The sequence below is a fragment of the Vombatus ursinus genome, unplaced genomic scaffold (genome assembly GCF_900497805.2).
Source record: "Vombatus ursinus unplaced genomic scaffold, bare-nosed wombat genome assembly UNPS02014893.1, whole genome shotgun sequence".
NCBI classification, from domain to species: domain Eukaryota; kingdom Metazoa; phylum Chordata; class Mammalia; order Diprotodontia; family Vombatidae; genus Vombatus; species Vombatus ursinus.
In genome coordinates this window covers 5,965,376-6,109,554 of record NW_020954671.1, presented here as the reverse complement: position 1 = coordinate 6,109,554, position 144,179 = coordinate 5,965,376, and the positions used below count along the sequence as shown (strand labels likewise).

Here is a 144,179-nt window from a genome sequence, read left to right as displayed (position 1 = left end):
GTTGGTGGGCAGCTATCCCATATCACCAGGTGATGCAGCCACTGTTAGATTTGGTACTGGTGATCACAGCACAGGTGTTACTCTGTATCCCTTGCTTTCATAAAAACACTGTCTATGATTCTATAATCTTCAGTTTCTTGACTTAGACTTGACTTTAAAATCTTTGGCACTACTTTTTATGTTCATTCTGTTAGAATCATTTGTATCCATGTGAATCATAAGAAGTGGATAATAGTTATCCATTTTGAGGAGTCATAGGAGACCTTCAGTTTGGTAGTCAGTCTAATACCTCTAATACCTCTCAGACATGTAATAGCTGTGTGACTGGGGCAAGTTACCTTGGCCTCTGCCTCATTTTCCTCATCTGTAAAATAGGGATCATAATAGCACCTACTTCCCAGAGTTGTTGTGAAGATCATATGATATCATATTTGTAAACCACTTAGCGCAGTACCTGGCATTTAATAAATGCTTAGTCCCTTCCCATATTTCTAGGGACCTCAAAGACCATCTAGCCCAGCACCTTCATTTTAAAGATGAAGCAACTCAAAGTCCAGAAGCTTAAATGCCTTGGCCAAACTAACATGGATAGTAAGAAACTAAGTTGTAGCTAAGATGTCAATCCAAGTTGTTAACACCAATAAGGATCAGAGGAAGGAGAGAAAAATACTAGTGGTTGGTAGGTCCTTGATCAGGAGTAGTGAGGCAGCTGTTTGTTGAGCTGATGAGTGCAATAGAAGGACTTGCTGTCTTCTCAGGACACATATCAAAGGAAAAAAAATCTCCCATGACTCCTCATCTTGAGAAGGTACCCACCTGAGGAGTGGGTATCTTGGAGACCTGGCTAGCTTCTCCCTCTTTGGAAAGGGCTCCAAATTTGTTTCTTAATTCCAAGTTTTCAGTAGTTCTTTCCCCCTTCTTCATGGGGATGTCAATTCTTCTGAGAAAATTTAGTAAACTTGGCATGCTCCATTTTGTTGACACAGGTAGCAAAGGTGGCAGAGTATTAGTGAGGCAAAACATGTCTAATGTAGCAGACCTTAATTATGTACAGATTAAAGGCAGAGTCTGAGCCTGAGGTTTCCTCTACAAGACCAAATTCTCCAGAGCCTAATAGGGAATTTCTCAGGTGGGTTTCACCAAGCAGGAAGCAAAAGAAATTCTATCTCATCTCTAAAAGTCTAGTCCTAAAGAGGAAACTCCTTGGTGGTGGAATTTGCCTCATTTCTGGGATTTATCTAGTGGAGTCTCTAGACACCTAATGCCTGATATAGGCTTCTCCTGAAATATAACAGTACTCCCCATTATTGTTTTGGTCTATGACCCAGGGTTAACTCCTCAGAGAAAATTCCAGGGTTAAATTTTCATCAAAATTCAGAAGTGAAAAATTCCAGGGTTAGAATTCTCAGGTTTCACAAATTCGAGTTTCCCTATTGGAGACTCATATTCCCTAGTCTTGGCCTTCAGAAGCTCTGAATGAAACAAAGTGGCATCAAATATAATGATGATAGGCTCGAGTTAAATCACTGAAACTTGACTAAAGAGCGTTTGGACTACTTAAAATATTTACTTCTGTTACTCACATTGATCGTTTAATGACATCATAGACTGATAAAGTCTTTGGATTTGTAACGATGTGGACTACTGACCTCTTCTGGATAGAGCCCTAAACACAAGACTTTGACTATGTGAAGAATTGTTAAAGCAATAGAGGAAAACTATATTTTGATGTGAAGCCTTGTTTAAGAAAAGTGCTGGCTCACTACAGTTCTTGATTATTGATGGAATGGAGAAATGTTGGAAGACACTTAGGAACCTCATGTCATTATGTGAGGGTTTATGTATCTTAGTTAATAAAGGGGCAAGAGAAGAATGTAGACATGCTTATCTCATCACTATTCAAATAAAATAGAATATTTTCTACAGTAAAGTTTGAGAGGCAAATAACCAATTTCAATTTTTTTTTTGGCTGGAATGGCTTTCTAAAATAATGTTAACTATGATTCATGCTATTTAAATAGTAGTTTACTGTAATCTTATGAGGGGAAATTTCATCAGTATCATATTGTATGAGAATCTTTAAGAAGAAAAAAAATTAGTTTTTTTAAAGCAAACCAGAAAGTCTTAAAGGATACTGAATCATATCTTGTTTATGACCTATGGAAAATTGTCTTGTAGTCTCGATGGGGTTAAATGGTGATCCTAGGCAATAACCATTCTTTAATGAATAGTTTCTCCACAAGCTTGTAAAAGTATAACCATTTGAAGTTGAGGTTCTTAACTTTGGATCCATGAACTTGTTTTAAAAAATATTTTAATAACTGTATTTCATTGTGATTGGTTTCTTTTGTAATCCTATGTATTTTATGTTATGCATTTAAAAGGATTATTCTGAAAGGGGGTCATGGGCTTTGCTGGCTGCCAAATGAGTACATGAAACAAAAATTGGTTAAGAACCCTTGGTTTGATCAAAACAAAATCCAAATTAAGCAAAGTACTTTGTTTGAAGCCAACTAACACACATTTTATGAAGTTGAAACTTGAAGTGATAATGCAAAAATATGCTTTGGGCAAAATATTTTGGCAATTCTAAGATTATCATTTGCAGAGATGGTGCCAATCTATATTGTAAGAGGAAATTCCTTCCTGGAAACTCCCTAAATCAATGAAATCATAAATCTTAGGGGGAAATGCAGCTTTATAAAATGACTCTAGCACTGAATATTTGTGTAATAAATATAATAAAATACCAATACAATGAATATTTTTATCAAGAATACCAGCTAACAGAAGATGCTATTCAGTGAATTAATATTTAAAAGGCTAATGTTTCTTCCATCATACACAATTTTGAGAACTTTAAAGAAAAAAATTTTCTCCGTTTGATTTCCTTCTTACTTCACTGATGTACCCACGGGTTAGAATGATGCAAAAGTGTACTAGATGCTGCACAGTCCTTTGATAAAGACCAAACACAGCTGAAAAGCCCAGGAAAAGCTTCTGTAGGTATTTAGAGGTTAAAACTATCACATAACTTATCTGAATCCCATGCAGAAAAATTCAACTAAATCAAGAAAGGATGTATTGAAAGGTAAAAGGTCAGAAGAGTAAAAATATTAAATATCTCCTTTCTCTTACTATCTCAAGTTCTCTTTTTTTGACTGGAAAGTTGTAATAGATTACATGTAGAGTTTTTATATATAACATTTACAGATAGTCACACTTTCAATTAGAATTGTCTGAGAGTAGATAAAGATGATGGCCCCTTATAAAACAGCTATATTCTAGAGAGGAAGAATATCAGAAACATTCAGAGTCAAATATTGCTTTTGTGTTTTTTTAAAGTTACATAGGAAAGACTATCTTTTAAAATTATATCATAAGTAAAGAAAAACTAAGCCATTGCAGTTTCATTCAGATAGTTCATTCAGAAGTTCAACCAAACTTGACAAAACTTTTGTGGATCCATGATCTTATTGATCCCTCCACTGGTAGGGATAGCAACCCTTCCATGTCTTTTCATCAGGTATGATTCATTCCACGTTCTTCCACAAATTCTATAAAGAGGATGGACACCATTTTCTGGTTTTATAAAATAATTCTTTTGTAATTTGATTGGGATGGCACTAAGTCAATTAATTTAGGTAGAGTTGTCGTTTTTATTTTATTGGCTTGGCCTATCCATAAATAATTAATATTTTTCCAATTGTTTAGATTTCTCTTTATTTGTGTGAAAAGTGTCTTGTAATTGTGTTCAGAACGTCCCTCTGTTTGTCTTGGCAGGTAGACGCCCAAGTGTTTTATATTGTCTGCAGTTATTTTAGATGGAATTTCTCTTTCTGTCTCTTTCTGCTGTCTTTTGTTGGTAATATATAGAAACGCTGGTGATTTATGTGGGTTTAGTTTATATCCTGCAACTTTGTTAAAGTTTTAATTGTTTCAACTAGCTTTTTAGTTGATTCTCTACATCTGCAAAGAGTGATGGTTTTGCTTCTTCACTGTCTATTTTCATTTTTTTCTTGTCTCATGGTAAAAGCTAGCATTTCTAATACAATATTGAATAAAAATGGTGATAATAGACATCTTTGTTTCATCCCTGATCTTATTGGGAAAGCTTCTAGTTAATCCCCATTACAGATAATACTTGCTCTTGGTTTTAGATAGTTACTACTTATCGTTTTAAGAAAATCTCCATTTATCTCTACACTTTCTAGTGGTTATTTGGTTTTTTTTGTTTTGTTTTTTGCTTTTTGGGGAGACAATTGGGGTTAAGTGACTTGCCCAGAGTCACACATCTATTAAGTGTTATGTGTCTGAGGTTATGTGAACTCAGGTCCTCTCGACTCCAAGGCCAGAACTCTATCCACTGCACCACCTAGTGTTGGGTTTTTTTTGATAGGAATGGGTATTGTATTTTGTCAAAAGCTTTGTCATCATCTATTGCAATAATCATATGATTTTTGTTGTTTGTAAAATATCTTTTATACTATTTCTCAGTACCAGAAGGCATACTTATGTCTATTTATACCCCCCACTGTCTTTTTACCCTTTGTGTTACCTGACATCTTGATTTATCTGAGGTTATGTTGTTCTGTGATGTACAGCCATAGTCAAGTCAACAAGCATTTATTAAAGCTTTATTATATGCCAGGCAGTGTGCTAAGCATTATGGATACAAATAGAAACAAAAAGAAGACAGTCTGTACCTTTACATTCTAATGGGAGAAGGCAACCCACAGAACAAAGCTAAAAAGCTAGGGAAAGGGGAGGAAGGTTAAAAAAAAGAAGAAGTTCAAGAATAGCTAGGTATAGAGCATGAATCCTGAGTCAGGAGGATCTGAGTTCAAATCCAGCTTCAGCCACTTACCAGCTGTGTGAATCTGGGCAAGTCACTTAACCCCCATTGCCTCAAAAAAAAAAAAAAAAAAAAGACCAGAGGAGGGATCAAGGAACAATAAAAGAGTGAAGATGGATAGCCTGGGAGCCCTTCTTTAAAATGGAAGAGCCATTAAAAGATGGATTTTTGTTGCAAAAAGAAGCATTAGATCACACAGAATTTAACAAATACAATCATCCCAGAGGAACAATGAACTGGGCAAGTTGCTTAACCCTGTTTGCCTCAGTTTCCTCATCTGCAAAATGAGCTGGAGAAGGAAATGGCAAGTCACTCCTGCATCTTAACCAAAAATAAAAACCAAAAAGGGGTTATGAAAAGTTGGACTTGACTGAAATGATTAAACAACAAAGTGGTACAGATATTATACACACACACACATATTATATATCTATATCTATATATCTATATCTATATCTATATCCACCATTTACACATACATGTACATTCCAGGAAATACTGATTGAAGGAGGTCTTCCATTAGGAGTGAGGTAACAGCTCATCCAAGAGAGAGAGTTCCAGATCTCACCCAAAGGGAAATGTACTGAAGTCTGTAAGGTAACAAGCTGAGGATAGGGACATGATGAAGACTGCTAGCTCCTCACATATTACCTTCTTCTCAGAGTCTTTCTTCCTTCACGGCCCTGAAGAAAGGTCAGAATCCCCTATCTTCTCTCGACACTGAAAGCCAGAAGAGTCCAAAGATACTCAAAAGCCCAGATCTCTCCTCTCTCTTGTTCTTTCCAACTCTGCCTTTCATGCAAGCAGGCACAGGGCATTGATCTCCACCAATGAGGAAAGAGTCTCATGCTAATGGACTTTGGGGCTCTGGTTATATCCAATTAAGTCAGCTTCAGCCAGACTTAATCCCTATACAATTTAGGAAAGAGATTTTGTGTGTGTAGTTTGTTTTCCACACTAGTATCCACATCGGTATCAACACCCTGCAGGGTTCAGTAGAAAGAACCCTGACCTGAGAGTCGGGAAACAAGTCCTAGTTGGAGCCCTAACACTAGCGATGTCATCTTTGGTATATCTCTTAACTGATCTCTTGAAGGAATAAAAATAGGCAGTGAAGAAGCAAAACCATCACTCTTTGCAGATGTAGAGAATCAGTTAGTGACTGATCAGCTTCCTCATTGGTAAGGCAGGGAACTAGACCAAATCTATAAGGTACCTTCCAGTTCCAAAATTCTATGACCCAGAATTTGGTAGAAATTATTACAATGCCATGCTTAAATAAGTCTGTGTTTGACAATTCTGTGAACTTTCCCTAGAATAAGTTTTTGAAGTAAACAAGCAATTTTCTGAGAGGGAGTCAGGTATAGTGGATAGACATGTGACTGATTTTAGGGTCAGAAAGACCTGGATTAAAGTATTGCCTCTGACATATACTAATGGTGTGACCATAGGCAAATAAATACCTTTCTGTGCCCCCAGACAACTCTCTAAAATTATAAATGACAAATTACTGATCTGCATTAGGGATGGGGACAGTTTCCAGACTAGGAATACATCACACTGATGAAATTCCAGTTCTGGCCAAAAGTCATTTAACAAATTATTTAACAGTCATTTAACAAACAATCTTCTAGGATTTACTCAACACATCAGAAAATATAATTCCATTCATTTCCTCTGAAAAGTTAGAAACAGGTTAAATTGAGCTTAAATGTGTTTTAGGTTCCTTCTTGCACCAACTACAACCTTTTCTTGCTTTGACAGCCTGCTTATTCTAACTTTGCAAATGCAGCAGGAAGGAGCAGAGTTAAGAAGTCATTGTGATTCTCTAACCTCTACCCCAACCCCCAACCCTTCCCCCATCTGGGCTTGCTTCATCCTAACTTGTGGACAACCCAGCGCCTTTTAAAAAGCAAGATGACCTCTGTTTCATGGTCAGGAATATCAAAAGTCTGGAAATACCAGCCTTTATGTTTCATTACTGTGCACTCCTTACAAAGAGATTGCTGACCTTAGACATCAGTCAGCCCCTGAACCAAATCCTGGACAAAAATCCAACTGAAAGAGTTCAGGATAGTCAAGAGATTCCAGATGGGGCTTAAGTATCCTCTCCAATGATTTTCCCCTCTGTTACTCATTCAGTATGTGACCTGTGCAGGTCTCTGATCCTCCATGTGCTTTCAGCTCCTCATTTATAAAATTTGTCTAATACATATTGGTTGTTGATTTACTTAGAGATCTCTGAACTGAAGGCCCTGCATGGGCCCGACTCTGCTTAGTTACTCTGAACGACTCCCACTGAAGTCTATGAGCACTGAACAAATAAATGTCAGAATAACAGCAAAAATTAAAGTTTGGGGTTTTTTTTAAATAACATTTAAATTCATTGTGCAGCTTGGTCCCACTTAGCCAAGGAACCGCTGTCACGGAATTGAATTTCTACTGTTATATTAGACAATCTTTGTTTTTATAAAGGCACCTATTTCATTAACAGGGCCTAGGAATAGTATCATGATTGCTAACATGGTGTAATAAGATACCTTAGGCTTACAAAATAAGTCCTACTAACTTAAACAACAGCATATATTATAAAGTTTAACATAGAAAAATTGAAAATCCTTAAAGGACTGCTCTGTATAATGTGTTTCGCTCTAAACAGCCAGGAGTTATACACAATAGTGCAGTTTAACTATGAGCAGCAGGCACACCAGTAAGATAAAATAAACTGGCTTTATGGACCTGAGCAATTGATTTTTAATGAGATTCTCTTTGGCTCTAATGGCATCCAATGAGGGTGATCCAGTTTCCCTCTGGCCTCTGGTGGACTCAGCTAAATAATGCCTATGCATTTCCATTTGAATCATATTAAGTAAAACAAAAATGTTGTGCTATGGCTGATTTTTTTAAAAGCCCAACAAATCACTCTTCTGTCTTCAAACTCAGTTGGATTTCCATTTCTGTTGTACATTTTTCAAGTTAGAGACCTCTTAACTTTTGAGAACAAAGGTTCTAACTCTTGCCATTAGATATGTGAATTCATTATTTCTTAATTTTCTTAATTTGAAGGCTGCAAAATTAGTAAAGAGAATTGGCACATGCTTTCAAAGAACTAAGAAAGTTTTATTTTTTCCATCAATTATGTACCATGGGGAGCTACAAGATATGTCTAGATAGGTCTTTTCTGATTAGTCCAGTTGTAAATGTACTCCTACACCCTTGAAATTATGTCTATTTTTTTAAAAACTATGTCTATTTTTTCATCCATCTATCTACCTATCTGTCCATCTATCTGTCTTTTTTATTTAGCCTGTTGCATAGTAGGTGCTTGTTGACTTGATGGTATAAGGAAGCTCTTCCTGAGGGTCTTCTGCTACTAATACAGATCTAAGATGTACTCTGCAACTTAGCATTTTAGAGAGTTGCTTGGGGTACTTACTAAAATGTTCAGTTACCTGCTTAGGGTCACAAAGTTAGTGTGTGTCAGACGTTGGCCTTGAACCCCAGGTTTTCTTGACTCTGAGTTCAATTTTTTTTTTTGAGGTCAATTCTTTATCACTGTGCCATGGTACCTGTCATTCATGTTTATATTCCCAGGGCCTATATAGTGCCTGGCATATAGTAAGTACTTAATAAATTAAATTGAATGGACCTAGATAGATGTAAAAAGTTTGCATATTTAATGTATCTAAACCACTGCAAGTGTGGCATGGTTAACTAATCGTATCAATAATGCCTACTTGTTTAAGAACCATAACTTCTTCAAGTTACCATATTGGCAGCTACAAAAGCATTCTTTGTCCCAAGCAAAAAGTAAGAATCCTTAGCTTTGGATTTACTTTGTTGTTTGAAATGAAAGCACATGAAGAGAAACTTGTATCCAGACAATGGTACCATGCACCATGGAAGAAAAGTGAGACTACACATCTCTTCTCATTCAGACCATGAATTGAATCATCCATCCTTTAAAAGAATGTCTTGGGTAAAATGTGAATCTCAGTTATAGATATTCATCTATAAAGTGGCTGTCTTTTTTGCCCAAGATATGCAGGCAAAACAATTATGTGTCTCTCTTAGTTTAGGGCCTTCAGTATACAATTATTGGTTTTTAATTGCTTTCCATTGGCTAGTTAATTTGATAGTAAAGAGAAAGACCAGCTCTATCACCAAAGAGTTTACATCTGTTTCTCATACAGCTTAGCCACCCATGGTGCCTTCAGCTATCCCCTACTGCTGGCCAGTTCACCCGTTTATTGATTCTTTCCCCCTACCCTTTTAAAAAAGATGAAAGTTCCTAAAAGCTTTTTTGCATGTTTGTGTGTGTGTATCTGCATGCACGTGTGTGTTCATAAGAGAAATGGTTTAAGTTAACTAAACAGCTGCTAGGTGAGAGGAGGTCATTTAGGAATGAATTACTCTCTGCTTCTGCACCCCTCAGTGCTGGAACTGGCATAAACCCAACAATTAGTAAGTGATGACAACACCTTAAAGCTAATTAGTTAACAATGAGTTGAAAGCCCATTAACCCCTTTAACACCTCATAGTTTATGCTTCAAATGAAATGTTTTGAGATAATTGAAAGTAGATATTGTCTTACTGCCACAAATTACAAATAATAATAAAAATAAAAATATTCTTGATGTCTATCACCACATCACTCAGCAACCTCATTCAGGAACCATTCATCATATCTCCCAATTCCCCAACAGTTATTTTTCTCAAAAATCAATAAGTCAATGGAATACCCCTCCATCAAAAAGTTATTCTTTTTTTTCTTTCTCAAAACATCCCTCCCTGTCATTTTGCATGAATGATATCAAATCCATTGATGTTTTATCTTTTAAGCAAACCAAAAATGTATACCCTAATTTCTTCTAAATTATCCACCATGTAAACTGAGAAGTTAAGCTATGATTTATACTGAAATCATCCAACATGGAACTTCAGCCAGATTGAGAATCTAGCCACGAAAATTAATGTTAGGGTAGGTTTGCAGGCTAGCTGGTGGCGGGGGGGGGGGGAGAGGGGAGAGTGTCTGGTCTGTAAAAATCTGTCTTTCTCAGGTTCAGCAATATACAGTGTATTTTTCATTCCTCTCTAACTGTCCTTCTTGATTATCTGCTTTAATTCCAAGATCCTCCAGAGGTCACTTAGTGTATTACTCCTTTGCCTCAAGGGAAAGTTGCATTTAAATCACCCCAGTCATATACTTCATTTCTCCTGTTGCCAACGATCTCTAGGGAAGAAGATTTCATTCTCATTTGGGGTAACTTGAGTATGTTGAAAATGGTTTCAGGCAAATAGGCTGATATTTAAGTGTCTAGAATGAGCAACATCTCAAGACAAACCCTATAACCATAAACTCTAATTAGGCTGGTGGTCTAAAGATATAAAAAAAATCCTTTTAGAACTAGAAGAAAAAAGGGGATTTTAATCAATCAACTATTGTCTCTTAGAAACAAAATTGATGGGTTTGAGCACACAAAGATAAAAGCTAGTGCTATAACTAGACATTTTTTCACAAGGAACAGAATTAATTCAGGGGTAACAGTACAGAGTACAACAAGATGGCAGCTTCTTGAGGAGAAGAGGTGATATGGTGAGAGTTGGGAGAAAGTAGACAAGAGTCTCAAGGAAGAGTAGTTTAACAGAAGACCATGATAGGGTGAGAATAGGGAAGGGAGCATGACCTCCTGAGGAGGAACCTGTCTCCTCCCTCCTCAATTATGATACTGATGCCACAAGCCCAGGCCTACCATGTCAGCACTCTGGGGTAAAGCCCTGATCACACTTTCACTCTCAGTTATGGTTCTATAAGATAATTTTGCACTATATGGAACAATATCCCTAACATGAAAAGATTACAAAAACATATTTGCATTAAATATATTAGATGAAGTTCTGCTATCCAGATTCTGTGAGCACTAATATATAAAGCTAATAATACACATTCCCCAATGGAGCAATGAACATCCTCTATAAAGGACATGAACAAACAATTTACAGAGGAAATTCAAACTGAAAACCACATGAAAAGATGCCCAAATTCTACAATAATCAGATAAATGCAAATCAGGACAATCTTAAGATATCACTTTATACCCAACAGAGTGGCAATAACTGTTAAAAAGAAAAAAGATAAAAATCTGCTGTTGAGGGAGCTATAGGGAAATAAGTACTCTAAAGAATTATTTGTAGGATGGCAGACTGCTACAAACATTCTGGAGAACAACATGGTATCATGGAACAAGTATCACAAAATTGACCTTTCCTTTGGATCTAGTAGTTGCTGATATTCTATTTCAAACAAATCATATTAAGGGGGGAAAAGACTTATATGTACAAAAATAGTCATAGCTACTATGTAGAAATAATCAATTATGTTCAACAATAAAAGAACAATGGAATAAATTATTATATATTAATGTAATAGAATATAATTCAGAGGCAGCTTAGGGGATAGAGCCCGGGTTCTGGAGTCAGAAAGACCTGAAATCCAACCTCAGACGCTTACTAGCTGTGTATGACCCTGGGCAAATTACTTAACCTCTGTCTTAATCTACTGGAATAGGAAATGGCAAACCAATTCAGTATCTTTGTCAAGAAAACCCCATAGTTTTCTCAGAAAACCTGGACAGTATTAGTGTGCAAGGGTGCACAGGGTTACAACAGTTGGATGTGACTGAACAATATAATACAACATAGTGCCAAAAAATATAAATATGAAATATATGAGGTGATGAAAAGCAACATCAGTAGAAATAAAATGGTATTCACTCTGGCTAATAACACAACACATATAGAAATATATGTATATTTGTATGCATGTGTATATATACATAATATTCTTAAAGATAAGAAAAGAAAAAGAAAAACAGTCAAAAGTGGCAGTATTTCAAGTAGATTTAAACTGGTGAACACAGCAAAAACATTTTCTTTGCTTACTGGTTGTCAATTTGTTTGGTCTTTCCTTGTTAAAGATTGAAGTTTCAGGGTAAGAGAAAAGTCTCTTCTGTTTACTTGGTTTGGCTGTTATTAATGCTAGTTTTTAGGTTCACAGTAAAATAAAATGTTAAAATAAAATGTTAAATTATTTGACTTTTATCAAAAATATTAATTATTTTAGTGGAAATAAATAAACATTTATTAAGTGCCTACTATGTGCCAGGAACTATGTTAAGCCCTACTTAACACACACACAAAAAGGCAAAAGATAGCCCCCTCTCTCAAGGAACTTACAATCAAAAGTTCCATTTTACTTGTTGTTTCCATCTACCTAGAATGAGAGGATCTTTTTCTGGCAATAGATATAAAATTAATTAATTTATAAACTATAGTTATGCCTTTTAAAAAGTATTAGTAAATTGTAAGGAAAGTGGGTCCCCATTGACAGAGACTGATTGAAGGCTATTTTAACAGTCCAATTGAGAGGTGATGAGGTACTGAACTAAGATGGTTGTGGTGCACGTAGACGTAAAGTAATAGATGTGAGAGATGCCAGATCTTGGTATCTGTTTGGATAGTGGGAACAGGGGTTGATGAAGAGCCTAGGATGACTTCTAGATTACAAACCTGGATGATTACCAGAATGGTGGTACCCTCATCAAAACTAGGGAAGTTTGGAGGAAAGATGAGCCCAGGGGAAAAGATTACAAGTTCTGTTTTGGATATGTTGAGTTTGAGAGGCCTTTGGGACAGTTGGATTAAATCCTCTTTCCTACTCGATCTGACTTTTCTTCTTGCCCCAAAGGAATATTGTTTTCACTGTGATGCCTTCTAATGCACTGTAGCTGTCATGATGAATTGAGGCAGTCTTGTTTCCTGAGAGCAGGAGACCATTATCCTGTCACAGCATTCTTTTCCTGTGACTTTATTTTTATTATAACAAATGATCAAGAAAAAAATGTATGAACCAATCTGTGTGGACAATCCAGAATTGCCTTCCTCTGTTCTGACAGTAACTATGGCAGAGTGACAATTGCTTACAGCTGCCCTTTAACTGGATCACTGGTTGAAAACCCCATTTTTAAAGCTGGGGCTTTCAAAAGTATTTTCTATATTTTGATAGAACAGCTTGAATTGAGTTGGCTAAATAGCTACTCCAATATAAATAAAGTAAGTATAGTGTAGAACAGATAACATCAATACTTACAGTGACAGTGGGTAAAGGAGTAGCAGCTCCAGTCTATGTCTTTCAAAGAGTTTCCATTGTGAACAATAAGCATCCTGGATAGATTCTATAAGTAGGCATATTTTCTGCCAAATTATCTTAGAACACAGTTTTAATCTGAATTTAAGCTGGCCACAATCCTGTGATTTTCCCACCTTCTGTTTAATTAAATAGTTAGCCATCACTAACATTGCTAGAAGTATAGCATCAACACCATATTATAGATGATGAAGGAAATTACAGAACTAAGAAAGAAATGATTACAGACGGCTATAATGAAAGACTTTCTAAAGAAAGTCTCTGTCCTCATTTTACCTGATCTTTCCCAACAAATATATGATTGGAATAGTGATTAGGTTTCTAAAAAGCAAAATTAGTATTAATGCTGAATTGTTACTTAATTACTTTATCCTATACCTGGAGTTTGTGTCCATTCCTTGTTAGTGGATTTAACTCTTTCGGAAATCCATTTGGATGAAATTGAGCTATCCTAAGGGCATAAAGGAATTGATTTATTGTGTTTTGAAAGTGAGGAATAAAGAACAGTCAGTTCACAGGAAATTTTTGTTTAAAAAATTAACTTCATGTCTATGTACATGTTTCAGTGCTTTTCTGCTTGATACTTTCTTTCCAGTTTCTTGGTACAACAAAAAAGTGCTAGTATAAACATTTTTGTATATATGGAACCCATTCTTTCTCTCTTTCATCTTCTTAAGTTATATATCCAGAAGTTGTATCCCTGGGTCAAAGAGTGTATGTGTGTGTGTATGTATTATACACACACATGTACATGTGTATCACGTACACATGTATACATGATACATACATACACATATGTATGTCTATGTAACTTTTCATGTATAATCCCAAGTTGTTTTCCAGAATGACTGTAACAATTCATACACAGCTCTACTAGTAGAGCATTGGTATACCTGTCTTCCCACAGACCTACTAACATTTGCCATTTTTGTCTTTTGTCAAATCATTGCAGTCTAAATGTGCAATGAATCCTCAGTTATTTTAACTTGCAGTTTTCTTATTATTAGTGATTTGATTTGGTGCATTATTTCATATAGTTGTCAATAGCTAACACTACTTTTGAAAGCATATACATATCCTTTCACCTTTTTTAGTTGATGACTATCTCTTGTTCTTAAATATTTGTATCAAATTCTTTTGTAGCTTAATTATTAAAGGCAGGTGATATCTATCAATCAATCAATCAATAAAACATCTCACTATTATAGGCAGCTAGGTAGTACAGAGGATATGGCAAGACTTGAGTTCAAATCCAGCCTCAGACACTTATAGTTCTTTAATCTTAGGTAAATCACTTAACCACTATCTGCCTTAGTTTTTTCTATCTGTAAAATGGGGATAATAATAGTACACTTACTTCCCAGGGTTGCTATGAGAATAAAATGAGATAGTATTCATAAAAGGCTTTGCAAACCTTGACTTGCTGTATAAATGTGAGCTATTATTATATCAGACATTTATTAGAGCTATTCACTACAAAAATTTTTCCCTAATTTACTGTTTCTCTTCTTATTCTATCTACATTGATTTTGTTGGTATAAAAACATTGCAATTTTATATAATCAAAACACTATTTTATCTTTTATGGTTATCTTTGTTCCTTGTTTAGTTAAGAATTCTACCCTTAGCTAGAATTGTTTAAAGTGCCAACTTCCATTCTTCTCTAATTTTTTTTCATGATGTGACATTTTAAATTTAGGTCATATATGCATTTGGAGCTTATCGCTGCATATTGTGCAAAGTGCAGCTCTTAACATGATTTCTGTTCAATTGTGTTCTAATTTTCCCAGCAATTTTTTGTTGAATAGGGTGTCTTTACCCTATTAATTAGTATCCTTGCTTTTATCAAAAACTAGATTACTGTGTTCAGTTGCTTCTGGGTTTTGCTGTTCCATTGATCAGTTAAAAAATTTTTTAAACCAATAGCAGATCATTTTAATTATTACTACTTTATAGTGTAGCTTGAGACCTAGTAGTACTAGGCCTTCTTCATTCTTATTTTTTTTTTGTTACTTGCCTTGAGATTCTTGACCTTTGGTTCCTCTAGATAAATTCTCTTATTATTTTGACTAGTTCTTTAAAAGTCTCTTAGTAGTTTGATTGGTATGGCATTAAATCTGGTAATTAATCTAGGCAACAAGATCATTTTTATTATATTGACATGGCTTTTTTCTGTCAATTTTTCCCCAATGAAATGTTTAATTCTATTAATGTTTCAGTTTAACAAAAAAAAAAAAAACGTGGTTTCATTTTCTATCACTGTAAATATATGTTATTTCCAGGGTGCCAAATTATTTTCACCATAAACATGATCTCTGTCACACATTTCCAATTTCAACCTATTTGTCTCCATTTGATTTACATTGAGCCCAAAACAAATTAATTATTGGGAATTTTTATTGAAAATTAATTAGGTGACTAAAGTGCCTGTGGCAGAATATCCTACCAGTGCCTCTTTCTTCCTGGGTTTCCAGCATTTTCCAGTTAAAACACCTAGCAACTTAAAGAAATCCATAAAATGAACGAGATAATTAGTTCCAGAGTGGAACTCAATCTCTTTGAAATCAGATGCTTTCTCCTAGTGCTGGAGTGCCTTGCTAAAGCCAGCATTTTATATTGTCAGGGGATTTTCCTTGGAGGGGAGAGGAGCTCACCCTGCTGAGTCACCTTAGAGAACTGGCCGATGGGGTCCTTACCGCACTAAATGTAGCTGGACCTATGGTCTGATTTCTATGGAATGACAAGGAGAAAAGGAAAAGATGCGTACCCAGCTTTTTAAAGGCAGAAAAGTTGCTTATACAAGTTGGAAGATATGCTTGTATATGCAGGCATGGGCAGATGTGTGCAGGCATGTATGTGTGTGTGTGTGTTTTCATAATAAAGAAAAGCCAGGATGTTAATGTGATTTATTGTAAATAGTTCCACGACATTAAAATGAGTTTTTATTTTCTGTGTATGCTGCTTCAAAGAAAATCTCCGTGGGCTCATAAAAATGCAGGGAACAAATAAGGGCCTCGAAGTCCAATTTATATGCCATGCCCACTGTGCACTGAGACACATATAATCTGTAAAGCGTCAACTTCAAAGTTCCACCGAGATTGGTGTTAACCCTGATCTTTGACCTTCCCGACTCTAGCTGGGCCTGTGCGCTTTTTTAACCAGCTGTTTTAGATAAATGTGTTCCATTTTTAAGAGATTGTCTCAGAGTTTTTACATGAATACTAGTGATATGATTAACTCTCACTGGAGAAATCACCTTAACTCAGAGGCTTTACAGAAGAGCTAGTCAAAGTCATGCCCCCATGCAGAGAGTAGGGGGTTAATAAATATGTCATTGTACCGAAAATATTTAAACAACACTGGGAGAAAAGAGCAAGGCATACAACAAAAGGAAAGCATATTAGTAGTGTTTCCTGTCAAAATACACAGAGGAAGCACTTTATTTTGACCGTTTTCTCCATAAAGAGACATGGTGGGCCAAGACAAACAAAGTCAAGGAATCTGGTTTATGCCACTGTTGGATATTGGAGACTATCAACTTAACTGAAGTCATGAGACCAAATTCAGATCTCTCAGGAGGCTGCTAATTGACACTATCAGCAAAGGCAATCAGAGAGACTTGGTGGATCGATATTGCCCTGTGAGTGGACAAATATAGTATTTAATTTGTGCATGGTGAAATAGAGGAATTCATTACTCAGGGTGGCTCTGTAAAAAATCCAAAACAGAAAACTACACATGCTACAGTACCATAGTAGAGGGTTTACTCAACCCAGGGCATGAACAAAGGTCTCTGATGGAGTTCAGGGGAAATTTTCTCTTTCAGCTCTGCAAAGTAAATCATTAATCAATACTTAGTGAGGACTTTCTGGATATAAAGCACTGTATTAGATGTTGTAAAAGAAAGTTAAAAAAACATGGAAAAGACATAATGCTTCCCTATACCCAAGACATTTACCATCAAAGAAGAAGAAATCAGTCTAACATAAGGTAGTATGTAGGGGAAATAATTGTTGAGAAAGGTAAACTAACAAGTAGTGGGAAAAGCACTAGGCTGGGAGTCAGAGGACCTGGTTTTGAATTCAGGCTCTGCTCCCTGTGTGGCCTTAAGCAAATCACTGAATCTCTCTGGACCTCAGTTTCCTCCTCTGCAAAATGAAGGAAGTAGGTGGCCTCTTTTCAGAGATGCCTGGAAGGAAGAAGGAGGCCAGTCCAGAGGAAGCTAGAGGCAGGAGGCTAATTGGAGCAGGTCTAAGGTAAAGGAGAAGGGGAGATGACTCTTCTCCAGGAACTACTTTTCTATAGGTTAACTGGAAGGGATTTAGAGGCTCATCCTGTCTTAGACTTTAATTTGTTTTAACAGATGAGGAAACTAAAGTCAATGGAAATTAAATGATTTGTCTAAATTAACCTAGAGAGTGTCAGAGTTGTCATTTGAACCCAGGTCCAAGTGTTTTTTTTTTTTCCCCTGTACTAAACTGCCCCCATCTTCTACTCTAGGCCCTCATTCCTCGAACTTCAAATCCAGTGACTGAGGGACCGGTAAGTACCATCAGAGCCTCTGTAGGCAGAACAGATGGTGCTCTTTGTAAATGGAACAGAAATATCTGAGTCAAGTCAATAAGCATTGGTTAAGTGCCTACTGTCTGCCAGTAGGCCCCTTTCCAGCTCTAAATCTATGATCCTAGGTAGGCTTTGAATTCAACCTTAAAGGAGATGGATTAGCATTTAGGAAAGGGGGAAGCTATTGCCTTAGTTGTGGGGAGGCTACGCTCAGTGGGAGAGAGGAACCAGAAGATATAGTATGAGACTAAAGGTAAGAAAATCTGCTTAGAGTCTCTAAGGAAATTTTCTGCAGGAGTAGTGACTATCAACACCAGCAAGTTTAACACTCCACCATATGGGTTATTCTAAAGAGCTCAGTCTAGACCAAGTGAAAAGGATGTTTTTTTGAAATTGATCCCCTAGAAAATTCCCTTTTGAGTGGTGTCTTTCATGAAACTGCCAGCATTTACACATTATTATAAAGAAAATACCCTTCCCCATCTCAGAAGGGTGTTTTGAAAATTAATTAATGTTTGTCAAGTACTTTGAGATCTGCAGATGAAAGACAATGTGGAAATGCTAAGTAGTGTTATTATTTTCATCTGTTTTTGAACCTACCTTTTATTAACAACCTTTTCCCTTCAAGATAATGATCTCTGTCTCTGTCTCTCTGTCTCTGTCTCTGTCTCTGTCTCTCTCTCCCTCCCTCCATCTCTCCCCCCCCCAACTTGAGAAGAAGAGGGAAGAATTACTACATACAAAATTAAGCCTTCACAGAGACTTCAGGTATGGTTATTAAGAATCTGGCCCAGGGAATGGATTAGAACAGAATGCACACTTCAAAGTGTTTGTTTATGCTCAATGGCCTCTCCTGGGAGGTACAGACTGGCAAAGCTCAGTTGGAAATAAGTCCCTATTGAAACAGACCCAAAATTTAAAATCCAGAAACAACTAGATACTGACTCTGGCAAGATGGCAACCAACCCAAACCCTTTCAGTGCTAGGCAACAAGTTTAGCAAACCTGGATTGGGGCAGCCATAATATCAGAGCTTTAGAGCTGGAAGGGACCTTAGAGGTCATCTGGTCTTTCACTTTACAGATGAGAAAACTCAGGCCCAGGGAAGTGTCTTGCCTGAGCTACAAATAGTAGATTCTGCATTCAAAGCCAGATTCTCTGCCTCCAAATCTGACAAATGGTTCACTGAACCCCTTTGCCTTTAAAGGGAAACAAAAAATGCTAGTTTCAACTATGCCCAGGTGTTATAGGACCTAAGGAGAAATAAGAAGTGACTGGTAAGTTCAATTGATTAGAACATAATGTTGTGTTAAATTAATGAGGCTCCTTGAGGGCCAGGATAATTTAAAAAAAAAAAAATCATTGGCTTTGTATCCTAATGATCTAGCATATGTATGTAATAGACCTTAATGAATGTTAGTTGGAGTAAATTGATCCCTAAGTGTCCCTAGGTTATTCTATCATGGCAGATCTCAACTTTAATCTTAAACAGTTATCTTATAAACAGGTCAGTGGTCACCAGGTGAGAGAGGGAGGATCAATACAAACCTATCAGCAAAGAAAGAATTTAAAAAGTGAACCCTAGAGATGACAGGTCAGCAGCATTCTAGATCTAGGGTCCTTAACCTGATCCCCAAGGAGTCCACAGATATACTTCAGGCAATCCATGAAGTTGGATGGGAAAAAAATTACATCTTTATTTTCACAAATCTCTAAATGAAGTTTATCATTTCTTTCAAGTATTTAAAAATTCTAAGGCAGGGTCCATAGTCTTCACCAGACTGCCAAAGGGAGCAAACAACAACCACAACAACAACCAATGGTTAAGAACTGCTATAGAGGGGGCAGCTAGGTGGCGCAGTGGATAGAACACCAGTCCTGAAGTCAGGGGGACCTGAGTTCAAATCCGGCCTCAGACCAAACAGTGGACACTTACTAGCTGTGTGACCCTGGGCAAGTCACTTAACCCCAATTCCAAACAAAAAAAAAACTGCTGTAGACAGAAGATGATAACAGGATCATCAATTTAAAGCTGGAGATTATTATATAGGAAAAGAAGTCTGCAATTGTCTAAGGATTTCTGATTGTGTAAAGCTTGTTCTATTCTGTTTTTCAGCCTGTTGAACGATTAGTTCTTTATAAATATCTACATCAATGATTCCAGTCTTTTGGAATCTTCGACTTCCTATTGCTCATTTAACTTTACCTCCAGAAACTGTTGCATATTGTCATAGTATTATTCTCATAGACCTGGGGCAGGAAAGGAATGCCGAAAACATCCACTTCAAAGACCCCATTTTACAGATGATGAAGCTGACCCAGAAAGATTGAATGGCTTGTCTAAAGTCACATAAGCAGTAAGTGACAACTCATTTTTGAACCTGCTCTCTGACTCCAAACATATTATGTATGTACTTTACAAATTTACATGAATTAACATTGTGAAGTTTTTTTCCCCTGAGATTTTAGACAGCTCTTGAGTGAATTGAAGACATTCTGAGGCTTTACAAAATTAGAATTAGAAATCACTGGCCTACATAAATCAGGTCATGGGGTTGCTTTATTTATACTGTATTTGTGCTTCCAAATCATTGTGTATAAAAATAATTTTAATATGCCAAAACTTGTTGTATAAAAAGGAAGACAATGATGAATCTTAAATCAGAGAATCACCTTCCTCTAGTCCCTCTTCCATCTCCAGTAACTGCCTCACTTAGAGTTAGGTATCCAGGATTCAGGGAATCATCCAAATTCCACTGAGATCAAGAGGGAAGGAATATTCCAAAAAGTGGCCATAGTGGCATGCTTTCTACGTATTCTTTTGACCCAATGACCTACCTTTCCCAGGACAATTCAGAAAACTCAGTCTTGGGGCACTCTGTGACGGCATAAAATTTACCAGAATAAATTTCGTATCTTGGAGTATTCATGACTATGTTCAAGCAATGCAGAGCTTTGGCAGGCAATTAGAGAGAAAAGAAACAGGTCAGCAATTAGGCAGTAAAGCTACTTTTAGAACCAGTGTACAGAACATAAGGAGCTCTTAAAAATCACTTAACCTCAGCATCCACCATGCTGTTGTAGCAGCAAGCACTCAGCAAAGCTTGGCTGTAGAAATCTGAAAACAGATGAGAAAGCCTTGAGGGTATGTTCTTGACTCCAACAAAAACCAAATGTGGTAGTTGTGTTCCCTCCCCCCCTCCCCCTTCTCTGTCCCCAGAAACGTCATTTACTTTCTAAAAGTGTTTAATACTGTATTCCTTCCTCTTTGAGGCTTGAGAGATGGTGTCTTGCCTTTGCTGGTCCTACAGAGGTCACTCTTGTCCGTCACACTTTAAAAATAAGTCCCTCTATCCAGGGCTTCTATTTTAAATTAAAGCCTGCCATCTACCTGATGAAAACAAGAAGGAAAAGGGATTACGGTTTAGAAAATATGGTGCCAAGAATGGTTTGAGGAGAGAAAAAGAACACATACATTTCAGGGTAAGTCTCTTGTGTCTGGACGAGAGATTTTTCAGTAATGGACCTTAGTAAATGGGTAGGCCTCAAGTTACTACCTTTTAAATTTTCATTTTGTGGTTAAGATAGTCTGTTCTTCATTGAAAAGTTTTACTTTCTTTGCTTAGTATTGCACTTACTATAATCTGAATATATATTCAGGTGTGTGTGTATGTGTGTCTATGTGGAAGCATATGCATGCATGTGTTATGTGTACACTATTGTTTGTGTATACAACTGTGCAAATAGTAAAAGGGGGAAAAAAAAACCCTGGGGTAGTTACTTTTATCCATCCTAGTCTTAGCTAGAGATTTTACTTAAGTTCTTAGGGCAGTAGCAAAGCATTAATTCATTCCACAAATATTTATACCTATTGTATACAATGCACTAAAGGGCTCTGGTACAATGCGATTCATTTTAATCCATTTAGAATTAAAATGTGGGTCACTACCACTACCATCTCTACCTGAAATTCATGGTGAGTTTGTACTGAATGATTCACACTGTGGTCTGAGGCTATGGGCATAGTTGATAATAATAGCTTTCATATTGATTTTATAGCACTTTATATACATTATCTCATTTCATCATCAGAACCATCCCAAGAGGTGGGTCCAAGTACTATTACCTTCATTTTATATATGAGGTAAGTCAGGAAACTTATCCTCAGAGAGTTTAAGTGCCTTGTCCAAGATCATATAACTAGTAAGTGACAGAGTCAGGATTCAGACTCAGGTCTTTTGATTTAAAATTAATAATAATAATAGGAAATGTATATGGCCCTTACTGTGTGCTAGGTATTGTACTAAACACTTTACAAACATTATCTCATTTGATCCTCACAACAACCCTGGAAGGTAGGTTCTATTATTATTCCCATTTTACAGATGAATAAACTGAGGCAAACAGTAGTTAAGTGACTTGCCCAGTGTCACATAGCTAATAAGTGTCTAAGGTTGGCTTTGAACTCAGGTCTTCCTGATGCCAAGCCCAGTGCTCTATCCACTGTGCTACCCAGCTGCCTCTGACCTTTTGCTACTATGTCACTGCCTTTTTACCTCCCTACAAAGACTCCAGCATATTTAGGGAAGTCCAAGATCACCCACCAGGAAGAGAACGGTCCTGCTTCTGGGTGGTGGTCACTGGTAGAGATTTTTCAACTGCAGCTGGAATCTCAGAGTAGGGTATAAGTCACTGATGGGTAGTTTTATGGGCTATTTTCTGGAGCTGGAGACCAGCTCCAACTCTAGTGAAAAATACTGTCTATAATATTGGGGTTTCTTAATTCCCTGCTGCCTATATAAAACAAGGGGATTGGAATTACTGTAGATAATCTCAAAATTACTTTCCAACTCTAAAAAAAAAATCTATATTGCAATAACTGGGTGGAGAGGTGTCGATAGAAAATACTTGATATTTTTTCTTATAAGCTTTTGAAAAATTTTGAAAAGAGTTTGACTTTTTGTGACTCATATTCCCCCTTTGAATAGTACACTACTATCTTGAAAATTTGAGTTTTGTCATTGTAATCTTGGATTGGAATCTGGTCCTACGTATGTGTAACTATGGAGATCTAGGTACTTTCCCAGGATTCCAATGGTCACTGAAGTCATGAATCGGGTGAAGGAATCTGGGAGAAATGTGTCAGAAGGAGGCAGAGTGTGTTGTGTCCAGGTGCGTCCTCCATCTTGGGAGCCTCTGGGGAGATGCTAGTGTCTAAGGGCTCTAGTTCTTTCATCCAGACTAGGAGAAGAGCTGATTACCACTGCCAAGTGTGGTAAGGCTAATACAGTAGATGAGGATGATGAGGCTCCAGGGTGCAGAATGGACCCGATTTGGTGAGATTGCCCTCAGAGACATTCTCCTTCTCCTTTGTTAACTACTATTCTTTCTTGTATCTAAGTAGGGAAAATCCATTTCCTGCCCTAGTAGTCAGAACTATTTAGCACGGCTGCTATATTATTTCCAATAAACAGCACTGGCTATCATTCTGGTTTTCTTTCCCCACCCCTACCCTCTCTCCATTTCTTTTTGCTATTGGATATCCAGCTACTAAATAAAAAGAAATTAGCATGTTAACCCTTGTTTATGTGTTGTCTTTTGAATGACACAAGCTGGACAGCAGGAACGGAGTCTGGATATTGTGGTAGACTCATTCAGTGGCCTCCTGTGGAGGCAGACCAGGTTGGGAAGCAGCTGGATAACGGTCTGTCCCCAAGCACTCATAAACCAATGATGCTGCCTGTGATAACTTCCTAAAGCAGCCCAAGGTGAGAAACAAGAGAAATAAAACCAAAGGGAGAGATTTATAATCTGAAGCCATCATTCCCACTAGACTAGAGCTGTTAGTAAGCCAGAAGCTCTAGACAAAGAAGGAGGAGACATTTACCATGGGGGTTTTCTTGGGGTCCTCTAACCCATTCTCCCATCTGCTGCTATACCTGGTTATTCTACATATATGTGGTAAGGTGCTATTCCCCTTAAATCTCTCCATGTGGGTTACCCAGTAACCTACCCCAATAACCATTGTCACATCCTAGTTTGAAATAGTCAGTTTTGGAATTGGGTCTGGGCCTATGATTTATTTATCAATGTAGGAATTTCTTTTGCCAATGCAGACTTGCAACTTTCCCCTACATGGAGGCTAATAAAAGGGATCTTAGAGGTCATTAAGTCCAACCCCTTTGTCTTATAAGTGAGGAAGCCTTAAGAATTTAATAATTTGCCTAGGGTCATATAGTCAATGTCTGATGCAGGATTTGAGCTCAGGTTTTCCTGACTCTAGTCCAGAACTTTATTTACTGCCCCTAAAATCTTAGAGAGTTGATGGGGGAGAGTTCAATTGTTTTTCAGTCATGTCTGACTCTTCATGACTTCATTCGGGGTTCTCTTGGCAGAAATTCTGCCATTTCCTTCTCCAACTCATTTTACAGATGAGGAAACTGAGGCAAACTGGGTTAAATGACTCGCCCAGGGTCACACAGCTACTAAGTGTTTGAGGCCGAATTTGACCTCAAGTCCACCTGACTCCAGGGCCAGCACTGTATCCATTGTGCTGCCTACCTGCCTCTCTGCCCCTGTGTGTGTCCATTTATGTGTATGAATATGTGTGGGAATATGTGTGTGTGTCTGTATCTGTGAATATAATGTGAATGTGTCTGAGAGATTAAATTACTTGCTCAGAATCAGTCAGTGTGTATTACCAGCAGGAATTGAGCCTCAGTCTTCCTTATTCCAGATCCAAAATACTTTTTCTCTAAGCAGTGTTACATAGCTCATAAAACCAAGTATTATAGGCCTAAAACTGCTCTGAACATGCATGTGGTTGATATACTGTCCTGAATTTGAAAGCAATTTTAGAATTATAGAAAAATAAGGCCCAGAGCGACACCGAGGTCAGATAACTCAACCCCCCCTCTTAGCCCTGCTGGAATTTTCAAATGATCTATAATAACCTCTTTAGGTAATGCCTAACTGAACCATACAGACCCATCCAGGGGATATACAACCTTTCTGCCTCAGTAAAATACCCCAATGTTTAATTGTCTGGACAATCCCTTTCTTTTTTCCTTTTGTTTAACCTAATCTTCATTTATAATTGGCCAAGCTACTTCCAAAAAGCAATTAACGTTTTTTTTTTCACTAATTCTGAGGCTCCCAGAACACCTAATTTGCAATGACAATGAGTTTGTCCCCTCGGGGTTAAAAGAAAAAAAAAAACATGCCTTAGAATTTCAAGGGTTTTTGGAGTAATTTCTGGCCACCAAACCATTCTTCATTTCTTCTGAATTAGATCAAACAAATTTAGTGAGAAAATTATCTTCTAAATTTAAAACAACTAAGTCGGGAACAACCTTGTCAATCATCTAAATTGTGTCTCACCTGTACATCCCATTCATAGAGCTGGTCTGCCCAGTAAGAGCTTGCCAGGGATAGAAGAAATAGGCCAATGTTGAGAAGCTTAGGGTAGGCCTCTTCCTTTTCACACTGGTTCACGGTGCTTGCATTTCCTTTAACAGGGAACAGTGCTTATATCCCATAACTAAAGAGAAAGTTGAGAATACAGACTTACTTGGGAAAGGCAACACATGTACATAAATTCATATCAAAGTATACATGGATAATATGAGATATTTTCTGGAGAGTAGATTTTGATGATAAAAAGTAGACAGCACTGAATGCCTGAGAAAGGGATGGTGATAATGATGAAGATATAAGGGAGAGAGAAAGGGCAGAGGCAAGAAAACCTAGTGAAAAACTTTACCTCTTAAACAATTTTGCCCTGGTTACTGTAATACATATCCCAGTTAATTCTGTAATCATATGTTACTTGGGTTCAGGGTGTAGATATTTCATGAATGGGCAACTAGGTAGTTCAGTGGATATAGTGAGATTCCTGGAGTTAGGAAAGACTCATTTTCATGAGTTCAAATGTGGCCTCAGACACTTACTAGCTGTGTAACCCTGGGTAAGTCACTTAATCCTGTTTTCCTCAGTTGCCTCATCTGTAAAATGAGCTGGAAAAGGAAATGGCAAGCCATTCCAGTATCTCTGCCAAGAAAACCCCAAATGGGGTCATGAAGAGTTGGCCACAATTGTAAAACAACTGAACTGAATTTCTTGAATAATCATAATATTCCCTATATGACTACAACTAAAGCCATTATTTCTACTCAGAAGATTACTTTTTCTTGAAAAATCTAACCTCTCAGATTGAGTTAGAATTTGGGTCCAGTTCTCAATCTTGGTTTATAAATCTCCAATCTATTTATGGTAAATCTATCAATGAAGTTATCTAATCTAAACTTCTAACCTGTAAAACTTAATTGTGGCCGTATTTGAAGAAAGACAGACATCAACATAGAGAAATGTTTTTAAATTGGATGTTGGTTGTAGTCTCTATGGGATTTGTTTGGTCACAGAAAGTGGCAAAAATCTTTGTCTCAGCCATAGTTGATTTAGCAGCATTTTTATTTAATGCTTAAATAATAAAGTAGTTGATGTCTTCTCTACTCTGACATCTTTAACATTCCCTGGATTGATTAGGATAACCAGAAGCCTCTAAGAGCCACCTTATTGGCAACCTCAACATTTATTCAACAATCACAAGTTCCTTCTTCTTGGAATCAATAAACTATAAAGTATGGGTGGCTAAAGGCAACTGGTTTTGAGCCTGGAAGAAGGAACCCCCAGAGTTCCTGGTGTGAATATACCAAAACTTCCCATTACTTCAAAATACTGACTGTGAGTTTCTTCCAGTTGTAGTCCCAGGTTCCACAGAACCTTCAAGTTATTCTAGGAACATAAATGTGTTTTGGCAACCACCTCTTCCATTCAAACAACTGGGATGTTAGGACATGCCCAGATGGCTTGGGAACAGGACAAAGGAACATTTGCTAGATACATCTGATCTGTTGTTCAGCTGCCAAATGGCTAATTGCTTCCGATGAGGTTATTTCCAAAATGTCAGACCATAGTGGGTTAAGACACACACACACACACACACACACACACACACACACACACACACACCCCTTAAGAATCATGTTGACATGTTAGAATTATTAATAATTCCATTTTGTGAAGTATATTTAAAGGGGCAACTGAGTTTTTCAGTTCTATTAAAGCTAATTGGCATGAATGATGGTGACCTAACATTGCATTCCTAAGCTGATAAAATATCACCCCAACAATCTATCAGATTCTAGATGTTTTCATTTGTCCAGCTGTTGCTATCCACAGCTGGTTCAGGAATCATTTTGTTTTGTATTTCCATGGCACGGGAAATTTGATGACAGAATCTTCATTGAAAATACAACAACCAAGCTCACTTTGTGGTTAACCAAATCACGGTTACATGCAGCTCAGTGTTTTACCACAACATGTCATCCTTCCCTAGTATACCCGCTTCTGACATGCAATAATCATAGTACAACCAGTTACGTGCTTTAGCATTCTAAACAGATAAAAAGTTACACAGATTAAAAAATTTCATTGCATAACTTAACATAACTTAATTTAACTTTATGATAATTTTTGCACATATAAAATACCTGCAAATTAATCTCTTTTATTCAAACATCCATTAACTGTTAGGCCCAAAAACTTAAAAAGGCCTGTGATCTCAAAGTAGATACTTCCTCTGAAAAGGTAGAGGCTTGCCTGTCCTCCCATAATTTCACCACAGGGGGTCCACCCAATGCTCTGGAAATTTTCCTTTCTTTTTTCTGACATTGAGAAGATAGCAGTGGAGCACAGAGCTGCCCATCAGTTCCCCTAACTTGCTGGGGGGCCAGCCAATCAGTTTTGATCATACAACTCTTGGGCAAGAAACAAGAAATGATTATGAGGGGAATATTCTCTGGTAAAACCAGATGTTGTGATTGTTTAGTAGAAAAAAGAAGTAGCCTAAAATACAGGAGAAATCTTTTGTTTAGGAAATAAAATTCACATTTGTGTGGAGGCTTTCCAAGTGAGAAATACCATATCATTAGAACATGAGGAACAAAATTTAGCCTTCAATATAATAACTGACATCTCTAAAGGACTTTGCACACATTATCTCATTTGGAAATTGAAGCTCAGGGGGTCAAGTGATTTGCCGATAGTCATAGAATGTCAAGGCAAGATTTGTCCTCAGGTTTTTCTGAGTCCAAATTAAGCACTCTATCCATTATGCTATGATGCTTTTCAATTGAACAAAATCCACCAACTGTAGAAGCCTTTTATAATTAGCTTTACTGTGCAGCATTTTGAAATTAAAGAATGAAGGAAAAAAGAGAACTTTAATTGCCCTAATAATGGCATTTATGTAGCACCTTTTTACCACAGCAGGATAATTACTTTTTTGGATCTTTTTGGAGTTGTGAAACTATAATTACGGATTGCTAACTGAAGCATGTGTATACATATATACATACATTTATATGTTTTCATGTAAATATATTTATAATATACATGTACATACATACTACATGTTATTTTCACTAAATTAAAGAAACATTTAATTAGTGCCTACTGTGTGTCGAGGTTATGGTGCTAGGCACTGAGAAAGATTTAAGACAGTGTCTGTCTTCATGGAGTACATAGTCTAGTATGCAAATTTCCTGATAATTTCTAAAAATCCCTTGATATAATGAGATATATAACCTGGGATACTCCCAAACAAGAGCCAGGCATTGCTACATCAAAGGACCAAACATGTTATATTCCTGTCTTTTACAGATGGAAAAAAATGAGTTACAGAGAATTAAACTATGTCGTAAGATCATCAGTTTAAAGCTTGACAGGATCTTAGGGGTAATAAAATCTAACCACCTCATTTACAGATGAGGAAACTGAGACCCAGAGAGGTCAAGCAAGTTGCTGAGGGTCACAGGAGTTCTGCAGTTAAAAGAGCCAGAATTTGACTTCCAGCTTCTCTGATGCCACAAATCCAATGTCTCACTACACTGTGCTGGTCCAATCTATCTCCACTGTTTTGCTTAATCTATTTTCCTAAAGCATAGGTCTGACCATGCCCATCTACCCACCCTCCCCACCTTAAATTCCAGAGACACCCTATTGCCTCCAGGATCAAATATAAAATCCTCTGACTTTTAAAGCTTTCATAATCTAGCTCCTTACTCTCCTCCACATACCCTATGATTCAGTGACGCTGGCTTCCTTGCTTTTTTCCCCCCATCCAATACATTCCGTCTCTTAAATGTGTGCGTTTTCACTGGCTATCCCTGAGCCTGGAACTCTCTCCTCATCTTTGGCTCCTGATTTTCCTGGCTTTCTTTAAGGCTCAGTTAAAGTCTCATCTTCTTAAAGAAGCCTTTCCTAATCTCCCTTAATCTTAGTGTCTTTCCTCTGAATTCTCTCCAATTTATCCCATATATATATATATACATATATATATATATATATATATATGTCTTGTTCATATATAGTTGCTTGTTTGCTGTCTTTCAACTCTGAGAAAAGGTCCTGGTTTTTGCCTTCCTTTATATCCTTAGCAGTTGGCATAGTGCCTAGCATATTGTATATGCTAAATAAATATTAACTATATATGTACATATATATTCACATACATATATACATATAATTAATTACATATTAATTAGTTAATTATACCATTTTATGTATAAATGTGTGTTGGCTTGATTTTATATTTTTTATTATATTTATATGTAAGTAAAATTAAGTAAATTGCTTTTTATATAATATATACATGTTTTTACTTGATGTGATTATATATTTATTTTATTTATATATGTAATCAAGTCAACATTTATATATATATTATATATATATATATAAAATACATATAATTTGCCAAGGCTCTCTTAGTAAATTTAACATAGAAAAATTATTACTTTGCTCTCCCAGAGGAAGAATTAGAGTTTTCCTGTTTAAATAACACTGGAGTCAAGGATTGGAATAGCAAGGCTAAAAAGTTTGGGGACTAAGCTTGAGCTAGTCATAGAATCAAGATCTGGAAGTGACCTTATAGAGTTTCTAGTTCACTGCTTTCATTTGACAGCAAGGAAAATGAGATACAGAGAGGTGAATGAGCTGCCAAAGTACAAGATACTGGACCTACCCTCTTCTCTCTCTCTCTCTCTCTCTAATTGACTGTTCAAGTCTTATTATGATACTTATTCCTCTGGATTACTAAACTTCTGGAAAGAAAAACAGGACATTTTTAAAGATGGGGAGAGAGGAGGACAAGGTGCAGGGAGCAGGGGAAGGAGGACGGAGAGAAAACTTATGTGGAAATACTTTAGGATGGAGAGAGGAATTATCTTTCCTCTTTTGAAGTGAATATTAAATATAACATTTGCCATTCCTGCCCTGGGAGTGTACTGGCTAAAATTCAGAGCATGTCCATTTTAGCAATCCCTTTATTAGAAGCAAACAGTCATATTGGCACTATTTCCCCCAGTGAAATGGAATAGAACTCATTCTAACTGATTGACTGGGTTATAGGGTATGTTGGTATTGTCAAGCAGGAACTAAGAGGGATAATTAATCTGATTCAATCCCCCCCCCAACACCGACAAAGAAGCATTCAGTCTCAAAACCTTTTCCTGACAGTACACACTCCAATTCAATAAAATATTTCAATCATATAAATCATTCTCATCAAACAAAATTTTTCCATTTTAGACATTGGTGAAAGAACCATTCCCTACAAATGACTATAGAAATAAAATTATCACGGCTTAATATGCAAATTTAGAGACTTAAATCTTACCTAAGTGCTCATGGTAAACAATGGCAAAGGAGTTGGTAGTTTGTTTTATTTATAAAAGCCAGGACTTAATCCAGAAGGCAAAAAGCTCTTATCCTCTTTTCCCCTAAAAACTCCATTTCTTTTTTTTTTTTTACAGTATCTGGAACTTTGGCAATATTATTCATTTTAACTCCCTTTCCTGCTTTAAAAAAAAGTTTTACTAGCTGAAAGTAGACCAGTGTTCTTTTTTTTTTTATAAAGTTTATTAAAAACCCAACATTGAACTTCAATAAACCAATTAAGTTTGTATGGTAACTATTTACATTTAAATTAATTTTAGTGCATTACATTATAACAATTTTTCAGTCATTCTTTCTGATTCCTATTTCACACTTAGGATCCAAGGATTACAATTTTAGAGCTGGAAGAAACCTCAATTTGGGTCATTTAGTCCAACCTCTTGATTTTATAGATGAGAGAATTGTGGCCAGAGTTAAAGTACCTTGGACAAGGTCATGAAAGTAGTTTGCAGAATTCAAATCCTGGCCATCTGAGTCCAGACTCAAGTGTTCCTTCTATTTCAAGTCCTCCCTTGTCCATTCCTTGTATTCCCTTTATCAGCAGGGGAGCTAGTAACTAGTAAAGTTTTTTTTCCCCCAGAGGGAAGGAGAGACCTTCAAAGGCTCATGGGACTGGGAAAGCCCCAGAACTTTTTAGCTTTGTGGAGAGGGGAGAGATGATGGGGTTTGGGCTTGCATCAGTGGCAGCAAGTTGATTGCAAGTGAAGGATGCTGCTTCTTGGAACTGAATATAATTATGAGCAAGGAGCTGTTTCTGGCTTACTGACCTGCTTAAGAAGTGATCTGCTTGGATAGAGTTTTGGATTTTCCCTGAACATTCCTGCTTTGTTGCTTCTGGGACCTGTTGAATTTATCCACTCCACTTCTTCCTTCACCCTTGACTCATCATTCACTGCCTGGAAAACTGACATCTCTTACTCCTGGGAGTTTCCTGCTCACTTTAAGTCTTCTTTATTTGCTATCTGTGATTTTATAACAGATTTTGTCTCTAGATAATTATAAACTGATTTTTAAAATTGCATTCTTAGCCAGTGTTTGCTATATAGGAGTGGACCTAACAAGAGGGGAAGGTCAAAAGGGGACCTCTGAGACCACATGCCTTATACTTAACTGCAAGCCTGTATTAAGCACCCTCTGACAAGACAAAATCATCATTCCCTTTCTTCTCATATATGGTCATAGTGGCTATTCATTCTTTTGGTTTTATTTTTTCCTCTTTGTATCATTTTATAATGTTCTTTCTAGATATGTTTGTTTTCTTCATATTTGTCCATCTTAATTGCTTCACAGTATTCCATTACTTTAATGTACCACAATTTATTTAACCATTTCCTTATTTTGGATGACTCATTCTTTATAGAATACTAGTTACTCATTATAGCTAAATTGATCTTTTCTTTCTCTCTCCTATTTCTAAAATGTTTTCAGATGAATAAAGAATTTTTGCTTCAGAAATACTCTAGCAGGGCCTATTGGATCAAAGCAGCTCCTCAACTATCAAAACTCACAGCCCCCATGGAAAATAGACATAACAAAGTGTACAACTGGAGAAGCTAGGTGGTGCAGTAGATAGAGCACTGGACCTGGAGTCAGGAAGAACTGAGTTCAAATGCAACCTCTGATACCAACTAGCTGTGTGACCTTGGCAAGTCACTTAATTCTGTTTGCCTCAGCTTCCGAATCTGTAAAATGAGTTGGAGAAGGAAACATCAAACCACTCCATTGTCTTTGCCAAGAAAACCCCAAATGGAGTCACCATAAGTTGGACCTGATTGAACAACAGGAGTACAGCTGGCTAATGATTCAGTGCTTAGCCTTGTGCTTTGCACAGGTAGACATGTTTAATAATTATGTGTTGATGAACTGTAAACATTTCATTAATATTTCTGCAGTAGGGTTAATTTTCTGTAAGGAAAAAAAAACCTTTGAAATTTACAAGACTCAAAACAGTATTCTTTTTCTGATAACCTTAAGAAAAAGAAATAAATGCCAAAAGTGTCAATGATCTTCCCTTTTCTCATCTGCTACTAAAAAGAATATTAGGAAGTATGAGTTCTATGTAGAATTAGTCCTAAACTGATGTTATTACTACCCATTCAGAAAAAAATAAAGTTTTGGTCAATTTTTCAGCTTTTTGCTTCCCTAACCCTCTACAGCCTCCAGATAGCTTCTGCCCACTAATCTATCATGGGCCATGGAAACAGAAGGCCTTTGAAGATATAGGAAAAGAAGGAGCTTGGACTCTTCTACCTTCCTGATACCTTTGCCTGTAGCTAACTCATATAAACAGAGTACATTGCATTAAGCCTTTGCTGTGTGCATGCCATCGAGAGCCACAAACGTCAAATTTGTAGTCTATGGGCTACATATAGTCTGCCACATTCCAGATGCAACTGGAGCCAGATTAAAATGTAATTGGGAAATATTTAGCAAAATCAATAAAATCAATAATATTACATTTCAAAAACTGTCAACATATGACCTACAGGAATCCTTATGTATGATTTAATGGCTCCCATTTCCATTTAATAGGGCAGTGGGGTGGCACAGTACATAGAGAGCACCAGGCCTGGAGTCAGGAAGACTCATCTTCCTGAGTTCAAATCTGGCCTCAAACATTATCTAGCTGTGTGATCCTGGGCAAGTCCTTTAACCCTGTTTGCTCAGTTTCCTCATCTGTAAAATGAGCTGGAGAAGGAAATGGCAAGCCACTCCAGTATCTCTGCCAAAACAAAAAACAAACAAACAAACAAACAAACCAAAAACCCAAATGGAATCACAAAGAGTGAAAAGTGACTAAACAATTTATTTTTGAGTTTGATACCACTGATCTAGACTATTTAAAACACTAGTTTTCTCATAGTCTTTCATTGTATCAGAGTTTTAATTTTTTACCTTGCCCTTGACCTTACCTCTGCACAAAGACCTGAATTTTAATCCCCCTCCTCTCTCCTGGACTGTTCAACAGCTAAATTATTTGTCAACCAAGCTATTTTTATGACCAAATATGAATAACTTTGAGCCAGTTCTTTCTTATGTAACAAATGAAAAACTTTATACCTTAATATAGTAGGGAGCCTTCCTTCTGGGATATAGGAAAACCAATCATACATAGTCTTTTCAGAAATTGTGCAGACAACTCCTTTGGTGGGTGAAGACTGAACCCTCTCCCCACCCCCACCATCACCAAGTTATTTGTTAAAGAATAAGGAAAGAATGGTCATGGGTGCAACGTTTGGGAATGGAAACAAATTATAAGCAAGGGGCCACTGAGATTGCCTGTCTTTGATTTTTATTCATGTTGAGTGATTATTCTTATTGTCCCTGAACTCATGACTTTTAAAGATGCAGCAGCTGGTTCAACAGAGTATTAAAAAATTCATGTTTGCTCTGCCAGAATTTCTTAATAAGAAAGAAATTTTGGCCTAGCTTTACTGTGAAGCCATTTCCTAAGCAGAAATGTCATGCATAGTTCCTGCCTGACCTCAATGTTAATTTCAACCAATAATTTAGAAATCTAGAAAGACCATTTGGTAGATTTAGGATAATCAGACCAGGAATGGAGTGGCTGTTCTCTTGGGAGTGGGAGAGGGCAAAATAGAGATCACGATTAATCTTAAGAGGAAATTCCCCTTAATTGTATCATGTCAGCATAACTTTTCCAGATGACTCCACTCTGTATGTAGGGATTCTCATTCTCATTCTGTGCCAGTCTATGGAAGTTATCCTAAGGAAAATTCAACCTGCGGAAAGAGCCAGCAAAAGAGAATAGGAAGTGTTCAGTGACCAAATCCCACTGTATGTTCTATTTTATTGAGATATGTTAATATAAGTCTTCAGGTCTCAGCTAAAGTCCCATCTTCTGCAAAATGCCTTTCCCAATCCTCCTTAATCTTAGTGCTTTCCCTCTGAGATTAACCCCAATTTATCCTATACATATCTTGTTTGTTTGTGTTTTTTTGCATATTGTCTCCTCCATTAGATTGTGAGATACTTGAGGTCAGGGACTGTTTTTGCCCTTCTTTGATCCCACTGCTTAAACACAGTGCCTTGTACTTGGTAGGTGCTTAATGAATGCTTATTGAGTTGACTTGACTCTAGTACCACCTGAAATCTTGGAACACTCTGTTTTCTAGGAACAGACATTTCAGAGTGCCCATATGTGAAAGGCAGAGCAGGCCCATGGGATTGGAAACCCACAGGTCTTTGACTGCTCTGACCAGGAATGTGGGACTGGGAGTCAGTGGTATTCTGACTGAGAGAACCCAGGCGAACTGAAAAATCACAGCACTCTGACCTGAGCTACTCTGGACAGGCCTGAAGACCTTAGCAATGTGTTTGTTACAAAGGGGCTGTGACCCAGAGTACTCTGATGAGGAAGCTCCAGGAAGGGTCAGAAACTCACAGAGAATGAAAGGACAGTGCTTTGACCAGGATGCCCTAGACAGGCTGAACTCTGACCTGAAATGCTCCAGAGATCCCTGACGACTAGACATGGTCTGGCCCAGGAGTTGGGGATTGGGGGAGGGGAAGGTGGACAGAAAGCACAGAATACTATGAAAGAGAAGCTTCAGGAAAGTCTGAAACTTGCAGCACTGTAACTGAGAACTGTATCCACGAGCCAGCAGCACTATAATCAGGACTCTGACAAAGCGACAGAAGTCCATAACGTCCTTGAATTATGAAGTCCTCTCAACCAGGATGATCAAAAGCCTCTGAGCGTAGACAAACAGGGGAATGGGAAGTCAGGTTGATTCAGGACCAATCAAGACCGAGGGAGGAGACAGAGCTTGACTTTGGCACAACGTGCCCAAAGGAGATGAATGCTTTAAAAAGTAGAGAATATCTGGATTAAGAAGAGAGGAAGTAGACTATTTGGATGACCCAATATCAGAGGGGAGAAACAGACATGAATAAACTTCCAAGGAAGAGAATTCCAGGATAAGATGGATTTGCAGGTAAATTCTGTCAAGTATTTTGGGAATGATTGATTCTGGCACTACATGGACTGTTTATAATAGTGAGAAAAAAAAGGTATCTTTCTATACAAATATAGTCTTGATCTCTATGCTAGGAAGAGACAATGTAGAGAAAGAAAACTACAAACTAATATCCCTAATAAACATTGATGCAAGAATTTTAAATAAAATCTTAGCAAGTAGGTTACAATAATATATAAGAAATATACACCATGATAAAATTGGGCTTATACTTGAAATACAGAGTTGGTTCAACATAAAATGACTATAAACATAATAAATAATAAGTTATTATAAAAAAATTGTTAATATAACACAAATAATTTATACAATAATGTTATATTAGAATATAATGTAATATATTATATATAACATAATATATGATATAATTATGCATGATAACAAAATAATAAAATATATGATTATAGTAATAGATGTTGAAAAGACTTTTGACAAAATCCAACCCCCCATTTTTATTAAAAACTCTAGAAAATATGAGAATAAATGAACCTTTCTATAACATGGTAGATAATAATATAGTTGTAATAACTAGCATTTATGTAAAGCTTTAACATGGGGAAAGCACTTTACAAATATTCTCATTTTATCCTCACCAGAACCCTGGGAAGTAGGTGTTGTCATTTTCCCCATTTTACAGATGAGGAAACAAAGATTGAGTTTATTTGCCTTGCCCAGGATCACACAGCTGAGGCAGGATTTGAACTCAAATCTTCCTGGCTCCAGGTACAGTACTCTATCCACTGTACCAGATCATGGAGTTTAGAGTTTTACTAATCAATCAATTAATCAATGCAATTGACTTGTCAGGGAATACACACTCAAAAAAATCAACTATACAATTAAAGCATAGCTTCCCTATACTCAATTGGGCTGGCAAAATGACTCACTGGTTTGTTTGTTTTTTTTCCTCGGATTTCTTAATCAGGACTTGGTGTGGTGCATTTTCTAGATATTCATGGAGTAACTGTAAAGGAGAGCTGCTTACTCCTACTCCTTCATCATAGCTGGTCTTCTCCACATAGTCTTCAAACTCAGTGGCAGCACATATCAAGGCCAAGAACTTCAGTTCCTGTTTTAGTTTTGTGTATGGAGAAACAAGTCTCCCTGTCACTCATCCTTCAGTGGATAAACGCAACTAGCTTCTGCTGACCATTACTTTCCTGGCATGAAACTAGTCTCAGGACCTCAAAATTTGAATCAGAGTGCAAGACAAAAGTCTTGTTTGGGTCATTATAGGCCACTACTCATGCATGTGTGAGGCAGTTGACCAAGCTGACTAGTTGACCAAGTCATTGAAAACTTATTTGCATCTATCCATCCAATGATCTCCAAAGGGCTTTGTGGATCTTAAGATAAATCATTCCTTATACAGGCAATGGGGTAAAGAAATCTATCCTGCCTTTCAGGAAAATAGAAGGGGAAGGGGATAAGAGAAGTGGGGGTGATAGAAGGAAGGACAGATTAGGAGAAGGGGTATTCAAAATGCATGCCATCTTGGGGTGGGGGGAGAGACGAGATAGGGCAAAAATTTGAAACTCGAAATCTTGTGGATATGGATGTTAAAAACTAAAAATAAATTAATTAATAAAAGTAAGAAAATAAGTAAGAAAAAATGAATTAAAAAAAGATAAATCATCCTTTCTTTCCATTGGGCTTCCGATTTTCTTCCCTCATATAAGCATCAGTGAAGTTGTTCAATAGTTGAACAATAGAAGCATAGTTTGTTATCACACATTTGAAATAACAACCACCAAATCTAGAAAAGGGGCAACTTAATGTGTGGTGGATAGAGTCAGAAAGTTGTTGTTCAGTCAGTTGTGTCTGACTCTTCTTGACCCCATTTAGAGTTTTCTTGGCAAAGATACTGGAATGGTTTGCCATTTCCTTCTCCAGCTCATTTTATAGATGAGGAAACTGAGGCAAACAGGATTAAATGACTTGCCCAGGGTCACACAGCTAATAAGTATCTGAGACCAGATTTGTACTCAGGTCTTCCTGACTCCAGGCAGGAGGCCCTATCCACTGTGCCATTTAGCTGCCCCTGAAGTCAGGAAGACCTGAATTAAAATCTGGCCCCAGATACTTACTAGCTGTGTGATCCTGGGCAAATCACTTTAACTTCTGTTTGCCCCAGTTTCATCATCTGTACGATGAGGATAATAATAGAACCTATCTCCTAGGGTTCTTGTGAAGATCAAAAGAGGATCAAAATAATTGTAAAACACTTAGCACAGTGCTTCACACATAGTGAGAGTTATGTTAGCCTTCATCATCATCATCATCATCATCATTAAATGTCCTTAGATTATCAAGGTTCAATGAATATAGCCAATTCAGGAGCTCTTCTATCCTTTTCAAGTCAATATTTATATCTTGATTAAATACTATATAACTCACATACTTGAAAGATGCTGTATAAATCTTGAATTTGTACATTTAAAGCTTCAGACCATTTTCTGTGTTGGATACAACACTTTCCTTAGCTTCCCCTAATGTTCTTCTAGGATCTTCTTAACAATCATATTATGAAAATATACCAATGCACCCAGGTAGTTTTCCAACTAACTTCTTCCTCAGTCATCACAAAGTGATACAATATGCTCAAACTGACGAAACCAAACTGGGAAGATGCAAACCATCTTATCTTTTGCAATAGAAATCTTGTGGTAGACTCAATAAATCCAACACTGAGAGACACTGGCTTCCCCCAACAGACAACCTAGGGTATTTTTAACTCAAAACAGTGTACTGGTCCACTTTTAGTCCTTTTGTTCAATGTCTAGTAGTCTACACATATTCGTATCATTCCATTCTTCTACCACCACTACAGGTGATCCATGTAGGGAGCTCAACTTCATGGTGATGTTATTGATTAGTAAGTCTTTGAGATGGTCTCTGGAGTCATCCATCACAGATGAAGGAATTTTCCTGGATCATTTCCAAAACAGTTTGGAGCAAGTGACCTTCTCGATTCTGTGGGTTGCTCCTCAGGCCCTCCAACATCTTACTTATGCAGTGAAAATACACTTGTTCTCTTGCTTAGCATCTGTCTCCACTGATCTTTCCATTCTTCTGGTACTGGCAAATAACAAAAGCTAAATTTCTCAGGCCCCACTTTGAAGGTCAGAGCCCTTGCTCTCGTGATGTTCACTATCATCACTTGCCTCTATTTTACTGTAAGCCACAGGTTGCTTGTACAGTCAAAGTGTGAAGGTATCAAGTCTCATCTTCTCATTTGCAGGATCCTAAAAATATCTTGAACAGAATGGAATTGGTTCCAATCACTCCGCTGTAATGGTGAATGTGGATATAACAAAGTTTCAGTGTCTATTGTCCTTTTAATAACTTCCTTGGCAAAATTTCAAGCTTACACAGTCCTCCAAGTCCAAACCTTTTCAACAGTGATAAGGGTGATTTTACCTAAACGTCTCCTTCCAAATGACTGCAAAATGTTGATCACTTGCATTTCATTGTCAGGAAGAACACTGCATGCTGCATCATCAATCTTTACCACCTGCTCTTTGAGTCCACAAGGAATAGACCCATAATATAAACTCCTTGTTAGCAAGACTGTTTCTTCGTATTTATATTTCCAGGACCTGGCACATAGCAAGCATTTACTTTTTGATTGATGAAAAAATAGAAGGGATGATGTTTACTATTTTCAGGACCCAAAACAACCTCTTTTCTTGACTCCATCTCCTTTTGTCAATGTCGGTGCTAGAGACCTCAACTTTTGCAATGCTAAAGTCGTGTTTTTCTCTTAAGTGCATACAAATTGAATATGATCATTTTCTCTGTGGTTATAGAAGAAGGAAGTTATACCTTTCTGCTTGTTTCAAGATGATGGCATTTGTGTATCAGGCCATTGTGTGCTCCATTCTTTTGTCCCATTTCCTTTCCAAGTAGAATTTTTTTTTCAGAGTTTCTTCCTTCAAGAAGATTACTGATTTTTTCTGCCAGTTAGTATCATCATCATTGTCATTATCATTTTTATTATTAGTCTACTGTCTGGTGATGATTTCGTCCCCTCAGCCATTCCTGCTGAGTTCAAGTAATGTTTGGAGAGCAATATTGAGGTGGACTAGTAAATGTTAAAAAACCAGGTTCTCTGAAAAAAAAACAGGCACACAAATTTTAAAGTTTAATCTGAGTTATTAACACTTTCTTAAGCCTACATAATCAGTAAAATGATGAATCAAACCCCAATTTATAGGTATTGCCAATTTCTAAGGTATAAATGTTCACATTAAAAATTTAACAATAAGGTAAGCCTGTTAGATATGGTTCTGGTATATCCCTGGGTACTAATAAACTGACAAGTGTCCAGAGGAAGGCAGTGAGGATGGTGAAGGCACCATATAAGGATCATATGAAAAAAAAGTAAGAATAGAAAAGAATGATGTGATACCCATCTTCAAATATAAGAATGGTTTGTCATGTGGAAAGGGAGTGAACCTGTTCTACTTAGTCTAGAGAGAAGAAGAAAAAGTCTCAAAGAGGCAAATTTAGGCTTTATATAAGAAAAAATGTAGACCTATCCAAATATTTTCAGGGGTGTTCTGGACCCAGCTCAGGCCAGCTTATAAGAACTTGTTACAATGTCAATATAAGTATTTACAGCTCAGATAATGACAAATACTAGATCAGGGCTTGATTTACTATTTTGTTGATTGCCTAGACTTAAAGTGATGGAGAAAGTATTAATAATGAAGATTAAATTGAAAAGTATACCATATGGATATTTATTTTTATGGAGATCTGGTTGTTAAATATTTACCAGCACACTTCTGTGTCTCATATACATTAGACATAGTTGATATGCTGTTTGTTTCTGCTGCTTTTTCTCTTTTTTCTTTTTTATTCTCTGCTAGGAGAAATGGATTGCCAGGGAGGAGAAGGGTGAAGGATATATTTGGAAATGAGAATTATGTAAAAACAAAATATATCATTAATTTTAAAAAATTCTAGCTATTCAAAAAGTTAAGTGGGTAGTTTTTAGAAGTAATGAGTTCCCTCTTAGTGAAAGTGTCAGGCAAAGTATGGATGAACAGGTTATATTATAAAGGGATTTCTTGTACTAGATAGTCTCTGAGATAATTTCTGACTGAGATTCAGTGATTTCTTGCATTGATATTTTGATGGGTGTGATTGGATATGAAGGATATGAGGAGAAAGGTAGAGAAAGGAGAGACCAGAGTCATGAAGACCAGTCAAAAGACTCATAATCAACCAGGTGATGGGTGATGAGAACCTGAACTAGCATGAATTTGAGTTAAGAGGAGGGACAAATTCCAGAGATATTTTGAGGCAGAATCAATTGAACTTGGCACATGAGTAGGTGGGGGAAAGGAAATAGTCAAAAATTACTCTGCGGTTTCCAGCCTTCTGTGACTGGAACATAAGGGAAGTCGACTGAAGTGTCAGGTTGGAGATGAGGATGATGAGAGGGAATGAATTCAGTTCATTTCCTTCACTTCTTCCTTGCTCTCCTAAATCCTAAGGTGCCAGTGACCTCATTTAGCTCTCCGGTCATCCCTCATGTGGTTCTCCAGCAAAACTGCATATTTTTTTTTTCCTCTTCTCTGCCCATCAAAATTTATCTTTCTTGCGTCTCATTCTTTTAGGACTCTGGTAGATAACTATTTAATCTGACAAACAAATTTGAAGTAAGCTGCTAATGGCCAATAATGGTTTAAAATGTTGCTTCTACCACATTACATTTATGTTTTAACAGGGCTTTCACTGTGGCAGGATGGATGGGGGAGTTATTTTGGGTCAAGGCCCCTCCAAATCACACTATGTAGGCTGCTGTTTTCTCTGCCTACTGGCAAGACCTAAAAATATAATGCCAAAGCCAAACATTAGAGATAATCAAATGATCAAATTTTCACCTTCAAAATAAAAATGTCCTGCACTGTTTCAGACCTTAGAATCCACTCAATGAGGATTGTCATCTGCTAACCATTGCCGAGTACCACGTTTTACAGGGAACCACATAATGCTATAGTCTATCCCCAACATGTCAGCATTCTGCCACATTTTTAATGTGTATAAGTGAAGTGAAAGGAATATAACACACTTGACTCTCCCCCACAAACCTATTTGTCACCTCTGGTCTAGTATAAACTAGCCAGTTTATCCCAAGCTCACATCAAGTTGTCATATTTATTTTATTTAATGGACATGCAGCTTACCACAAAACATTACTTTTCTTCTGTCTCTCTTTGGAACCAGGACAGTTTGTGGAAGGGAAAAGAAAACTTTCTAGAGAGAGGGTGTGGCAAATGAATAATACAGCCTTTGGCGTGAAGATGTGTATATTTTGGTCTTTGACAAATCTGTCAAGGAGTTTTATTAAGTTACATTGACATTCAAAATTATATATATTTTTTTATGTGTAATGATGAAGAGTGGTATGGTAAAGAGAGCAATGCATTCGGAGTCAGAGGATGTGAGTATGAATCTCTCATTCCTTATCTGTATGATTCTAGACAATCATTTTGCCTCCTTGGGCCTCAGTTTCCTCATCTGTCAAATGAGAGTGGTTGTATTAGATGGCTTCTAAGGTCTCTTCCAAATCTCAGTCTACAATCATATGAGTCATATGATCCTAAATGAGTTGCATTTCCATCTCAGAAATCCAGAGAATTTGAGAGAAAGGCTGGGTCTGCATAGGATTGTCAGGTTTATGATTTTAAAAATTATTCATTTTGAACTTAAATATGAAAAGACAAAAAAAATTTCCATGTAAACAGCACAATACAAAAAGAAGATTCAATATGAAACCATGAATCTCCATTTCACAGTGTTTACTTTTTTGAAAAACTATGTAATAAATACTATGCATCATTTTCAAAGCTATCCCGCTTTTCTGTGGTTCCTTCTGAGTTTTCTTTCGTTCTCTGCTGTACACTTTTTATTTTTTTCTCCCTCCCTCCCTACCACATGCTAGAGAAGGCAACCATTAAACAAAGATATATATAATTATTATTTTATATATTTATATATAAATATTATATATTATATATGTAAATATTATATATATATATATAATTTGTAAAACCATACTAGACATATTTCTATTTATTAGTTCTCTTTCTGGAAATGGATAGCATCTTCCTTCATAGGTCCTTTGTAGTTGATTTGAGTATTCATATTACTCAAAATGATTTAGTCATTCCCAGTTGTTCTTAGAACAATATTGCTATTACTCTATACAACATTCTCTTGGTTCTGCTCTTCTTAAGTTAATGCAAGTCTTTTCATGGTTTTCTAAAATGAACCTGCTCATCATTTCTTACAGCACCGTAGTATTCCAGCACAATCATATACCACACCTTGTTTAGCCATTCCCCTATTGGTGAGCATCACCTCAATTTCCAATTCTTTGCCACTACATGATTTTGAGATAATCATCTATTTGTTTGTCATTTTGTAGATGCAGATTCTTAACGGTCAATTTCTCCATCAGTTTTGATTTGCATATTTGCTTCATTTCACAGTAATGGCGGATTGGCCAATGAAGGCCCAGTCCTGAGAGTGCACATGTTTGGTGAGCCTGTTTCTGGGAGTTTGTGATGATGTTTAATGTAGGGGCCTGTTTCTATTCTTCAGAGCAGGCACATGTATGCTGAGACTGTTAACTTTCCACTTACTCCTTGGTGAAAAGGGACTGGTTGCTATGTTGAAACTGGGAGAGCAGACAAAAGGCCCCCAAAGAGAAATCTGAGTTTCTATTTCCTTTCTACTGGCCACAAGGCATAAGAGCCCTATGTCTGGGATAGGACTTCCTCCCGTTTGTGTCATCTTTCCTTTGGTTCAGAGCCTTGTGAGACTTTGAAAGTTTAGAGAAATAGAGTCCAGTAATGGGAGTCATGTCTCCTTACGCATACTCAGCACGACAAAGCTAATCTTCAGAGAACTACCACTTTTGCAACAGGAGCGTTACGTGTCATTACTGCATTATTTCTGTGTCTGTTTGGAGACAATTTCTTCAAGAAATTAAATTTTTAAAAAGTTGCAAATAATAGTGTCTTTGGGAGTTATTTTTTAAAAGTATTTTATTGTTTTTTCCAATCACTTCCCAACTACCTGATCTCTCTACTCTCTTCTCCCTCAACCCAGATGAACAAAAACAACCCATATAGTCACTGCATCTGATGAGGTATACAACATGCCATAACATAATCAACCACCTTGCTACTGGGAGGAGGGAAGTATGTTTCCTTATTATCACCTGGGAGCAATATTGGTCATTGCATTTCATCTGAATTCTGAGGTCTTTTAGAATTGCTTTCAGTAGGTGGCATAGTGGTTAGAGTACTGGGCCTAGAGTAAGGAAAACTCGTTTTCCTGAGTTCAAATCTGGCTTCAGACATTTACTAGCTGTGTGACCCTTGGCATGTCACTCAACCCTGTTTGCCTCGGTTTCTTCAACTGTAAGATGAGCTGGAGAAGGAAATAACAAACCACTCCAGTATCTTTGCCAAGAAAATCCCAAATGAGGTCACAAAGAGGTGGATGTGACTGAACAACAATAACACATTATTATAGTCATGTAATTGTTCTCCTGCTTCTGCTTTCTTCTTTTTGTGTTAGTTTACATGTATCTTCTTATGTTTCCCTTAATTCCTCATTTTTATTATTTCTTCTGGTTTGCCTCTGCTAGAGGCAGTTGGGTGGCACAGTGAATAAAGCACTGGGCCTGGAGTTAGAAAGACCTGAGTTCAAATCTGAATTCAGTTATTCATTAATTGTGTGACTCTGGGCAAGTCACTTAACCTTTGTCTGACTCAGTAATACGGGGATAATAATAGCCTGTACTTCCTGGGGTTGTTGTGAGGCTAAAATGAGAAAATATTTTTAAAGGGCCTGGCATGTAGTTGGTGTTTAAAGAATACCTGTTTCCTTCCTTCTAGTACAATCCTATTACATTACATTCATATATCATAATTTGTTTAGCACATTTCCCAAATGATATGTATTCATGTGGGTGGTGAGGAGGGGGAATGGGAGAAAGAAGATTAGGAGAAGACAGGTTCTTTTCTCCACAAATGACAATTTTTTACACGTGGGTAGATCCTTTTGTCCCAGAAGCTCAGAAGACTTTTAACTAGCCATGTGTCCTCCACTGTTAATGTAGCTGATAATCCTGGAAGTTTATGTTCTAAGCAGAGAAGCATGTTTCCACTTTCTAGGATCATGGAAAATCATAAATCTAGAACTAGAAAGGATTTGGGAGGCCCTTTAGTTCCTTTGTTTTTCAGATGAGAAATCTATATATATTATTTTCTTTGTCATTGTGTACTACTAATCTTATGTGGGTACAGTCAAGATGACAATTTGTGTAGCAAGATGTTCTACAAGAGGCCACATGCTATATTTCCATTTGATTAAAGGAGAAACTGAGACTTTTAGAGATAAGCCTACACAATGAGCTAGTAGAGAAGTAAAAATAACTCCAAAAAGGTAGTTCCAAAACAGGACTATCAAATGTACATGAAAAGTTAAATTCAAAATTTAGTACCCACAACATGTAAGGCACTGGTCTGAGGATACAAAGACAAAAGCAGAGCTTTGACCTCAAGAAACTTATATTCTAATGTAAATTAGTAAATACAAAATACTGTAATCTGGGGTCCAGATTCTTCTCCCAAAACCCAAGGACCAGGTTTAATTTTGAAACTTTTTTTTTTGGCTTCTAATGCTCCCATCCATAGTTTCCTTTGGAAAATTTACAAATATTCTAGAGTTAAAGTTCCAGATGTTGGTAACAGGGTCCTCAGCTCCCTTACAAGCCTGAAAGGTAACAGTGCATCTGCAGCAGGGTAGAGGACAGGTTTTATTTTGTTGTTTGTTATTGTTGTGTTGTTTCAGTCATGTCCAACTCTTCATGACCTCATTTGGGGTTTTCTTGGCAGAGATGCTGGAATGGTTGGCCATTTCCTTTCTCATTTAACACGTGAGAAACTGAAGCAAACGAAGTTAAATGACTTGCCCAGGGTCACACAGTTAATAAGTGTCTGAGGCCAGATTTGAACTCAGGTGTTCCTGATTCTAGGCCAGATTCCCTATCCACTGTACCACCTATTTTACCTTGTAGAAAATGCAAAAGATGCAACATACTCACAAGAGTCCCCAAATAGATACAGAAAACACTAATAAGAATATATTTTTCCCAAACCATCAACTGTTCGTTTAGAAACAGTCTTTCTTATGATTCTCATAAGAACAGAAACCAAGAACAAAAGCCTTAAAAATGTTGATACTTGGAAAATTCAGCAGAAAGGGAGAAAAACTACTCGCACCACCAATAAGGTGGCATCCTGAGTAGAAAGAAGACAGAACTGACTCAGAGCACCACAGTTAAGTCCTGACTCTGCAACTTAGTACATGTGAGACCACTGGCAAGTCACATGACCTTTTTGGGCCTCAGCTCTTCATGTATAAAACGAAGGAGTTGGATTAGGAAAGGTCCCTTTTAACTCTAAACCTATGATCATATAAAAAATTAATTAGCACTTGTATTAAGATACTATTTTTATGAACACATAAATCCTGCATTTATTAGAGTAGATATAAAAACTAGAAAGTCTAGCTATTCTAGAAAGCAATTTGGAACTATGGCCCTAGAGTGACCAAACTGTGTATACCCTTTGACTCAGAGATACCACTACTAGACCAATATCCCAAAGAAAGAGAGAAAGGAACCATATGTACAAAAATATTTCTAGCATCTCTCTCTCTCTCTCTTTCTCTCTCTCTTTCTGTCTCTCTCTCACACACACACTCAGAAATGAAGGTGGTACCTATCAATTGGGGAATGTAGGGAATGGCTGAACAAAGTATAGTATATAAATGTAATGGAATACTATTCTGCCATAAGAAATGATTGTCATGAATGAAATTCTGAGAGACAAAGTTCTGGGTATGATAAATCCATTTGTTAATTAGGCTAGCAAATAATCATGGGCAGCTAGGTGGTGCAGTGGATAGAGTGCTATGCATAGAGTCAAGAAGACTCATCTTTCTGAGTGCCAGTCTGGCCTCAGCCACTTACTAGCTGTGTGACCTGGGCAAATCACTTAATTCTATTTGCCTCAGTTTCCTGATCTGTAAAATGAGTTGGAGAAGGAAATGGCAAACCACTGAAGCATCTCTGCCAAAACAACACCAAATGAGGTCACAAAGAGTTGGACATGACTAAAATCATTGAACAATAAATCAAATAACCAACAAATCAAGGTCAGCAATCTCTTTTGGTGATCAAAGACCCCAAGAGAGCATTCCAAGCCACTTAAATCCAGGTGTCTGCCTTCTTGCAGTATATCCTGATAAAGGAAAGGCAATCCTGATTGGTGGAAATTTAATGAGGTGGTGTGCTAAGAGCTCTCAACTCCTCACAATTACTTCTTCATTGGAGGGAAAAGAATAGCTGGGGAACATGGCCTGGTCTTGGAATTCAAGCTGCCTCTAGCAATCTGGGCTAGAAGAACCACCCTCATCAGGATCTCCCTGACTTAGTTTCCCCTTTATATACCAGACTAGGTCACCTCCAACTTTGATTAGAAAGCAAGGACACAAGGGTTACTCTTGGTAGTGTGGACAACTCAGGCTGATCTTCTGTGCTCAGAGGGTAAACAGAAAAGTCTAGCCCAAGCCTTGGGAGGGACTGGAATGTGATCTTTAAGGAATGTGATTCTTTAGCTAGAATGAATGGGAAAAGTTTCTCTTTAAGCTAGCATAAGAGATGGCCTTTTGAACAGAGAAGAGAATATGACAAATTAGTATTCATAATCAAGTGATATAGTATTAAAATTAATTTTTCTCATGATGAAAGGGATAGTTTTAAGGGAATCTTGAAAGACATATGAACTGATGCAGAGTGAAGTGAGTAGAACCAGAAGAACAATCCATAAAGTAACAACAACATCATGAAGGCAAACAGCTTTGAAAGATTTAGAAATGTTCATCAATGTAACAACCAACCGAAATTCCAGAGGACTGGAGATGAAACAAGCTACTTTCCCATCTTGACAGAAAACCGATGGACTCAAGATAGAGAATGAGGTATATATTTTCAGGCATGACCAATGTGGAGATTTATTTTCACTGGGCTACGTATATTTATTTTTCTTTTCTTCAAGTGGGAGAGGGAGCTAACAGAAGGGGGGAGAGAGAATAGCAACAGGGTTACCAAAATGAAACAAAAAAAGAGAAAAGTAATGAAATGGGGTGATCAAAGCATTTTTAAAAATTCACAGAATAGGAGGATCAGTGGGAAACACTGACAAACATCACAGCTTTGAAAATAATCATACTGAATTTATTATATACTTAGAAAGAAAAGCGAGCTGTATACAATATGAATTTCCAGCTTCATGTATAATTGTCTTTCTCCTTTTTAGTTTGTTTATGGAATGCTCATTTTATTTGGTGTTCAGAAATTTTTTAAGTTAAAAGCAAGAATGCAGTTATACTAATCTAACAATAATAATAATAATAATAATAACAACATGTATATAGTACCAACTATGTGCCAGGCACTGTGCTAAGCATTTTTCCTGTTTGATCCTTATAACAACCCTGAGAGGTAGTTGCTATTATTGTCCCCATTTTACAGATAAGAAAATTGAGGCAGACAGAAGTTAAGTGACTTGCCCAGGGTCACACAGCTAGTAAGTGCCTAAGGTCAGATTTGAACTCAGGTCTTCTTGACTCCAGGCCCAGCACTCTATTGTGCCACCTTGTAAATGAATATTGTTCCTGGGAATGTCTGTGTCCATTCACATGTATGAAAGCATCCCTGAAGATGCCATTTTAATGCCCGTTACTATCTTTCAGAAAGCAAGGTCATGGAATCTGAGAGTCAAAAAAGTCCTTCAAAGCCATTTAGTCCAACCCGTACATGGCTAAGAATCCTCTCTACACCATGCCCAAGAGGTGTCTCTTCGTCCTTTGCTTGAAGACTCTGAGTTCAGGGAAACCTACTGCTTCCACATGTAACCCATTCTCCTTTAGGATAGCTCCAATTGCCAGGAAGTTTTTCCCTAATACTAAGCCTAAGCCTGCTTTTCTATATTTTCAACCTCTTTCTTCTCATCCTGCTTTCTGCAGCCAAGCAGAACAACAGAATAAGAATCCTTCTTATAAATACTTCAACACAGAATTTTGTTCCCCTCCCCCTCCAAGCTTCTCTTCTCTAGGCTAAACATTCTCCGTTCCTTCACACAATATTCAAAGGACTTGATCTTGAGAGTATTTACCATCTTTATTACCTTCCTCTGGATGCTCTCCAGCTCATCAATGTCCTTCTTAAAATGTAGTTCCCAGAACACAATTCTACAGAGATGGTCAGACCAAGGATGAGTACAATGGGATGGTTATATCCTGTTCCTGGATACTAGGCCTCTTTCAATGCAACCAAAAAATCACATTAATTTTTCGGTTGACATATCACATTATGGATTCATATCCAGCTTACAGTCCCCTAAAACCTTCAGACATTTTTCAGACAAACTGTTGTCTATCCATGCCTCTTCCATCTTATATTGGTAAAATTGATTTTTGAACCCAAGCATAAGACTCTTTTTTATCCCTATTAAATTTCATTTAATACAGTTTTGAAAGATTTTGGAACTCGGATTAGTACAATGATAAACCATAAGCCCAGATGAAACTTGGATATGGCCAACATGGGAATTTGTTTCATATACTAAGCATATTTGTTCTGTTTCTTTTTCTTTTTTATTGTTCAATTGGGGAGAGGCAGTAGAAGAGAGAGATAATGAATGCTTGTAAAAATAAATAAGTTTTTTTTTTTTAAAATAAATACATTTCATTTCATTCAATTAAGAAACATCTGTTAGCATGCTTTTTAAAGACAACATCCTGGATCCACAAACAACTGTAAAGAAAGGTTATTAGGCAAAGCTTTTAAACTGTAGTTGGTAAGCTGAATCTGACACCTGCTTTTTTTAAGCTTGAAAATAGCATCTCTAAGGAAGGAAATAGAAGAGTGGTTAAACACTGTCATACATCATGGTTGCTTTTTGTTTTTTAAATAGGAGTCACCAGGCAAAGAGGTATCTTATTCTGGAAATACATCCATTCCTTTTCCCCCCGCTATTTGTGTTACTAGTTTAGGCCCAAATGAGGAACTAAGAGGAAGATCCTTGAAACCAGACTGTTCAGTAGATTTAAGATATTAGGAGCCGAAAAACACGGGCACAACGTGGAAGATTGCAAATGCATTTCCCTCACAAGGAGCTGTTTGTGGCTGCAAATATGAACTTGGATTATAAGTGTGAAGTTCTGAAAAAGTAATTTGGCCCCAAGAAGCCTTCAGGGATCTAGATCCTTCATGAGAGCCTGGTCTTTCCCTCTCTGGGTGCTATTTTGTATGATTGTTTAATAATAAGCAGGGACTTTCAGATTTTGTGCTGGATAGATACCATACCCAGCAGGAAGGATAAGGTTATATATTACAGATTTTATCTCTATCAGTAAATGCAGAGGCAGATATTGTGCTTATATAATGCAGTGTGGGAAAAGAACAATAAAGGCCAAGAGGCTGGAACTTCATAGGAGTCTAGGGAAGAAGGAAGAGGATTCCAAGGGAAACGGAACTTGAGCCATTGAACTCTGGTATGAGCCAAAGACGAGGCTAAAGTAGCAGGAAATGTGCTAAGCTCATCTCTGCTGATAGTTCCAAGGGCAAAAGAAGGACCTAATCCAGATAGTCACAAAAGCCCAAGAAATGGGTTAGAGAAACAATGTCACTTAGTGGTAAGCCAAAACCAAAAACCAAACCTTTCTGCCAATTGCTTTGATGTGTGACATTTTATGGAGCTGACTGGTGGAAGGTACTCGTAGCTTGAAGATTGAAGCAGTCTTTTCTTTTGGCTAAAAATTTCCTCATTTCAACAGCTTCCCTCTCCCTTTCTACCCAAATATTTTCATGTGTTGAAGTCATTTAAGTAGGTTAGACTAGATTACCTCTAAGGAACTTTCCAACTTTAAGATGTTATGACTATGAAACCTGGGAGGGCTGGTTTGGAGAACCAAATTTTACTGTCAAATTCCCCCGGGCTGCCCCGGAAAAAAAAATTGAGAGAAAAAACTGTGCAAGGAAAAGGAGAGAAATCCAATAGCTCTTTTTAAGATGTTAACACAGGTTAAAGTTCTTACAGGCTGAAAAATGACTTCCAAATTTTTTTGGAGCTTCTTAAATGCCCTATGCATGAAGCCCGTCATTGGAAAAAAAAATGTGAAAACAGGAATAGATCAATTAACAGAGTCTTTTGATGTCTGAATTCCAGAAGCAGAGCTCTTTGGTTGGTTGATAAGAGACTGAGTATCTGAAAACAGAAAAAAGCTGTCAACATCAAGTTCATTTTCCAAAATATGTTTCTCTCCCTCCACATCACTTGCATCTGTTCCCTTCTCTTTAATGAATAACTAACCACCCTAGTTTAAACCCCCATCACCTCTTGGCTGGATTATTGCAATAAACTTCCTTTAGTCTCTCTTCTCTCTCATTCATCATCCACCCAGATGCCAAATTGATATTCCTAAAATACAGTTCTGACTTTCCCTCCCTCCTCTAGCAGTGCCCTCTTACCTCTAAGAGGATAACATATAAACTCCTGTATTTGGCATTTAGAGTCCTTCATTATCTGACTCCTGGCCACTTTTCTAGGCTTATTGCATGGAAATATATATAGATATAGATATAGATATAGATATATAGATATACACATGTGTATATATCCATAAATGTGTATATATGCCTGTGTATGTATACATGTGCATATATCAAATATGCATACATATGTGTATAGATGTGTACGTAGGTGTATTTAGAATCCCTAGCTTCTTTCAAAGCTCATTTAAGGGCTACCTTCTACAGAAAGTCTTTCCTGACTACTCCCCTCCCCCTCCTCACTAGTGCCCTTCACTTGGGAAATGATACTGAATTTGTACGTATTTTTATTTACTTCTCTATTTTTATTCCACTTCCCCCTTAATTACCTCCACCAGCAGAATTTCAGCTCCATAAAGCATAGTCTCTTCTTGTTTTTATCCTTCTTTCCCTAGCACCAAGTACGGGTATCTCAGTGTCTGACACATAGGAGGTGCTTAATAAATGCTTATTGAATGAATAATTTGAATCTTCAGAATGAACTCTGCTGAAAGAGGCTTTATCTAGAAATACATATTTTAAGGTAGAAGTTGAACATTTTGTGCAGCCTCATCTTCCCCCAAGGAAAACTCTCCAAAGATTCACACAAAAAAATTGAAGGATCTGTTCATGTCTGAGCTTAAATTCTCAGGAGAACCATTAGCTTGTTTGATACACCAGGAAGAACAGTGTTTTTATGCAAGTATTTTAATACAGGAAATATGAGTCTAGTCAGTATCTTTCCAAGTACATATGTCTGAAGGAGTTTTGAAGTGAAATGCTCTTTAATATCTTAAAAGCGTAGTTAAAAGAGGCCCACATGAGGATGTTTTACCAATGAAAATACTTCTCTCTGAATAAATAGCAAACTCAAAACATCTAATGATGATAACAGAACTAATGCAAAAAGGTAACTAATCAAAGGTCGCCTAAAACATATTTTACTGGGAAAATCATTTCAGGGGTTTCTGCTCTGCTGGTTTCATAATTAAGATACAACCCACATCAGATCAGGCAGCAAAACGTTTTGTTTCAGAACCAGTACTACCAGTTTTCTGAGACTAGGAAAAAAACAAAAACAAAAAAATCCTTTCACAGAGATTTCAGCCAGCCAAATTAGTAACATAAGGCGACAAGAACTGGGGAAAGGAAAGAACAATGGTTTCTCTCCTGTCACCATGCTCAGAAAAGTGACCCAGTGAACTATTAGCTAATGGTGAGATAATTGCTAGGAGTCTGCCTCCCCACCCCCTGCCCCCACGATCATTTGGATTTTAAATAGCCTCCCGGGTTGGGTTTTACTAAAAAGTCACACAGGGAAGTCTATACTTCCTTTCCCTTTTGCCACAGATATATTTTAGAACTATTAGAGAACACAGTTCTATAAAGCAAAAGTAAGGAAAAAGTAGGGTTTTAATGGATTTTGGTGGCACTAAAGTGTCACTCTTCAAATGAACAAATAGTTACTAAAACCCTGATTGTGTGGTTCACAATGAAATTGTCTGAGTGGGGAGCCAGTTCCTAATGCCAATGGGGGGATGGTTTTAAATTGCTGGTTAAAGAAGCAATGCAGGAGAAAGGTGGGCAGGCTGAGACATAAATAGATGTTGCCCTTAGATGGCAGTGGTTTCTCTCAAAGAAGAATTATGAGAGTGTGGGGGTTTGTTAATTATTGACAAATAAGTTCATGTGGGTTATCAGTATCACTAGGGATTCAGCCTCAAGGTTGAGTTTTTTCAGGGTGTTAGATCTTTCCAATGCCTGAATTCTGAACCCCCAGCTACCATTATTACAACCTCAATCTTAGTGACCAACTGCTTCCTTACTCCTATCCCACTCAAGCCAACTTTGCCCCTCCCCTCTAAAGCTAAGTACTCTTAGGGGCAGCTAGATTACACAGTAGATAGAGTACCGGCCCTCGAGTCAGGAGGACCTGAGATCAAATTTGGCCTCAAATCTGTCAAATTTGACACTTACTAGCTGTGTGACCCTGGGCAAGTCACTTAACCCTACTTGCCTCCTCTTCCGCCCCCTCAAATAAAATAAAGCTACCCACTTTTATCACTATACTCTTTGGAATGCTTATTCTATAAATAACACACACACACTCACTTTGTTTTTTAATATTTTCCTTCCCTACTCCTTCCATCTTTTAGCTCTCACTGAGATCTGGCTCCTTCCTGAAGACAAAGCCTCCTTGACCATCCTTTCTAAGACCTGTTGCACTTTCACTCATTCCCCCTATTCACTGTCTGAGGTGGAGGAGTTGGAATACTCCTAGCTCCCTACTAACTCTTCCAAGCTTACCTTTTACTACCTTTATTCAATAATTTCTCTTCCTTTGAGGTTCACTCAACCTCCATTAACTGCCCTATCAAAATTGTTGTAGCTATTGTCTACCAACTGCTAATTTTCTTCCCTTCTTTCCTCAGTGAGTTCAGTGCTTGGCTTATAGTCTTTTTATAATCCCCAATTTCTGCTCTCATACCAGGAAACTTCAACATAGATATTGATATGCCCTCTCCTAACCTTATAGTTCCTCAACTTATTCATTCTCCATGACCTACTCCTCCAACCCACTTCAGCCACATACAATATGATCTTGCCATCACCTTCAAAGACACCACTTCCAAGTTCATCAACTCTGAAATCTATTGTCTCCTGCTTTCCCTAATAGAAAGAGTGCCCTAGTGGTATTGAACCAGAAGTGGTCAATATTACTACACTCTAGGGATTTAGACTGGGATATGTTTGGGTCAACTATGCATTTTTAGGTACTTACTGGAGATATTCCTCATGCAGGACCCTCCAAGGAATTCCTAATTGGGCAGGGATTCACTGGAGTAAAAGTAGCAGTTTTTTATTTATTTGTTTTAAACTGTTTCTGCACAGTCAATTTTTCAGTGTATTTCCTTTGTAAGTAAAACCAGCTTATTTATGTGACTGAATGCTTAAGGATGACTGTTTGCTGATATTATTGTACTTGTAATGAGTTGAAAGATAATATTAGCAGTATGGGTTTTGCATCCCTATTATACTGATGCTTAGCAATTTGCTTGGAGCACAATAGACACCCATCCATATTCATTTTCTTTCTTTACTTTTGAGCACAGCTAGACTGATTGCCTTACTGTAAAGTGAGTACAGACGGCTTGTCTGAGATCCTTATGGGCTGTAGTTCCTTGAGGAAAGATTTTCCTGGTAGCTTAGAAATCCCAAACAGCCCACATATTTAATCCTTTTTTGGGAGCCTTACATCTTTGGAGCTTTTCTGAATCTGTTTTCCTTTTTAGTTACTCTCCTTATCCTAGTGAGACCTATATATTTCAGGGATCCCTTGAGAAATTTTGGGTGATCTTTCTGTTGCAAGGACTTGGAGGAACTTTTGCTCCAGGAATGAAGCAGGTCTGCATGTGTGGCTCCACACCCAGAGGGACTTATTAGTGGTAGGAGGAGAGGGTGTAAATTGAGGGGTTGTCCAACAATTGGGGAATGGCTGAACAAGTTGTGGGGCATATAATTATAATGGAATACTATTGTGCTACCAGAAATGATGAACAGAATGAGTTCAAAAAACCTGGAAAGACTTACATGAACTGATGCTGAGTGAAGTGAACAAAACCAGGAAAACGTTGTACCCAGTAACAGCAATATTGTACAAAGATCAACTGTAAATGACTTAGCTGTTCTCAGCAATACAATGATCCAAGGCAATTCCAAAGGATTCATGATGAAAAATGCCATCCATCTCCAGAGAAAGAACTGATGGAGTCTGAATGCAGATCAAACACACTATTTTTCATTTTCTTTATTTTTGGTGTCTTTTTGGTCTGTCTTCTTTTACAACATGACTAATATGGAAATATGTTTTATATGATTGTACATGTATGACCTATATCAAATTGCTTACCATCTTGGGAAGGGATAGAGGAAGGGGGAGAATTTGGAATTTTTAAAAATTAAGTTAAAATTGTTTTTATGTGTAATTGTGGAAAAATAAAATATTATTCAAAAAAAGAAAAAAAAAAGGAGGAGAGGGTGAGCACCTCTGTCCAACCTGGCGCCTTGTGCTATTTTACAAGCACGAAGGCAGTGATTTGGGTTCTTGTCTGTTGGTCATGGGGTGACTTCCAGTTAACCTCTGGTCCCTCATCTCTATCAAGAGCTCTGGAGGTAAAATGCTTTCCCTCTGAGAAAGGAGGCTTGATATCCTCTTTTTTATTGCCATTGGGTTGAGGCAGGTCTTTGTAAGCACAAAGACAGGTTAAAAGCTAGGAAAATTTTGCAAAATGATCTTTGTTTGTTAAACTACATTAACTTGGGGGTTAAGTATTGTCTCCAGGTGTATGGTAAGCCTTGATCCTCATGGAAAAGTGTTAACTTTCCTATTTTAGTGGATTGTACTACATGGATTTTACCCAAAAATCAACCTTTTTTATTTGCTGAGGACAACATATGTTTAACTGAGAGGACAGTGACAAAGAAAGTAGATTGTTATTTTACCCTACCCACAAACTTCATTGATCTAATATTAGAATATAAGGTATTAGTATATTAACAGAGTTGAACATAACATAAACATTCTTTTATCCCTTTATGAAGTATAAACATCTTTCTGATTGAGTTAGAAGGGAGGATGGATAATTAATGGCCATGTCAAAAGATGACCCTTAAAAGATGTCATCTAGGCAGTTTCAGATAGTTGAAGAGAGAACCAGCAGTCAAGGAAGAACTCAGCCCTTCACTTTGAGGAGGTGGGCAGGAGAGAGGGAGAAGAGGGAATTTTCCCTCCTTGCCCTCCCCTATCAACCATGACATCTAGTTGTAGAGCAATTCGCTTAGAGGGAAACACCTTGTCCAGTAGTTTGAGACGTCTTTGGATTAGGAGAGTTCAGGCAACAGCCAGCCATTCAACAGAACCACAAACTCTTCTCACAGTTGGAAACAGAGAGACAGTCACTTGAGGACAGAGGCAGCTTTTAGGATTGTGGCCTCTGGCAGCAGATAAGAAAGCTAGCTATGGACTCAAGAGACAGCTAGCCCTGAAAATTAAGAATTGAGCTTTGTGAGGTTTCCACTAGATGAGAAAGGACTTGAGGTCCTTGAAATGCAAGAAAAGTGAATAGTCTTGACTATGTGTCCTCTACATGTATGCCTTGCTACCATTTTATTCTTCTTTGTACCATTTTTCCATGGATATACTATGTGTCTTTGTGGGAGAATGTACCCCAGTTTTAAGAGTATATATTTTGTGGTTTCTGTTCTTATTTCATTTTGATAAATGGCATTGCTTTAAGCTAATTGTTTCTACTGGTTGACTGTTCATGAGAAGCATACCAGTTGTTGTTGAGTCATTTTTCAGTCATATCCAATTCTTCATGACCCCATTTGGGATTTTCTTGACAAAGATACTGGAATGGTTTGTCATTTCCTTCTCCAACTCATTTTACAGATGAGGAAACTGAGGCAAACAGGGTTAAGTGACTTGCCCAGGGTCACATAACTAGTAAATGTCTGAGGCCAGATTTGAACTCAGGAAGACGAGTCTTCCTGACTCCAGGCCCATCACTCTATCCCCTGTACCATCTCACTGGCCCAGCATACCAGTAGGGGCTCATGTTAAGAGGCACAACCCAGCATGCTTCTCCTAGAACTTGAGAGCAGCATCTGCCTTCTGGGGATAAAACCTGCCAGTGCAAATGCAAGTTGGAGTAGCCCAAGGGGTTACAATAGGATTTAGAACTAGAAGGGATCATAAAGAGCATTTTGTTCAACTTTTATTTTATATATGAGGAAACTGAGACCCAAAGAGGGGTAAAGGAGAAACAGAGAGTGATAAGAGCAAGACATAAGGAAAAGGAAAGAAAAGAAAAGGAAAAAGATAGTAGGGAGAGAGAAAGAGACAGGGAAGCAGAGAAAAGGTCACAGGCTGATCACTGACTTTAGATCTGGAAGGTTGTAGAGATCATTTAGTCTAACCTTCATTTTACTTATAAGAAAGCAGAGGTCCAGAGTGGTAAGAGAGAGAAGAAAGAAAAAGGAGAAAGAGGTAGAAGAGGATGTGGGAGAGGATGAGAAGGAAGAGGGAGAAGAGAAACAGTAGAAGAAAAAGAGATGAAAAGGTAGAAAATGGAGAGAAAAAGAGGGGGGGGGGACAGAGACAGAGGCAAAGAGATAAAGATACAGAGAGACAAAGAGAGAGACAGAGAACTAATCGAGAAAGTAACTGGCAACCAAGGGCAATGTCTGTGATTTGCCTAAATATGTAGCCAGTAATGTTAATTGAATGTAAAACCCTGGAGAAGCAAGCATCCAAAAAATACTAGTTCCAGGAAATAAATGTCTCTTGCCTGTCAGGGATCTGGCTGCTGAATTGTTTGCATTCTTGGTAACTGGAGAACAACCTGCCTCCCTCAAAGCCAACTGTCAGCACCCAGTAACCCACATGCCTACCTTCCTATTGCTCCTTTCAATTCTTGTTTACTTTTTTTTAAAAAAAACCCAACCTTGCCAGAAACCCTCACCTTTATCTCCAAATTGAAATTCAAGATTCATAAAAAAGGTTATCTGCCACTGTGACATTTTTTATAAATGTTGGCCCAACAGGAACAGTACTGAGCAATAAGACCCAAATCCCTAAAGCAACATCATTCTGCCATCTCTTTTCCCCCAGACTTACATAGTTGTGGGAGAGTTGCCAGAAAAATACAATAAAATGTAGGAACAGGAATAAATAAAAATAAAACTCACTCAGAGTCATGTGTCTTTGCCTGCTCATTTCTTTCCTTTTATTACAACTTTCTACTCTTGCCCTTTTACTTATAATAGTTTTTTTCTTTTAAAATTTACTTTTGACTTTTGCTTTTTTCCTTATTTTTTCACACTTCAATTGTAATTCTTTTTTCCTCATGTATTTCTAGGTAAGAAAGCCTATTTTTATACCATTTGAATGTAGCTCCCTTGAGGTTACTCCTTGCTTTTCCTCCTGGTTCTTTCTAGCTCTGTGGTTTCCTGTTTTTCATTCTTTCTCCTTTCAACCTTCTTCTGTCTCTTGTTACTTGACAGTCAATTCATCCCTTGTCACCCTACTTTAAAATGACTCATCACTTTCTTCTTGTCACTCCTTTTGTGAAATCTCGTACTTCTTGGTAGTCATTTTTTGCCCTTAAATGTGCTTGTTGTTCTACATTAGGGACATAGAGGTTTGCATGGTGTCTTGCCAGTGGTCCTAAGTCAACATTAAATACTCATTTTTCTCTTCTGCTTTCTCAGTAGCATAGAAACTGAGCCTGGATGCTTGACTGTACCCGGACCTGAGTAGATTAACATAGATACATCCAAAAAGTGTCATACTCTCCTCTCCTCTTTTCCTTTCTCTCGTACTCTGTATGGATGCATGACTTCCTGACAGAACACAACCTACCTCCTTGGCATATGATGCTTCCAAACTATAATGTATATCCTTCTTAGATTAGGTATATGACTCTGAAGGTCTTTATCTCAACTCCTACTTTCACCGATGAATTAAACCTCCCTTAAGAAACTTGGGAGTATCCCTGAGATGCAGTGGGATTCTTCTCTAATAATGTCATCTAGAGTCCCAATTCCAATATATTTTATCCAATGTCATTTGCTAGTGACTGATGCCTCAGTATAATCTAACCAATTAATATCAATTAGCTTTTACAAATGGATATTTACTAAGTAAATAGAGCAAGAACATAAGCATAAATGTTTTCCACCAATACTTGGGGATACATTCTCCCCTCTACTGCACTGATCTTTAGGAGGAGTGAGCTCAAACTTAAAGTAATTGCTACAAAGCATTCACTCTATCAAGTTCACTTCTGAATGTAACAAATCTGAGGCCAGATTTTAACTCAGGAAGATGAGTCTTCCTGACTCCAGGCCCGTCACTCTATCCCCTGTACCATCTCACTGGCCCAGCATACTAGTAGGGGCTCATGTTAAGAGGCACAACCCAGCATACTTCTCCTAGAACTTGAGAGCAGCATCTGCCTTCTGGGCACCGTGAAGGAGTTGTTCTCTTAGCTGCTTTCATTTCACTTCTGTGCTATGGCAAACAGGTCACTTGGGACTTCAGTTCTGCTGCCTGCAAACTCTGGCATGGAAACACTGGACCTACGGCAGTTTGCTTTTCAGACATTTTGAAGCTCATAAGGTTGCAGCCTGATCTTTTCTGTCTCCAATATTCCTTCATCTAAGTCAGTAAAGAATGAGTGGCAAGGACAGAGGCAACAGAACAGAGCCATATCAAGCTAGGTGGAGAATGTAGACTGCTGGCAGGGCATCTTTCCCCCCTCCTTGAGGCTTCAATATAGCCAGGCAAGAAAGAGAGAAAGAGACTCTGACCAGTTAGTGCCTTTTGAATGTACACTCATTTCTGACTTATCAGTTAATCAAAACTCCATTTCTTCATCATGTGGTTAGTGGACCAGAGAGTCATAAAATACCTACACGAGCTCTGAAGTGCAGAGCAGGGCCCTTCAATTCCACAACATCAGGCACTTCCAGAAGTGAGTTCACCAAACACACATGTCCAGGACTGAGGCTTCAGTGGTTGGTTTCTTCTTTACAGAGAAATCTAGAACAGCTATGAACCCCCACCCCATACCCAAGGGTCATTCCAAGGGATTGAGAAATAGCACAACATAGTAAAAAGAAAATTGCACTTAGACTTAAAAGACCTAAGTTCAAATCCTGATTTTGATATTTATTAGCTGTATGACCTGAGGAAAGTTACTTAATGTCTTTGAGACTCAGTTTTCACATTTGTATGTAATATCCTTCACCCTGTCCTCCTCTCTCTTTTGCTGTGTAGAACAGGGTTGGGGCAAGGGGAGGGGGGAGTTATGCTGGAACACTGAAGAGGAAGATATGTGACATAGCTGGAGAAGTAGAGTAGCTTGGCTCAAGATTAGAGAGGGAGGGTTGCTTCTTCACAGGGTTGGCTGTTGAGCCTACTTATCCTGCTCTGTGCAGGGTAGATAGTTGAGGGTAGAAGGGGTGAGATGTCCCCATACAGAAGCAGATAGTTGGGACAGGGGAACAACCAAACTTCCTGAGTTATAAATCACATTGTATCTTAAGTTCCACACTCCTGTGCCATGAGTTTTAGGTCTAAAGTTTTTCATAGTTTCTTTTTTTTTTTGCCTCTGATGACCAGTCCTACTGGAAGTGTTGGCAGCGTGCTATATCAGATAAAGATCTAGCTTTGGAGCCAGGAAAGCCTGTGTTCAAAACCTGCCTCCATTACATTACATACTGGCTTTATGAGCATGAGCAAGTCACTTAACTTCTCAATGCTTTAGGAAACTATTTATGTTGGAGAAAAGGCACTGACTGGCATTGGAGAAGAGAATTTCCTCATCTGAGGGGTTCCCTATATCAATGAAATCACAAATCTAGTCCTAAAGCTTCCTCCAGATGACAGCTCTTCAAAGATCTGAAAACAGGGATGACTTCCTTTTAAGTATTTCCTTCTCTAGGTCAAACTCCTGGTGCTCCAGTGGTGTACGAGCTATCACACTTTCCTCTTACGGTATGACCAAAGGGTGGTTACCCATTTACTAACAGTTTATAAAATATGTCTGACAAAATCATGTTCCTTTCCAAGCCAAAGGCATGTTTATTAAGCCCAACTTTAGGCCATTATCAGCCCCAGTCTACACTGTTAACTTCAGTGAACCCGATTAAGCCATATATTTTGCAAATAAGCTTTTCATTGCACCTAAAACAAAGCAGATGGGCCAGGATTGACAGCCAGTAAAGAATCAATGGGAGCTCTGCAATGGTACAATGCCTCAGAGGGAGGAGGGTAATTGGTGTACAAGTCTAATACTAAGAAAGGACACCTTTTAATGTTCTCATGGATACGTAAGCCCTTTTATGGAGCATCAGGTTACAAAGCTCTAGCAAGAGGGGAAAGAAATCACTAAAACATTTGAGGATCAAAAGAATTCAACCTGCCAAATGCTACAACATTTTTTATGAGGAAACAAACACATTTTCTCCTGAGGGCATAGACAAATGAAGTGGAAATATGGTTCAACATACTTTTTGTGAAAGCCTTCTACACTATATTTAGGTCTTAAGACATCATTTCCAATCTAGTCATTTCCCCCTAAAAAATTTGAGGAAAAGCATTTTGCTCTGAGAATATATACAGTATCTAAAGCAATAAGTTAATCCATTCTGGCTTTCACAGTGAAATAAGGGGGGTGGGGGCGGGAAATCCATTTGATTCTCATAAATCCACTCAGTTTGTGGTCTTGCTTACAAAGTCATTCACCCATCATGCAAACAACACAGATATTTTTGTCTAGATAATTTTCATGTTAGTTTTTTTTTTTTTAATGTTGTGTAAGTAGCTCAACAAACAATGTTTATGTAAGGAAAGCAAAGATTTTTCACTGGAAAAAGCATAGAACAAAAAGTCACTAACTACATCTTGCCCTTCCCATCCTGGCTAAGTGAAGCTCTAGAGAGGATTTTTATGAATCCTGATAGTGACCAAGGGTATAATGAAAACTTAAAAGAATTTTCACACCCTACCTAACTCACAAGGGCACTAAGTTGCATAATTGTTAGAGCACTGGCTCTGGAATCAGTAGGACCTGAGTTCAAATTTGGTCTCAGACACTTACTAGCTGTGTGACCCTAGGCAAGTCATTTAACCCTGCTTGCCTCAGTTTCCTCATCTCTAAAAATGAGCTGGAGAAGGAAATGGCAAACCACTCCAATGTCTTTGTCAAGAAAACCCCAAATAGAGTCTCAGAGAGTTGGACACAGCTGAAATGATTCAAGAACACCACCTAACTCAAAAGAGTAGACTGAATTCAAAGAATGACAGCTGGGGCAAAATCAATTCAAAAGAATAAGGACTTGTCTGACTGGCTAGCTAGATATAATTCTAAATTACAAAAGATCTGAAAGAGTCCCTGGGGCCAGAAACTAAAAGACTGGAGAGACCATTTCTTTACAGGGAAAATAATACACAATAGCAATAACTTGGTGGAGAATGGCTGGCAGATGGCTGAATCAGAAACTCCACAGAAAGCAAGCGACACCAGCAAATGACAGTGAAATAGAGAAAAAAAAACCACAAGAACCAGAGGATGTAAGCAATGTGGAGCAGCAGGGAAAGTAGTTCACAGCTCAATGACGTCACCATCCTACCAAATGACATTGGCAGTTCTGTGAGAAAATAAGTAACAGCAATGGAGGCAGGGAGGAGTTCCAGTGCACACACAGCCCTAGAAGTGGGAGCTGTCCTTGCTCCATATGTGCCTTCTTCAAGCAATTGCCCTGACTACGTGTGTTCCATCTCCCACCAACACTATGGTAATCTGTCAGAAAGTGTATCACTGTGGGTATGGGGAAATTTTGTCATCTGTTTTGGTATTCTGTTAAATGCCGTTTGCTTTGAACTTATGTTTCCTCAGATTGGTCTGGTAAAAGAAACATTAATGAGGGGCTTACAATCTATGATTTCTAGTAGGTGGTGACCCATAGCATGCATTGAATCTGGGATAGCTTTCAGGGGATTCATGATTGAGAGGGGCTGGGCTATACTTATTTGAATTGTTTTGGGAGTGGAATGATGGTTGGCATGGAACTTGAGAGAAATGAGTAGGTATATACTTTTAAAATCTTTCCTTTATCAAAAATATCATATTGATTTTTGGAAAAAGCATTGAAGTGCTCATAATATAGAAAAACAAAGCTCTAGAGCAACTGTACACATTCATAATTCTTTCCTATCCCAACAAAAAAAAGAGAAAAATGTTTTCAAATTTTTAGATTTCAGACTACCTCACTCCCAAATACCCCAGTCCTATTTACCTCAATAAAAAAAAAGTGATGGGGATAGGATGAGGTGGGATGTGGCGAAATTTTCCATGCTGTTGAGAAGGGAAAGAGTTAGTGACATCTTTCCCTGTGTCACCATGGAGAAGGAGAGAAGATGGCATTAATACAAACAATGGAAGTTGACATGCTATTGTAATAAGAGAGGCTACATATAAAAGGAAAATGTTTTGCTAGTGGATTATATTGATACCTCCAAACAAACTGGGGATCACTCAAAAAGTGATTTGTACAAAACACTCCCAAGACATTTGCTGTGACGCCTCTTCTTTCAGACTGATGTCTATGATCTCCTAGTTTGAGAATCGATGGCCTAGGGCAGGTGTTGACAATGACTGTGTGTGATGGCTTCATATGTCACCCTAGAAGTAAACATGAAGAAAAATGACCATTATGAATTGTTCTGATGCTCTGACTAAAAGTAACGGTACCCTTTGAAAGACCTAATATGATATTACCATATAGAAACAAAACAGTTCACATAAGAATGAACAAAGGATCAATGACATAAGTATTTGTTAGTAGTCTTCAGCATAATGAATAGACCTCACTAGAGGTCTCCAAATGGCAGCTGGACTGATCATTAATTGGAGATCTTACATAGAGAGGTTTCTTGCTCAGGCCCAGCTTGGACTTCATGACCTCTGAGATCCCTTCCAATTATGAGAGTCTGTAATTATGTGAATTAGTTATTAATATTTTGGGGAAAATATTATGTTTTATTGATAACATGAATGAACTCTGGCTCCTGCCCTTGGTCAGACTGATAACCCTTGACTTCTAGGGTCACAAGCATCTATCCTTCTTTCTTAGATTTTCCTGGGTTGCTCCTATGCACTAATATTCTGTCAAATTGTTTCCCCCTAACCCCATTTCTGGTCTTGGCTCTTTTAGGGCCATGCTCTCACTCTTATTCCTATCCCAGCCTCACCTTGGACATTTTGCTTCCCTCATGGACGATGCCACTCTAAATCATGCCTTCTGATGCTTCTCCACAGGTGAGTATATTTCCAAGATAAAGCAACCCTGAACTCAAAAGGAAAAGTACAGTTTTAGTGTGTCACTCAATTAAGTAATCATGATAAATTGATGAAGATATAAAAGCTGCTTAAATCTTTGCCCATACCTGGGATCTCCTCCATCCCCCATTTCAGCAGTTGGATTCCTACCTATCCTCTAAGCATAGAGATGAAGATTTCATTCAATTCCCATAAAAGGAAATTCCTTCTAGCCCCTGAAGATTTTCCTCATTGACTCTGAGGATAAGCACCTTTCTCTCTTGTTGGATCTAGAATAACTCCATTTTGCAGCTCTCTGATGTACTTGTATAGTGCTGTGTATCATAGTCATCTGGATACATCTCATCGCCCTATGAGACAGGAGGCTCCATGAGATTAAGAACTGTGTTTAATCTAAACTTTATACCTAACCCAACTCTCCACACAGTGCTCTGCACATAGGATCATAGGATTATGGACTTATAGGTGGGAGGGACCTCAGAGAATATAAGCTATAGTACAATTACAGGAACTTAATAATCGTTTGATTAAATTCGATCGTATTGAATTTAAAAGCTTCCTTAATCTAATAACACTGGAGAGAGCACACAACAGCTGAAAAACAGCATGCATTCAAACCAAGTTATAACCATTACCACGGGAAGCCTCTGGAACGATTTAACAAGTAAAATATACCAAACAAACCCCTCTTTTCCTAAGCCTAAAAAAATGTAGGGTTTTCCATGTGAGTGATGTAAGAATGAATTATGAGCACTGAGAACTAGAGGACAAATCTGCTGAGCTCTCTATTTTTAAGGCAGTCTGAATACTCAAGCCCTCTGTTCCTTTTCTTATTTTCCTTTTCCTTCATAGCCATTGATCCTCCCGATACTTCTTGGCTCCAGGCTATTCCCTGACTTGGCTGACCAAATGGTATACAGGATTCAGATTACAAAAATAATGCCGAGGGAAAAGCCTTAGGAAATAAAGTTCTAAACCACAGCTTTTATTAGCCATAAAAGTATGCAAAACCCATAAGCTGACAGAAATTTTGAGCTGACTAGGATTGCTCTAGAAGTACTACATATCCATCCAAAGCAGATTCTTACCTAATTTTTAAAAAATAATAAAAGTGCTCATAGTTCTGAGATTTCCAACTTTGCTTTGATAGGTAGGTGTATCCCTTTGGGGTGGGTACTACCGACATCAAAGCAGAATGCAATACATTCATGCCTTTTCATCCAGGGCAATTCTTGTCCATTGGTGTCTATAAACTCTCTGAAGGGTCTGCCCAGTGTGTTAATGCCCCTCCTTTGATTCTTTTAATATTTGTTCCTGTAAGTGCAACACCGAAGCTGTCCATATGTCATCTCCCTCTCACTACATGAATAATCCAATAATTGAATAGTATCTTTTTAAAATAATGTTTTCCCCAATTACATATAAAAGTAACTTTTAACATTCTTTTTAAAAAATTTTTTTGAGTTCCAAATTCTTTCCTTGCCTTCCTCCCCTCACCCCTCCCTGAAACAGTAAGCAATCTCATATAGGTTATACATGTGCAATCATATAAAACGTAGTTCCGTAAATAACATCTTTGTTACATTTTATTGTTACTGTGAATTTGAGTCACAAACATTAACATACTTGTTATTTGACACACATGTTAGTGTGAATTTAATCAACATTGGCATGCATAATTAGCATGCAGCAAAATACAATCAATAATGGATTGTTTTGTTGTTGATTTAACATAAATGAACACATGCAGCATATGTTAATCTGCATAATTATTAATTTAATAATCTGTTTATATGATGAACATAAATAACATCAATATAATTTTAACATGCATAAGTGACTATTTAAGATATACACATATATACATATACACACATACATATATATATATATATATATATATATATATACACCTATATCTTGGTGGGTTTTTTTTTTCTAATTTAATCAGTGATAATTCCAACACTGCCCCATCTGTCTGTATCCCCTTCTGAACTTCCTCCTGTTGTCTTCTGTTTATTTTTTGGTGATTCTTTAATAGTCTTCTCTCCCTTTTTCAAGGGGTGTCCTGGAGCCGGCTCTAACTGATTTGTGAGACCAAGTACTAAATTTTTAGTGTGAGCATTTATACCTTGGAAATTGTCAAACACTACAAATCAGGGCTTGATTTGTTAGTTTGTTGATTGACTAGACTTAAGAAAGTGATGAAGAAAATATTAATAATTCAGATTAAACTTAAAATTGTGTTGTATTCCCCAAAGAGTAGATTGTAATACATTTACCTGTATGTCCCTGGATATCATTATTATGACTTCTCCTAGTCTCCCCAAGACTTCTACATATAAAAAGTAAATCCCTCCATTATAACAACATTCATATTCATACAAACCAAATTCATGCAATGGCTACATCTGAAAATGTACTGCTCATTCTGCTCCTTTAGTCCATTATCTCTCGGCCAAGAGGTGAGAAGCATTATTCATCCATTCTAATTGTTCATTGTATTAATCATAGTTCTTAAATCTTTCACAGTTGTTTTTCTTTACAATATTATACATTATTTCCCTGGTTCTGCTAACTTCATTCTATATCAGTTCATGCAAACTCTAGGTTTCTCTGACTCTATACCTCACAAGATTTTTTGTTTGTTTGTTTTTGTTTTTGCTTTTTTTTTTTACAGTGTGATAATATTCCCTTACATTTATGTACCAAAATTTGTTCATCCATTTCTTAATTTATGGGCACCTACTTTGTTTCAAATTCTTTGCTTCAATGACAACAAAAAATTGCTATAAATATAATTTTATATAGGGATTCTTTCCCTCTTTCTTTAATCTCTTTGAAGTAAAAGCCTAGTAGTGGTATAGAAAGATCAAAGAGTAAGTAGAGTTTACTGAATTTTTGTGTATACTCTAGAAATTGCTTTCCAAGAATGGTTGTGCCACTTTATAGCTCCTGCAATAGGGTATTAGTGTGCCTGTCTACATTTGTAATGTTTTTTGTCAACTTTGCCAATTTGAGTGTGAGGTAGAAATTCATAGATTTAGCAGCTAAGTGGCCGTGGAAGTATACCAGGCCTTGAGTTAGGAAAATTTGAATTCATACCTGGCATCAAACACTTCCTTGCTATGCCACTCTGGGCTAGTCACAACCTCCATCAGTCTCAGTTTCCTCACCTGGAACACAGAGACAATAATAACACCCACCTCCCAGGATTGTTGTGAGGACGAAATGAAATAATGTCTATAAAGTATTTTGAAAGCCTTGAAGAAATATATAAATGCAAGATATTATTATTGTTGTTGTTGCTCTAATTTTTCATTTCTCTTATTAGTGAATTGGAGCATTTTTCATGTGGTTCCTGATCCTCACCATTCTTTTGAAAATTATATTTTCATATTCCTGTAAATTTATATTAATTACCTATGATATCTTAGATATCAGAACTTTATCAGGTAAATTTGTTGCAAAGATTTTCCCCCAGTTAACTTTTCCTTCTAATTCTAAATGGACTGATTTTTTTTTGCACAAAACTTTTTCAATTGTATGTATTTAAAATGGTTCAATCTACCTCCTGTGATTCTTTTTCAAGAGAATTATCTTTCATAGTTGTTAAAGATATCTCTTTCCCAGCTCTACTGATTTGTTTATGACAGCCTTTTGTATATTAGTCTTCTATCCATTTGGAATTCATTGTGGTGTATGTATGATATGAAATGTTCCAAACCCTTAATTCTGTCACATTGCTTTCCAGCTTTCCTGGCAGTTGTCAAATAGCAAGTCCTTATTCTGGCATTTGGGGTTTTTTGGCTTACTAAGTACCATACTACTACATTTAGTTGATTCATGATCTGTGTACCTAATCTGTTCAAATTTTCTATTTTTTAATCAGTAAAAAATCATCAGTTTTGATGATTACAGTTACATGATGTCTTTGAGATTTGGTACACCAAGGCCCCTTTGTCCAATTTTTAAAAATACTTCCTTTGAGATTCTTGGGCTTTTGTTTCTCACAATTCATATTGCTACTATTTTTCTTAGTTCTATAAAGTAACTCTTTAGTAGTTTGATACAGCAATGAGTAGGTAAATAAATTTAGATAGTATTGTCATTAGTATCGTCCAACCATAAGCAAATAATACCTCTTAAATTATTTAGTTCTGTCTGGAGTGTATTTCAGTTGTATTCATATAATTCCCTTTGTGTATCTTGGTTTCCAGATATTTTACAAATTCTCTGATTATTTACATAACAGATGGAAGATCTGGGTAGCCCACATGCAACACAATACATATGTGTACACAGTATTGATGAGATAGAGTGAAAACCAGTTATTTCCTATAATATATATGGACATATTTATGTGCAAACATGTTGCTGTTGATGTTGTTTAGTCATTTTTTCTGTCAATCTGCCTGTTTGTGACCCCATTTGGGGTTTTCTTGGGGAAGATACTGGAGTAGTTTGCCATTTCCTTCTCCAGTTCATCTTACAGATGAGGAAACCGAGGAAAACAAGGTTAAGTGACTTGCCTAGGGCCTAGTTAGTGTCTGAATTGGATTGAATTCAAGTTTTCCTAACTCCATGCCTCATACTCTATTCACTGCGCCACCTAGCTGCCCATACCAAACATACACATGTATCAAAATATGACAATATTGCATATATGTATCTATACACGTCTGTTGTTGTTCAGTCATTCAATTGATTCTATGTGACCTCAGGACTTTGTCTATGGGACTTTTTTTTTGGCAAAGACACTGGAGTGGTTTGCCATTTCCTTCTCCAGTATGTCCCCATTTTATAGATGAGAAACTGATACAAATAGGGGTTAAATGACTTGCCCAAAGTCACACAGCTGGTAAGTATCTGAGGCTGGATTTTAACTCAGATTGTCCTGACCCCAGGCGTGGTGCTCTATCCACTGTACCACCTAACTGCCCATTCATATCGGTACAAATATGCAAAAATGTATTTGTAAATGTATGTGTATATATATATATGTGTGTGTGTGTCTGTGTCTGTGTCTGTGTATGTATATATATATATATACACCTATGTATATAGATTGTATTATGTAAGTATATGTGCACACATATATATATGTATGTATATTTTTTTGTGGATGGATGAGAGTGTATGTGTGCATATATATCATTCTTAGCTCACAGACCATAAAATGTAAATAGAGTAAAGGGTAGATTTGGCCTGTAGACCATAGTTTACCAAGCCTTGGTCTATAGTTTTCCTTTTCTGCTTTATATCTACCTAAATTAAAGCCATATTTTAGAACCATAATTATCTCATGGGAGGAGTTTGGCAGGATTCTTTCTTTCCTCATTTTTATAAACTATTTGTATTATCTGGAATTAATTGTGCTTTGAATGATTATTAAAAGCCACTTTTATATCCATCTGGTCCTGGCTATTTGTCTTTGTCTATTTCTTTATGACATGTGCAATTCCTTTTTCTGAGTCTAGATCATTTTAATTCTTAATTTATTGTTTCATTGATCAGTTATTTTACATTTTTGTAAATATTAATCTTTTTTTAAGATATCCATTTTTGGATATGAGACATATAAGTAAGGAAACTTTTCTAGAAATTTCCTTTATCACTTATTCTGAGTTCTTTATTTTTATATTGGCAATGTGGTTTCCCTTGCTTTTTTTTTTATCAGATTAGATAATAATTTTTCCTATTTAAAAATTTTTAAAAGCTCCTAATTTTGTTCATCAATCCAATGTGCTTCATGTTTTCAATTTTGTTTATTTCTCTTTTGATTCTGAGAATTTCTATTTTGTGTTGTATTTTTTTATTTGTTGCTTTTTCTATTTTTTCCCCTATATTAGTCTCTGTAATCAAGCATCCACTCATTATAAAATCAGAAGGCTTTTCTTCTTTATACTGGACAGAAAAAGAAATAAATGTAGCATATACTTTCTGTATAGTCTCACTATCACCATAACACACATAGGTTTTGCAGGCATGCTTACCTTTTGATTCTAGGCCACATGGCCTTTAGACACTGCACAAATTCAAAAACTGTTCCTGTAAGATGGCCTATCAATCTACTCCTCTTTTCTAACTCAGATGCCTGACAATGTTAAGCGTATTTGATGCTTAGCTAATTGAAACTTCCCATAATTGTCTCCTGGAAGGCACAGATCCCTGCCTGAGAAGATCTCTAATTTGGGCCTATAATATTTTTCTGACATAGAAGATCTAGCAGGAGCAGTGTATTTTTTATACTCTCAGGTTCCCTGTTGGCAGGTCTCCCTTGTTCTGGAGAGCTTCTGCTTTTGAAAGAAGCTTCTCTTTCTTAGAGAAAGATTAATTCTTAGGTACTATCTCCTAGTAATACTATATCAGGATTTTTTAAATGATAGAGTGAACACACAAGCATAAAATAAAGATCAGGAACAGAATTTATTAGGGAAAAAAAGCAGGGGTAGTAATCATGACAATCAGACAAAGTTAAAGCTAAAATACATCTAATCAAAAGAGAAACATAGGGAAACTACACTATATGTCAGTCATATTAATCAATATTGTTTTAGACTATTTAAAATAACCTGATAGTATAAGGTTGGAATGTTGCTGTGGTATAGGAAATGATGAGTTGTTAGACTTAGAAAAACACAGAAAGACTTGGACTTGTGAAGGAAGACGTTATCCACCCTCAGAGAAACAGAGGACAAACAAGTATAGTGTGGTCTTACATGGTTGCATATGAATGAGTAAGTCTTTATATAAGTATGATTACAGATATCTAAGTATATGTATGTGTATGTAAGTGTATGATGTATGTGTATATGTAGGTATATATGTTTGTGTTTATATGTGTATACATATATACACACATACATATAATATACATATATAATATGTGTATATGTATACACATAAATACATCCATGTTTCACTGTAGCCTTCTTGGGGCTTTACCAAAAGTAAAAAGTACTCAGCAGAGAACAAAAAACAAAAACTTACAAGGAAGCAAAAAAAAGATGGACAACTCAAAATACAATGCATAGTATTTATTATATAGGCTTTCTTGATATGGAAATCTATATAATCTGTATATTTTGAATCCTCTCACATTCTGCTGTGCACAGGAAAATATTTTCTTCTCTTTTCTTATTTTGTATTTAGGTTTAAAATAAATTAATCTAAAAAGTAAAATGATAGAATGAGTCCTGCAATTCACAAAGAACTTTCTGAGTAGAAGCCCCTGGTTTGAACTTGGTAGAAGTTACTTTCTAATTATCCAAGTCTCTTACATTTCTTTTCAATGTTTTCATGTCTTTAATCTTATATTCTATGACTGCTCCTAATACTGGTAGTCCTATGACTTTCAACACCTATAATAGGACAATACAGTTGAACCAATTTAGCATACATTTTTTTCTCTTTTTTTTAAATAATGTTTTCCCAATTACATGGAAAGACAATTTTAACATTCATTTTTATAAATTTTCAGTTCCAAATACTCTCCCTCCTTCTCCCTTCAACCTCCCCAAGACAGGTAGGTCTGCATTCAGACTCCATCAGTTCTTTGTCTGGAGGTGGATAGCATTTTTCATCATGAGTCCTTTGGAACTGTCTTGGATCTTTGTATTGCTGTGAATAGCTAAGTCATCCACAGTTGATCTTCATACAATATTGCTGTTACTATGTATAATGCTCTCCTGATCCTGCTCATTCACTTTGCATCAGTTTGTGTAAGTCCAGGATTTTCTGAAATCATCTTGCTTGTCATTTCTTATAGCACAATAGTATGCTATTACAATCATATACCATGACTTGTTCAGCCATTCCCCAATTGATGGGCATCCCCTCAATTTACAATTTTGTCAACCACAAAAAGAGCTGCTATAAATAATTTGTACAAATAGGTCTTTTCCCCTTTTTTAGTACCCATCTTTTCAAGAGTTTGTTCCACTATAATATTCCACAAGTTTCGATGTATAATCATGTAACATGTAAAACTATGCAGCAATAAGTAGCAAAATAAAGTAGTTTCATGAAATTGTTACTAATATATAAAACAATAAGGCAAGGATGCAATCTAGTGACAGTGCAACAATTAAAAATCACTGCATATATATACCAACTAGTAAATAATTATGTAAAAAATCTCACTAAATCTAAGTCAATTGTCCATGCTCATAATCTCATCAAATATAATGTATTAGTAAGTAGCATTAACACAAATTTATATGTTCATATTTGCTGATATTTAGATTGATTATAGGAGAAAAAAAATTATCTTAAAGAGCCTAAGACAGCCAAAAAAATTAGAAAGAAAAATAATGATGGTGGGTTAACTATAATCTTTTTTTAAATGTACATCTAAAACTATGAAAAGGAAAAAAGTGGAAAATTTCATCCAAAAGAAAACAATGAGCAAGCTGGACTGATGCTTTGTTCAACTAGAGAAAAAGGGAAGGAAAAAAAAAAACATTCAAAATAAGTGTATAGAGGCCCCAAGATGATTTCAGAGAAATCTAGAATCTCAATTAAAATAGAGAAAAAAACCTTTCAAAAAATTAATTCTGAGAACAATCTCCCATGTACAAAGAAAATATAGAGCTCTGATGTGTAAAAAAAAGACTTTCTTCCTCATTCTTATATCTCATCATCCATAATAGCAACCCAAAGATTTCTAGGGAGAAGGCAGAGTTTCTAGGGCCATGGGCACACCGATGTTACCCTAATCCATCTCCTCCTTCCTCAAGATTAAGCAAAATAAATTCTCCATATACTTTTCTTCCTGAGCATCCTTCTCATATGCCAAGGTTGATATCCTGAGTCATTTGAACTCTAGGCAAAAATTCTACTCAGCTATCAAAGCTATTGGCATGTCTCATGTTCTTATGACAACATCTGGTAGAATGAAGAGCCGGGGCTACATACTTATGTTTATATCTAAGTCCATTGTTCTTTTGTACCTGTACACTATCAACATGCTTTTTTTTCAAATCACAGACTCACCTTTATTCATCTCATGTACATGAGGGAGTTGGGGGCAGGGAACATTCAACTAAGACCAAGTCTCAAACCATTTTTCAAATAGCTTGGATTTAACCAAAACCCAAAATGCCTTTTGACCCCAAATTTTTTCCCCAACATTTCTCAGACCCATGAGTGGTTAAGAGGAAATTGGATCCAGATGGTCCTGATTCATTTATATTAAACTCATCACAACATGATTCTGTAACAGTTTTTGATGGCCATGAAGTCCTCTGAGACCCTTCCTCAAATCCAAACAGCTCCATTTTGCTAGTGGCAAATGAATGCAAGCATCAAGAACTAAGTTTGGGTCCACAATTAGAATTTACAATGTTTGGAGGAGTGAGGATAGGGTTTGAAACTTGGCAAAACACATTCTTGCCTTCCTTATGAAAAGTCCTTAAGATAGGGATAGAATTTTTATATTTACTTGAAATGAGTTATAGAATGTGACTCATTTAATCCACAAAAATGACAATGAAATAAGATCTTTTTGCTTATGATTTCTTCCTTCGTCCTCTTTGTCTACTCTTGATAAAGTGAAGAAGGAAAAAAGGTGGAAAAGGTTTAGAAAGAGAAATATAGAGGCTTAGAATTGTTGAAAGTCAAGAACAAAATGCCACGCTTAATGCACACATGCCCATACATACAATTGACAGAGTATAGGCTCTGGACCCCTCCCACTTTGAACTTTCCCATGAATTTCAGGAACCCAGCCCCTGAACCCAGATCCCTGGCATTCGCCTGAGGCATTGGCTCATCCCAGTATAATCATTTCACCTGTCCTTTCACAGAGGCCCTGGCCGTGACCCAGACTAGCCCTTCATTGTCTGTTACCTCCAGACCACCCCAGGCTACTTCCCTCCCTTAGTCCCATCTAGACCCCTTCTCTGTTACCTCCTGGTTACTCCAGGCTATTTGCCACTCCTTGATACCATCCAAATCTTCCCACAATCTTTTTCCCTATAAAAAAGGTCAGTCTTACCCCCATTAAATTGTGCAGATTCTTAAAATCCTGCCCACTTCTATTGGTGGCACAATAAACCTTGTCTCTGACTGAAAGAAGGCTTGAGTGGTTGAATTCTTTCAAGGCAGACCCACACCCTTTTGCCCTTGAATTTCAGGGTTTTCAGCACCCTAGATCAGAACACAAACACACAAATACACGTACAACATTCACAATTTTTTGGACAACTTTTTAGTATCACGACTCACTAAAAAACAACAAAGAATAGAAACAGGACAGGCCCTTTGGAAAACAGAAAACATAAATCCCTACCCCCTCACATCTTAACTTTTAACTGCACCCACCCCTCTTTCTGCCATAAAGGAAAAGTTCAACTTATTTGACTCAGAAGGACAATTCTTGCTCTTCTGAATCAACTAAAATGCTTGAAAATAACAATCTAAAGGAAACATTTTCACTTAATAGTTCTTCTCCAATGCTTCCTTTTGTCATAGAGGTAACTCTGGGTCCTCATTCATTAGCTGAGTGGAATTACAAGCTCTGGCAGGTCCCACTAATATAGAAAGTTTTTTGACCCTGAACCTGTTAATACTATCTATCCCACTGAGAACCAGTCAAGAATTACAAAGTGACTCTTTCCCAGGTTGGCCACCAGGTTGATTTTGTTTTTGTTTTGTTTTTGAGGTTTTTTTTTTCTTTTTGTTGTTTTTTGGTCACCTCAAATAAAGAATTCTCCATATTAAGGCATAAAGGAATTATAATATATTTGTGCTAATAGTGCTTGCACTAATGAGATCACAAATCCTTAAAGCACTAAAGTAAAAGTTCAACAAATGTCCATATCAGGACATTTAATGAAGTAAAATGGGAATGTAAAAATCATTTATCAGATGTGTCAAATTACCAAAAGGGGACAAGGGTCATAAGATCATAGATTTAGTGTTGGAAGGAACTTTAGAAGCTATCCAGTCCAACCTCCTCATTTTTAGATGAGGAAACTGAGGCTTAGACAGGTGAAGTGATATGCTTGAAGTCACTCAGTGTCAAGGACAATACTTGAGCCCAGGTCCTCTGTCATCAGAGTTGAGTAGAGAAAGGAAAAGGATAGGGAATTGTGACAACTTTTGATTTCTTTGAAAAATGTTGTAATTAGAGTATTAGTGTATCACCCTTTTACAATAGCATATTTTAAGTCTAGGGACAATATAATGGCCCTTAAAGTCTGCTTGGTTCCCCACCCCCATTCAGTTACCAGGAAGTTATTTTAGATGAAATATTTTGACTTCAGTCATATTAACTCTGAGCCCCTAGTTAGGAAAATTCCTAACACTTAGACAGAGGTTTTGCTTTCTGCCTAACCTTACATTCATACTGTTCTCTAGTTAATCCTTAGCCTCTTCATGATTGAAGCAAAATTCAGTTTACTGGAAACATTGAATAAAAAAAATCACAGGAATAAACAAGCATCAGGAAGGGAAGTTGGGAAAAGAGCTGCCCTTTTCTTGGTACTTCCTTTGGCCTGAGTCCTCCTCTGCAAGATTCCTATAGAACCAATGTGGCTTCTTTGCCACAGCCCAGTGTTCCCTTTGTACCACGGTTGCTCCAATCTTTCAAATATAGACTCCAGAAAGATCTTCTTCCCTGGTTTTGAGACAGCATCTTCTTCTTATACAATTAATTAGGGCATACGCCAGTCTCTCACACCTTGGCTTATATTGATTCAAGTTGGTGTACATATTTCTGATTGTCTGACTCAATCAAAAAGTGTTTACCCTTAGTCAAGGCAGCAGAGCCAAATGGGAGTTTTGACTCCATCTTTACACCAGGATAGAATTTTAAGTAATAAGTAAAATTTATTGCTATAAAACTTGGCAAAATATTTTTCCTGGTTTTTTTTAACCTCCTTATTTTATTGTTTTCTTTTAGTCACTTTTACTAGAACTCCAAGCCTTTCAAAATCCATCCTCCTCTGATTCATATAGATAGCTTGTTAATATTCAAAGAGCCCTATTTTGCATATTGTACAGTCAAATTACACCTATAGCATTGTTTTTTTTAATATTTCAAATGTTCTTTTTTATACTAAGCTACCCTGACTCATGTATAAATTTAATAAGATCTTTTTGGAGAAAAGGTAAAGAAATCATTGCACACACATACACATACATACATACATATATACACATATATAGGTGTGTGTGTGTGTACATCTTTTCATCTAGGAGTTGTATTTATTTATGTAGAAAGGAAAACACATGAAGCATGCTAGACCATGATGTAGTGTGGGAGAAAGAACAATGAACTAAAACCTTTGTTTGAAATAAAGGAAATGATGATGTCATCCTGAAAAGTTAAAGACTGAAGGGATTAAAAGATTTGAAGGGGGAGTTTGGAAAAAACCTCTGGTGCTTCATGAAATGGGAGTCCGCTGACTACCTTATCATTTGGATGGAAGCCATCTCACCTCTCTTTCCCCCACCATTTGTTGAAGCTATACTCTAATCATAGCTCTATTGGATGGCCTATGACTGTGCTTTTATCTTCATTGCCAGTCTGGTTTTGAGGACTTCCAAAGCAGCACTTCCACATTAGTTCTTTTTAATGAGTTTTGGCTCAAAAGACATTTTAACTGTGAAAGTACTTAGAACAAATGGCCCATTTGGCAACATTGCAGCTAAAATGTAGAAAGTTACATTGGCAAGGGGAAATTCTTTCATTCTGCATGTTGTCTCCCCACCATTAGACTGTGGTTTCTTTGAGGATAATAACGAGTTTTTTGTCTTTCTTTATATCCACAGCAATTAGCACAGGGTAGGTACATAGTGGGCACTTAAAATGCTTGTTGACTGACTTTGCAGCAAAAGCAGCAGCAGCCTCTACCTTAGATTGCCCAAGAACCACATATAGTTTGTAGAAAGCACAATACAAAATATATACAAAATTATTTCTGGGGAGAGGGCATTAGCTCCTGGTGGGATAAGGCTTCTTCCTGCAAGTAGACCTTTAGTTGAGCTTTGAAGGAAGCCAGCATTCTAAGAGGCAGAGGCATAGTGAATTCCAGTCATGGTGGATGGCCTTTCAAAGGCATGGAAATAAGAGATAGACTGTCATGTATGATGAACAACAAATAGATTTATTTAGCTGAAATGTAGAGTTTGTGAAGGGGAATAATGTAGAGTAATGGAGAGCCTGAAAAAGTAGGGTGAGATGAGATTATAAGGGCTTTAAATGCCAAACAGAGGAATTTGTATTTAATCCTATAGATTAGAGAGAGTAGAATTTATTAAGTAAAGGAATGATATCAGAAATGTGCTTTAGGAAGATCATTTTGCCAATCATGTGGAAGGCAGTTTGGAGAGGGGAGAAACTGCAGGCAGATAAAAAAATTAGGAAGATAGTACAGATAAGAGATGATAAGAGCCTGAAGAGTGTAGTGGCCATGTGAATGGAGAAGGAATATATGTGAAATATGGCAGATGATTGTATATGAGGCATAGGAGAAAAGGAAGAGTCAAGAATGACTTTGAGGTGACTGTAAGGTGACGGTGAGGATGGTGGTTTTATGGACAGAAATAGAGAAATCAGAAGAAAGGGTTTAGAGAGGAAATGATAAAAATAATGTGTTTGAGATATCTCAGGGACATTCAGCTGAAGATATCTGATAGACAGGTAGTGATGCTGGACTGGAATTCCAGAGAGAGAATGGATAAATGTATGTATGTATGTATTGTACACATAAATATATATACATACATATATGTATTGAACATATAGCTACAAATACACATTGCACACATGCACTGGGCATATACACATACATTATATATACCTATATAAATATGTGCACATGCTTAGGCATATTCATACACTCACAATTATTCATGCATACATATATCCCATATCTGTATCTGTGCACATACAGACACATTTGCATACATGTCTCTGTCTATACACACATACATACAAGCACATATACACACATATAAATCTGGAAATCATCAGCATAGAGATGATAATTGAACCTCTGTGAGCTGATGAGACTATAGAGGTAGAAAAGAAGAAGGTCCAAGATATAGCTTTGGGGTTCAAACAAGGGTTGAGTCATAGATGATCTATCAAAGGAGACTGAGATGGTAGCCAGTTAGATAGGAGGAGAACCAAGAGAGAACAGTACCTTGAAAACACAAGGAAGAGAGGACTGAATTGCTGGCAACTGTGGCAGTTTCCTGACTTCTCAACCCACAAACACCAAAGACAACTTAGAAGGTCAGTGGGAAAAGTCTGTTTCTACAGTGCTGAGAAGCACAATGGGGTTCCAGCCCTGGGGCAGCGGCTGCCTCCTGAACTTCTGGCCCATAGACCGAGGGGAATCAGGTGGCTGATCAGAGGGGGATTGCAGGGATCTCTCTGCTGGTGCAGAATTCTCTTGCTTTGCCCATGCTTGGATCTGCATCACAGTTCTGGATGGCGGTCCTGGGGTGAGGAGGAGCACTGGCGTGGTGGAGCTTACAGTGTCTATGGAGAAGAAACCCTCCTCACAGTTCCAAGACAGAAAAGAGTGCTCATAGACGAGAGCACAGGCCAGGAAAGGAGTATACAACCCCCCCTTGATCACAGCACCTTGGAAGAACTGAAAACTTACAGGTCCCTGGAAGTATCTCTGAACACAGCTGCACAAAACCCCTGAAGCTTGGGACAGTACATTCTCCACACTGGAAACAAGACTCCTACCTTAACAAAGAGTTTATAACTCAAGTAATTGGCCAGGATCATGAGCAAGCAGCACAAAAAGAGTCAGACTATATTATCTTACTTTGATGACAAAGAAGATTAAAACATACAACCAGAAGAAGACAACGAAGCCAAAGCTCCTACATCCAAAGCCTCCAAGAAAAATATGAATTGGTCCCAGGCCATGGAAGAGCTCAAAAAGGACTTTGAGAAGCAAGTAAGAGAAGTAGAGGAAAAACTGAGAGTGATGCTAAAGGAGACCCCAAAAAAATACCACCTTAAAAAATAGCCTAACCCAAATGGCAAAAGAGGTCCAAAAAGCCAATGAGGAGAAGAATGCCCTTAAAAGCAAAATTGGCCAAATGGAAAAGGAAGTCCGAAAGCTTACTGAAGAAAATACTTCCTTAAAAATTAGAATGGAGAAATTGGAAGCTAGTGACAATTTGAGAAATCAAGGCACTGTAACACTAATCCAAAGGAATGAAAAAATAGAAGAGAATGTGAAATATCTCATTGGAAAAACAACTGACCTGGAAAACAGATCCAGGAGAGAGAATGTAAAAATTATTGGACTATCTGAAAGCCATGATCAAAAAAAGAACCTAGACATCATCTTTCAAGAAATTATCAAGGAAAACTGCCCTGATATTTTAGAACCAGAGGGCAAAATAGAAATTGAAAGAATCCACTGATCACCTCCTAAAAGAGATCCCCAAAGGAAAACTCTTAGGAATGTTTTAGCCAAATTCCAGAATTCCCAGGTCAAGGAGAAGATATTGCAAGCAGCCAGAAGGAAACAATTCAAGTATTGTGGAAATACAATCAGAATAACACAAGATTTAGCAGCTTCTACATTAAGGGTCCGGAGGACATGGAGTATGATATTCCAGAGGGCAAAGGAGATAAGACTACAACCTAGAATCACTTACCCAGCAAAACTGAGTATAGTCCTTCAGAGTAAAATGGTCATTCAATGAAATAGGGGACTTTCAAGCATTCCTGTGGAAAAGACCAGAGCTGAATAGAAAATTTGACCTTCAAATACAAGACTCAAGTGAAACATGGAAGAGGCAAACAGGAAAGAGAAATCACAAGAGACTTATTAAGGTTGAACTGTTTACATTCCTGCAGGGAAAGATGATATTTGTAACTCATGAGTCCTTTGTCAGTATTAGGGTAGTGGGAGGGAATAAAATTATATGTATGTATAGATAGATTGATAGAGGGCACAGGGTGAGTTGAAGATGAAGGAGTGATATCTGGAAAATAAAATTAAGGGGTGAGATTATACTAGGAGAAGGAGAAAGGGAGAAGTAGAATGAGGTAAAATATCTCACATGAAACAGACAAGAAAAGGCTTTTGCAGTGGAAAAACTCCCCTACAGTGGAGGGGAAATAGGGGAAGGTGAGAGTGAATGAGTGAATCTTATTCTCATAGGATTTGGCTTAAGGAGGGAATAACATACCCAATGGGGTATGGAAATCTATCTTACCCTACAGGAAAATAAGGGGGGAAGGGGACAACAGAGCAGGGGGTTGATAGAGGGGAGGAGAGATTGGGGGAGGGGATAATCAAAAGCAAACACTTCTGAGGAGGGACAGGGTCAAAAGTGAGAATAGAATAAATGGGGGGTAGGATAAGATGAAGGGAAATGTACTTAGTTTTTCACAACAGGACTACTATGGAAGTGTTTTGAATGACTACACATCTCTAACCTGTATCAAGGCTTGCCTTTTCAATGGGGGTGGGGGGGGGGAGGAAGGGAGAAAAATTGTAACCCAAAGTTTTAAAAACACGTTTAAAAAAAAGATAGAGAAAAAGACCTGTCAGCAGACTTGACCTCTGATCAGTTACAACTTGCAAAAAAAAAAAAAGGAAAAAGAGAACACAGGGAAGAAAGGAGATTTAGAAGGAAAGAGTGATCAACAATGTCAAATGCTTTAAAGAGGTCAAGAAGGAGAATGACTAACAAAAAGGCCAGCAGATTGGCAGTTTTGAAATCAATGGAAACAATTTGTCAAAGAGGATAAGAGATGGAAATCAGTCTTGGGAGGGGCTGCAGAAAGGCCTGGACACTAACAATTGGTGTAGCTATGAATTAGTCCAACCATTCTAAAAAGACATTTGGAATTATCTTTTTATTGTAATTGCCTAAAATTTCCATACCCCTTTCAGATTCCACTGGGTTGCCCTCCTGCACTAAGTCAGAAACAGAAAAATCCCTTATATACCCACCATCCCAGAAAACCCAGAGCAAAACCAGAAGGCATTAAATCACCTGTAGAGATGTACCTTCTTCGGTATGCAGTATGAACACCTCTCTGTAATGGAATTAAAGGGGCAAACTCATTGGTTAACAAAACAAATTTCCCAAGCCCCTGTGGGCTTTATATACGTAAACTCTGACGTGTTGTAAACGTTGAAAGCAAGGAGTTGATAGTAAAGGAGATTCTTGCAAGAAGAGAGGAGGAAATTTCTTCCGTCACCCCCTATTAGTCATGTAACTTTGAAGGAAGCTTCTCAACCAATAGGAGACATTGCATCCAGCAGAGAGCAGAGATAAATACAGAGAGATAGACACAGAGACAGAGACAAACACAGAGATAGTCACCTAAGGAAGGAAACAGTTTCAAAGAGCTTGACTGCTGGCAGCAGAGAAGGGAGTCAGACTATGGGAGGAACAAACCAGCTGAGTAACCTAACCAGCAGAGATACTACACCCAGGGAAAGGCTCCATGAAGATTCTGTGAAGAGGGAAAGGACTTTTAGGCCCTGAAGTACCAGGAATTGTCAGTCTCCTTTGTAACACATGTAATCTATACATATATTTCACTAATCCACTGTCTCTGGCATCAGAGAACCTGGGTTCAAAACCTTCCTTTAATGTATACTATCTGTATTACCTTGGGTGAGTCATTTATCTTCCTGGGGATCAGTTTATGCTTTGGCAAAATGTAAGGGTTGGGTTAGAAGTCTTCTGAGGTCCTTTCCAGCTCTAATCCTATGATTCTATAAAGTGCCATACAAATACAAATTATTAACATTTCATCCATTGTTCCTAGTTCTGCTCTCTGAAGCCAAGCCAAAAAAAAAAAAAAAATCTAGTCCCTCTGGCACATAACAGCCCTTATAATACTTGAAGACATCCCATTATATCTTCCTCAATCCTCTTCTCTTGGCAACATAACCTTAGTTCTTTCAACTGGCCCTTCATCATTCTGGCTGATCTCCTCTGGATGCCCTCCAACTTATCTGTTTCCTTCCTATGAAAGATGCTCCTCAGAATTGAACCCATTACTATCCCAGGTGGCCTTTCTTTTCATTAACCAGTGCCTTATTTTGACAGCTGTGACCTGCTTCACAGGTCAAGGTGCTACTTAGGTGTAAATTTCTAACAGGAGAAAGAAAGCTAAGTGATGGATCAAGCCAGTAAGTATTTTGTTGTTGTTACTTTTTTTTGCATAACTATTACTTATTTTGTACAAAAAAAATGCAACTGCAACTCCCATTCTGGGACATTCATTTCCTGAGTAGAAGAAACATTTTCATTAAGGACAGTTTATGTTTTATTCTAATCCTTTTTTTTTTTTTGCTTGCATGCTAATAGTTTTCTTTGAAGCAGAGCTGCTGGTATTTTAATATGTTTGCATGCTGAAAGTTTGACAGGTCTGTTTTTGTTTTCTGTCCTTGTAAAATTTTAAAAGTCGTAAAGTATGCTATCTACTACCTGACAGAGAAGCAATGTTCTCAGTGTGCAGACTGACACAATTTTTTTTGATGTGGTAAATGCAGTAATTTATTTTGTAGTTTGTATTTTGACTAGGGAAAAAGAAGGGAACACACATTTATTAAGTGCCCACAATATACCAGGTACTATGCTAAATGCTTTTACAAATATTATCTCAATTGATTCTCACAACAATCCTGTGAGGTAGGTACTATTTTTATCCCCATTTTACAGTTGAGGAAACTGGGCAAGAGGTTATATGATTTTTCCCAGGGTTACATACCTAGTGTCTGATACTGGATTTGAACTCAGTTCTTCCTGACTCTAGGCTTAGTGTTCTATTCACTACATCACCTAGCTGATACCTGACGATGCATATTTGTTACAAGGTTTTGTTTTTTCTTTCTTTCAGATAGAGGCTGGGGTGTGAGGGAAGAGAAGGTGGATTTTCATTAACTGAAAAAATAAAATCCTCATGGAGCTTCCCCCTGGATATAGTATTTCTGCTGGGTGGGTTACTCAGGTGGTCTGCTCCTCCCATAGTCTGACTCTCTTCTCTGCTGCCAGTGGTCAAGCTCTTTGAAACTGTTGGATAACTATCTCTGTTTTTGTCTCTGTCTCTATCTCTGCTCTCTGTTGGGTGCAGAGTCTCCTACTGGTTGAGCAGCTCTCCCTTCAAAGCTACATGGCTAATGAAGGGTAAGGGAAGAAATTTCCTCCTCTCTTCTTGCAAGAATCTCCTTTACCATCAGCTTCTTGCTTTCCATGTTTACAACTCCTCAGAGCTTAACTACATAAAGCCCATGGGGGCTTAAGAAATTTGTTTTGTCAACCAGTGAGTTTGTCCCTTTAATTCCATTACAGAGAGGTGTTCATACTTCATAAAGGGACCAAACAAGATACATCTCTACAGGTGGTTTAATATCATATCAATACCTTCTGGTTATGCTCTGGGTTTTCTGGGATGGTAGGTATATAAGGGATCTTTCTTTTTGTTTCTGACTTGGGGCAGAAGGACCCTGTGGAATCTCAAAGGGATATAGAAATTCTAGGCAATTAAAAAGATAATTCCAAATATCTTTTCAGAATGGTTGGACCAATCCATAACTCCACCAATTGTTCAGACCTTTCTGCAGCCCCTCCCAACACTGATTTTCCATCTCTTATCATCTTTGACAAATTGTTCCCATTGATCTCATAATTGCCAATCTGCTGGCCTTCTCCTTCTTGACCTCTCTAAAGCATTTGACATTGTTGACCACTCTTTCCTCCTAAATCTCCTTTCTTCCCTGTGTTTTCAAGGTATAGTTCTCTCCTGGATCTCCTCCTATCTAACTGGCTACCATCTCAGTCTCCTTTGATAGTCATCTATGACTCAACCCTTGTTTGAACCCCAGGGCTCTATCTTGGACCTTCTTCTTTTCTACCTCTAGAGTCTCATCAGCTCGAGGTTCAATTATCATCTCTATGCTGATGATTTCCAGATTTATATGTGTGTATATGTGCTTGTCTGTATGTATAGGCAGAGGCATACAGCGATGAATCTATATGTATACAGACATACAGATATAAATCTGTGATATATACATACATGCACACATACATACATGCATGGGTAAAGGTGAGTATATGTATATATCTAGGTATGTGCATGTGTCTGTATAGGTATACATCTTATGTGCACATATGCATACATGTGGTATGTGTATGCATTTGTATGTTCAACATACATAGGTATATGTGTATATACATTTATGTATATAATATATACACCCATTCTCTCTCCAGAATTTCAGTCCAGCATCACTCCCATGCTAAGATTACAGCAGTTTTTCCCAAAATTATTCTCAGAGTGATTATTAGTACCCCAGATGCCCAGACTGCCCACCATGAGATTACTTCTACTTCCCTACATCAATGACTACTGATCATCCTTGAGTTTTTGTTAATAAAAAAATTTCCATCATAGTTCTTTCCCTAGACAATGGTGACTTTTATCTGAGACCACTAAGTGTCTGAGTTCCCACAAAGACCAATCGTGGAAATAGAAAAGACTCTCAATGAGGTTGGCCCAAGAGCTCAGGGATGCATTAAATAAGGGCTTACTAGTTCATGGCATTGTGCTAAGCACTGAGCATACAAAAGAAGGGGGGCAAAAATATAGCCTCTGTCCTAAAGTAACTTAAATGCTAATGAGAGAGACAACATGAAAAAAATGTACATAGAAGATATATACATTGTAAATAGAAGGTAGTCTTAGAGGGAAAACCAATCATTCTCTCTAGTCTTCACACACCCTTGAAGAGAGGATGTCTTAACAGGAATGTACTGGTAAATGTTTAACAACCAGCTCTTGGGCGCAGGGTGGGGGGAATGTGTACACACCACACTTTTAAACTTAATCAGAATTATTAACATTTTCTACTTTACTTTCTTAAATCTAGACCATAAGCAAAGCAATAAATCAAGCCCTGATTTGTAGCATTTGCCAACTTCTGAAGTATGAATGCTCACTCTGAAAATTTAACATTTTGCTCTCTGCAAGCTGCCTCAGTACTTACATGGGTCTTACTGATAGCATGTGACAACAGAAGTGGCACTCGTCCTATAGAACCAAGAGCAATTCAGTCTGTAACTCTCTTGCTTCTGAAAATTCTGGTGGTCCTCAGTCATGCTTGTATTGGTGTGAAGAATGAAGTAACAAAAGCTGTACTAGTGTAGAGGAGCACGTTCTTTACCTAGAAGTATGTGAAAGAACATTGGCAATTTTTGTTTTCCCAGTACTTGATAATCATCTGAGATCCAGCCCTCTATAACTCACCTCCTCCCATAACTCACTGCCAGTATTCCAGTGGCATAGACATGTTGAGAGTTAGATTTTGCTTTCACCTCTTTGTAGCATGGAGGTAATGTTTACTACATAATTATGCACCGAGAGAGCATGTGTTGCTAAATGTTGGGGAGTGGGCAGGAGAGTGATTACTTCTCTGATCTTTGGAACTAGCTCCTCAAATCTAAAACAAACACTTTAGATGTGGTCCAATCAAAGCAGATAAATTGATACTATTACTTTCCTGGTCCTGGCTACTATGTCTCTCTTACTAAAACAGATTACATGAACTTTTTTGGCTACCATAACAAATTGGCATCTGAGGTGGTGCAGTGAGTAGAGTACTGGTTCTAGATTTAAGAAGACCTGAGTTTACATCCAGCCTTAGATGTGTGTGATTATGGTAAGTTAGTCACTCTCTGTCGGTCCCAGTTTTCTCATCTGTAAAATAAAGATAATAATAGCACCTACTTCCCAGAGATATGAAGATAAAATGAGGTAATATTTGTAAAGCACTCTACAAACCTTAAAGTGCTACATCTTCCTCCTCTTCCTCCCCTCCTCCTCCTCCTTCTTCTTCTTATTGTTATCATTATCATTATTATTATTATTATTATTATTATTATTATTACTGACTCATAGAGAGCCTACAGTATGTTAAAACTTCCAAGCCTTTTTCAGTGGAATGCTGTCTAGTCATTCCACTTTCATTATGTTTTTGTGAAACGATTTTTCTCTCATTATCCATTTCGGGAGGAAGGGAGAGGTTGAATTCAGGTAAATTATCTCACTTTAAAGAGGTGTGAAAGAACTTTTGCTGTGTAGGGGAAGGTGGGGGTGAGGGGCTGCTCTGTTTTTGAGCCTTAGCTTCTGCAAATTTCTCAATGACTTCATGGAAAGTATCTTCCTCTCTTCATTTTCAGTAGAGAGTATAGCCAGATTTGTCAATCTATCTTCAAAAATACTATAAGGAAGAACACTTGTGGATTCATTTTAATTTTGAAAAAGTTCTTTCACATGAAGAAACAGCTATACAAATAATTAGGAAAAGATTTAAACATAAGAGTAAGCTCAGCAGAGATTCATAAAAATCCCATTTTATAAGTGAATTTTCATAAAATCAAAATACTTGTAAAAGGTACAATTTAGTCAACTACTATGTCATTATTACTGATGTAACATTTTATTTTCTTGATTCATTACGTAGTTTTAAGAAAAACAACAATTAAAAAGAATAATACATTTCCATTTTTAAAATGTTCAAATTCAGGAAAATTATCAGATTGCACGCCACCTTGGGGAGGGAGGCAGAGAGGGGGAGAAAATTTAAAACTCAAAAGCTTATAGAAGTGATTGTTGAAAACTAAAAATAAATTCATTAATCAAATTCAGGGAAATATTTCAAATAAGAACTAAAAATTACACTTACTAAATAAAAATAGCACACCTTATAGTTCATATTATTACTCTGTTTTAATTTTCAAAAAAAAGTTCCTTGTGGTCACATAAAATAATTAAATTAAATTACTCTAGTTCTATTTCTTTGTCCTCATAAAATATGCTATCAATGTTTATTTTTAATCTACTATTTAAACATAGCAATATGTAGTACCACAGTAGTTGGAGACATGAACTATCCCTTAAGGGAACTAGAATGATTCCCAAAGTACAAAATTACTCTTAAACAAATGAACATAGCTGAGTTCGCATGTGTTGTATGTCAGAGACAACTGTGTAACTGGGAGTTCCCTGAATTAACTTAGAAGTGGAATAACACATGTTGATTAAAGGATAAGTAATAAAAATTAGCTAATTTGAAGTTTATGTGTTTATTATTAAAATCTAATAATGACTACAGCAATTGTCTAAAACTTGGACTAATAAAAGGTTTTGGGGGGGAGTTTTTTTTTTTATCACTGCTGCTTCTGACTTACTGCCTTGTTGTGGCAGAGGGACTTGCAAAGCAGAAAGACATCTATTCAAATCCAAGACAAACCATTCAACATCACTGTAACACAAATCTATGCTCCAACCACTGATGCTGAAGAGGCCAAAACTGATCAGTTCTATGAAGACTTTTACCATCTAGAAATAACACTAAAAAAGATGTCACATTGATCATAGTGGATTGGAATACTAAAGTAGTAAATCAAAAGATAATTGGAAAAAAAAGACAAGTTTGGCTGTAGAATACAAAATGAAGCAGGGCAGAGACTAATAGAGTTTTGTCAAGGTAACTTGTTGGTCACTCTTTTTCAACAACTCAAAAGGCTACTCTACAAATGGACATCAACAGATGATCAATATCAAACTCTGATGGATTATATATTTTGCAGCCAAAGATGGAGGAGCAAAGGAACTAGGATGACAACCAAGAATTACCTACCCACCAAAACTGAGTATAATCCATCAGAGGGGAAATGGATATTTAATAAATTAGAAGACTTTCAACTATTCCTGTTAAAAAGACCAGAGCTGAATAGAAAATTTGATTTTCAAATACAAAACTCAAGAGAAACACAAAAAGGTAAATGGGAAAGAGAAATCATAAGGGATTCAATAAGATTAAACTGTTTACCTTCCTACATGAGAAAATGATACTTCTAACTACTAAGAACTTTCTCATTATTAGGGCAGTTAGAAGAAGTATACATAGATAAAGGGCACAGATGTGAATTGAGTATGATGGGATGATATCTAAAAAAATAAAATTAATGGGTGAGAAAAAGGAATGAACTGGGAGAAGGGGGAAGGGAGAGGTAGAAATGGGGTAAATTATTTCATTTAACAGAGGCATGAATGAGCTTTTACAGAGTTGAGGAAGATGCTGGGGACAAACAACACTTGAACCTTGCTCTTATCAGAATTGGCTCAAAGAAGGAATAACACACTCAGTTGGGTATAGAAATATATCTTATCCTTCAGGGAAGTAGGAGGGGAAGGGTATAAAAGAAGAAGAAGGGGCTGAGAGAGGACAGATTGGGGGAGGGGGTGGTCCAGAAACAAAACATTTTTGAGGATGGATAGGATGAAAGGAGAGAGACAGAGAGAGACAGAGACAGAGAGAGACAGAGAGAGAAAGAGAGAAAGAGACAGAGAGACAAACAGAAAGAGAGAGACAGAGAGAGAGAGAGAGAGAGAGAGAGAGAGAGAGAGAGAGAGAGAAGGACAAACAAGAAAAATAGGATGGTGGGAAATATACAGTAATCATAACTGTGGAAAAAATTTTACGGCAAGTTTCTCTGATACAGGCGTCATTTCTCAAATTTTTAGAGAATTCAGTCAAATTTATAAGAATACAAGTCATCACACAATTGATAAATGGTCAAAGGATATAAACAGGCAGTTTTCGGATGAAGAAATCAAATCTATAGTCATATAAAAAAATGCTCTATATCACTATTGATAGAGAAATGCAAATTAAAACAACTCAGAAATACCACCTCAATCTGATAGATAGAAGTACCTATCAGATTAGCTAATTTGGCAGAAAGGGAAAATGACGAATGTTGGAGAGAATGTGAGAAAATTGGGACACTAAACACCTTTGGTGGAATTGTAAACTGATTCCACCATTCTGGAGAGCAATTTGGAACTATGCCCAAAGGCTTATAAAACCATGCATACCTTTTGACCCAGCAATACACTACTAGATCTGTATCCCAAAGAGGTAAAAAAGGAAAAGGACTTATATGTACAGAAATAATTATAGCAGCTCTTTTTGTAGTGGCAAAGAATTGGAAATTGAGGGGATGCCCATCAGTTGGGGAATGGCTGAACAAGTTGTGGCATATGATTGTGATAGAATAGCACTGAGCTATGAGAAATGATGAGCAGTATGTTTCAGAAAAACATAGAAAGACTTATGTGAACTGATGCAGTGAAGTGAGCAGAGCCAGGAAAAAAAGTGTACACAATAATAGCAATATTGTAAGGTGATCAACTGTGAATGACATCTATTTTCAGCAATACAATGATCCAAGAGAGCCGCTGGGGCAGTCAGCGTCGGGGGGGGCCGCGGTGTCAGAAGACCCAGTTCTGGCAGAGTAGTGGTCAGTCAGATGGGCTCTCCCCAGAACCGTCCCCGCGTCAGGTTACAACCAGGTCAGACAAAAGTGACTTGAAGGCTGAACTGGGACGAAAGAAGCAGGGGTTAGCTCATATGAGAGAGGAGAAAAAGAGAAAGAAAGAAAAAGGAAACTGATCAGAAGAAGTGGTTGCTCCAATACAGGAAGAGTTCGACCTTGAAAAAAAAAGCGAGAAACAGAAGCATTGTTGCGGAGCATGGGGCTGACACCGGAATCTCCTCTGGTCCCTCTTCCTATATCTCAATCCTCCAAATCTGCGTGTACTCCAAGTGAGGCTGGAAGCAAGACTCGGGAGATGGTGCTGTGGGATCTAGACGAGGACCAATTAAACTTGGGATGGCTAAAATTACACAAGTTGACTTTCCTCGCCGAAAAATTGTCACCTACACAAAGGAGACGCTGACACCAGTTATGGCGCAACCAAAAGAAGATGAAGAAAAAAATGATGATATTGTAACCCCCAAACTACCCATTGAACCTGAAGAGAAAACTTTAAAGAAAGATGATGAAGAAATCCGCCCCCCCTCCCAACGAGCTCACCGAAGAGGAAAAACAACAGATCCTGTCCTCTGAAAAGTTTCTAAGTTTCTTTGACCATTCCACAAAAATTGTACAAAGAACTCTTTCTGAGCAGATTAACCTTTTCTTTGACTGCAGTGAGAGAGATTTGGAAGATAAAGAAGGAGAAAATCAAGCAGGTGCTGAACTGTCAAACAGGCAGTCTTTTGATGAACGCTGGTCAAAGCGTTGTTCGTTGTCTGGATTGGTCATCTCAATACCCAGGATTGCTCGTGACCTCTTTTAATAACAAGACACTCCTGAGGCTGATGGGGAGCCCTTATGTGGAATATGAAATACAAAAACCTACCCCAGAATATGTGTTTCTCCGCCAGCCAGCTGTAACTTCGGCTACATTTGCAAAATTTCATCCAAATCTGGTTGTCGGTGGTATGTATTTGGGTCAAATTGTGTTGTGGGATAATCGAATCAATAAGAGGACCCCTGCCCAGAGAACCCCACTTTCAGCTGCTGCACATAGGCACCCTGCTTATTGTGTGAATGTAGTAAACTCAAAATTTGATTAGCATCTCCACCGATGGAAAAATTTGCTCCTGGAGTTTGGACATGCTTTCCCATCCGCAGTATAGCACAGAGTTGCTTTAGCTGTCACTTTTACACACCTTCCGTGTGGGAAATGTCAACAATTTTGTTGTTGGAAGTCAAGAAAGCTCTGTATACACAGCATGTCGCCATGGCAGCGTATCTGGAATCAGTGAGATGTTTGGACACCAAGGACCAATAACTGGTATACATTGCAGTGCACCAGTTGGAGCTGTAGACTTCTCATATCTTTTTGTCACTTTCTCATTTAACTGGATAGTGAAACTTTGGACAACCAAGAATAACAAACCTTTATATTCTTTTGAAGACAATTCAGATTATGTTTATGATGTGATGTGGTTGCCCACCCACCTTTCCCTGGCTGGAACTGTGGAATCTCAACAATGATACAGAGGTGCCGACTGCAAGCATTTCTGTGGAGGGCAATCTTGCTCTTAATCATGTGAGATGGTCACATTCCAAGAGAGAGATTGCTGTAGGAGATTCTGAAGGACAGATAGGTATATATGACACGGGAGAGCAAATCACTGTTCCTAGGAATGATGAATGAGCTTGATTTGGGCGAACACTAGCAAAAATTAACACAGACCAAGCTGAAGCAGAGCAGGAAGCTGCTACCCACATACCTGATTAAATTGGCTTTATGCTATTACTGGACTGTGGACTGATTATAGTAGAAATTAGAATTCATAGCATGCTTCTATCTAAAGGGAATTGAAGGATGATCTTGTGGATTAAACCATGAACTTAAAACACACATGGCTCTTTAATGCAAAAAATTCTTGCTGTGTCACTTGTTATATTCATATTTTATTGGATTTGTTTAATTTTTAATACAAATGACTTTTGAAATATTCCATTTTTTTGAATACTTACATAGGCATGTATTTACTATATTAATATCTTGAACTTGTTTCAACCTATAATAATATGCAGTTATTTCTGAGAGGTGTAGATTGCATAAATTCCACACATTTTTCAATAATCACTTCTCCAAGTAAAAACAAGATAAATTAATCCCTGATCACTAATATGTAAGAACATTGTTTACTGTTAACTATTAAAATGCATGTACCACTCAAGTTTCATCTTTTCTGTCCTTTTTCATAGCTGTGCTTCTTTGAAGTAGCAATAGCTATGACTACAAATGAAAGAATCTGTCTATGTCAAAAAAAATACAATGATCCAAGACAATTCTGAAGGACTTGTGATGAAAAATGCTATCCATCTCCAGAGAAAGAACTGATGGAGTCTGAATGCATATCAAAGCAAATTTTTTGTTTACTTTCTTCATTTTTCTTGGGTTTTTTTTCCTGGGGGTGATGGTGTCTGTGCTTTCTTTCACAACATGACTAATACAAAAATGTTTTGCATGACTCCACAAGTATACCCTATACCAAATTGCTTGCTGTCTCAGGGAGGAGAGAGAGCAGAGAGGGAGGGAGAGAATTTGGAACTCAAAATTTTTAAAAATGAATGTTAGAAATTGTTTTTACATGTAATTGGGAAAAATAAAATTTTTTTAGAAAATAAAATAAAACAAAACTAATGTAGTATGGAGTATTCATTTTAAAAAGAAGATGTGAATTTTAGTCACTTTCTAAGCCATTACTTAGGGTCTTAACTTTTTTTTTTATTTCATCTTCTTAGGTAAGTGGCATAATAGGAAATTTTTTTAACTTCACCTTTTTAGTTAATAGCATAACAGGCAATAGCAACTTCTTGGTTTTTTTTTTCTTAAAGTTGGGACTGTGAGAAAATTACCCTCTTTTTTTCCCTTGAAAGAAATTATTTCTGTTCTGATTTCCAATCAAGAGGGCAGAGTGAGTTGGTTATGGTAGTACATAGCTTCTACCTCTGAGTCTGAGGTTGGAAGATCTCTTGAGCTTGGGAGTTTTGAGCTGCAGTTAATTATGCCAATTGAGTGTCTGTACTAGGTTTGGCATTAATGTGGTGAGCCCCTGGAGATAGGCATCACCAGATTGCCCGAGGAGTATCAAACAGACAGAAAAGTTCCAGAGCGGAACTATCCTGAGTATGGTGTTTCCAGCCTGGCTAAAAAATAGAAGACTCAGTCTCAAAACAAACAAATAAAAACACAGAATGAGAGCTCGCAAGACAGTCCAGCATCTCATATTCCCTTAAAAATCATAGGAACACCAAACAGAAAGGGGAAAAGACTTTAAAAATGAATTAGAATGAGAAAAAAGAAAGAAGGTAAAGAGTAAAGAATACTGAAACAACTGTGAAAGGGATCTAGTTTGTGTGCAAACCTCATCAGCTTGCTCAGATGATGGTTCCATGTTGCATCCACATGGAGGTTGCTAGGTCAACCATGATGGGTGGTTGGTTTGTGGTTGTTGTCCTTTGTTCTTGAAGAGGACTGAAATGACAGCACTATAGTGGAGTCAAGGTACAGTGTATCGGACTGTGCCTGATCAGAGCCATACAGGCTTAGAACACTCTACCATAGGTCAGGCACAAATAGTCCTTATGAACATTTGGAGTGGAGATGTTTCTAAATTTGCACATCTCACATTTCTTTCGAGCTGTTGCAATTTTTCTTCACTCATAGAGGACAACACTTTTCTTTGATGCTTGCCAGTATCTCTCATGGTAAGCAATTGATTCCAAAGCTCTTCAGAGAGACCTTGAGAGTGTCCTTGTATCACTTCTGACCACCATGTGAGTGCCTGCCTTATGTGAGTTCTCTGTAAAAGAGTTCTTTAGGCAAACATGCATTTGGTATTTGAACAACATGACCAGTCCATCAGAGTTGCATTCTGCAGTAGAATTTGAATTCTTGAATGCTTTGGATCGAGAAAGGACCTCAGTATCTGGTACCTTATCTTGTCAAGTTATCTTCAGAATCTTCCTAAGACAATTCAAATGGAAGCAATTTGGTTTCCTGGCATGGTACTAGTATGTTGTCTAGATTTCACAAGCATACAACAAGGAGGTCAGCATAATGGCTCTGAAGACTTGTAGCTGGTTCAACATTGATACCCTGAGGAGCAAAGAGCAATCTTTGGAAATGATGTTTGAGAGCCCAGCCTTAATGCCACTTTTGGACATGAATCTGAGAGCTAAGTTCTGAATCTAATCACCCACAGGCAGAGGAAGGATGGTGACATTATGACCCTAGGTATAGGGGAAATTTTGTTCTTATTATATTCATGAAGTAAATATCCCTTTGCAAAAGCTATCCTATGTTAAGTGGTTAAATATAACTGGGGTGCTAGTTACTGATTCCCTAATAAGGGGAATGCAATCAGTGGAGACTCAAGCCAATGGTAGAGAAAAGAAATATCCCATACTACTTGCCTCAGAACCCTGAGGGAGAGATGTAGACTGCCTAGATGTATACATTTGTAGCTTTAAGAGTATAGGGACAGAGCATATAAGTTATGCAACAAAAATATATCTAACAGAGCAATGTATCAGAAGCATACAAATTCATTTATTCAATAAACATTTATTTAAAAACCTCCTCTGTGTCAAGCACTGTGCTAGGCCCTGGGGATGCAAAAACAAAAACAAATAATCTCTGCCTTCATGAAGCCTACATTCATAAGAGGGAAATTTCACGAAGCCTACATTCATAGAAGGGAACATAGGCATAGATAAATAAAAAGAGGACAACTACAACATCATTTTTGCAGGGTCTGGGAAGTGGTGTCGTGGACTGGGCATGTTAAGCTAAGTCAAAAGCTCACCTTTTGCTGAGGGACCCAGGGGCAGAGTTTAGGCTACTGGTGAGGAGGAGGTGATAGTCTGAGTAGAGAAGGCAGTTGAATAAGACAGTCTTTAAAATTTCCGTTAGTTTTGAAATTTTATTTTATTCTTGGGGAACAGAAAGGTAGGAGGCCCAGTCAGAGAATCCTGTGACATCACTAAAATTTATGTATTCTTAAGACAGGCCTAGGATTTTGTCTACTGGAGATGTCCTCAGGAGAGTGAAGAGGAGAAGGGAATGTGGGATAGAAATGCCTTACTGTGGGGAAAGTGTCCAAAAGGCTTTATGATATTCTCCAACATCATAAGTGATGTCAGTTCTCCACATTTACTGTGGTGTTTTCATAAATCAAATTTTCGAAGTCTCATAAAAGCAAAAAAATGAAACTCAAACTAGTGAAGCAAACATACTATTTGCTGTTTGAAGATCAAAGATCCAGAGACCATAAATCCATAACATTCTCTTGCAAAAACAGATGATGAAAAAATATGGAATCAGTTTCGGAGATTTAATTCAGAAGCTGGCAGAGGTATGCAGAAACAGTATTGCGTGGCTAAACAGCAGAAAGAGGCAGAGGGGGCTTCATATTAAATATCTTCAGGGATCCAGGGAGTTTAGGGAAGGAAAGAGCGGGAGAAGGGAACAAGTGTTTACTAAAAGCCTACTATTTGCCAGGCAGGGCAACTAGGTGGTGCAGTTAATAGAGCACTGAGCTTGGGATTAAGAGGGCTCAAATTCCTGTGTTTAAATCTGATCGCTGACACTTACTAGCTGTGTGACCCTGGGCAAGTCACTTAACTCTATTTGCTTAGTTCCTCATCTGTAATATGAGCTGGAGAGGCAAATGACAAACCACTCCAGTATCTTTGCCAAGAAAATTCCAAATGGGGTCACAAAGAGTCAGACACGACTGAAAATAACTGAACAAATTTATCAGGCAATGTGCTAAGCATTTTATAAATATCTCATCCTTTAACAGCTGGAATATTATGGGTTTTATTTTCATTCTTTTATTTGTATCAAGGCCCATCATCCAAACTGAAATTTTAAATTGGATATCCATGGAGCAAATCACACATTCTCAACTTCATGTGAGAACATTAAATGAAGAGGGGAGATAAACATTTAGAGAGACTTTGCCTATAATCAGTGATAATATGGGGTTTGATCCCTCCACTTGTAAAAGTTGTTATGAAAACTAAAGGCCCCTTGTCTACAAAAATGGGTCCTTTATGTCTTAAAATATTGAATTATTTGGGCTAAAGGAACAGCTAAGAATGGGATAAATTACTACCAAATAGCAGAGTCAGGAGCTGCAAAATCACCATCCCCAAGTATATTTTATCTCAGAGAGTAGACATATAAGTTAAAGAGAGGTAAAAAGGTAAATTCTATATTCTGTCAAACAAATATTTATTGAGAAACTTATGTTCTCAGCACTCTGCTAGACATTATAGGGGGTACAGAAACACTGAGATGATTCCTATCCTCAAAAAGCCTACACAACAAGCTTACATGAAACATTGGTGAATTATGTAAGAGATTATATAACTAAAGGCGAAATTGAATGTTATAGACCCACTGGTCTTCTTAAACTGTGGGTTGTTGCCCTATATCAGGTCGTGAAAAATTTGGCAACAGTAAAAGGTTTCTGAATGCGTAATGACCAAAAATCAATTCAACATCAAATGTGTAATGAAACCGAGGTGTTTCTGGTAGCACTTGCCTGTGCTGTATCACATAACTTCGCTGCGGCTTTGGTTCTGAACAAAACATGAGCACTTTAGGGACAGCTAGGTGGCACAGTGGAAAGAGCACTGGCCTTGGGGTCAGGAGGACTTGAGTTCAAATCCAGCCTCAGATAGTTGATCCTAGCTATGTGACCCTGGGCAAGCCACAACCCCAATTGCCTCAACCAAAAAACAAAACCAAAAGAACACATGCTCTTTGCTCACATGCCCTCAGGCCATGCAATGTCAACAAATGTTGCCAAAACACCAAAAGGGGTCAGGAGAGGAAAAAGTTTAAGAAGCCCTGCTACAGACCACAAATGCTTTAGGGTTTCAGATGAAATAATGGTTGATGAGTGCCAAAAAAATCAGGAAAGGCTTTCATGGAAGAAGTACACCTTAAGCTAGGCATTTTAAGATGGAAGAGTTTGAATGAGTGGAGGGAAAGGGGAAAAGATTTTAATGAAGGATAATAAAAATGATCCTTTATTAGTATAAAAGCAGCTAGGTGGAGAAGTAGATAGAGTACCAGGCCTGGAGTCAGGAAGATCATCTTCCTGAGTTCAAATCTGGCCTCAAACATTTACCCAGACCTAGGGCAAGTCATTTAATCCTGTTTGCCTCAGTTTCCTCATCTTTAAAATGAACTGGAGAAAGAAATGGCAAGCCGCTCCAATATCTTTGCCAAGAAAACCTCCAATGGGGGCACAAAGAGTCAGACATGACTGAAAGAATTGAACAGCAATAACTTCAGCATAGCTTGTAGAATTGTGAGGTTATAGATTACAAAAACAGATAGATTTGGAATCAAGAGCTCTGCTATGGACTGTCCCATTAAGCCTCTTTTTTGGGGGGGGGAGGTGCTTTCTTGTTTTTGTTTCTTACCAAGTTTGTTGATTATGAAAAGGCACTTGATTCAATAGAATAAGATGCTGCCTTTCCAGAAAGGTTTCCTATTCATACATCAAAGTCATCCATAATTCCTTGGAGAATAGAATTTTACATTCCTTGAGGGAAAATCATATTCAATAACTCTTCAAGAATATACATAAAGTGAGGGAGATGTGTGCTTATCAAAGGTATTAACCATTGTAAATGAAGGAAACCTAGGAAAGAGTTCTGGTCCAGGAGGGATTCCTTTTGGGTAATGAGGCCCTCCAGATGCTCCTGTTTTGAATGACATTGTGCTGATTGTATTGAGTCTCAAGACATTGCAGAGCCTTCTGTTGGAGATTCTTGATCATTCAGAGGAATTTGACATATTCATCCATACAGAAAAGACCAAGTGGATGAAAAACATGTATTGTCCAGATTTCAACATGTATTCGGATGGATTCCCTCTAGAACTTGTCCAACAGAATGTCTATCTGGGATAAATAGCATAGATGGACAAAAAGCTGGGTCTGAATTGAACAGGAAGAGGAGAGTGGGTTGCTTTCAGAAAATTCAACACTGCTTTACTGACTCTGGCTTCTTTTTTCAACTCAAAAATTTTTTTCCTTGTTTAAGTTGTATTGATATTATATTGATATCAATATCTTATATTGATATTATATTGATATTACTATTTGGTATTAATATTGATATTATATTGATATTAATATTGGTGTTAATATTGGTATTCATATTTATTTTATTATTTATTCTATTTTTTCCACCTGTACCTGACCCCTACCACCAGTGAGACTTTTCTAATTATATTTTTATTTCATTAAATATTTCCCAGTCATATTTTTTAAATTAGCATTCAGTTTTTTAGATTTTGAGCTCCAAATTTTCTCCCTCCCTCTCATACCTCCCCCACCCATTGAGAAGGCAAGAAATATGATGTTAATTATACATACAAAGTCATACAAAACATAATTCCATATTAGCCATTCCACATCAATATTTTATTGGTGTTGCTACATGGTAGCAATGTATGGAACATCACTGCCTCCAAAGAGCTAAAAATAAGTATCACACAGAGGACAATAGAGGAATACCTGCTGGATATGTGCAGGCTGCAACAGATAGATGATAGACAAAGCATTTATTAAGTACTTCCTCTGAGATGGGCACTGTGCAAAGCATTGGAGACATAAACACAAGTAAGCTTACATTCTTTTTTTAAATTAAATTTTACTTATCCAATTAGTGAAACTCTACATTCTTTCACTGCCCCCACCCATTGGAGAAAGAAAGAAAAACAAAACCTTTATCATAAACATGTGTAGTCAACCAAAACAAATTCTCACATTGGCCATGGCCAAAAAGAATGTCTCTGCACTCTAAGTATATCACCTCTCTATCAGGAGGTGAATGGTATGTTTCATCATGAGTCCTCTGGAAACTTTGGTTGAGCCAATGTCCATCAGAGTTCCTAAGTCCTTCAAAGTTTTTTGTTGCTATTGTTTAAATTGTTTTCTTGGTTCTGCTCAATTCACTTTGTATCAGTTCATACAAGTCTTTCCAGACTTCTCTGAAACCATCCCCTTCATCATTTGAGTTTATTTTGCTTAGGACTAAGCTCTCCCTTAATCTACTCATTCTCTTATTCAACTCTAGCCTTTCTCTCCTTTTCCTCTTATTTCCATTTTGAGTAAAATGTATATCAATATTCAATTGTATAAGTGTGTAATGTACTTCTATAAACACATCTGTGTGTGTATTCTTCTTTTCTTTGACCATTTCAGATGAGAAAGAGGTTTGTGTGCCGGCTCCTCCACCATCTTTTTCATGTTGTTTGTATAAACTTCTACTTGCACACTGAATTATTTGAGATAATTGGTTTATTCTTCTTCTTTTTCCATTTCTCTTTTAAGATCATTATCACATAACAGAATCATTCCCTGGCCCCCTGTCTAATTAGATTCCTTCTATGATCCTGATAATTACAGACTACTTAAAATGTAAATCACTTATCCTTGTTTAGTCCTTCATGATTATTCATTCAAGTTTACATTTTTATTTCTCTTTCTCTTGACTTCCGTGTCTGCACTTCAAAGTTTCTACTCAGCTCTGGTTTTTGATTCAGGAATATTTGGAAGTCCTCTATTTCATTGAAGATCAATTCTCCCCCCTGGAAGATTACACTTAAATTTTCTGGGTAAGTCATTCTTGGTTATAAGCCTATGTCCTTTCATTCTGGAATATTATATTACAAACTCTCTTTATTTACATTGATGATTGTTAAATAGTGTGAGGTCCTAACTGTGGTTCCATTGGTTACTTGAATTCTTTCTAAATTCTTTGTAGAATTTTAAAAATTTGTCCAGAAAGTTCTAGATTTTGTCTACAATGTTCCTGGGAGTTTTAATTTTGAGGCTTCTTCTAGGAGGTGACTAGTAGATTCTTTCTATTTCCCCTTTTCCCTCTAATTCTAGAATGTACCATTGATTTTCTTTTATGATTTCTTAAAACATGATACTTAAACTCTCTTCTTCTATTTTCTAGGTCAGTTGTTTTTGCTAAGAGATACCTTATATTTTCTTCTAGATTTTTTTTCTTTCCTTTGACTTTGTTTTAATATGTTTTGTTGTCTCTTGGAGTAATTATTTTCTGTTTGATATATTCTAACTTTTAGGGAGTTTGTTGTTTGAGAAAAATATTTGTACTTCTTGTGCCCATTTGGTAATTCTCTTTCCAATATTTTCTTCCACAGCTCTCATGTCTTTTCTAATTTTTCCTTTATTATTTGCATTTCATGGGAAAAAAACTCATTTTAACTTTTTTTATCCTCTTGTTTTATCTCTCCTAGGAATTCTAGTTGAATTTGTGCCTAAACTGTGCTTTCTTAGAAGTTTTAATTATAGATATTTTGATGTCATTACCTTCTTCTGGGCTTGTGTTTTAAGTGTCCCTTAGCTTTTCATGATGAGATGCTTTCCTTTTTTTGTCCATTCTTCCATCTTCCTTCCTGACTTCAGACTTCATATTAGGGCCAGACTCTAAGAACATCTGAAGGGAATATCTGGGTTGAGTCTGTGCCCTCTAGGGTCTTGCTGCTGTTTTCTTAGGATATTGAATATTTTGTGTCATTCCTGGATCTCAGGAAAAACTCAGGCTGGGGACCTACCAGCTTTCAGTGCTCTCAATGTGGTCTGATTCAGGGCAAGGTCTGATAGATTCCCTACTGGCCTAAGAACTGCAAGTTCCCAACCTGAGTTTGGATCTGAGCAAGAAACCTATGGGCCTACTCTGACTGAAGTTCCAGCAGACAGCTGCTGGACTCAGATACTGGTAGCCAGCTGGAAAACTCTGCTGGTTTAGAGCAACAGAACTTCAGGTTCCCCTTTGCTCTAGGGTTCCTGCCCTGGTTATTCTGCTGCAGGCTTCAGATGGATAGAAGCTCAGTACAAACCACAAATCTTGCAAACACTCCTCATTCTGGAATTCCACCCCCTAAACAAATGTCCCCTTTTAAGTCCAACCTGGATCCATGACCCAGAATTGGATAGTGAGCAACAGAGCTGCCTGTTGTCACCTATTCATGCACCCTCCACAAAGGTCATGCCCTTCTGTGCTGGATCTGGGACTTCTTATTGCCCTGGTATATAGCTTTTCCCTGTGCGAAAATGCTCAGTCAAGTTGCTTTTGACTATACCCTGTCCCCAGAAGCCATTAACCACTCTATCTGTTTCCCTTTGTTGGCTTGTGCTGGGAAAATAACTCACTGTAATTTTTTTTCTTATATTTCCCAATTGGGACCCAGTGTGGTACATTTTCTATATCTATGTGGAAGAGCTTTGGGGTAGAGCTCCTCTGTTCTTTCAGCTACTCTGCTATCTTCTACAACAGCCTTCTCCTACTTCTAATTCTAATGTTTTCTGGTAGACTTGCTGGGGGGAGACCACACATGAAGAGGAATAAGAAAAGGGCAGGGATGTGGTGAAGATCTATACCCTGACAAAATAAGGTGAAAAGGTTCTAATCAGAGACTGGGGTAGCTCCAAGTATGGAATCTGAGGTTCAAGAGGGGAGGATGTAGAAATGATGGGGGACTCTGAAGAAATGACATAAAGGATGTCAAGGGATTATATGATGAGAAGGGGAGATGATGTGGTCACATGAATCAGTTGTGATCTGCATCACTGGAGGAAACCACTGGATCAATGAGATCACAAATCCCTTTGAACATTTGAATATATATATATATTATATATGTAATTATTATTTGTGTAACTCTATAAAATGTCATCTTAGACAAAATAATAATAAAATTCATTTTTTAGAACAAAAAGTCTAGAGACTTGGTGGAAATAATGAAAAATTTAAGAATGAAAGGGGTAAAGAACTCTAGACTTCAAAATAAATTCCAAAGCAGTAACCATCAAAACTATTTGGTACTAGTTTAATGCTTTCTAGTAGATTTACTGGTGGAAGGCCACTAGTATATACATCTATATACACACACACATATGTATGGAGTTCAGCGGAACAAACTAAATAACCAAGAGTCAGAAACAATCAAACTCAATAACCCAATGTTTAATATACCAAAAATAATATACTACTTGAAGAAGGCTTCTCTATTTGACAAAGAACTCCTGGGAAAACGTGGCACAAATCTAGTAAAACAAAACAAACAAAAATAGATTTAGACCAGCCTCTCATACCATATAATAAAATAAGTTCCAAATGGATACTTAGCAAATGTAAAAGGTTACATCATTAAAAACAATTGAAGGTAAAATAAAGTATCTTCCACAGTTATGGCTAAGGGATTCCTAACTGAGCAAGGGATAGAGGAGCTAACAGATGAAGCTAGAGCTACCCTGAATGATTATGTTATGCTTGTATTTGATGAGAAAGATGTTTTAAAACCCTAAATCCATAGTACTTCTACCATTGGAAGGGTAATTATAAGATATGGAAATGGGTCATGATTATGACCTGAAAACTCTCTAACAATGGGCTGGGAAGTTAGAATCCCAGTGCTATGCTAGGAAATGTCACTTTATCCTGTGTGGTTCCCCAGAGCTGTCCCATGCCCTCGTGCTATAAACAACAGGACACAAAGAAAAAGAAAAATAGGATCAACCACAAGTATTTATGAAAAGCATGACTTGATCAGTCAGATACAGTCATCAATAAAAGGACTTGATGAGGAACAGGTGCCAGCAGCACTCATCTGGAGTAAGGCAGGGGCTGGGGGTAAAGAACATCATTTTTTTAATGTTGGCTTTTCTCTCAATGTTTCAGCCACCAGAACCAACACCCACGGTTGTTGTTGTTGTTGTTGTTGTTGTTTAAAGGTATAGTTGTATAGCTTTCAATTTGTCCAGTTAGAGGTCAACTTTTAGGGAGTGGGAAAAAAAGAAGAAAACTGAAGATGCCCCTGCCACCAGCCATCATGGATGCTCCATGTTTTTGGGAAAGACCCTGGCACCTCCCTTTTTTTCCTCTCTTTGTCCTTTCTCCTCTCCCTCTCTAAAAGTCCTCATTACTCTCACTGTAGGGATAAAAATCTCTTCTTCAGTCCTGATCTTGTGTTAGCTTCCTCTCTTCCCAGGTCATTGACTCTATAGTCTATGCTCTTTTCACAGTATCAATGGCCTTATTAGAATACTCTGATTACATGAAATTGAAAACATTCGCACAATGGAGCTAGAATAAAAAGGGAAGCTGCTGAGTGGGAAAAATCTGTTTGCATCAAATATCTCTGGTATCCAAGATATATAGGAATTACAAAAATACATGAGACCAACAACAATTATCTAATAGATATGTGATCAAAGTTTATGAACAAACTGTTCTCAAAATAAAAATCAGAACCCATTAAAAATCATAATGAAAGATCATTTTCTCTCCCTCTCCAGCCCATTCTAAGGACCCAGCAGCAATAGGCCTCTGGGAGTCCTTTCCCCACATCCAGTTACCATTTCCCAGTTCTCACCAGGTGATAGATGCCCCTTTTCACTTGGATAATGATTCCCCCATACTTCCTGTTGGAGGTAACCCGAAGCCCTATTCTATTCCAGCCCTTGGAGCCATAATCTCTTTCCCAACAGTTGGGGGTCAATGATATGGCCACTCATACTATTTGGACAAGCAGGGAATCACCAACTACAATCCTTCTGAAAAGACAATTGATCACCAGACCTTGCCATTTTCTTGCCACTATGCACCAATGGACCTCATGCATTGCCATCTGCCCATTCATCTTATTCTTTCTATGTGCATTGAATTCCCTAGAATGTGAGTTCCTTGAGAATAGGGACTGTCTTGCTCTTTTATTTGTATTCTATCATTTAGTATGCTGCCTATCTCACAGTGCTAAGTAAATGTTTTTCCATTCAATTTCCTTACAAGTCACTAATATTAAAAAAAAAATTTAAAGTAAAACAACTCTGAGGCTTTGCTTCATACTCAGCAAAGAGGCAAAAATTGGAAATGATCAGTGTTGGAAGGACTAGGCAGACATGTCCAGTGGTATAGTGGAAATAGGACTGGCTTCTGCATTCAGAGAATGTGGATTCAAATCCTACGTCTGATGCTTTTGAACTGTGTGACCCTGGACAAGTCATGTAATCTCCCTGGGTTTCTGTTTTCTCATCTTTAAAATGAGGAAATTAGACTAGACAACTTCTAAGACCCCTTCCTACTCTAAATCTACGACTCTATGATTTTAATGCATTGATAGAGTTGTGAATGGATCAAACAACTGGGAATCATAAGACTAAAATTTTCCGTATCTTTTGATCCAGAGATACCACTGCTAGACAAGAAAGAAAGACAAAATTTATGCCAAAATATACACAGAAGTACTTTGATTATAGAAACCACTGGAAACAAAATGGGTACCAATTTCTTTTTTTCTGTTTTTTGTTTATTTTATTTTTATTAATTTATTTTTAGCTTTCAACATTCACTTTCATAAACTTTTGAGTTTTTAATTTTCTCCCCCTCCTTACCCTCCTCACTCCCCAAGACAGCATGCAATCTGATATAGGTTCTACTTATACGTTTGTATTAAGCATATTTTCCCATTAGGAATGATGTAAAGAAGAATTTGTACTGATAGGAGGACCCACAAGAATGAAGCAATAAAATGAAATAACAAAAGAAAAGGAGAGCAAATAGTATGCTTCCATCTCCATTCAGACTCCATAGTTCTTTCTCTGGATGTGGATAGCATTTTCCATCATGAGTCTTTTGGAGTTGTCTTAGATCCTTGCATTGCTGAGGACAGCCAAGTCTATCAAAGTCAGTCATCTCACAATGTGGCTGTTACTGTGTACAATGTTCTCCTGGTTCTGCTCACTTCACTCAGCATCAGTCTATACAAGTCTTTCCAGGTTTCTCTGAAGTCTGCTTGCCCGTCATTTCTTATAGCACAATAGTATTCCATTACATTCATATACCACAACTTGTTCAGCCATTCCCCAATTGATGGACATCTCCTCAATTTCCAATTCTTTGCTACCACAAAAAGAGCTACTATAAATATTTTTGTACATATGTGTCCTTTTCCCATTTTTATGATCTCTGGGATACAGCCCTAGAAGTGATATTGCTGGATCAAAAGGTATGCACATTTTTATAGCCCTTTGGACATAGCTCCAAATTGCTCTCCAAGATGGTTGAATCAGTTCACAATTCCACCAACAATGTATTAATGTTCCAATTTTACCACATCTTCTCCAACATTTATAATTTTCCTGTTTTATCATGTTAGCCAAAGGTGTGATGTTGGGTACCAATTTCTTAGGGAATGTCTAAACATATGGTAGTACATGGATGTAATGGAATAATGCACCATAAAAATAACATATATGAGGAATGCCAAGAAATGTGGGAAGACTTATGAATTGATACAGAGAAAGGGAAGCAGCACCAGGAAAAACAATATACACAATGACTATAAAGTGGGAATTAAAAATAATTAAACAAAACTGAACACTACATAATTATAATGACCAAGCTTGGCCCTGGAGAAGAAATGAGAAAATATCTTTTTTCCCTCTGGGACTATGGGTATGGACTGTTACTATGCTATCAAGCATAGTTAACCTATAGTTTGGTCTTGAAAAACTTAAAAAAGAATCTTTGTTGTAAGGAAAAACCCATTGGGTGGTAATGGGGAGGAGGTATAGTCAGTCAATGATCAGTAATTCAACAAGTCTTTATTAAGTGCTTCCTAGGTGTCAGGAACTGTGCTAAGTCCTGGGTATCCAAAGACAAAAGTAAAATGCTGCTCTCAGGGAACATATTCTAATATACATATAATGAATACAAAGGAGTTTTGGGAGGGAGTGTACTAGTAGCTGGAGGATCTGGAAAGGCTTTTTTGAAGAAGGCACATGAGGTGAACTTGGAGGAAAACAGAGATTCTAAGAAGCAAAGTTGAGAAGGAAGAGCATTCCACGCATGGAAGGGGCAATTGGTTCAAAAGCAGAGATGAAAAATGAAATGTCATGTATTCAGAATATGACTAAGCAAATGTGGCCGGATTGTAGGGTGCAAAGAAAGGATTAATGTGTAAGAAGGCTGGAAAGGTAAAGATGGGCTGGGTTTGTAAGACTTTAAATTTCAAATAGAAGAATTTATAATTTATCCTAGAGGCAATGGACCTTATTTATTAAGTGGGAGAAAGGTGATATGATCAGACCTGAACTTTAGGAAAATCATTCTATTAACTGTGTTATATTGGAGTGGAGAGAGGCTTGAAGCAGGAAGACCAAATAGGAGGCTATTACAGTAGTACAGGTGAGAAGAAATGATTGCCTGAATGAAGGTTGTGGCTATGTTAATAGAGATGAGAGGATGTGTGTGATAGGTGTTGTAGAGATATAAATAACAAAATTTAATCACTCATTGGCTAAGTAAAGTGAATGAAAGCAAGAAGTTGAGAATGACACCTCGATGTGAGCCTAGGTGACAGAGAATGATGGATTGCAAGAATACAAAAAAAAAATGAAACCATTTCTTCCCTCAAGGACATTACATCCTATTTCATAGTTATCTTTTTCTGTATTTTCATCTTGGGCTTTATTGGTAATTTAATAATAAGTTTTTAATAAATGTTTCTGATCTTACTAATTCAAACATTTGAATATATAACATATATATATTATTGTATTTTCCTAAAACATAAAATGTAAGTTCATAAATGTAGGATTACACTGGATTTTCAAAGACTTTTTCTTCATCTATTGATATTATCATTAGGGTTTTGTTGCTTTGTTTCTTTTATGCCAATGTTTTTCCTACCGTCAAATCTCTATTAAAATTTTAGCTTAATTTTAATAATTTTGGCTATATTGCTATGGCCTCTGTCAAAAATTTATTTAAAATATTTTTGCATTAATGTTCTTTAGTTATATCAATCTATAGTTCTCATCTGCTTTATACATCCATGTTTTGAGTAGCAATACCATATAGAGTATTTCCTCTATCTTTAAGAATAGTTTATGTAAGAATTAATTGTTTAAATGTTTTATGGAATTCTGTTTATTGTGAATCTGTCTGGCCAAGGAATTTTTTGTTTGGGTATTCATTTACTGCTTGTTCAGTTTCTCCTTTTGTGATTGAGTTGTTACCTGTGAGCATTTTGTATTTTTTTGAGATATTGATAATTTTCTTTAAATTCTCAGTTTTTCCAGAATATAATTGGCTATGATAGTTTCTGATCATTTTCTTTATTATCTAAACATCATTCCATCTCACTCCCTCCATAGATCTGCTGGTCTAATCTGACCTGCCTGCCAGAGAAAGAAAGGGATGCATCGCCATTATGTTCCCTCAACAGGTAACCTACATGAGCCTGGATACCTGAGAGTGAGAGAAGTGCCATTATGGCTTCCCCCTTCCCCCACTGGTCTCCTTGCCTAAACCTGCCTCCATGAGTACATCCTCTCCTTTCCAGCTATACACTAGACCCTTAGGGATATTGATAATTTACTTGTACACATTCCTCAATGATTAACAGACTCCAACCCAATTATATCCTTCAGATTCCAGTGATTCTGAACCCTCTACTGTAAATTATTCAAATCTCATTCTCTATTACTATCCAATTCATTTGTTCCCTTCTCCCTCAACCCCAGTCTAAAGTTACCCACTTTTTTCACTGTGCTCTCTAGAGTGCTTGCTCCTTAGGTAACAAATTTGGTTTCATCTTAAGTCTTTTCCTTTCCCACTCTTTCCGTATTTTGGCTCTTACTGAGACCTGGCTTCTTCCAGGTAACAAAGCCTCCCTATCCTGCCTTTTCTAGCTCTCCTTGCACTTTTATTTATCCAATCCAGCTCAGTAGTTGGAATACTCCTTGTTTCCCACTGCCACTTCCAGGCTTTCCCTCTACCACTGTCACTCAATAATCTCTCTTCCTTGAAAGTTCACATAATCAATATCTACCAACAAGTTGAGATTCTAATAACTATTATCTACCGGTCTCCAGGATTTTTTCCTTTTTTCCTCAATGATTCCAGTGCCTAGTTCACAGCCTTTTCTCCTCTCCAGTTCCTGCCCTCATATTCAAAGACTTCAACATAGGTATTCATACTCCCTCAAACACCTTGACATCAGGGTTCCTCAAAACTTACTCTTTTGCATGACTTAATTCTCCCTACCTCAACTACGCACAGAGATGGCCATACCCTTGATGTTACCATCCCCACAAAGTAACCACTTCCATACTCATGAACTATAAAATTCCCTTATCTGCTCACAATCTGTTGCCATTCCACCTCTCCCTACCTTGCAACCCCAAACTCTGTTTTTCGTCTTTCTATGAGAAAGCTGTCTTCTTTTTCCTTATTTCTTTTCCTATCATTCTCTTCTTAACTGTTTACAACCCAGCTTCTGACTTCCTCATTTAACAACAATTTCTCTCTCCAAAGTTACTAATAAGCTCTTAGTTGCCAAGTCTAATGGCCTTGTCTCAGTCCTCATCCTTCTTGACCTCTCTGCAGCCTTTGACACTGTTGATTATCCTCTTCTTGATCTTCTCTTCTCTCTAGATTTCCATGATGTGACTCTATGCTGGTATCCTCTATCTCTTCCTACTAAAGATTTCTCCTCAGTTTGTTTTGCTGGATCTTCATCTAGGTCACACCCACATTGGGTATCACCTAAGACTCTTTGCTAGGCTCTCTTCTCTCCTCCTTCTTTATTATTTCACTCAGCGATTTCATCAGCTCCCATGGATTCAATTGTGATCTCTATGCTGATGAAAATCACATCGACTTGCCTAGCCCTAACTTCTCTCTTAACCTCCAGATTCACTTCTCCAACTGCCTATTATACATCTTGAACTGAATGTCCTACAAACACCCTAAGATCAATATGTCCAAAACAACTTCTCTTTTCCCCAAAGTCCTCCACTCTTCCTGTAGAGGGCACTACCATCCTCCCGCTCACTTAGGCTCACAATTTAGGTGTCATCAACTCCTCATGTTCTCTTTTACCTCCAATATCCGATCTATTACCATGTTTTATAGATTCTACCTTTGCAGCATCTCTCATATATGCCCCCATTTCTTTTCAGATACTGCCACCACCCTGATGAATAGCCTGTTGGTTGATCTCTTTGCCTCAAGTTTCCTCTACTACAGTCTTTCCTCCATTCAAATTAATCTTTCTAAAGTCTTTCTAAAGACCTTTCTAAAGATCTGGCCATGTTATCTTCCTCTCAATTCAATAAGCTCCAGTAGCCTCCTATCGTTTCCAGGATCAAATATGAAATCTTCTCTTTGTCATGCAAATCCTGTTATAATCTGGAAGCTGCTTCCCCCTTCCCCCCAAAAAACTTTCCAGTGTTCTCTCCCTTTACTCTTTACCCTGGCGCTATACCTTCCCCCACCCGATCACATGCTCTATGATCCAATGACATTGGTCTCTGCTGTTTCTTGCACAAGAAACTTCATCATCCAATTCTAAGCATTTTTTACTGACTGTCCCTGTACCTGCTCTCCCTCCTCATGTCTGCTTCCTGGCTTCCTTCACTTCCTTCAAGTGCTGGTTAAAATCCCATGTTCTACAAAAAAGTTTTCCCTAATTCCCTTTAATACCATTGCCTTCCCTCTTTTGATTATGTCCAATTTGTCCTGCATGTATCTTTTTTGTATATAGCTGTTTTCTTATCACCTCCCTCACCAGAATATGAACTCCTTGAAAGCAGAGTCTGTCTTTAGCCCTTCCTTATATCCCCCAGAGGTGCTTAACAAACTCTTGCTGACTTGACATTGATTTTTTTTATTTTGGTAATTATTTTCCTATCTTTATTTTATAAAAAATTAGCTTATTTTTTCAAATTAGTTAATATTTTAAAATAATGATCTGTTGTGTTTACCAAGTCAATAGTTTTCTTTCAATTATATTTTTCTTCGATTATTCAAGTTATCTTCTTTCATATATATTTTGAGATAGTTTGTAAATTTTCTAAGTTTTTAAAAGTTGCATGCTCAATCCATTAGTCCTCTTTTAACCTTTTAGTCACATATATGTGTTTATGCATTATGTATGCACATATATGTATGCACACACACATATATCTATATCTGTATCTATATCTATATCTATCTATTTGTCTATCTATTTTAGAGTTAAAATTTCCCTCTAAGGACTACTTTGTATCCCATACATACTGTTATCCCTCTCTTTAATTTTTATGATTTCTTCCTTGATCTACTCATTACTTAGTATATCATTATTTAGTCTGCATTTAGCTCTCTACCCTTTGTTCATATTTCCTTAATTTATTACCATTTTATTATTCAATGTTCTATAAATGATGTTTAATATATCTGCCTTTCTACATTTATTTATGAGTTCATTATGCTCTAACTAGTACATAATCAGTTTTTGTAAATGTACCAGTGATACGGAAAATAAGTATAGTCCAATAAGTATATTTCCATTCAATAGTCATAATGTTCTACCAAAAATTTTTCCAACATTCTATTCCAATCAATAATTTATGTCTTGCTTATCTTTCTGTTAGATTTCTCAAATTTTGAAAAAAGAAATGTTAAGAGCTTTTAAAATTTTATTTAGTTTTCCAAGACACTTAGGCATTATGGTATTCAGTGAATGTTTGTTTATTCTCGCTATTTTTACATTATTTATGGTGTCTTTAAGCATAAGTAGTTTTCCTTTCTCTCTTGTTGTTATATTTATTATTGCCTTATCAAAAATAATGATTACAACTCCTACCTTTTTTTTTAGCATAATAAAACATTCCAGTCCCTTATAATTCTGTGTCTTTATGGTTCAAGTGTGTTTTACGCATAGAGCAAATTGTTGAATTCTCTTTTCTAATCATATCTGTCTCTCTCCTATTTTATAATTTTTTAAATTTGTGTTACCTTCCATAAAATCTTGTTATTCAAAATCAGAATTAGTGCTCTGCACTTTAATTTGCCTATATCTAAAGGAACTTCAGTTATATAGCATACACTGGGAAAGGGAAGGGAATAAGTACTTATGTAGTGCCTACTATGTGCCAGTCACTGTGCTAAGTGCTTTTAACAAATATTATCTCATTTGATCCTTACAACAATCCTGAGATAGGTGCTATTATTAAAAAGCAGTTAATTGGGTTGCCCAGGGTCACAAAGCTAGTGAGTATTTGAAGCCAGATTTAAATTCAGGTCTTCCTCACTTCAGGCCCAGAGCTCTATCTACCTGACTCCTGAAGGGAGGAGTTTTATCTTTACCATTATAAATTTTTTTGCCAAGCTACTACAGAATTTTCTGCCAAGACAACGAAATGTTAGATCTGGTATGCTAGACCTGGAGTCAATAGACATGGGTTCAAATCTTGCCTGAGATCAAGGGTTCTTTAGATTTTAAAAATGTTCTGATAACTATATTTCAATATAATTGATTTTCTTTATAATCCTGCATACTTTATTTTCTGCATTTAAAAACATTATTCTGAGAAAGTATCCATAGGTTTTGCCAGACTTCCAAAAGTTTCATGTAAAAAAAAAAAGTTAAGAACCTATGCCTTTGATACTGACTAGCTGAGTGACCATGATCAAGTAATTCTCTCAGCATCTTAGTTTCCTCATTTGTGGAATGGAGAGAATAAAACTTGCACTTTCTACCTCTTATAAGCTTAAACGAAGCACTTTGCAAGTGTCAAAACATCACGGAAATGTGTTACTATTATTAAACTAGTCAGTCAATGAATAAACGTTTGCTAAGTACCTACTATGTGCCAAGAACTGTGCTAAGCAATGGTGATACAAATAAAAACAAAAACTATCCCTGCCCTCCAGGAGCTTACAATCTAATATGGAAAAACAATATGCAAAAAAAAAGGTTGGAAAGATGGCCTGGGAGAAGGAGGAAGGGGTGGAGGAATATCCCATTCAGGGGTATGATTGAGAGTTCCAAAGAAGTCCAAAAATAGTATTTGTTGTTGCTCAATTATTCATTCATGTTCATTGTTTCCATGATACTATCCATCTCATCCTCTGTAGTCCCTTTTTCTTTTTGCCTTCACTTTTTTCCAACATCATGGTCTTTTCCCATGAGTCCCATCTTCTCATTATGTGACCAAAGTATCTAAACTTCAGCTTCAGTATTTGACCTTACAAAGAATAGCTTGAATTAATTTTATAAGTATTGATTGATTTGATATTTTAACTGTCCAAGGGACTTTCAAAATTCTTCTCTAGCACCACAATTTGAAAATGTCATTTATGCAGCACTCAGCTTTCCTTATAGTCCAGCTCTCACAAAGATACATTACTACTGGAAGAGCCATAGCTTTGACTACACAGCCCTTGGTTGACAAGGTGATGTCTCTGTTTTTTAGTATACTGTCCAGAGTAAGACATGAGGAAGAACACTGTGCTGAGCCCCCTCTTCAAATCCAGGCCCTGGAGCTCATGGTCCTGCCCTCCAGTTAAAGGGACCAATCAAAGGGGCAGAGCATACTGATGAGATGTGAGTATCAGGCAGATTCAATCTTTCAGCATAATGAGATCTCCCAAAGTGAGTTTCCTGGGGAAGGAAGGCATGATAGAGAGTTCCAAAGAAGTTCAAAAGCAGTGTAACTGGTGCGAAGTGGGGGAAACTAAAAAAGATTCCCTTCTTAATCCATTCCATACTTGCTCCATTTCTAATCAGCAATTCCCTGAATTAACTCTGCACCATGTTTTTTCTATTTACCTTCCTTTGAGAAAACTCAGTCTGAATGCGTAATGTCTACCGTCTCTTCGTTCTGCTTTTCTTCAATCCAGATTCTCATGATTATATCTGCAAATTATAGGCAGTAGTATGCCCTGCCATTTCTACACAATCTCTCACATATTTTCCTAGGAAAGCCTTTCTTGCCTTTTTTCTCAACCTTTAAGAATATAATCATTCAAAGCAAAAAGTTGAAACCAAAGTCACCATTATACATGCCAGCAACAATGGAGAGTAACATGAAACCCTGGAAAACCTTGAAGTTTGGGAATGATTTCATGTATTATCATATCAGATCCACATTGTGGCAACAATATTCATTTCTGGCCATTCAGTTTTGTAGATTAGGGAATTAAAGGACCCATACTACAGTCGAGTTGAGTCAAGTCCACTCAGTCTAATTTATTTATACAAATAAGGTTAAAAATAAACTAAGAGTAAAAGAAAGACAAGATATGAGTATATTTTAAGTCCTTTGGGGGGGGGGGATCCAGCCCCTCACCCTTCATGGAAATGTTCTCCAATATGTAATCTAGAGGACTACATGGTCCAATGAAGTATTTCACTGACCCTTGTCATCTACATGAATCCATGTATATTCATTCATAAGGAAATCTCATGGCTCTTCTTTCTCCTAATATCTCCTTCCTTTTTTCTATTCCATTCTGCTATAGGTTTCTGGATTCCAGATAATGAATGGAATAACAAGGTCCTCCAAAATGTGCTATATCTGGAAGGTTTTTGCCTAAACAGTTTAAATCAGACTTGATCTATTTTTAACACATCTCCAGGGAAAGTGATTCCACAATCTCCGCTTATTTCCAATTATAGTGTTTCATTTTCATTATAACCCAAAAGTTCTCCTTTATGTCTAGTGAAACTTTTTTTTAATGAGAATTAAACTCTACTCTTCTTGTTAGTTTCCCTGTGTCAGAATCAACCAACAAACTCTTTCACTAACATTTCATATACTTAATGATACATGGAGCTATCCTTCTGTTTCACAAGTAGATATGGCCTAAATATTCATTATCTACTGGCCAACTTTTGATCATGAAATTTTACAGGTTGAGAAGGCATGGCTACATTACGATGTGCATTAGTGGTGGAGGGAGAATGTGATCATGTCATGTATTTCTAGTATAGTGACTAGCAGCCAGGCACCAAAAGACTGATATTACCAAGGTTGGTGACCTTTGACAATATCTATCCTTTACCTGTCCTTGTGGTTTGCCCTGGGTATATTGTTCTGGGGTGGCCTTTATCAAGAGGGAAAAAAAAGAAAAAAAAGTCCTTCCCAGTAGTGGTTGAAGGAAGTGGAGTAAATTTCCAGAGTGGAAATGTGAATTAAGTATGAAACAGGCAGCTTTATTTCCATACAGGAAAGAGAATGCTAAGCAATAAGAATCATCGAATGATTATAATCAGTTGAAAGACTAATGTTCAAGTTTTGTTGGAACATCCCCAACAGTGTTACTCATCAGCTATTTTACATTTTACCTCCACTGGGTGCAGCCTGATCAATGCCAAGTGGACTCTTTCTTTCCGAAGATCGCTCTGTCTTTGGGCAATGCTTTCCCTCTTAGCCAGTCTACCTCTGCAACTGATCCCAGAATGGAACACAATGCTTTAAATGAGGTTTCACCAATGTAGCAGAAAAAAAGGTCACTTTCAGACCCTTCCAAATGATACTCCAACTAAGATAGAGTTTTCAACAAATCATAATGAAGTTTTTTAAACTTTTCAATTTCTAGACTTAATACTGGCATAGTGGGGAAAAGGCTCTCCATTCCACCCAATCCAGATCCACTTGCATGTCTCATAACATCTATGAGTCTGCTCCCTCATCTATAAAATGAGAATAATGCCATGTGCAATAACAGGATTATTGTGGGGATAAAATGAAATAACGTAAATAAATTCAATATAAATTTCAATATAAGTTTGCATTAGCAGCTGACCATCTGTATTATTTTACTTTTTCATTTAATTTTATTTTTAGTTCCAAATTCTCTCCCTCCTTCTGCCCCTCCCCTACCCATTGAGAAGGCAAAAAATACAAAACTCATTATAAATATAAAGCCATGCAAAACAAATGTCTACATTAGCTATGTTCTGAAAAAAAGGCAAGAAAAAAAGAGAAAAAACACTCAATCTGTACTCTGAATCCATCAGTACTTTATATTCATATGGATAGTATTTTTCATAAGTCATTTGAAATTGTAGTGAATCTTTGTGTTGATATGAGTTACTAAGCCTTTCAGAGTTGATTATCTTTACTGTTATTATTGTGGTCACTGTGTTAATTGTTCTCCTGGTTCTGCTCACTTCACTTTACATCAGTCCATACAAGTCTCCCAAGGTTTTTCTGAAACCACCCCCATCATTTTTTTCTACTGTACAACACTATTCCATCACAATCATATGTCACAACTCATTCAGCTGTTCTCCAATTGATGGGCATTCCCTCAATTTTCAGTTCTTTGCCAACATGAAAAGGGCTGCTATAAATATTTTTGTACATATGCATCTTTTTCTTCTTTCCTTGATCTCTTTGGGGTATAAAAGTACTAGCAGCATTGCTGGATCAAAAGGTATGTATAATTCCAAAGCTTTTTGGGCATAGTTCCAGATTGCTCTCTAGAATGAGTAGACTAGCTCACAGTTCCACCAAAAGCGCATTAGTGTATATTCCTACATCCTCTCCATTATTTGTCATTTTCCTTTTCTGTCATCTTACCTTATCTGATGGGTATGAGGTGGTACCTCACAGCTGTTTTTATTTGCATTTCTCCAATTAGTGATTTAGAGCATTTTTTTTCACATGACAACTGATAGCTTTGATTTCTTCCCCTGAAAACTGCCTGTTCATTTCCTTTGACCATTTACGAATTGGGGAATGTATCATCTGTAATGTTTTACATAATACTTCAGTTTTTCAAAGGATCTAAAAATCTCATCAATGAATGTACTCCATTCAATGGCACAAATCTCAACCCATCAATGCCTATCTATGCCATGAAATTCTTGTCCATGTCCTCACAAATATCTGCCACAAGGAGTCCACCTAATAAATCCCAGTCATTCCTTGAGATAACTTTACATTGTGTAGAAACCATGGTATCTTTTCCCCGGAGCTGTTACAGAGAACTCACAGTCTAGCTACATGACCAGTCCATCTTTTTTTTTTTATGTTCATCCATCTCTCCGATAATTTCCTCTGCTTTGCTTTTCTCATGCAATTTTTTGTTGGCAAGGTGTGGTTCAGTCTGCTCATGTCTACTATGTGCCTTTGCATTTCCTTTTGAGTGAAATCCCACTTTAATTCTTCAGAGACTAGGGTATTCTATGACTTGAAGTCATATAGCATCATTGGAAGAATCTTATTAAAATAATGGGCCTCCATTTCAGGGAAAAACTTGGAGTCATTAAAAACACTGCACATTAACCCAAAGGCAATTTAAGCTATTCTCCTATTCAACTCTGAGAGCAGCTCATAGTCTATTTGCAACATTTGCACAAGATACTGAATAGGTGTTGCCTCACTCAAAGTGAGAACTTGAAAAGACGTTAGCCTGAAAAGGCCAAGGTCTCCTACTGGACTCAGATGGCTCTGGAGGAGAAAGTGAGGCTGGTGACTTTGCACAGCCCTCCCTCACTCAAATCAAACTCAATTGCAAGTCATGTCATCATCTCCCTGATGTCATGGTCCTCTTTGGGGATGAAGGACAAAACACAACACACAAGATATAGGTATTCACAGGCCAGCTCTATAGGTTTCCATTCAGCTACCTCTCATAGACTAGATAATCATCCATTTTGTTTTTCCTATGTCAATAAATACCCAACCACTTTAGAGTGGTTATGGATCTCATTTAGGAAGCTAATAAGTGTTCTAGGGTACAATACTGCCACCAAAATGTCATCATCGAAGACAAGTATCTAATGAAACTCACTTTGTATAAGTGAGGTCCCTCTTCAATTTGGACTGTGCTGCCTATCCTCTAAAACACTGAAAATCAGCTCTGATGAACATATGTCTCTTATTGGATGGATGCTTCATTTGATATTCATAATGACATGACTATCACATAAAGTTATTTCTATTGTCACATCTTTCATGGAATCTTATATGATTTAGAAATATGCATGGGAGACATCATTTTGGAAGAGAGCTTCTTAAAGGCTCCACTGATTCAAATGCTTCTTTAAAGTCAAAAAATAACAAATATTGATATCATATGCCCTCTATCTCTTTAAGACATTTGTGCATCTGTAAAGATACAGTCTGCTGCAAAATATTGTTTGTTCAGATTTGGCTGTTTCATTCTCAAATCTTTATCAAAGACATGATCAATATATGTGTAGATAATTTTCATAAAAGCATTATGGTGTTAAGTAGATAGTTATTAATATACCATCACTTTTTCTAACAACAAAGTCCAAAAATATTTTCTAAGCCTTGGTACCCTTCCCTCTTTCGTAGAATTTAAGAATTTATCCCCCAGTTCCCTCAAAATTATTTAGCTTCTAGACAAGACCTGCGCTGGGTATGCTTTGTCTAGTCCAGCTGTGATTTCAGTCTTTGTTTTCTTGACTGTCATTTCCACTTCCTTATGCAGCACAACTGGCACTGTGATGTTACAGACCAAATGTAGTAACTTTCCTGTCATTCATGGTGAAAAGAATTTGTTATAAAAATCTTTACAGATCTTTTCAATTTTTTTGTCTGTTGTCCTCCTTCTAGTTTCATGCTTAAATGTCCTCAGTATGACTGTACTTAGTTGTATCTGTCACCAAGATTTCTGCATTTATCTTTTTTATTTATGCTTGTCACTGTTTTGTGAAACAATGCTTCACTTAGCTTTCTACCATTATACCTTGTAATATTTTGCAAATAAATATATATTCTAAACTGAGATTGTCCTTCGATGTCATAGCAATCATTTATTCAATCAATCAACAAGAATTTATTTATTTATTTTGGTGAGGCAATTGGGGTTAAGTGACTTGCCCAGAGTCACACAGCTAGTGAATGTTATGTGTCTGAGGCCGAATTTGAACTCAGGTCCTCCTAATGCCAGGGCCGGTACTCTATCCACTGTGCTACCTAATTGTCCCTCAACAAGTGTTTATTAAACACTGTGCTAAGCACTGGGGATACAAAAGCAATTGAAAATACTTCTTGCCTTCAAGGAACTGGTATTATAATGGGTAGATAACATACATATATAGATAGAGGTTGTTTTTGTTCATCCTTTGTTCTTGAAGAGGATCAATAAGTGTAAGTACAGTAAATGCAAAGAAGACACAAGGTAACCAGAGAAAGGAAAGCACTAGCATAAGGGGACCAGAAAAAAGTCTCTGAGAGAAGCTCTGATTTGCACTTAGTTTTTGGCAAGGCAATCAGGGTTAAGTGACTTGCCCAGGGTCACACAACTAGGAAGTGTCAAGTGCCTGAGGCTGGATTTGAACTCACATCCTCCTGACTCCAAGGCTGGAGCTTTATCCACCGTGCCACCTAGCTGCCCCTGTACTTAGTCTTAAAAGAAGTCAGGTATTCTAAGAGATGGAAGTGAAGAGACAGAGCATTCCAGGCATGAGGGACAGCCAGTCCAAAGGCATGAAAGTGGGAAATGGAATATCACATGTTAGGAACAGTAAGTAAGCCAATATTACTGGTCCACAAAGTGTATGAATGGGATATGTTGGGTGAGCAAGAGTGAGGAATTGAAATTAAGAGAGTTTGCCAACCTTAGTGACTGAAAAGATGGTGGTGTTCTTGTTGAGTCTGAGATACCTACAAGATACCCAGTTGGCAGTTGGTGATGTGGAACTGGAACTCAAGAGAGAGACTAAGGATGGGTATATAGATCTATAAGTAACCTGAATAGAGATGAAAATGGAGCCCATGGGACATAACCAGATCACCAAGTAAGAGAGAATAGAGTAAATAAGAGGCCACAGCACAGAACCTTGGTGATATTTCCACATTTAATAGGCATAAGGATCCAGCAAAGGGGGCTAAGAAGGAACGGGTGATAGGTAAGAGGATAGGAGAGAGCAGCGCCATGAAAACTCAGGAGAGAGAAAAGATGGTCAACAGTGGCAAATGCTGCAGTTACCATTTCTACCAGGGTTGGTGCCTAAGGCCTGAACTTTCTGGTCCTCAAGGGCCCTTTCCTTAGAGCTCTGGTGACACATCACAGTTTCAAGTTCAAGAGTGAGAGTAGAAGCTTTTTAAACTGATGCAGCACTCCTGCCTGTCCTCAGCTAATAGAAATAGGGTACACTAGGCATATTTGTCCACATCCCCAATTCCAGAAATGTCCACAGACTCCTGGAGAAAATTAAGCATTGTCTTTTCAAGTGCCTTCCCCAGTGGTTTGCACCAAAGAATTACAATAAAATCCATGTGGCTAAATTGTAGTTGGCCTCTCAAATGCCAAATTAAAAGCAAACAAACAAATGAACCTCCTACAGTTCCTTCAGTACAGTTGTTAGACAATCCTAAAATTCCAGGCCTCTGACTTGGTTTGCATTCTCTCACTCTTGGAGTCCCTCATGCCACCCCTCAATAACCAGCTTTCTTTGTCCATATACAATTTTAGAACTGAGGACTACTTGCTCAACTTGTCATTTCCAAAAAGTTATTCCATTCCAAACATTTCTTTCCCAATTCATACATAAATATGACTCCTTTAAAGTTGAGAAGGGTCTTCTAATAGTAGACTTACTGGAGGTAATTGGGTGATGATCACCATTAAAAATACAAAGGCATCTAGTCCCAGCAAGGACAGAATCCGACTAGTTCTAAATTTGTCCTTTTCTAACAAGGGGGAAGAATCGACTTAGATTTCCCCAAATTCAATCCCTCCAAGCTGCTTTGAAGGTAAATTGAATTCTGAAGGGGCAGCGAGGTGGTACAATGGATAGAGCACCAGTCCTGGAGTCAGGAGGACCTGAGTTCAAATCCAACCTCAGACGCTTGACACTAGCTGAGTTACCCTGGGCAAGTCACTTAACCCCAATTGCCTTGCCAAAAAAAAAATTAATTGAATTCTGAGGAAATACTGTAGTGGAAATTGAAGAAAACTTAAATTACCAGGCTAGAAGGTCCTGGCACAACATAGGTGAAGTGCCTAAAAGATATTTGACTGCAATTATCTTCAAGATGCAGTTATTAAGGACACTGAGAATATTCCTACCAGTTTCTCCTGGCTGAAGGGCCACACGAAGCTTATTCTCCTATCTCCTAGAAGTAGGGGAGTCCTCACAGTGAACAACCAATATCTCTAGAGGCACCACCAAAAGCATCAAGGTCAATGTACTCACCTTCTGCATTGCCTGTTCCTGCACTTCAAAAAGCTCCTCATCTTCCAATGCTGTATATGTTTTGCCTGACTTGGGCCAATCCCCTAGCACTTTAGTTTTGATACTGGAACAAAATGAGACACCTGAAGACCACTCAACAGCTAGCAAACTGACTTACAGTCACAGCAGAAGAAGGGTCTTCAATGAGCGTAGGTACTGATGCCATCTTGAATTGATTCAATTGAGTGACATTCTTTTTCTTGAGCTGCCCATTGTGATCAACTGACATCAGAGAGATCTCCTGGAACTGCTCCTGGAGCCAATCAAGTCCCAAAGATAGTTTTAATGCATTTTAAAGAAAAACTAGTCTCACTTTTATAGGGAAAGAAGTTTGGATAGTGCTCCTACCACACCTTTCGGAAAAAAAAAATACTCTCTGTCTGGTAGGGAACTTTCAAGCTTGGCAGATACCGCTCTATCACATCCCATCCTTCAGTGGCAAGGAGAGAAGGGCTTCTAGGAGATCTTCCATCACTTAAATGGCCTTAGGGCCATTAATTACCAATATTGAATAACCCTCATCTCAATATGGGAAGTCCCAGAAATTGTGGGCTTTGCCTCTCTTTTGGAAGAATCACATACCGGATCTCAATAATCTGGTAAATGTAGGGAGTGGAGTGGGGGGCGGGGTGATTTCAGGGGCAGTTAACCCTGTATCTACTAATATAAGGGAAGATGGTGAACGAATGAAGCACCAGGAACATCTGCATCACAATTGTCTTGTTTTATCCTTAAGGAAACTCAAGTCAGGGAGGTTATAAGACTCACCCAATGTCATACAGGTAGTAAGTAGTAGAACTGGGATTTAAACTTAGGTCCTCTTACTCCAATGCCAGCATTTTTTTCTATCACATCACAGCTCTACACCCAACAGTTGCTCCTAGTTCTGAGAAAAGCAAAACTCTTCCAAATGATAACCCTTTTTATACTTGAAGATAAATAACATATTCTACCTCCTCCCCTCTTCCCCTCTTCCTCTCCCCTCTCCTCCCTTGACATTCCCAAGTCTTTTCTCCTCCAGGCTATTCAACACCAATTACTTCAAATGATTCTTGTATGGTTCTTAGAATCCTTGTCTTCCTTCAAAACTAACCTCAAGTACCATTTCCTATGCAAGGCCTTTTCTCATCCCCCTAGTTGTTAATGCCCTTTCCTCCAAAGTTATTTCCTATTTGAATTGTATTTATGAATATGTGTACATACTGTTTTGTATCAATAGAATGTAAGCTCCTTGGAGTCTGGGACTATTTAATTATTGTGTTGGTATCTCCAGTACCCAGCAAATAGTATTAACTTACCAAACTTTTGTTGATTGACTGATGGTCTTCCTTCCTCTCCCAATCTTATTTGTTCTCCTCTTATTTGCCCTGAACTAAAGTACATCAATATTATTCCTAAAATGTGGGGGCCGGGAGAGAATATTTGTAATGCTACCATTTCTAAAAGAAACTGTCTTTTAAGAAAAGATCCTACTTCTTCATGTGCATTAAACGTCTTGCAAAAGTGACCCTGTGATGAGTTAAGTGTGAATGAAACTAACCATATGTATTAAATTCCCGTGGAAATAAATACAGATTTGTAAGTTATAGGGGAAAGTACTTGGAAAAATGGTTTTTGGGATTTGGTCAAAACCAAAGTATTTAAAAGAAATATCTGGAGAAGTTCAGCAAACCCCCAAAGCAGCCAAAACTGTCTGCCTCTAAATTGTCAGGCCTAAGCACATCAAAAACAGCAGGATGGGACTTGAAAAAGTTTCAAATTCAATTGCTTAATAAATGTTGTTTCCAGACTTTTGTCTGTGAAGGCCAAGAGATCCATTTAAGAAAATAAAACGAGCCACCACCCCATTCATAGGCCTCTGGAAGAAGGCAAAATGGGTGATGAACCAATTCTGTGTTTGTCTTTAGCAGATTCTATGTAATTGCAAAATACACATGTAATAATTCTAAGTAATACTGAGCCCCATTTTCTCCTTCCAATTCCTCTGAAGCCATGTTAGGGAAAGGCTTTCTAATGGTCCCTGAGTGGAGGAGGCCAAATGCGTGATTTCTGTAGCTTCAGAATGCTTCACTGGGCAAATTTACACCAGTCAGGTCCCTGAGCTTCTGGCCAGAGATCTGGGCCCAATTAAAACAACTATTTGTATTATTTGGATGGAAATAGGCCATTTTCAATTTTTTTAAAATTCATTAGACCACCTCTTCCCTCCACCCACCTCTTCCCTCCACCCACCTCCCACCAATTTTCTTGGAAAGTTTGTACTTGATTATGATTTTTTTTAACATAGTGAGAGTACTAGAGTTACTCTTCATGCCTTGTTCCTTAACCTGCATGCAGAAAACTGGCTCAGCCTTAGCTACTATTTGTAGCCATTTCTCTTGAGCAATGATTATTTAAAATGAAAGTCAAAGAAGTGATTGTTAACCTACAAATATAGTGTTCATCATTCATTAACTTAGTTTACTTCAACACTGCAAGGATCTTAAGATTTCATTAAGCATGGGTTACCCCTTCTACCAAGACAAACCAAAATCCTCCTTAAAAAAAATACTGGTGGCCAACTTAATTAATTACCCTTCTGACCTTAAATAAGTTGGACCTCAATTCTAGGGCTAGGCCTGTGCCTAAGCCATTCTAGCTTGGTAAGACATGAAAGAGGTTTTTTTTGTTGGTTTTATTTTTTGTTTGTTTTTTAAGAACAGAGGCTTTAAGTACCCAAGGATATGACCAGGATCAGAATAAGAGGAGGCAGTGAAAGGGATGTAGGGAGAAATGTGCTGGCTTTGGAAGCAGAAAACCTGATTCAAATCTTATTTCTGCCACTTATTGTGTGAACTTGGACAAGTCACTTAATTTGTCTGGGCCTTGGTTTCCTCTCTTATCAAATAATTGACCAAAGGTGTGCTGTAATGGAGTGGTATCCAAATTATTTTGATTGCAACTCCTAGCAATAAAACATTTTGCAGCACACACCTCCAAAATATGTACTTTTGTTTATAACTTATATACTTGGTGTAACTATACTAATATGTCATGTATATTATAAAACTCAAAAATAGACATTTAAAAAGATGAGATAAAATAACATAAACAATATTTTAAAAATAATTTTATTAATATTATTCTCTAGCTAGACCCCATGGAAGAAGAAGGGGTGGTCCACTAGAGACCTCTGAGGAGACAGGAATTTGGTATTCACACCATCACCATCATAGAGTTCCTAGGGAATAAGGGCAGTCCTAACTGGTGGGAATGTTGAGTGGTTAGTAGTTCAAGCTGATTATCGTTATTGACCCTTGCATTAGAGGTTAAGGAAGAGAGAAATAGGGGTGGAGTTTAAGGAAATAGTAGGGTGCAGTCAAATTGTTTTTTTTTTAAACGTGTGAGACAGATGGTTATATTTGAAGGCAGAAGGTAATGATCTAGGTAATGGAGAAAGGTCAAATACCTGGGTGGAGGGGAGATGGAGTGATTGTGGAAGCAATCTGATTGAGAAGATGGGGGGGGGACTGAGATCAAGTGTACATATGGAAGGATTGGCCTTGACAAGAAAGGCCACTTCTTTGTCAGAAACCCCAAGAAAGGAAGACAGAGAGCTCATGTTGGTCTCAGTTTTCTCAATAATGTAGCAGGCAAAGATCTCAACTGAGAGGAAGAAGAAGGAGGTGCAAGGAATTTGAGGAAATAAGAAAAGCTTTGGGAGAGTTTCAATGGGGAGTGAGACAGAGAATCAATTAGTGAAGAATGAAAGGACTGCCTTGCTACAGTGAGGGCCCAGTTAAGGTTGGAGAACATGAATTTGTAAGGTACACAGTCAACAAGGTTGTATGACTTTGTCTTGTTGAATTCAATTGCTTTTGAATTATTACTCAAGAAGCTGAGAAGGCACATGGTAGGAATAATCCAGGACTGATGTTGGCCAGAGAAAAAAGGTGATAGAACAAGGGGGCAAGCAATTCAAAAGCAGAGGACGGTGTAGAGTTGAGATGACTATTAGATTGAGGTTGGAGAGGGACAGTAAAGTCAGAGCAGGAATAATCATCTGAGAAAGTACTGAGGGAGTGGAAGGACTAGAGGTCTTAAGGAGGGGTAAAACAGGGAGAGGTGGAATAATAGGAGGTTATGATCAGCTAGGGGCCCATCAGAGTTTCTATTTAGGAAAAAGTATTTATGGGTAATGGCAATATTTAACATGTGACCATCCCTATGTGTGGTTGAGATGGAGTGAAGAAGTAGGACATGAAATTTAAGAAAGCTGAGGAATTGGGGAGCTAGGGAGTTAAAGGAGTATCTATGTGGATATTAAAAACCCTACTAATAGGGCAGAAGTTAGGGAGGAGCCAAGTGTAAGTGAGGGCTAATAAATGGAAAGAATGTAAAAGAAAGAGGTCCAAGATGAAAGAGAGTTTACCCACTCTGGAATGGGTACACCAGAGGGCACAAAGGAAGGGATGGGCAGGGTTAGAGTGGGCATGGGCACTGTGGAGAGGAATGCAGATAAGAACCTAGGAGGAGGGAACTAGGGTCAATTTCCTCCTGAATAGTAGAAGACTGATGAATACAGAGATGGCGGAGAACCAAGAGAAGCCCCAGGAGTAATAGCGAATGGCAGATGGATAAAAGAGCTCACAGAATCCACAGTCTCCTCCTGTCGCAGAGGGAGCTGGTCCTGGTCTGGGCCTATTCCCTTACATAGATTGCTGGTGGATGGGGATCAGGTGATCAGAAGCAGGGAATGGTGATCCTCTGGGGGGCAAATGTCACTGGTAGGTATCTGAGCCTGGGTTTGGGTTGGCCTGGGCCTGCTGGATGCAGGTGCTCCTACTCCTCGGGACAGCTAGCTAAATGAAAGTCTAAGTCTAAGTAGAGTTTATTTCAAAACATGAATTTAATGTCTGTCATAACTGAAATGGGGAAGATTTACAGACTATTTTCTAATTGCCAGAACCTACAAACTACCATTCTTAAGGATAATAAGGTGATTGGATAGTGAAAAGTCATTATTTTATTTTCCAACTCATTACACTCAGAAGTTTTCCTCCCTAACCCTGAAAAATAACTTGTAATTCAGAAAAATGCCCTTGGTTCCTAGAAGGCCACTCCATATCCCCTTGTTAATAATACTCTTCCTCCAGTCTTCTCTACCCCCTAATTTTATTCATTTTATATGTATTTCATATTAACTTATCTATTGGTATGTTGTTTTCCCCAATAGAATGTAACCTCCTTAAAAGCAGGCACTGCTTTGCTTATGTCTTTGTATGCACAGTCCCTGCTACATAATTTATTGTTGTTCAGTCATTTCTTAGTCGTATCTGACTCTTCATGACCACATTTGGGGTTTTCTTGGCCGGGATACTAGAGTGGTTTGCCATTTCCTTCTCCAGTTCATTTTATAGATGAGGAAACTGAGGCAAAGAATGACTTGGCCAGGGTCACACTGCTAGTAAGTGTCTGAGGCCAGGATGCAACTCTGGAGGATGTCTTCCTAACTCCAGGCCTAGCGCTCTATCCACTACACCACCTCACTGGCCTTGGTACATAATAGGTGCTTAATAAACGTGTGATAAATTCAATTGAAGTATCTATATTTATATATTCCTTTCTCTGTTGTTCAGTCTTTACTTGAATTCATATATTAGCAAACGAGTGACTTTAAACACCCAAGGAATAATTTGTTTTCATCCTTTTTGTAATGATAGCTCTATGAGATATCATACCAACAAAGTCAAATTCGCAAAAAACAGTCTGAATTCTGCCCTGTACAGCTTCTACTTTCCCAATTTTACACCTTTCCATCCCACCAATGTTAATGACTATTCCACGACCATTCCCCGTCTTCTAAACTTCCTTCTCCAGTTCCCACAGGGAACAGAAAACAACTGAATTTGCCAGCCATGCTAGGATTCTCTCCCTGTTACAAACACTCATTTCCGAAGCATGTAAAGTCCATTAGAGTGGGTGGAGTGGAGCATGCAGAAAAAAAGGCAGGAAAGGGGGGAAAGGTGTCCCTTGGTGACCAAGGAGAGAGCAGGGCCATCAAAAACAATAACATCACATTCCAACTCCCATCCAAAACTTTCTCTATCTTCTTTCCTTCCCCTAAAATGACAGACAACTCCTTAGTGCTTTGTTGGCCTGATATAACTCCTTGGACTCAGCTCCCTCTCCCCAGGCAGCTGTGTTAGGAACATGAAGGCAGAAATTGGAAAGAAAAGAGAGAGGAGGGGGCAACATAGAACCAGAGGAGTCCAGTTAGGGGTGGGTAGGGATGATTGCTTCTTCTTCCTAATAAGAGGCTAGAGTAACAAACAAGGCTAACTTACCTGAACCATCTGGAGCATCTACCCATGCTCAGTCTGCTGAAAGTCCCTGAGAAATTGCAGTAAGTTACATATACTTTACTTTGCCCAAATTTCTCAGACACCAAGCCAGTAGGGAGAAGCGATGTAACACACCGTATAGTCTGACATACAGACCAAATGAGAGCATCAACTTCGATTAATATATGAAATATTAGTGAGGCTTAATTTTCTGATTTTAAAATAAAATAAATATTTTATATTGCTTATATAATGTTTTGTCCTTCATTTTTAAAGAGTATCAGTGACATCATGATTGGGTGACATCTTGACTTGCAGGTGGATTGTACTTAAATGAGGCAAAATCATCAGCCGTACTCTCTTTTCCAGAGTCATCAATGTCTAGAGGCAAGACAAAACTCAAGATAAGTAGCAATGACCCAGGATACAGTGGATGGATGACCTTGGTGTCTTTGTTATTTGACCAAGCTCTAAGCATTCTACAACACCTGCTTCAGCCGCCTTCATGACCCTTGAAACAAATTGTTCTCATCTGCCCATTTCTACCAGGGGAAGTCTTCACATGCCTGAAGTAGACAAGGCCTGTTGTTACACTCAACCTGGGGTGTATAGGGTATTCAGGGAGAACTAGCACACCTTGTGTGAAGGTTTGCTGGGCCCTTTTCAGGGTTGCTCATCTACCTTTGGTGTCCGTCTTTCATTCAACTCTCACTTGTGCCTCTAAGAAGCTGTAGGCATGGGAAGCAGCCACACCCTGGTAAAACTGTCTCAATTTATATAATAAAATGAGTATAGAAAACATTTCTTCTGATATCTCACAATCATTTTTTGCATGAATGGCTAAATGAATGTATAACTCTTGGGCTCTTATCTAAGAGGCAGATTTATAAAAATTTCCCCCTATTCATAGTAGTACTGCATTAGGAAGAGTAGTTATGAAGTGGGTCATGTTTATGACTCCAGTTATAGAGCAAAACTATCTAACAATAGGTTGAGCCCTGCTTTAGGAAAGGTCATAGAGTAAGTCAATAAACATTTATTAAGCACTATTATGTACCAGACAGTGTGCTAAGTGCTGGGGGTACAAATAGTAAAAAGAAAGACAGTCCCTTCCTTCAAAGAGCTTACAATCTAATGGGAGAAGACAATACACAAAAAGAAGCTGAAAAGTATGAGGAAGGGGCGTGAAGTCCATGAAGTCAAAACCAAGCAGAGAAGCTGATGGAAAATGAAGATGGAAAAAGGGGATGGAAAGTTCTATAAAGGAAAGCTTTGGGAGGAGTTATTCTCTTCTGTGTGACTCTCATTGCATCCTGGTGCCACCAAAAATGGGACACTGGGCAACATAAGGACAGGGTCAACCACAGGCATTTTGGAGAAACAATGTTAAATCCAGCAAATGCAATTTTCAACAAAATATTAAAAACACAATTCATGCAGGAGTAAGGTGTGGGACCTCCAAGTAAGTAGGGACCTCCTGTTTCCCAAGGCTGGGTTGTTGTTTTTCTCTCTCAGTATTCCTGCTATTGGAATGAGCAACTGTACTTTAGAAAAAATCAGCACACACCCCTCCACTTGCCCATTTAGAAATCATCCCTTGAAGAAGGGATTGTGTTGTTACTCACATAAGACAACTGCCACATTTCCATTCTCTTCTCCTCATTCTCTTCAAGAATCCCCAAACTCTCACCACACATACCCTATACATGGGAAAACCTCTGCCCTCTGTTCTCAGAGTACAGATCTCTCATGTTTGTTTCCTCTCTTCCCAAACTGGGAAGAACTACAAATCCTTTGTTTTTGACTTTTTGTGGCCAGCTAACCCCTTACCAGGGGTTATTACAAATACAAAAGCATTTATTAAGAACTTACCAGACAGCTTTCTAAGATAGTGGGTTGAAGATGATGTGCTCCTCTGTATCAGTGGAGGGTTTCTTCATGGGGAGCTTAATATCCTGATTAAATCACAGGTCCAGACTGCCAGCTCTACTCTTCTGGACTTCTCCATGTGCCCCCGGGAGCCTCCTCCTCCTGAAAGATCATTTCAGCCCTCACTCAGTCTCACACCTCATCAGTACCCTCTGCCCCTAGGGATCCTCTCTCTGATTTGGAGGGTGAAGAGTGTCTCTCAAAATCTTCATTTAAAGAGGGGCTCCAGGCCAGCTATCTCTTCATTTCCCATGGGCTAGATTCCTTGTGCTTAGCATAGTGCCTAGCACCCAGTAGGCACTTAATAAATGTTTATTGACTGACAAATTACAATGTAACCCAGACTTCTCTGGATATGCTCAGTTCTAATGTGGATATGCCTTTGAGAGGGGCCTTTTAAGCATTCCCATATTGCCTGACTTCATGTCATTGGCTAACATGAAGTCTACCACATGGGGTGGAGGAGCCTCCTTTGGCTGCCTTTGTCAATAACAACATCAAATACCTTGGTCCCCTTTAGGCAGGATCATAAGGTTATCAAGGAGGAGGTTGAATAAGAAACTGATTAATATCCCAAAGTCAAAGCTTAATGGGAAGAACACATTTAGAGCAATTAACATTTTTGAAATGCCAGTTTTATTTAACATATACTTTTAGCATGGTAAAATAAAATCTAAGACTCCAAACAAAAACCCACACAATTTTAATGAAACACAGGGCCCATCATACCAAGGCACCTATAGAAAGATGAATTTTTCATCAAAAAGAAGGAAAATGATTGATAGATGTTCTCAGAGCACGTGATAAAACTTTTGTCACAAAGACAAAAGCTATCAGGGGCAGGATGTGGGCCCAGGTATTCCTGATTCTTATGCTGGCTTTTTATCTACTACTCCTGGTTGCCTAGTAAGACAAACAAATACAATAATATGAACATAACACGGTTGGCACCACCATCAGCCCCAGGCAGACTGGGCAGTCCCTTAAAGGATAGTCCTGTCTTCCTCCAACTGAGGAGAAAGACATCAATCCCTATTGTCTGAGAGACCTCAAAGATGTGTAAGGTAGAGAGACTTAGGAGAGATTGGCAAGAGGCAAGATGTGGACTTTTGATTGTCTATGCTTAGCCCTCAGTGTCATAGGCATGTGTGGGAAGTGAGGTTCCCGACAAGTTCCTTGACTCCTAGTGACTGAACCCCCAGAATCTGCTTAGAGTGTACTTCCCTAATGAGGAAGCTATTCTATCCTTGGGTGGAATGAGATTTTATCTTACTCATGGCTAGAAAAGCTCATTTATTTTTGTATATCTTCTCACCCTAATCTGTATAACTTTCTTGATCTCAGTTTTACTCTTTGGCTTGATTGCCTTTTATGTAGTCAGCATTTGACAGGAGGCAGCTAAATTGGAGAGAGTAAGTTATTACCCTTCCCTTGGGAGCACATAAAGAAAGCAACTTCTATCCTGAACCTCCTAAAAGAGACTATAGGACTCCTAGACCACAGATATTTGAAGTATGATAGATAGATTTAATTCTGGCCCTAATACCCCTCTTAAAGAGGAGTATTCCCCTAGCAATACCCATTCTTCATCCTACCTATCTCTCTCCCACTAGGCTACTGATGAAGCCCCGTTTATCTCTCTTCCTATTCTAACCAAGATAGAAATCACAGTCTCCTGTGGAGGTAGGGTAGATCAGATCCTGGATCAGATCTATACAGACATGCTATAGAAGCCAATGGATCTATATTAGATTGGCCATACATCTACATTACATGAATGTACACACACATATGAAAGCATAATTATGAATGAAGCATTACCATTTCTCATCCTCCTAATGGAAAAGCGGTATTTGAGAAATTGCTATTCTATGCCCACTATGAACAAAATGTTTTTTTTCAAAAAGTGAGAGAATAGAAGGGTGTATGAGAGAACAAAGAAATGAACTAGAAGGTATGAACTAGAAAGACCCCTGTATTTAAAACCAGAGAATCAGGGTTTTGATCCCATCTTTGCCATTTTACCAAGCATGTGGCCTTGGCCAGGGCAATTCATATCTTTGGGTCTTAGTTTACTCATCTATAAAATGAGCAGATTGGATTGTATGACCACTAGATTATCTTCCAGCTGTAGAAGTAGTCAAGACTGTATGTAACCCAGCCCTTCTTGATTCAAAGGTTAGGGTTCTTAACACCACCCCAGACTGGTGCTTTTTTGTTGCTTTTCAAATTTTAAAAGAATTAAGTGCTTTACATCTTTTGTTTTGTTTTGTTTTTTAATACAGTGACCTAGTGAGGAAATTCAGAACTCTCAAAGCAGGAGGGGTCTGGCTAGTTTGGAGCCCTTGCTGAAATTTCCAAACATAGCTGTGGCCTCTGTTTCTTTAGGGACTTGAGTATTTATCATTGCTTAGTGGTGGGAGGGGGGAGAGAACTCCCTCAGAGTCACTACACATTTGGTTTTGTTCAGGAGGTTGAAAGCATCCCCTCCTGGATTAAGGCATTTTTGTTGTTGTTTTGTTTTCTATGTCCTTATTTTTACACATAAAGTAAGCAAACCTAGGAGGGGGTCTCAGAAGCCCCAGGTGTCTGGCCCCGGTTGGAATATTCACGTATACACCAGTGACCTCTAGGCTTTTGAGACGCCCCATTCCACAGAAAAAAAGACTTGGCCAGAAGAACAGGCTCTGCACTTCCCAGGCCAAAGTAAACGGAACGGTTGAGTTCCACACCCCCCTAAGGAGATGAAGGCTGCAGCTCCATCTGCAGACTCTGTCAACGTCAATCTGCAGGGAGAGCCCAGGTTCCCAAATGCACCACTGCCCTTTTGTCTTCCTTTCTATCCCCGGGGTGCAGAAAACTGGGCTAGGCACGAGGAACCTGGAGAACTCAGAGCCGCAGATTCAGATCAAACTTCCTGTGTGGGCCAGAGCCAATGGTTTACAGCTCAGCCTCAAAGTGGGGAATAGTAAAAGAAAAAAAAAAACAGGCCTGCCTTACAATCTAGGCTGGGGATTAGAGCCCCTAAATCCTTAAATGCTGGTCAAGCACAAGACAAAGGCGGAGTGTTGTTCTTTCTCCCTAGGGAAAGTCGCCAGGTGAGCCTTGGATAAGGCACACTCTTATAGACTAAGTCATCAGGACTGAGGTAATTGAAATCACTCTAGTTGTCAGAACCAGTGAGTGAGCCAGACAACAGACTAGGAAATCCAGTCAGGGAGAAGACAGAGGATTCATTCTCCTTGTCTCCCTGTCTTCTCCACATAATTATGCCACAGTTGCCCATAGGTGCTACACAGGTGGTCTCCAGCCTCAGGCAGTGACCTGGGGAAAAGAATTCAGCTGCAATTAATCTATTCAACTACCAACATTCCTTCTTGAAATTGTCCAGATTCCACTTATTAAATATATTAATCTGAACTTAACAATTTAGGATCGTTTCACTGAATGGTTTGGAGGAATGGGCCAGGAGTGGGCGGGAGAAAGAATTTGATCTTAGGGAAAGGCATAACTCCTCCTGTGCTAAGTGGCTTTTATGGCTTGATTTTAAACCATTTTAAATGGAAAGAGCCATCTGCAGATCAGAAGAGTCAGCAGCTAGGATTAACAAGAGTTAAAGAAACAAAAACAACAATTGCATCCCTCTCTTCTCAGTGGGTCATCTCCTCCCCCTCCTTGTTGCTCCAAGGTCAGCTAAGACTGCAATGACAGCATTTTAAACAGCTGCTCAGAAGCGTTTTTAATGGAGTTGGTATAATACGATGAGTTATCTAGCACTTTTACCGCCATATCAAAGGGATGAAATGTCCCCAAACCAAACTTCTTCCCCCGGAATGACCTACTCTGGACAAAATTATTCTCTGCTCTTTGACTGTGAGGAATATGCCATCCTTCAGAAAGCCATGTTGGCCCTGGTTAGGATCGACATCCTTTTAATGAAAAGATAAGACCCCTTACCAAAAAATACACACTTAGATTTCAACAACTCTGTGCTCGTGGAAGGCATCACAGTGATTGGTCACTAAAACAATCAGCTCTGGCAAGCATCTGTTAATTATATATTATATCTGAATATGCAAAGAGATGACATTGAAATATCCACAGAAACAGCAGCTGGTGAGCAGCACATCTCCTCTGGTTGACTAGGTAAGCCACAAGTATGTAAACTTATTTTGTAGTCTTAACCAATAGTTCCCCCATGTGATGGTCTAAGAGTAGGCATGGTTTGGATTTAAAGATCATTTCCATCCTTCTGTTACATATAACAGCTCATTGGAAGGCCCCATCTTTTCCCAATCCTTATCCACCCCCAGCCTCTGAAGAAAAAAGAGGGGGGAAAAACAACTAAGCAAAAGTTAGGTATCCAATGGCTGTGACAATTTCATCTATGTCAAAAATAACGAAAGATGACAGGCAATCACATTCAGACTTGTAACATGATCATTTGTTCCAGAACTCCCTGCAAAGATTAATTTGGAGACAGAAAAAGAATAATCTCTTAAATGCTATCATTAAAAACAGAGAGAAAAGAATAGAAAACTGGGTAGGTATTTTTTCCCTTTAATTTGCTGGTTTAAAAAAATAGAATGGGGGGAGGAGTGACACGTTTTTTAATCCAATAACATTTGCTTTCCAAATTGCAATGTACCAATGACTTTCAACTTGAGACATGACAGTCTCTTTTGGAGACTTTTGGAAACAACAGGGAAAATAATTCAAGTACTAATAATGTAGCATCTGTAAATAAAATCATGGTCTCTATTACAATTTCTCCATCTTCCAGCAACAATGGGTACTTTTTCTCAAGGTAAACCAAAAATATCCATTTCTCTCTCCCTGCCCCCAAATCTAAACCAAATTAACTACGGGGCTAAGGTTAAAATGATGAGATTTGCAGGTTAGCTTTCATACTATCAAGTTGATACTGAAGTAGACCACGAGGAGAAATGAATCCATAAAGAGGACTTCTTCACCACAGGAGCCTTGGAGATAGTGTGGTTTTTCATTTAACAGAAGGGAAGATAATGTCGCAAGAATTTTCTTTTCCAGATGGACAAGGGGCAAAGCAACACAAGATTTTCTCTTACAAACCCTGGGTGCCAAAAGTAAAGCACTTAAAACTCTTAGCCTCAGGCTAAATGGATGCTTTCCCTGATCATTTTTCCCTTTCCCACTGAATCTCAAGTTATTTTCATGTCAACAGAGCTCCTTTTTAATAAGCTATGAAGAGTCGGGGCTAAGTCCATATATTTTTATAGCTAATAGTTGAATAGTGGAAGTGTGGAGATTCTAACCAGCAGGTGTAGCTGTAAAGGCCAAAGTTTAGCAGAGGAAGGCTTTACCCGCCTTCTCACTTAGACTAGGAGGGACTGGTTCCTCCCAGACCCCACTTGTACCCTCCCACGGAGCTGGCTTTAAGAATGGTTTTCCTTCTTGTCCCTACTGCAGCTTCCTTCTGTCTCCTAGCTTCAGAGGAAACCACCTAGGACTCCCATGTTTAAAGAGACCTAGTTCTGGCTACCAACAATGACTTGCTTAGCCTAGGGCAAGAGAAAAACCCCGGATCCAACATAAATTCTTATGGAGGGCATATAGAATTATTGACCAAAAATATATAGCATATAGGTCATAGCATGTAGGTCCAAAGCCCTCAAGGGAAGAGACTGATCCTGGCTGTCTAGACAGAAGTGCAGTTCCCCCAGCCTTAGTCTTGATCATAATTCTGTGCATACAAACTAAACGTTGGCTTCCACCATTTCCTTCTTGGATGAAACAGTTTGGATGGAAAAGCAGTTGAAAGTAAGCCTGTACAACATACGATCCGCCAAAGGATTTCAGGTGGCCTGTGAAAAATGTAGAGGATATAAAAGAAAATAAAAATGTAGTAAGTGCTTTGTCCATGCCCCACTTAATCCACCTTCCACTAGTCACTATTGTGCCCATCATGTAACTTGGTGGGTGGGTTGCCACTGTGCACCCTCTCTTGCTTCTCACATGACCCACAGCAACCAACCATTATCATCAGTCCGTCTCTAAAAACCTATCTGCGACCCAAAGAAGTTTAGCCTATTTTAATTTTGACCCTTACCTACTGCCAAGTTATGCAGGTCTGGTTTAAAGGCATAGAAAGAAAGAACTACACATATATATATATATATATATATATATACACACACACATACACACATATGTATATGTACACACATACATGTATACATACATATATACACATATATACATATATACATGCATGTGCATATATGTGTGCATCTATAAAGCCTATTACATATGTATATATTTATATATAATATATTCTACAACAAATTCAAAGTTTATATGTTATATGAGTATAAAAGGATATACACACATATGTGTGTATGTATATATATACCTCCTTTTAGCACACACAGGCATAAGGAAAGTTGAAAAGGATCTAAAACCTTTTGATATTTTCCCAAAATTCTTTCCTAAAGGAAGGTCTCATCTCAGCTTGACTCTTCAAATAGGTTGAGCAGCCAGCAACAAAGCAAACTCCAATTCCCAAATGCCCATCACGTCTCCATATTGCTACTGACTCCCAGGCTCTCTTTGGCATTCTTTTGTCCCTGTCTCTTTGATTGATTCTCTCATAGAGCAATTAAAAATCCCACATCAACAGAAAACTCTCTTTTTCAATTCCTGGCCTTCCATAGCTCAGTCCCTTCCATGTCTAAGAAAAACTGCAAACCTACAAACCTCAGTATCCCAAGAGAGGTCCTGGACCCGCTCATGAAGCAGCCAGTCTGAAATTTGTCCGAATAGACCATTCATTACACTGGTATGACTCAATCTGTCAGAATGTACAGGCTAACACGAAGAAGGTACAGAAAAGGGTTCCCTTCTCTATTTAGATTAGCAGGAACAGAAGCAATAGCAGGAGAGTGAAAAAAGGAAATATGGAAAAAGTGGACTATGGTGGGATGAAGTTTTGGCTGCACATTCCATTACATTTTTCGAGGTTTTTTTGAGTGAAGCTGTGGTTCTCTGGAAAATGTCTCAAGGCAGAAAGATGTCTCCCTTTCCTGAATGCTTTTTTAGTGAAATACAGGGAGGGTGTTATTTATGATATTTGTCAAACAGAGGGCAAAGAATGGCATGAGACATTTTATCAGAAACAGAAAGGCCTGCCTGGTAGAATAGGTACATAACTGATGGTTGAGGTAGATTGCTTACCTCTGACATCCCTGATCTTTCAACTTCTCTTTGTCTCTGGAGTGAAATTGGCTCCCCAAGGGAAACCCTCAAGAAGAAGGTTTTTCTTAGTTTCCAAAGCTACTTCTCAGATATGTGTTAGATTTTTATAAGGAATTAAAGATTTCCTAAGGACTGATTGCTGTTCCCTTTTTCTTTTCTAGTAGTGTTCCTATACTATCTTGTCCACTCCAAGACAGCACAAAAAGTCTAGTTTAATACTCAATTATCTTTATTACATTACATAGGTCTCTCACAGAACAAACAATATACAGATTAGTCAAAACCTACAGAGGCAGTCTTCCATTGCTCAGTAAGCTTACGGGTTGACTGCATGGATTTTCAGGCCAAATTCCTTCAACTTTGCTTTCCTGTCCAACCTTTGTTGGGCGGGGGGAGAGATGTAATTTCTTCTTTCTTATTAGTTCACCCTTATTTTTCTCACAACGGCCAAGCACATTAGAACATTTAAAACTTTCTTCCAACCCACAAATATTGTCTTTTTTCCTAGAAACCTTTACTCACTAAAAGTCCCATCTTTACATTTTATCACATCTACCTACCAATTTAGGTTTTCTCATCAATTCACAGGTACTGTGAGAGATGCAGGTTTTGTCAGAATCACAATGTCTATTATTAACAGAAGGTTGAGAAGTTATTGAATATCTATTTTTCTGGTGTTATTTGGCCATATAAATATCCTTATTAAATAAGGTCCTTGTTTGGCCTCCAACAACTTCAAGATATAGGAGAATTGCAGGAAATTGGTACCTCCCATACAAATATTCCCCTTGTGGTACTTTCAGCATCCTACCTCAGGGTTCCCATGTGTTCCTACTATGCCTGGACTTCCTAGAGTTCTTCTTTAGAATATCTTACCTCAGCCTCCTCTCCTCTGCCATCCTCCCCACTGTTCCTGAGCTATCTCTCCTATTAAGCCTTACTTCTTTCTAGTCCTATTATCATTTCAATTTAATAAACATTTAGTCCCTATCATGAGCAAGATATAGTCTTGGGAAATACAAAGACAAACAATAACAACAACAATTAACAATACCTATCCTTAAGGAGGGGAAGGGGGAAGGGGGGAAGAACCTCAGGATCTTGTTCTCTGTAGGATGGCCAGTCTGATAGACTAATTCCTCTGCTATGTGTGCTAATGGGTAATCTATTACCCCTCCCAGGTAACATCATTGCATTTTAAAGGAATTTTTTTTGAAATATATTGTCTTAAAACTGTTGGAAAAATTATAAAGCAATTCAGCAGCAATTAGACTTAGACCAACACCTTATAGTATATACCACAACAAATTCAAAATTGATATGCTAGATTATTCCATTAAAAAAGAACAAGAACAGGTATTTTTGTAACTATGGCTAAGAAAGAATTCTTAACAAAACAAAGAATATAGATGATCACTAAAAAGAACAGATAATTTTGATTACATAAAGTGGATGAGCTTTTGCACAAACAAAATCAATGCAGCTAGGATAAGAAAAGAAAGTGCTGAGTGGGGAAAATATACATCATATATGACTGATAAGGGTCTGACATCAAGATACATAGGGAATTAATATAAATATGTAAGACCAATAACTAACAAAGTAGATGCTCATTTATTTGATAATGGCTAAACCAGTTATGGCACATGCTGTAATGGAATATTGAAAAAAAATTATGAATATAAAGAATTCAGAGAAGTATGGGAAAGTTTCTATGAACCAATGCAGACTGAAATAAGCAGAACTAGGAAAATACTAAATCACAAAACTACAAAAATATAAGTGGAAAGAATTTTTAAAAAAACATACTATGTAATTATATTGACCGTGCTTAGCAGTAGAGAAATTTTTTTAAAGTGTCTTCTACCCTTCTTTGTGGAAGGTCTGTGGATGTGGTATATTATGTGTACTGTACTGTCAGATATAGATGATACATTGTTTGGTTTTGCTAAACTGTTTTTTCTCTTTCTTTTGAAATCTATGCCTGGCACCTAGTAGATAATAAATTCTTGTTGATTGATTGATTTGTTACAAAAGATAGCTCCCTGAGTAGGGGAGAGGGAATATATTTATAAATGAAAGTGATATGATAAAGTCTATGTGAATAAGATTTTTAAAAGAAATATAACGTCTTAAGCCAAAGGACTACCTCCAATGATAAGAATATCAAAGAGTGGCAAATCAAGAGAAAGACTGGGGACAAGTTGTCTCTATACGACTATATGACTCCATTTAAAAAGATACTAAACTGCTACTTCAAAGAAAAATGTCACTAAAGATGTCATTTAGACTCAATGGGTGTAAAATTCTTAATGTGTGCCAAAGAAGACTAGACACTGAGAGCTTTGAACTTGAAGCCTGAGGCCAAGTTGAACCAATAGATGAAGGTTGACTGGCATCCTGAAGTCAAACCTTAAGGGGAATGACATCACATTTTGAGTAATTAACACTTATTCAACACCAATCTTATACTTATTTTGTAAGGATAAAATGGGAGACAACATATCTAGAAAAATGTTAACAAAACACATGACTCATCACCCCCAAGGGAGCTATAAAAAAAGAGAAAAACTTTCTTAACAAAAATGAGAAGAAGGATTGGCAGATATCCTCAGAACATATGATAAATAGGTTGAAATGCTATAGAACTGCTTTTGGAACATAAAGACCTCACTTTACAAAGCAATGGTGAAGGCTAACAATAATTATATTCCACTGGATTTGTCAAATATAATCAAAAGTGGTTAATCTCTAGAAAGAGGCTACAAAATGACTAAGATACAAGAATGGAATCAAAAGGCTCTCTATTGGTGACTTCCATACTAACTGAACTAACAATGTGTCAACAAAGAACAAAATGGCTGAATCATCTGCACTTGTTTACACAAATGGAGATCTCATTGTTGCTAGAAATTATGCAAAGTTTATCCTAAAAGAGCTCAGACTTATTGCTGGATGCTTATATAATGGAAGACTGACTGCCCAGTGAGGACCCAGTCCTTAGAGCATATACAGTATACCTTGCCTGGTCCAAATCTCTGTGAAAGCTCGGTGAGTTTGCTTCCAAGCATGCAAAATGGAGGGGCTCTTCCCCCTTCTTCAGAGACAGTCCTATTGGCATACTGCGGTTATGAAAAGAAAAATCTTTTAACTGGCTCCTGAGTCAGAATTAAGAATGCATGCAGGGGGGCAGAGCCAAGATGGCGGAGGGAAAGTAGTGACTATCTTGAGCTCTCTCCCAAAACCCTCCAAATACCTATAAAAAATGGCTCTAAACAAATTCTAAAGCAGCAGAACCCACAAAAAGACAGAGTGAAACAAATTCCCAGCCAAAGACAGCCTGAATGGCTAATCAGAAAGATATATTGCACGGAGTGGGGAGAGGAGCGTAGCAGTTCAGCGTGGACATGCAGGCCACAACGACCCTGGAGCAGGCCTCAGAGGACTGAATCGTGGGCAGCTGTGATGGTTTCCAGACTTCTCAACCCAGGAACGCCAAAGACAACTTAGAAGGTCAATGGGAAAAGTCTGTGACTGCGGTGGGAGAGGAGCTAGGTCTCAGCCACAAGGCTCGAGCGCGGCCCAGGATCACGGCTATTTCCTGAGCTTCCAGCCCACAGACTGAGGGAGAATCGAGTGGCTGATTAAAGGGGGATTGCAGGGATCTCTTTGCCAGTGCTGAGGCAGGGATCTCTTGGTTTACTGGTGCTTGGATCTGGGTCACAGTTCTGATGGGCGGTCCTGGGGCAAAGAGGAACACTGGTGCGGTGGAGCTTGTTGTGGTGGTGGAGAGGAAACACCTTGCCCCTTATCATACCACCTTGGAAGAACTGAAAATTTTCAGGTCCCTAGAAGTATCTCTGAAAACAGCTGTACAAACCCCCAAAGCTTGGGTCAGTACACTCTTCACATTGGAAGCAGACTTCTACCTTAACAAAGAGTTTAAAACTCAAGTAATTGGCCGGGATCATGAGTTAGCAGTGCAAAAAGAGTCAGACTATATTATCTTACTTTGGTGACAAAGAAGATCAAAACATACAACCAGAAGAAGACAATGAAGCCAAAGCTCCTATATCCAAACCCTCCAAGAAAAATATGAATCGGTCCCAGGCCTTGAAAGAGCTCAAAAGGGATTTTGAGAAACAAGTAAGAGAAGTAGAGGAAAAACTGAGAGTGATGCAAGAAAATCATGAAAAACAAGTCAACAGCTTGCTAAAGGAGACCCAAAAAAATACTGAAGAAAATAACACCTTAAAAAATAGCCTAACCCAAATGGCAAAAGAGGTCCAAAAAGCCAATGAGGAGAAGAATGCCCTTAAAAGCAAAATTGGCCAAATGGAAAAGAAAGTCCAAAAGCTTACTGAAGAAAATACTTCCTTAAAAATTAGAATAGAGCAAGTGGAAGCTAGTGACTTTATGAGAAATCAAGACACTGTAAAACAAATCCAAAAGAATGAAAAATTAGAAAACAATGTGAAATATCTCATTGGAAAAACAACTGACCTGGAAAATAGATCCAGGAGACAGAATTTAACAATTATTGGACTATCTGAAAGCCATGATCAAAAAAAGAGCCTAGACATCATCTTTCAAGAAATTATCAAGGAAAACTGCCCTGATATTTTAGAACCAGAGGGCAAAATAGAAATTGAAAGAATCCAAAGGAAAACTCCTAGGAATATTGTAGCCAAATTCCAGAGTTCCCAGGTCAAGGAGAAAATATTACAAGCAACCAGAAAGAAACAATTCAAGTATTGTGGAAACACAATCAGGATAACACAAGATTTAGCTGCTTCTACATTAAGGGACCGCAGGGAATGGAATATAATATTCCGGAGAGCAAAGGAGAAAGGATTATAACCAAGAATCACCTACCCAGCAAAACTAAGTATAATCCTGCAGGGGAAAAAATGGTCATTCAGTGAAATAGAGGACTTTCAAGCATCCTTGATGAAAAGACAAGAGTTGAATAGAAAATTTGATTTTCAAATACAGGACTCGAGTGGAACATGAAGAGATAAACAGGAAAGAGAAAATCATAAGAGACTTATTAAGGTTGAACTGTTCACATTCCTGCATGGAAAGATGATATTTGTAACTCATGAGACCTTTGTCAGTATTAGGGTAGTTGGAGGGGAAAAAATTATATGTATGTATATATAGATATAGATAGATAGATAGAGGGCACAGGGTGAGTTGAAAATGAAGGGGTCATATCTGGAGAATAAAATTAAGGGGTGAGAAAGGAATATACTAGGAGAAGGAGAAAGGGAGAGGTAGAATGGGGTAAATTATCCCACAAAAAAAAACGGAAAAGAAAAGGTTCTTACACTGGAGGGGAAATAGGAGAAGGTGAGAGAGAATGAGTGAATCTTATTCTCATAGGATTTGACCTAAGGAGGGAATAACATACACACTCAATTGGGGGTGGAAATCTGTCTTACTGTACAGGAAATTGGGGGGGAAGGGGACAAGAGAGTGGGGGAATGATAGAGAGGAGAGCAGATTGGGAAAGGGAGTAATCAGAAGCAAATACTTCTGAGGAGGGTCAGGATCAAAAGAAAGGATAGAATAAATGGGTGGGAGGGATAGGATTAGGGGAAATAGATTTTCACAGCATGTCTACTATAGAAGTGTTTTGTGTAACTGCACATATATAACCTATATTTAGTTGCTTGCCTTATCAATGAGGGTGGGTGGGGAGGGAGGAAGGGAGAAAATTTGGAACCCAAAGTTTTAAAAACACATGTTTAAAAAAAATGTTTTTACATGCAACTGGGAAATGAGAAATACAGGAAATGGGGTACAGAAATCCATCCTGCCCTACAGGAAAATTGAAGGGGAAGGGGATAAGAGAAGGGGGGGAGAGATAGAAGGGAAGGCAGACTAGGGGAAGGGGTATTTAGAATGCATACCATCTTGGGGTGGGGGAAGAGGAGAGATGGAGTGAAAATTTGGAACTCAAAATCTTGTGGAAGTAAATGTTGAAAACAAAAAAATAAATAAATAAAAATTACCATAAAAAAATGAAAAAAAAAAAAGAATGCATGCAGAAGGTTAAAGCAAACAATCTCTTGCTCTCTTTCCTGGAAGCCTTGGAGGAGGAGGAAAAATTGTTGTGGGCCTCCACGTAAGGAAAGAACATGGGCCCCTATTTCCCACATGGCTTCTATGTATCCATGAATACCAGGCTCCTGTTTCTTTTATCTCTTTGTGTTTATTCTTTCCTGACCATGGGTGAATGAGTATCTAGAGACCGAAAGGTCGAGGCTATGATTTTGTGAGCTTTGAAAGGTCAGAAGAACCATTAAAAGTCCCCTCAGCACCTGGAGCTGGCAATAGTAGATGCTGAATCCAGGAAGGAGTAAGCCCTCAGAAGCAGCCCTCTTGACTCAGTCCAACAATGCAGCTACCTGCAGTCAAGAAACCAAGCCCTGCCAGCAAGAGAGCAACTTGACCATCCACTATTCCACATCCAGACATGAACCTGGTGGTGACTCCTCAAAGGGAAAGATGGGCTCCAAGGGCTGGGAAGTATATCCCTTCCTGGGCTGAGGGAGAGCAACTACTTTACATTTGAGTTTACCCTTCCCTGAGACCAAGTTAGGTGTGTGGAAGGGAGAGTGTATTTCAATTTGGGGTATGATTGTATTTGGGTTCTTTCTATGTCTTCTCAAAAATTATCTATTTGGATAACCTAAATGATGTTAATTGGATAATGAATACCAGGGAGATGCTAATTGGTTAAATGATATGAGGGGAAACACACCAAATGAGGAGTTGTGAGTAAGTCACAATTTCTCTATGTTACTTCTAGAACATCGAGGGGAGAAATAGTAGCCACCTTCTGGGGGATCCAACTTGGTAGTCCAACTAGTTAAAGAGTGAGCCCTAAAATTGTGCACCAAATCTCACTGTCCTTTCTAAACCAACAGAGGGCAAATGCTAAAAGACTACAAATACAAACCACAAAACATCCTTGAGAATTCCATAAATGAATTATACTGGAACTAGTGTTTCATTACAGATAAAAATGTTGCCCATAACTTCTTAGTCACAATATTATTCCACAAAAATTTAAGAACTACATTTTAAATAAATGTTACCATGCCAACTACTCATAATACACAAACTAGATGGAATGAAAAAGTTTCCAAAATATAGAGATGTAGCAGAGGAAATTAATACCATATGAGCATCTGTCAAGTTACATATTATTCTTGTTGTCCTGTCTGCTACCAGAATTATTCCAAACACAGCCAAGTGTTTGTGAGGTTCATTTAAGGGGGAAAACCTTACCTGCTGGGCTTATACAGGAGGAAGGAACAGAAATTTCACTCTTTTTCCTCTGGTACTCACCCTTGAAACATGGTCCTATCCACACACACACACCCCCCCCCCCCCCCCCAATCTCCTTTCACCAGGTATATTATCTGTTTTCTGGTCCCTACTTTTCCTTGGCTCCATCTGTTTGGAGAAATTTGTCTCTGTCTCTCTCTGTCTCTCTGTCTCTGTCTCTCCCTCTCCAGTTTTAAGCAATAGCTTCAGGGTCATCAATTTACATATGTAAAGGGCCAAGGAGAGGAGGCAGTGGAGAACCAACTCTTTGGTGAAGGTGACTAGAAATGATCCCTGTATCAATCGTGCCTAGCAGCCTTCTACTAGGCTCAGGGGAAAAGAGTTGATGGGTTTTGTAGTGAGATGATCACTTCTAAGGGACTCTGAGAATAGAGGCAAAGCAGTTACTAGGAGCATTCAGACATGAAGGGTCTACCTCCCTTTCTTTACTTGTGTCACGGGCTCTTCTATTGTGTTTGCCAAATAACTATATTGGGAATGAGGCAAATTCAGTTGAGCATAAGGGGGGCAGTGTTGATACAGAAGATAGTCTGACCATGAGTGGGGTTATGCCAGGAAGAAAGTTAGCCTGTTTTTGATCCAGTCTGACACTATTTGGGGGTTGGAGGGGAATGGAAGCCTTAGGAATGAAGTATTATGATGAAAAAATCCTGGGAATGACAGCTCCAGGGGGCTGTTGTGCTAGGTAGAGCCTTCTAGAGGTCTGGGAGACTTGGTGCCCACAGATACTGCGGGGAAGAAGTGTGTCCTTCTATTGTGAGTGTTGGTATCACTGGGCAAAACCCCATTCATTTCGTGGTAGTTATGCTCCTGTTTTTCTACTGTTGTGGATGTTGCTAGAAAGACCAGGAAGGCCTGCATTTTATCTGTGATCTTTATAGCTGCTTTCTGGTTGTATATAAGCTATATTTAATAGATTTAGAGAACTCTAAAGAGTTACTCTTATGCCTTACCATGATATGGAGTGACCCTAGGTTTTTAATGGCTATGTGAATTAAATGAAAGTTATAGCAGGTCCTACTAAGCTGGAAAAGATTTGAAAATTAGCCTAGTCATCAGAGCTAAAACTAACAGTTTTTGCATCCAGAGCAAACCCTAAACATAACAGACCCTAAATTCATTTGGTAGAAAAGGGAGGAGTGGCGGCAGAAACTCCAGGAAACTATAAAGGTGCCCCTAGAGAGGTCATGTGGAAGAATGGGCAACAGGGTAGGGCTAGATCATGTAGGGCCTCATATCGCAAGGAATTTCTCTTAGCTTACTATTTGAACTAAGTATGCTTACAAACTAAGTGCTAAGCTGCAGAAGAACTGTAGCTAGCACCTTCTAAATTTCAGTGCTCTATGGCAAATGCCTAGTTGTTATGCCTAGTTACAGCTCTGATGGTGATGGCTAGGTGTGCCTGGTTCCAGGACCAACCTAACTTGTTCAGGGAACTAATCATCAGGTTGACCACATGTATGAACTTTTCATCCACAACAAATTTTGAAAAGCATATAGTAATTTGGAGAGGGGTTAAGAGGACCTACATCAATTAAATTACAAGTCATTGGGGCAGCTAGGTGGTACAGTGGATAGAGCACTGGCCCTGAAACCAGACCTGAGTTCAAATCTAGCCTCAGACCAAACACTTGACACTTACTAGCTGTGTGACCCTGGGCAAGTCACTTAACCCCAATTGCCTAAAAAAAAAAATTACAAGTCATTGAAATTATTATATTTTATATCCTAAAAAAAGTATAGGATATATCTGGATGAGCATATCAACAAGTCAGCAAGCATTTATTAAGTCCTTATCATATCCCATGTGCTACCTATATGAATCATGACAACAAACTAGGCATGAATAATTTTTACCTCCTAATTTAAGGGAAAGT

General features: G+C 37.8%; 1 pseudogene; it reads left to right on the top strand.

Moving 5' to 3' along the window:
- Positions 1–89,258: 89,258 nt before the first annotated feature.
- On the top strand, positions 89,259–91,129 carry LOC114028607 (annotated as a pseudogene).
- Positions 91,130–144,179: the final 53,050 nt, after the last annotated feature.